Source organism: Melopsittacus undulatus, chromosome 12 (genome assembly GCF_012275295.1).
Source record: "Melopsittacus undulatus isolate bMelUnd1 chromosome 12, bMelUnd1.mat.Z, whole genome shotgun sequence".
NCBI classification, from domain to species: Eukaryota; Metazoa; Chordata; class Aves; order Psittaciformes; family Psittaculidae; genus Melopsittacus; species Melopsittacus undulatus.
This window is the reverse complement of record NC_047538.1, coordinates 19,959,349-20,066,097: the sequence shown is the minus strand read 5'-3', so window position 1 is coordinate 20,066,097 and position 106,749 is coordinate 19,959,349. Positions and strand designations below refer to the sequence as shown.

General features: G+C 39.6%; 6 protein-coding genes across 14 annotated transcripts; 2 read left to right on the top strand and 4 right to left on the bottom strand.

Moving 5' to 3' along the window:
• Positions 1-4,412: 4,412 nt before the first annotated feature.
• ZCCHC8 (zinc finger CCHC-type containing 8) lies at positions 4,413-16,602 on the bottom strand. 2 transcript variants are annotated; one of them, XM_031045513.2, is made up of 14 exons: positions 16,296-16,602; positions 15,363-15,405; positions 14,700-14,774; positions 14,125-14,230; positions 13,313-13,387; positions 12,894-12,997; positions 12,444-12,509; positions 10,531-10,594; positions 9,943-10,085; positions 9,045-9,187; positions 8,307-8,419; positions 7,604-7,687; positions 6,664-6,778; positions 4,413-5,923 (listed from the first exon to the last, which is right to left on the bottom strand). In XM_031045513.2, the coding sequence occupies exons 1-14, from the start codon at positions 16,573-16,575 to the stop codon at positions 5,106-5,108; spliced, it is 2,229 nt and encodes a 742-aa protein (XP_030901373.2). In that variant the 5' UTR covers positions 16,576-16,602; the 3' UTR covers positions 4,413-5,105. The 2 variants fall into 2 exon arrangements, with proteins under 2 accessions (XP_030901373.2, XP_005145255.2); XM_005145198.3 differs by having other exon boundaries at positions 10,531-10,591; positions 16,296-16,594.
• A 718-nt stretch (positions 16,603-17,320) lies between these two features.
• On the bottom strand, positions 17,321-31,737 carry RSRC2 (arginine and serine rich coiled-coil 2). Of its 4 annotated transcripts, none has more exons than XM_013128075.3 (10): positions 31,626-31,737; positions 28,473-28,629; positions 27,834-27,877; positions 25,098-25,288; positions 24,015-24,158; positions 20,375-20,497; positions 20,198-20,277; positions 19,327-19,559; positions 18,485-18,574; positions 17,321-17,974 (listed from the first exon to the last, which is right to left on the bottom strand). In XM_013128075.3, exons 1-10 carry the CDS (start codon positions 31,629-31,631, stop codon positions 17,795-17,797), a joined length of 1,248 nt encoding a protein of 415 aa, XP_012983529.1. In that variant the 5' UTR covers positions 31,632-31,737; the 3' UTR covers positions 17,321-17,794. The 4 variants fall into 4 exon arrangements, with proteins under 4 accessions (XP_012983529.1, XP_030901353.1, XP_030901355.1 ...); XM_031045493.2 differs by having other exon boundaries at positions 19,327-19,556; XM_031045495.2 differs by lacking the exon at positions 31,626-31,737 and adding an exon at positions 26,862-26,937 and having other exon boundaries at positions 25,098-25,310; positions 28,473-28,563.
• Positions 31,738-31,902: 165 nt separating this feature from the next.
• Positions 31,903-68,333, top strand: KNTC1 (kinetochore associated 1). The gene is made up of 64 exons (XM_005145153.3): positions 31,903-31,960; positions 32,314-32,451; positions 32,556-32,676; positions 33,095-33,210; positions 33,535-33,607; positions 34,547-34,624; positions 35,087-35,121; positions 35,346-35,456; positions 36,245-36,338; positions 36,694-36,746; positions 37,022-37,134; positions 37,808-37,862; positions 38,109-38,207; positions 38,859-38,902; positions 39,014-39,079; positions 39,181-39,256; positions 39,858-39,983; positions 40,078-40,167; positions 40,711-40,776; positions 40,883-40,944; positions 41,311-41,422; positions 42,145-42,288; positions 42,482-42,538; positions 42,621-42,722; positions 43,226-43,342; positions 43,835-43,978; positions 44,186-44,284; positions 44,711-44,814; positions 44,975-45,080; positions 45,599-45,733; positions 46,537-46,656; positions 47,300-47,369; positions 47,445-47,512; positions 48,073-48,365; positions 49,008-49,180; positions 49,369-49,466; positions 50,242-50,383; positions 51,312-51,368; positions 51,885-52,048; positions 52,708-52,812; positions 53,257-53,385; positions 54,101-54,217; positions 54,597-54,706; positions 54,940-55,150; positions 55,824-55,913; positions 56,230-56,401; positions 56,838-56,896; positions 57,037-57,253; positions 57,739-57,818; positions 58,626-58,836; positions 58,945-59,054; positions 59,661-59,710; positions 60,081-60,159; positions 60,839-60,957; positions 61,819-61,954; positions 62,238-62,333; positions 63,167-63,223; positions 63,611-63,665; positions 63,761-63,824; positions 64,731-64,860; positions 65,864-65,953; positions 66,492-66,637; positions 67,498-67,588; positions 67,839-68,333. Exons 2-64 carry the CDS (start codon positions 32,320-32,322, stop codon positions 67,893-67,895), a joined length of 6,696 nt encoding a protein of 2,231 aa, XP_005145210.2. The 5' UTR covers positions 31,903-31,960; positions 32,314-32,319; the 3' UTR covers positions 67,896-68,333.
• Positions 68,334-69,040: 707 nt separating this feature from the next.
• VPS29 (VPS29 retromer complex component) lies at positions 69,041-73,234 on the bottom strand. 2 transcript variants are annotated; one of them, XM_034068555.1, is made up of 5 exons: positions 73,111-73,234; positions 72,645-72,656; positions 70,609-70,800; positions 69,922-70,157; positions 69,041-69,754 (listed from the first exon to the last, which is right to left on the bottom strand). In XM_034068555.1, the coding sequence occupies exons 1-5, from the start codon at positions 73,111-73,113 to the stop codon at positions 69,637-69,639; spliced, it is 561 nt and encodes a 186-aa protein (XP_033924446.1). In that variant the 5' UTR covers positions 73,114-73,234; the 3' UTR covers positions 69,041-69,636. The 2 variants fall into 2 exon arrangements, with proteins under 2 accessions (XP_033924446.1, XP_033924447.1); XM_034068556.1 differs by lacking the exon at positions 72,645-72,656 and having other exon boundaries at positions 73,111-73,191.
• A 54-nt stretch (positions 73,235-73,288) lies between these two features.
• On the top strand, positions 73,289-82,031 carry RAD9B (RAD9 checkpoint clamp component B). Of its 4 annotated transcripts, none has more exons than XR_004080056.2 (11): positions 73,289-73,339; positions 73,593-73,663; positions 74,513-74,662; positions 75,146-75,260; positions 76,196-76,295; positions 77,148-77,254; positions 78,918-79,029; positions 79,453-79,517; positions 80,345-80,467; positions 80,732-80,984; positions 81,293-81,386. XR_004080056.2 is itself a non-coding variant. In XM_005145200.3 (11 exons), the coding sequence occupies exons 1-11, from the start codon at positions 73,306-73,308 to the stop codon at positions 81,422-81,424; spliced, it is 1,257 nt and encodes a 418-aa protein (XP_005145257.2). In that variant the 5' UTR covers positions 73,289-73,305; the 3' UTR covers positions 81,425-82,031. The 4 variants fall into 4 exon arrangements, 3 of the variants coding, with proteins under 3 accessions (XP_005145257.2, XP_030901394.2, XP_030901395.2); XM_005145200.3 differs by having other exon boundaries at positions 78,918-79,024; positions 81,293-82,031; XM_031045534.2 differs by having other exon boundaries at positions 78,918-79,024; positions 80,732-81,434.
• Positions 82,032-83,292: 1,261 nt separating this feature from the next.
• On the bottom strand, positions 83,293-104,229 carry PPTC7 (protein phosphatase targeting COQ7). The gene is made up of 6 exons (XM_005145154.3): positions 103,892-104,229; positions 94,328-94,507; positions 91,400-91,598; positions 88,999-89,122; positions 87,005-87,134; positions 83,293-85,840 (listed from the first exon to the last, which is right to left on the bottom strand). The coding sequence occupies exons 1-6, from the start codon at positions 104,091-104,093 to the stop codon at positions 85,782-85,784; spliced, it is 894 nt and encodes a 297-aa protein (XP_005145211.1). The 5' UTR covers positions 104,094-104,229; the 3' UTR covers positions 83,293-85,781.
• Between the last annotated feature and the right edge of the window lie 2,520 nt (positions 104,230-106,749).

The following is a 106,749-nucleotide window of genomic DNA, read 5'->3' as shown; positions in this document are numbered from 1 at the left end:
AACCTCAGTTTGCAGTCTCACAGATCATGTCGTTTCTGCATGATGCCATTCAAATAAAAGGGTGATGAGAAAGCAGTTCCAGGGCTGGAGCCTGACTGCAATTTGTTTCATTTTGGCTCCATGCTCTGGCATTACTCCAGCATGGTAAAGCACAAAATGGTGTGACGCAGTCCCACAAATAATAGGTTTCAACCAGATCAGCATTTAGCAATGTTTGTCAGGATTCCTATTCCTAAATGTTAAATAGATTCTCTCACTGTGAGCAGTAGATGTGGAATCAGATACTGAAATCCATGCACAGCCAGCTCCTGCCTCCCTGCAAAATTTGATGGAAGTTTTGTTGAATAAGGACTTGAGGATTTACCCATTAGATTGTGTTTAGAAGTGCAGAGCCAGCAACTGACTGCTTAAACCAAAACACTGACCCTGCAGGCTCTATGGAAGTAATCCCTCCCTTACACAAAAACTAGGGAGTCAGACTTAACTTTATAGAACACCTGCCCAAAATACCTGCTGGTTTAGGAACTGCACTTGCGAGCCTTTGTGCTTGGTTCTGGGAGTATAGGCTTGAACTTGCTATACCAATAGCGAATGTGGTTTTCTGTCAGTGTATCATTTTACTTCAATAATTTCATCTTTTTGTCTCAGTTCACTTGTTACCATATAGGTAAAACAGTAACAAGTTCAATGCACATTGAGCTTGGTAAGAGGTTCAATGCACATTGAACTGCAACTACGTTTGCATCCAATTTGTAGCAATCGTTATGCTAAAAGACATTTACACTATAAATCACAGAACTAAAAAGGGCTAAATATGATTGAAAGAAACTGTCTTTGATTCCAGTCCTAGTGCCTCTCTTCTCTGAACCACAGGATCTCATCAGTCAACATGTAATATACAGACATTTTCATAACTCTACATAAACAGGAATTGCTGGATGCTCCAAGGAAATACAGGATGCCAATATAACTACTGGCATCCTGGCCACAAGTATAAGGCCCACATCAGAATTAAAAGTGTTCTCTTGCATGTGTGAACACCAGTTGAAATTGTTTCTGCCCTCCATTGGACTTGTGAAGGGTCCAAAAGTACTGAAGCTTCTCTTTAAGAACAGCATCTAAAGATACCCTGACTTAAGAGATCCATATTTATATTCAATGGGACATACCCACATAAAAAGGAAGATTCTGAGGATAGGATTTTCTTCTTCACGTAAATGAGCTCTTCAGTGTGAACACCTGCTTCAAAACAAAGCAACTAAATGGTTTGGGTTTTTTTTTGTAATCACAGAAGTGCTGCTTCAAAAATCCCAGCACAGAAACTTGCACTATTACTTTCTGTAGTTGTTTCTGGTAGTTACTTTTACAACTTAGTGGGTCGAAAGGCTGCAAGAAGTCTTCCCATTCTTAACTACTTACTGTTTTCATTCCCTAGTGGTCATGCTACCCAGCAGCTGCACAAAAAAAGCTGCTTTTTCTCCATGTTATTTGGAGACTTTCAACCAATTTTATCTATTTGTTCTACCCAACATGCATGAACCAAGAGAGAACAGCACTTAAACTGTCAGTATTTAAAGAATCCTTTCTGCATGCTTGTTTAAACAAGGTACTTAACAATAATGTTCATCTTGATTGTTTCATTTCAAAGATAACTGAGAAGCTAAGCAAATCATTCCAGCGCTGATGCAAATACCAACAAAAGCTGAGTTCTCACCTACAGGGAAGCAAAGCAGCAGGTTTTTTTGTTTCTATTGAGGTTCTAAAGAAAGGGTAAATACATTTTTATACACTCATTAGGTGACAGCTAAACATAGGCTGTAAAAACTCCTATGTCAAATCTTCATTGCCTGTAGTTAACTAAAGTTTAGGAAGCGTCCAATTGTCACAAATTATTTACCATGTTATTAAATCCATCCTGTTTGTAAGCTTCTCCGAGGATTGAGACCAGTTCCTACCTCTGACTCATCCCCTCCATTCCCCTAAAATGTAAGTATGACTCTACGACATATTCTTAGGAACAGCATCAATCTTCAATGGCATCTACTTACCAGAGGCAATACGCTGTATTACAAAGCGAAGGTACTACAGAGTTCCATGGCAACTACCATTTGAAACACTTTAATTATATTTGAGCTTTTTCCTCCTCTTCATTTTTCTTTCTTTTTTTTTCCCCTTACTTTTTAGCAGTAAAAACAGTTCTTCTCAGCAGCTAAACGACTTTCAGGTATCTTCTAGAATCTCTGCTATTTCTCTTCCCGTGACATTTTAAGCCCTGTGAATTAGGTTATAAAAAACATAAGTTAGAAATTCAAATCTTTTTAAAGAGACAACTGACTGACACTGAGTATTCTGTAGATCAGGTGTTTTAGATGTGCACAAGCATTTTAAACTGCTTCTGTTCCCAAACGCTATAAACACACAGAAGTACCATGCCAACAGGAATCTGTGGGAAAATGGGAGTGATGCCTGTTCACACTATACCCACCTCATTACAGATTTTTATTACTCATTCATTTTAGTAAGCTCTAATCTAGGTTATTATGCCACACCCATCACCATGGGAATGGGACTTAAAAGGACCACAAATGCTTTGCTGTTCAGCTTTTTCTCACACCTTGTCCAGTGATCTGTGGAGTTGCAATATCCAAAACCCATCTGAGTAGTTACACCTGACAAAAAGTCAGTAATTACAAGCATGTCCATATGTGTGTGGACCCTAACACAGTCTTTTCCTGCCCCAAGCCCCTCAAATTTGCTTTAGGTACCAGAAGGCACCATCTTCCAAAAATGAAAAACATAACCCCAAGTAGTTTGTGTGCAGCAAATCCAGAAGTGGCCAAAGTGGTAAGAAGTGCTGAACAATTGAAAATTCAAAGCCTTATACAATTAAAGATTTAACATATTTAAACTAAAATTTACCATTACATTAAAAACCTGAGTTGCTGAAACAATTCCACTTTACCCTTCCTCTAATACCTTCTGTATAAATCCTGGAAGCAATAAAATTAACAGCTACTTTAATGGTAATCTGAATTTGTACGAACATTGAAGGCTTATCTACTCTGACCAGTTAGGTGGAAGGGTGATTTATTATTAGTGTATTGTGAACACACAGAGCACTAAAGGGTACTAAGCATATAGATGACTTTAATCTTGTGGCTTCTGTAAGCAAGGCAGAAGTTTAGGCTGCATGTCCTACTAAAGAAGCATTTCACAAGAGCTATTAAAAAAGATCTTCTAAGGGGTGGAGAGAGAACTGCACATTTAAAATATGAGCACCTCAACACACCCAAAAGGTGTGTACATTTGGAATCATTACCTCATACCCTGCATCACATTATCATTCACATGTGAATGATGCAGCACACAGCACATAATGGCTTGTCTAAAGTGTTATTACTAGCTTTTAACTCAATGGGAGGAGGAAGAGACATGAACAATGTACAAGATCTCGATATGCTTCCCAATAGGGATTGAGATTTCTTTGTAGTGTTTAGAAGCTGGAAGAAACATACTATTTTGTTATCTGTGTTAGAGAAAGTAAAACTATTTCTCCTATAAAATGCATATAGGTATTTTAAAAAAGCCTTTCATTTTAGCACATAAGGTGAACATATACCTCGACCACTTTGCTTTCCAAATGCAGCCACATAAACTGAACCGGTAGATGCTGCAAAAATGTTTTCCAGCATCTTGGAAGACAAGCTGTTCATATATAAAGATTCTGGTTTTCCCTTCCTGTAAAGTTTAGAGGGGAAAAAAAAGTAAGTAAATATAAAGGCTTTAACTAAAAAAGGCTGGTGTTCTCTTAAGCATTCAAATGCAGAGTGTACTTATATATTATAAGGATCTTTAGGAAATATGTATTATCTGCAAAGCTGAGCATTTTAAAAAAGTTCAGGCTCTGAAGTTATCTTACCACAACCACCTCTGAATATAATCCCTTCAGAACTCTTTCCTTATATATCTGCGTAGTAAACCTAAGTATTTTCATCTCACTTGGCTACGAAGACTTTTTGTCCTGCTTTATCCAAGGACAAATGCTTTACCAGCGCCAATGGATAATGTTAAACCAAGCCAGTACTCCCTCTGTTGGCAATGCAAGTAACGTACAGCTCCTTTCACCTGAAGACTACTAAGAGAAAGCAAAGCGCTGGAACAAGAAATCAGAAGAATTCTAACACTTGCAAGTTCTCAGAAGCGGGCAGTTGTTCAGATTATGAACGGTATGGCCAGGTTCTGGCTAAAATGGTACCAGCTTCTTGATTATGAAAATCTGATCCCAACAGTTGTGACCCTTCCTAAAATACTGAAATTTATACATCCTCCTTTTCATCAGTTTGTTTTTCTAATTATCTACTTTTAAAAATCTCAGCAGTTTGATGGTTTAATACTCCAATTAGAAAACCTAATTATACAAAAGTTCATTTATTAAACCTCTGTACACAACCACAAACACGTATGTACAGCAAGCTTACAGAAAGGACGATGGTACAAAAGATATAGTGGCAATTAAAACCAACCCACATAAACAATTTATAAAAATACTTGGACTGGTGAAGCTGATTCTGGTCATTTCTGATTATTTTCATCCAATTGCCAGGCTTTCTGATGGGGAAAATCTTCACATTAGACCTTTCTTAAAAACATTCAGAATATATTAAACTTATCTACAGGATACTTAGCAAAATGTATAAAGCACAGATTTTTGTATAAAGGACAAATATAAAACCCACCAATCCACTTGAAACTCAAGAACAATATAAACCCTAGCCAAAATAATTACAGCAAACCACAAACACCTATTTTTGTTTTGGAGTTTTATGTTTTGGTAAGTAAATCACTCTTAACAAATCAACAGCCCTGCTATTCCTCAGGGAAAAGATGCAATCTGGAGACATTATCCTGTATTTTCTGGTTGCACTGGTGGTCCAGGGCAACAGAGAAGCCCTGCACTGACATCAGTTCCAATGAAGAATGGGGCAGACTTGTATTTGTCAAGGTTTTCACCTTGCCACAAAAGAGAAGTTTTCAGAGTTTTTAAAACTGGAGGGGGAAAGAGACAGAAGCAGAGATTTGGAAACAATGAAACAAATGAAGACCAGTTAAGGTGAAGTCTTTCTCTTTTGCTGGTTTCTTGGGGAATTTTTTAACAGGTTTCTTATTCGTAGATAAACACCTGTGGATTCTGCCAAGTTTTCAAATTCAAACGGTGCTATGCCTGCAGCAAACTTGCTCATATCAGGAACAAAACTGCAACTTTTTGCAGTGCTTTCAATTACTTTATTATCACTTGTATTTTCTCCCTCTTTAACCTCAGGGTTGGGAACAGGCCTGGTGTTATCTAGCAAGCCTTCAAAATCTGATTCAGAATGAGCAGGATCCTCCTTGGAGTGAAGTGAACTATCTCCTGGATTAGGACTAGCCATAGAACATTCGTTTTCTGGTAGCTCTGGTAGTTCACTGGTATCAAAAAGCCTCGTTTCCACTGAAACCACCTCCACAGATGACCTTACTTCTGCAACAAGACCTGCTTCGTTCCTAGATGGTGATGATGTAACAGAATTTCCAGCTAAAGGTGTACCAACAGGAATATCAGAGTCACTGTTTGTGCTTTCTGCCTGCTCAAGTGCTGCCCAGATTAAGCGCTGCTGTTCCTCTAGCTCTTCTAAGGTCAGAGAATCCTCATCCATGACCGAGTCTACTATTTGTAGCTCAGAAGTATCACTGGAAGGATTTGATGGTGAAGCAGTCCTAAGAGGAGGATGGTGGGTGGAGATTGAAGGTTGAGGTGGTGAAAGATTTTGTGGAGGTGTTCCTTGTGGTAAAGGAGGAGGAGTTGGCATCGATGGATGCCCCGGGGGCAGTGGAGGTTGGAAGTGGGAGCTGTTCAGGGCTTGAGATCTTTGTGACGCTTCCAGGTCTAGAAACAGATTAAAAAGACAACTGTTAAAATCTGAAACAGGATGAGGACAAGATTCACAGTGACAATGTCCTAATTAAGTAGCAGACTTAGGTCTGCTCCTGCCTGGTTTTCAGCTGAAATAGAACAAACCTTTTGAAGGTCTTAATGTCCATTGAAACTATATTTTTAGGGATTTTAACTCTGCTAGCTAGTCAATAAATAAATAAATACATTCTTGAATGTCTTGAGAACACCTATTTCACACTGAGACAACTGAAAGACTTCCTCATAGGCAATCCAAAAGGAAAGACAAACGTTTCTCCAGCTATTTTAACATTTAAATACTAAGTCCTCCTGCGAGTCTGACTCATTTTTAAGAAGTTGTGAGCCTGTAACATCCTACATTATTTCACCCAAATATTTAAGGATCTGGAGGTCTTCCTAACTTTAGGATACACACCTGAAGAGATGGGAATTTGTAACCTAATGTTCCAATTGCTCTAAGCAGACATTTGAGATCTCCTGCTTGGTATTAGAAGAGACAACAATTGCAGCAACAGAGAACACATTGTAGAGAGGCCTTAATACAGCTACAGTAAGACCCTGTGAGCATATGTTAGCAGTTACATTAATCACCCCCATAGCACATCATTTTCTCTTTATGAACACTGACATTTCAATTCAGAGCAAGTTATTTTAAAAAAAAATTCGAAACTAGAAAAAAAATAAAGAAATAATAAAAATCACAGAATAACTACCAGAATCTATTTCCATGTCAGTTACAGGTGCCTCCAAATTGTCGCCTTTTGGCTGTTTTGAGTGATGAGATCGTGACTGAGATGCAGGCCTTTTATTGTTAGGTTTTGGACTTGGCTGAAAAGAAATTATCCAGGAAACCAAAAGAAATTAGTATTACATTGTATAAGGTAACATTTCCAGCTATCAGACCATATTTTAAGCAATTTCATAACTTTACAATTATTTGGTTGACCCAGTGTGTAAACTTTGAAGGTTGAGAGACCTAATGCAACTGAACAGAACTGTAAGCTTGTGCAGGTTTAAGAGGCAAAAGAAAAGACTGTTTGCATTCCTAATGCAGGATTACAATCAAGTTTCCCTCTGGACACCTAGATATCATGAGACCATCATAACTCAAGTACTGCACATCCCTTTCTGGCAGGCTTAGAATTTACTATGTAATTCCATATAGCATTACACTTTAAGACTGAGAGCAGAGCATACATGTCCCATCTGTAAGTGGAAGCATTCTGCAGCAGATAACAGTAGGCTAGAGTCACAGTAAAGAAGACCCGAGAATGATAAGGGACAGGACTACCATGTGTCTTCTCACATCACTGTAATAAGATTACTCTAAACCATGACTGTGGCAAGTAGCTTTTCATTTACTAGGGAATTCTGTAACTAAGACTGGTTTTAAGTTTATAGAAACCTTTTTCCACCACTGTATATAAAATATTGCACAACTGAGATCTGCTTATATTAACTGAAATCACAGCATTTGTTCTAAATATGAAGCTCCTTTTTGGAGAACAGGTAAGCATTTCACACCTGACAGTGTCAATAAGAAAGCCCATCCCCTTGTGCAAAAGCAAGAAGATAGAAACACAAGATCATCACTGCTACACAAACTACAAGGCAACCTTTTTATTTTTGCAAATAACAATGAGATATATTCACCTCATGGAAACTGGAAAGGTAGTGAGCAAAAACCTCCTTTTGTTGAGATGGCTGCATGGGAATGGAACCAAACAACTGCCATTCCTACAGGACGGGAAAAAAAAGGAATAATGTTGCATATGGGTGGTTAACAACACAACGGAAATGCTGAGAGATTAATCAGCCAAGATGAATTCAAGTTCTCATCTAAAGCCTCACTTATCAGAGTAAATAGATCTTTAATAGGAACCTCTGGTGAACCAAACTATTTCACCTGTGAGCACAAACAACTGGGTAGGAATAATCATCAAAAGAAATTCAATTCATCTTCACAAAATGGTTGAGCATTTCCTAGCAACGACTCTCTAACATTTGTAAAACAACTACAGATGACTTCTTGAAATAACTGTTGAGACTAAAAAGCTTACTTTGAAAGCCTGTTAATTCTGAATGAAAAAAATCCTAGAGACTGAGGAAACTGAATGAAAGAAGTTCCATTTGGAGGCCACTAAATGGACAAATATGAAGCTGAAAAGAAAATGTACAAAGGCTGCTTTTTAATGAACAGGCACTGACATCAGTGATGAATCACTACTAACAGCAGGTTAAAATGCTTTTGAAAGTAAAGTTTAACACCAGCTGTCACAGTAGATTCTTCCTAAAACTTGACTAAAAGCAATTACTGCTACTCAACATCTTTAGAAGGCAGAGGACAGCTACTTACATCTGGGATCCCACTTGGAGTGGATATGTTAAAGCCTGGATAGTTTATCAACTTCGAGACATCGTAAATGGTGTGTTTTGGTTGGCGAGATCTTTCATCTGCTCCACTATCATCTATAATGAAATATTAGAGGCACTAACAGTGACCAAATCAATCAGATACAGCCATGAAGCTTCCCCACAAACTTAACTGGGTATTCGTAACAATACTACTCTTCACTACCATTACTGGCCTCAGAATTTGGCTGTTCTCCGAGATGCAGCATAAATATTGGTCGTTAGTAAAAAGCCAGTAAATTACTTGATAAACTGGATTTCAAGGGATGAATTCTTTGCTTGCTGGTGGTCTTACTTTGTAAGAATAAATCACTGAACTTTAGAAAGTATTACGGTTTCTTCCATAAAACATGAGAAGCTTATTAAAAATAGGAAATTTGACAAGAGGCTCTATGCAAGTCTTGCACTGTTTCACAGGAACTCCACGTTCTAACAGCAAGGGTTGATCAGAGTGAAATCACACTGCGAGTTTTCATCTGTGCAATGTAATCATTACAGGATTTGTTTCATTATACATCTGAGCTAGAAAAAAAGGGGAGTATTTTAAAATTACTTTAGAAAAGGAAACTTGATTTACTTTCTCCTGCTTTCATGCTTTCCATACTAGGTATTCTGTTTCCTGCCTAGGGTGCAGCCAGTAAATAGCACACTGAAAACTGCATTCAAACAGAACATTCCTTACTTTTTCCATCATAAAGCACAAGCCCCGAATGCTCCATTTCAGCTTCCTTGAGCCAGCCTGGAGGGTAACCCAGCTGCCGCATGCGATATATGAATGGAGGCAGACTCTTATCTGTGACCCCAAGTGCATCTTGCAGCTCCCCACTAAGTCAAGAAAACAAACAGAAAACACAATGTCCTCCAATACAACCCATTACAAGTTTTGACAAAAGACATTTATGAGCATTTTGTTGAATTTAAAACTGTCAAGTTAAAATAACTTAGTTTTAGCTCAAACATGTTGCCTGTCAATCCCAGGTATAACAATTTTAGGTCAAACCCAGCTCTGATAACTTTCAACACTTTTATTTCTCATATGCTTAAATATTTCATAAGAATTAATTCTACACTGAGAACAACTTACTGGACTTGTTACTTCTGATTCATGGGCTTAACTGTAGCTATCACAACAGGAAGGAATTTAATGCAACTTAATTTATTAGTGATTTCTTTGGAGGCTGCTACAGCTATGCTATGACTTTTTAAACATATTGAATAGAGAAAAAGAGAGGAAGGTACATCCAAAGCACAACATATTCAGAATTTGGCATGCATTTTTACTTTATTAGGAATGTATTTGCAATCTGAGTAGCCAGAGAATAACATTTATCTCCCTGCATTAGGGAAAGGCCTGCAGGAGGGACAGGACTCTTAAGCTAGCAATGAGTTTTCATTTGAAAAACATCTCTGCAGCTTACTAAACCATTTTATTTAGCAAACATGTTTAAACATAATAAATCCACAATTAAGAGTAGCAGATGGATTTAACAGAAATCTGGAAAGTAACGTATGGCACTCCAAAGGTAAAAAACCCTATTCCAGAAAAGCAGTGCAACAACAAATGGAAGGAAAAGAGATACCTAATTACTCCTGGTTTAAATTTTCCAAACCTCTCTTCTACTTCTTCTTCATGATAACGCTGCTGAAAAATCTGATTGCTCGATTCACCACATGCTTCCATATACTCCTTTCTCTTCTCACTTATACGAGCTGGATTTCGTGGCTTAAAGATAATACAATTGGGAAGTTTAGATGCAGACAATTTACAGTCTAAGCACTCCTTCACCCAACATAAAACTGGTACTCCTTGCCCTCAGCATACTTAATCATTTATTACACGGCCATGTGATACAACTATAGTTGCAATAAAAAAACCATAGCAAAACCCCAAGACTATTGGCATTGGATCTAGCGGAGCTCTGAAGTGGGAGGAATAAAACTGTTCAGACTGAAAAATGTCCCTCTATAAATTAAAAGGGATATTCAAACAATTACACTGTAAAATTAATTCACTCTGATTTAGTTATAAATTCTACCATGCTATGACCAGCAGGATCTAATCAATAGAGATAAATACCCATTTGTACATCCTGACCCCCAAAAGGTGTGGATACACCAGAACATTACTTAAGGAGCAGCAGCCTTTCAAGTACTGGTGTAGACTTTACCTTTGGACAGTCTTTCATTTGATGGTCTTCTGAACCACAATTGAAACAAGTAGGTTTTGGCCTGCTTAAATAAAAACACACACAAGAAATGAAGCCATTTACAATTCTGCAATGGTAAACACATTTAATTATTTTAAATCTTATTAGTTTTAGACTTAGAAAGAAAAAGAAGTAAGCATTGCTTGCTGATTTCAGGTGCTGTCTTCTGCTTCTCTTAAACTGACTTATTAATCTTCAAAAGAGAGTAACACAATATTGTTTCTTTCACAGTCCTAAGGAGAACACAAGAAATGAGAGAAAAACACAGGTAGAGTACTGGGGGTGGGGAGAATACATAACAGAATGTGGAGAGGAATTAAAAACAGAGAACTAAAATTACAGCAGAAAAGTAGTACTGCCAGGCAGAACTGGAGCTTTTATATACCTTATGATAGAGATCTACAGCTTTAAGAGTGAATAGAATAGTCAGTAGAATAATTCAGGCTGGATCTCAAGGAATCTCTAAACCACTGCCTTAATCCAGGCTGGGTCAGCTATGAGATCATACCAGGCTACTCAGGGCCTTATCCAGTTGGGTCCTGAAAATCTCTTAAGGGTGGAGATTACACAACCTCTCTGGGCAACCTGATCCAACAGTTTAGTGTCCTAAAGTTGGAAAAGCTTCTCCTTACATCATGCTGCAGAAAGAATATTCACTGAATGGTTTCTACGTCTGATTATGTATGTCCATGTTTGCTTAGATAGTGCCAATAAATAAAAACAAACTCTACATACTAAAGCTTATGCTGTGTCCAGAGGAAGGAAAGATGTTAAAACAATACTTCTAACTCTAGAGCACAGATAAGTAACCCCTCAATTTTACGCCTGTAGTACATTAATACCTCTTTCTCTTTTTAGTCTTGATTCAGAGGTCTGATCCTTTTTGCAGTACTGAGAATTGGTTACCAGTAGAAACAAGCAGGAGAGCATGACTGCTTCTTTGTCAAGCCCTGGTCCACAGTTTGAATATGTTATGCATATGATGAAACTGTGCACTGAAAACCTGGAATGGAACTGCAGCTGGCTTCAAGCTTGGTTTTCCTTGTAAATTAATACAATGGCAGCAAATATTTTCAATATTATGGGAGGGAAATCCAAATCTCTTACAAGATTTTAATGAAGTATTTCTCTTCTGAACATTCAGCTTTATAGAAATAGTATGGAACCAGAAGTGGAGACAAAAAGGTGACAATGTGTCCAGGGTAAACACACAATCCCCACACACTTCAGCCTCTTGAAGCCTCTAATAAGATAAAATTAAGCGCATCTTCTGCTTCATCTTTACACAGTATTCAAACAGAAACCTTCTCTGGTGATCCAAGTATTTTTTCACCATTCAAGATCAGGAGCACAAGCCTTCCATGTGTTTTCCATTCAGATGGCAGCATTTCTAATCAAGCTCACCATGCCCCTTTATCTTTGCAATTCCCACTGAAATCTCGCCTGGTCTTCACTGCATCTGAAATCACTGACTTCAAACACTATGGAGACCACACAAGCTGCCAGCTGGAAATTCGATTCACTTCTTACCTCCCATAAAAGCTCTACAGTCAAATCTAAGACCAGTCTTAGAAATCTATGGAGTAAATCAGACAAAAGTTGTTCTACAACCCAGTAAGCATGATGATAGTATACGAGTACAAGGATGACAAAGCAGTCATTAAAAAGACAACCCAAGAACGGGTATAAACTTCAGAATGTTTTTACAAATTTATATTAGGCCCTTCCTAAAGTCAATAACCAAGAAGCACCCACTGACTGCAAATTGAAAGTCATTTTTTAAGTATGTTAAAGGGTTTAGTATACTGGGGAATAATTACATCGTACATCTGAACTTTTCAGCTCAAAACTTTATATTTAAGAATAATACAAACCTTTTTGTTTTTACTTGTATTTCTTGTCCATCTAGGGAGAGAATGTGGCTGAAAACTTGCTGATATCTTTAGATTTCAATAAGGAACTGCTACTGGATAGCAGATTTTATAGAGGAAGAACAGCTTATTCATACTTGGAATGAGCTGTCATTCCAAACCTGATTACAGACTGGCCCGGGAAATTCCTAAAGTCACAAGATGTATTTATGATGACAAGGCATTCACTCTTCCCAAGCATAAGCCCACTGAAAATCAATGAGCCAATCGGATCAATATTGGAATGGTTTGAGTAAAAAAGAAGCCATTAATGACTCATTAAAACTTTTCATCTCTAATGATTGATACAGTTTGACAAAACTGTACAACCTACTGAACAGGATTTGAGTTCAATTTACCCACTGGCATTCCCTGGACTTGAGAAACGGAAAACCCCTTTAACAAACAGGATACTTAGGTATTTCCCATCCTTCTGTCAGCTGTGGATTCTCATTTAATATAGGCTGTCCCAGTTTATCAAGACAAAAATTGGCAAAATACAGAACACTTCCTACAACCTGTAGAAAAAAAGTCAGAAAATTGTCAGAAATGTGTCAGTATTTAGGGCAGATTGGCAGCAATTCTACAAATTTAGACTGCTTGGAATACTTCCAGGCTGTTTTTCCCCCACTCTGTAAGAATTTACAAATAACACATGCCCACACCTGTAGAAATACATATTTTCCAATGATGTAGCCAAAACATGCTGAACTTTACTGCTATTACGTTGATCAATGAGATTTAACAAGAGCTTATTTTAATGGCAGTGTATATTGAATATGTAGAATGAAGAGTCAGACCTACCATTGAAGAGCACATAGTCAAGAACTTACACTAAAAGCTTCTTTCACTTTTTTAGAATTCGAGCTTGCTGCTTTACCGTCCTCTTCCAAAAGAATACTGGAGGGCTGACATGAAACAAATATGCAAATAGTTCATTTAAAATAACCGCAAACAGAAGAGCTTCTAAGTTACTCATGGATGCGAAAGGCACAGAATATGCAGTACAGCTCCTGTTCTTTCAGGAAACAGTTAAACAGTAGGATGGTGCTGTCTACATTAATCATAATGCTTTCCACAGTGCAAAGAATGACACAGCTCACCTCCAATGTTTTCTTTGATGAGAAATACACTGCATAAAAACATCTTTATTCTTATCTCAAAAGCTAAGAGAAAGGCAAGAAGTGTGTCATTCTACCCTTTTTACTCAAACTGAATGTCAATTAGAACTCCAAATTCCAAACCAAGAAGAAAGTGGAAGTTTCCAGATTCTGTTGTTCATCTATGCTCTGCTATACTTAAAGTTGAGCCAAATACTATCAGAAAAAGGTACATTAAGTTTGTACCTTATGGTCTTCTCTTGATTATTTAAATCAACTTGTTATTTTGCTTTTACACAAATTTCACCAGGAACAATTTCAAATAACCATTTTCATGGGCACAAATGGTATTTTCTTTGTCCTGGTCCTATATCTTTGGAACAAAGAGCTACACAAACTCTGCTTTATAGTTATTTCATGGATACTTAGCAATTATCATAAAAAAACATCTGGAAATCACCAGTTTAGCAGTGTAGTATCTCAGTATTCCCACAATAAGGACACAAGAGAAGCAGCACCTAGTAACAATTTGAGTTTTTAAGTACCTGTGGCTCAACATTGAACTGTGTTTTTTCGTCTTCATTTTTCCTCTGCTCTTCATATCTCTGAACTAAGCCAAAAATGAAATCTTCAATTTCTTGATGATACTGCCTGTAATGAAGTACAGACAGATGAGGATGTACACAAGATTAAAACGTATACCAAATGTTTGTATTCAGTTGATTGGTTTTCTTTTAGCATTTATCATTGAGCTGATTTTGTCTGGGGTAGAGGTAATTTTCTTCTTAGCAGCTGGCATGTGCTATGGTTTGGATTTGTGCTGGAAATAGTGTTGGTAACATACAGGGATGTTTTCCTTACTGCTTACAGAGCCTTTTCTGCTCCTCACCCCGACCCACCAGCAAGGAGGCTGGGGGTGCACAAGGAGTTGGGGGGCAACAGCCAGGACAGCTGACCCTGACTGACCCAATGGATATTCCAGACTAAATGGTATTATACTCAGCATATATAGGTGGGAGAAGGAATAGCTGGAGAGACAGGCACATTCAGCATGACGGCATTTGTCTTCCCAAGTAACCCTTACACACGATGAAGCCCTGCTTTCCTGCAAAGTACTTACTTAGAAATGACATTGTTCATAAATAAAATCTGTAACAGAGGCCCATCTACTTTGGAGTTCTCCACACAAATTCCACTAGAACAGAACATACAGACAATGGTTACTGCATTAGCTTTACTGAGTATTCCCTATGTGGTTTATCACTGCAAAGAGTCAGCAGCCCTCAGAGAGAGGAAGGTTTAGCCAATACAAGTTCTGTCCTTTTGAGAAGTTTCTATTCACTTAAACAGAACTCTTCCTCTCTCGAGCCAAGCAGGTTGCCTGGTGCGAGGAGGCAAGAAAACAAAAGAGAACACCACACTACAGTCACTTTCTTCTGTTATAAAATGTTATAAACACAATTTTGAATACATAAGCTCTCTTGTTCTTACTGCTGAACTTTACAAAAATGCATTTCCTTAAAGGCCACGTATGTTTCATAAACAGATGGGTACACACACAAATAAATAAAGCTACAGCAAAACAAACCAAGTTCTTAACATTCAAGTCTAAAAGACTTTAAGAATGGTGATGACACTTTAAAAGCCCAATATCTGAGCAGGGACAGTGACAGAGCAGCAGTTTCTAAACGTGGCAGACATTGTTCCCTCAGGCAGCTCTTGTCTCAGACAAACTCTTATTTCAAACATATATAGTTCATAAAAAGCTTTTCAAGTCACATACCTAGGACGAGTCAGAATATTCAGCTTCCTTTTAAGTTCCTGATGTTAATTGACTGTTAAGGTACATTACTTTCCAAAGAAGACACAGACCTCTTAATTGAAGGCTCAAAGCCAACAAAACATCTAACAAGAATTCCACAGAACAAACGGGGTTTCAGATCTTCCCTTTCAGTGCACAGAGGATTAGTTACAAATCCACCTGCTGCTGAAGAAACACAGTCAAATAAAAACAAGGCAAGCAACCAAAACTAACCAACACTGCCCCAGACCAAAACCCAGGTAAAAAAGGACTCGCTGTGACAATCTAATTCCTGTAATTCATTACATGTACTATGTATGAATTGCCAAATTTACAGTATTTTAAAAATACCTCCAATCACCACACACACAGAAAGTCAACACACGTACTCGTAAATAGTAAATAATAAAATCAATTTCAGATTCCATTCTGATGCAGTATCAAACCTTAGGGAACCAGTCACAATTCACAGCTTAAAATTCTTTCTAGCTATGTTAAATATGGGGTTTAGTGCACATACAACTGTTTCTTTTCCCTAGGAAGTCAGAGCATCCAGCATCAAGTGTTTTAAAGGCCATCCCAGTACCAAAACCTCAACTACCTCTTCTGCCAACTGAAGCAAAGCCTGAACCCTCTAAAGATAGGAGTTTTCAAAAACTCCCTCTTCACACACGGAAGCAGAAGCCAGGGTAAAGCAGCCCCCTCCCCGCCGAGCTCCATTCTCATCGCCCATCAGGACGCGCCAGGCTCACACAGACGGGGCCTTCCCCGACATCCACACAGAGCCCGGCCTCACGGGGAGGCGGGAGAAGCCGGAGCCCCTCATGCCCCAGGCGGGCCCAGAAAGGAACCGACAGCAGAAGCGGCCCCGCCGCGCACCCCCCGGGGCAGGCCCTGCCTCTCCCGTCAGGATATTCTCCTCCCGCAGCAGCCGCACCGTCTCCTCGCGGTCCCGCAGCCTCTTGTACAACTCCTTCAGGGTTTTGTCGGGTCTCTCCCCCACAGCCGCCACCACTTCCTCCTCCTGTTCATCCTCGTCCTCCTCCTCCTTCTCATTTTCCTCCTCTTCCTCCTCTTCTTCCTCCTCCTCCTCCTCCTCCTCTAGGCCGGGGCGAGGTGGCAGCGGCGGCGACCCTTCTTCTTCGTCGAGCTGCTGGAACAGCTCGCTGTCCCCGAAATCCACCTCAGCCGCCATCTTGTGCTGCAGCAGGAAGGGAGGGGCTTGGGGAGGGGGCACGCAGCCGCGGGGGCAAAGGGCAACCGGAGCCGCCGCTCGCCCCGGCAGGGAGCCGCAGGACTACAACTCCCGACATGCCCCGGCAGGCGCCCACCGTGGCGGAGCCCTCCCCAGCGCGCGGTGCCTGCTGGGAGATGTAGGCTGCACTCTGCCGGGGCGCGGCCCGCACAGACTGCCGGGAGCTGCAGTACTGCAGGGGACGGGCGCTCTCAAAATGGGGGCCGGAGGGAACCACCCGCTGAGCTGCTCCTCGTGGTGGCGGTGGCGGGCTCCTTGCAGTCAGGCCCATCCTGTCCTAGGAAGCAGCTGCACTCAAGTGAGGCACTGCCTTGTGCATTTAAAATGCTGGGGTACAGCATTCCTGTAAGGCTTGTATCATCTACAAGGTAACACACATCTACAAGTTAATATGCTCAAGTATTAGCTAACGGCCCCAACGTCCTACCAACCTTTCTCACCAATGGTTTGGTTGTCCCTCTCTCTACTAAGATTTCCATCAAATTGACCAAAAGGGCAAGCTGAGTATTCCTCACCCTGAGCTGAGCTCTGTAGCACAACCTACTTATTTTAGGCAAACCCTAACTTCCAAATAAGCAAAGCAAAACACTCTATATTCCTGACGTCTCCAGTCTTCCTGGCATCTCCTAACTCTCTTTCATAGAGGCTGGCCCAAGAGACAACTTGATTAATGTAAAGGAAGACCTTAGAGAAAAAAAAAGTCTTTATTATTAACCAGGGTTTCTGCACTGAATTATGTGCCTGTTGGCCCAGACCGCTAAATAACATCTACACAATGTTTCTTTCATGTTTCAAGAATTGAAAATAACTGTACAAGGTTAAAGTACAAAAGTACACAAGACAGTGGACACGAAATACCCATGTATGAGTTTATCCCATCTGCTGCTTGGTTTGAAAAGTAGAACTTTTAACTAAAAAATACTGTCCTTCTATAGTTCTGTCAAGTTTAATGGAAGTGGGTATAACCTGATTACAACACTAACACCAGTATCACTGATCTGATATTTACAAAAAAATTGTATTTTTTTTAATAAATTAAAGTCAATGCAACACCCATGCAAGCTAGAATGCTAGCTTTTTGGTGAACAAGGACCCAACAGCTGAACAAGAACCTTCCACAGTCCCAAACTTTAAATCTGCCTCTTTTCCCTCTCGTTTTTCAAACTGTATCCATTCCTCGCATGGAAGATGTGAATCCCAATCCCATTCCTCTTTGTGTATGAGTCTGTGACCTTGCCATTTCGTACTGTGCATCTAGATTTCGGAAGACTTCCTCCTGTTGTTTCAGGGTTTTAAAACTCTCTTCATCAACAGAGCTACAGCCAGCTTCATCCTCACTCTAGAAACCAGACAGAAGGAAACAAACATTAGCTGTGGTCAGAGCAGTGTTCACAGATACCATAAACAGAACAATTTTGCTTTGATGATTTCCAAAGTAACCCTTCAAGCATTTGGCTTTATTGCTGGAACATTCTAGCATCACCTTCCCCTCCCTGTCAAGACACAAAGAGGTCTTCATTTGCTTCCTCTTCCCAACCCATTCAAATAAATGTCTCCAGTTAAGTGAGCAATACAAAGCAATACTGTCTGAAGTCTAAATACTGGTTACAGCAACCACTGATTGTAACAGTTGCCTTGCTAGGCAGAAACACAATGAAATTCCAGAATTGGAACTGAATTCAGATTTAGATGCTGCTTGTGAACTTTATAATACTTATTTTAACTACCTCAGGTGGTATTAGTTTAACTAACATCTTCCCTGGTTAACGTACACTTTAAAATAAAGAAATCGCTACACTAAAATTAATGATAAACTTAGTTACATATTTAGAATCCTTTAATTCTTTACCTTAATGCCCATCAGTTTTCTGAATTTGACATTTTGGTCCTTGTTTCCAAAGTTTAGTTTTTCCCATATTTCTGCAGACTGTGATTTATCCTGTACAAGTAAAAAAGAAAAAGATGTATCACCTTTAAACAGAAGCTTCTGTTAACATCACAGGCACAGGAGCAAGCAAAAAAGCAGTATTAAAACTGAGCCCATTGCACAGCTGGAGGTAACAGGTTTCAAAGTCAGATCCCACATTCATGCACCCTCCTCACAAGAAACCTTTTGTGAGGGAGCTTTAGTTACCAAGGGGTTTCAAAACACTTCACTAACTGCAAGAGTATTTGGTTTGACACAGCATAAGTCTGAAAACTTATTTGTATTTATAACTTGCACTAGCTTCTGTAATGCATTACTCTGCTTCTGGAGAGTTACTAGCAAGATCTGCAGACTTGTTTTTGAAGCCTGAAATGGCAGAGGATACAACACTCAAATGAAAACTCTACCATCTCAGAGAGGAGTGGTTAGTTAAGTTTCTATACTTCAGCCATCATTTCTCAATAAAACCAGACCAGCTGCATTTGATATTTAGTTGCAAGGCAAACTGGCAAAAGTAACGTTACAATCCAATTATATCTCTGCAATTTTACACCACCAGGGTTTTTCCTGAGGCGTGTGTCACTACCATTTGCCACTTGAAGGTCTAGTTATCGTAAGTCCTTTTACCCCGGAAGTTTTACCTTGGGCTGCTGTTAAGAGGAAACTTCCTATCAGGTGTGAAAGTAATTTTGCTGGAAACAGCATTGAACCAGCATGCAGTGTTTCCAAACAACTTTTATGAAAGTAAGAAAAGACAACATTACCCCTTCCTTTTTGCCTTGCCAAAGCATCTTCCGCTTTTTCTCTTGCTCAGCAAATTTCATTGGGTTCACGGCGGCTGGGTTGTAATAGCTGGGGACAGCTATTCCAGTCTCTGCTAGTGCTTTTGCTTGCAGGGCTGCCATCTGAGCTGCCATTGCTATTTGAGGAGTTACTTGTGTTCCCGATGCCAGAAGAGCAGCAACATTAATAACAGAGCCTCCTGTGGCTGCAGCTGCTGTAGCAGAAAGTACTTGTTAACAGACAGGAAGTTCAGATTTGGGGGAAAAAAACCCCAAACCAACAAACAAAACAAATCAACCCCCATTCCCGAAACCCAGAACAAAACCCCAAAGCACTTCCCTTCATCAGAAGCTGAACATGTCCAAACAACAAATGCATGGTAAAATACACATTATTTGTCATTAAGAAACAAGTCTCTCATAGTTTTAGTAAGCTAGAACTGAATCCCATGTAGCTCATACTTCTAAATGCCCCTGAGCTGGTAACAGCTTTCAAACTCTTGCTTAATGATGCTTAAAGGAATGGTCCAATAACAATCACAAAGTCATGTACCAGCTTAACATACATTTTCATTGTATAGTTGGTAAGTGGTAAGAAATCCTCATCATTTCTTTTGGGGTTTTATGTTTGTTTGTGGTTTTTTCTTTATTTTGGTTTTGTGGGTTTGGTCTGGGTTTTTTTTCCCCCATATTTCCTAGTTCTAGTGGTGTTTTCTTATATATGGACCAAGTTAACAAATACACAAAGACAGACAACCTGCACATCTGTGAACAGGACTGTCACACTCAGCACATAAGCCTACACTATTTCTCACACTATTGTTTACAAATTCATATAATACACATGGACTACCTGCAGCCATTTCCTGTTGCTTCTGTTTTTCAACCAGTTCTTTCTCTCTCTGTTCTTGCAGTTTCTTTGCTCTTTCCAGTCTGGAAGTACATGACAATAAAAACACTTAGACATGTTATATCAACAGCAGAAGCTTATTTATATCATGTATCATTAAAATCATTAACAATTCCCAACCTTCTGGCTAATGCTTCCTGTGCATCCATAGCTGTATTTCGTCCCCGAAAGGGTGGTGGACTCGAACTCCGGCTGTGACTTCTGCTGAACCTTCGGGGCTTTTCACTTCTCTTCTTTCGGTCTCTGTAACCAAATTTAAGAGTTGCTAAAACAATGAAGGTACATCTATAGCTTAATATTTCATAAAGTATTTGATCACAACTCTGAAAAACTGCTTAATTTGGAGAGTTTTCAGTAACTGCTTCACAGAGATTATATTAGAACAGTGGAGCAGTCACATCTGCCTTGTAACAAGACAGACCTAAAATGAAAGATTTCTGACCGTAAGATGTAACAGAACGTGTAATTCTGGGTATTTGTTTACCCCCTTACACTTAGGGCTGACAACACATAGATCCTCTCTAGAGATTTTCATTCTGAAGCCCAACAAGAAAAAAGCATCATGCAACTCTGATAAAAGACAATCGCAAGAAAATTGTAAAACAGTCAAGTTACAGGAATGCTTTAAAGCCATAAAGACCTCACAGCACTGGAATTACAGTAAACATCAGCAATTTGAAAAGGTCCAATTTAAGAACTGGAATTGTACTCAGGGAAATTACTATTTCTCTCCCTTCTGTATCTCGTCACCAAACGCAATCTGGACAACTGTTTGAGGGAGGGTATCAAGCTAAATGTGAGAGTTTGTTTGAACACATGTAATTTGTGTCAGGTTTGCTTGAGAGGAACAGTGCTGTCGCAGAACTATGAAGCACGAATGACCTGAGCCTGAAGATCTGAAAAGAACCCAGTTAAAATATATTTTTAAGCAGAACACCAAGATACTCAGTTCAATTCTCCTTTAGTAACCTTCTCCCCAAGTCCTCCCAGATAGAAGTCATTCTTATGGCATACGTATCTAACCCCATCTAAGCAACAAGCACTCAAAATATGCATATAAACTACTGTTAGCAATATTTCTCTTTGCCAGGATCATTAGCATCTACATTACATGAGGTAAGGGTTTATCCCTGGTTAAGCCTCTGTCACCAATGTTTTAAACAAAGAAGTAATCGATACTAGAAGTGTCCAATAAAGCTTAAATTACAGGAGGAATCCTGCACATTTTCCCCAGATCTGCCATTAACAGCAAGTTGAGATGAACAAAGATGTTTCTGCAATTTTATACTTAAATGTTATTATCAACCATTTGAGATCACAGCTAACTTGAGATAATAGCTATCATGACAACAGCCATCTGAAATGGCACTCCGATATTTTGCTTCTTCTGTTTGCAACTTGGGCAGCATCTACAAACATCAGGAAATGTAGACTGAAGTTACAAAAAGCGATCCTTGTTTACATGACAAATCTGGTAGAATACAAAGGAGGCAAGACTTATCTTTTCACAGAAGATGACAAGATGCAGATTCAGGCACTGGGAAGTGACAGATCTGCATTCCTGAGATAAGATGTAATGCATGTTTCAAAGATACCTTCATTTTTCCCGTGCTGACTACTGTAGTTTGGTCTTGTCTTTGGTCTGATGCTTTACTGCACTGGTAAACATCAAGGAAATAAATGTTTGAGCTTTTGTATTTAAGTAGTTCCATTTGAAACAAGCAGATGGTGTCATGTTTTCCACCTAGCATTTAATCAGAGCCATGCCACAAAAGAACTGCCAGGAGGGTCTACACGCCCACAGAACAAAAAGACTAGTTTAAATGCTAGTAAGGACAGATCACCTGAAAATGGGAGCTTGAGATTATGCAGAGAACTATCAAGAGAAGGTCAAGCTCCACTATTTACAAGAACTTCTAACTGTAACACAACAAATAATGAGGGCATTCATTTCATGGTTGAGTTTTAACAGGGTAGGTTTCCACATCATGTTTATCTAGCTTGTGAAGAGTTTGCCTTGAGACTTGCCTCATAATTCTCTCTCCAAAGGCCTCACCTGAGCCCAGAACTTGATGAAGTGTTCTTAACTACCATTAGTAGAGACTTATGCCCCACTTAAGAAATTGATTCTTGCAGTATCCCTATTACTATCTAAGAAGGTATGTCTCCAGTTGAAGAAATTCCTAAGTTCTTCACTGTCCCTTACTTTTTCTTTCCCACATTTGCCATTTGGTTTCACGTAATTTGAATTCCACTGTAGAAGCAAAAAACTATTCTGGGATGCAGAATCTTCATGAATCCATTACACATAAAATGTTCAAAGAACTTTTAAAAACAGGACTGCACATCACCTATAGCAAGTGGAAATAATGAGCAACTGAAGCCTAACACATCATGCTGAAGGTGGCTTAAACAACATTAAATGGTTTTCAAATCAAATGGCACGTGACATGCATAGCAACTGAAGACCCAGCTCTACTCACCCCAGCTGAAAGTTTGGTATAAAGTGCATGCCAAAGTAAAACAGGACACGAACCACATAATTCAACTACTTCTTCAGAAAGATAAGTCTTCCAAACAGTTTCACAAGTGATGTAACATTACACAAGTGTGACAGATTCCCAAGCATCCAAGGATCCACAGTAATGTTGAGTAGTTATATCCAACTTCTACTCCCTTTAAATATGCAATTTAAAATCCTCTAGTGAAAATACTAAATTAACTGGACACCATTAACACTTCCTTGGAAACTCTGAAGGGACACCGATTTGTATTCAAACTACTTGTTTAAACAAGTAGGAGGGAACAAATGGAACTGTAGTAGTCATTAACTTTCAGCATATTCCCAATGAGGTATGGATTTCAACTCTGCAACACAGACCCAGAGGAAGCTAGGATGTGTCTAGCTAAAGAGTTTTTTATCTGTGCTTCTAGAATTTAAGTAAGAAATGGAAGCAGCCAAAATAGGGAGAAAAATTAACATAAGAAATATTCTCATGTTGTGCATGGCAAAACGGAGTAGGTAATCACTAACACAGAACAGCACATTTGGATCAGAAATAGTCCATTGAACTCAAAAGTCACCTTAATGCTACACTGACTGTGCCACTTCACAGACAAAAGTTTTAAATTAACTTTGTGAAGCTGATCAGGATTACCTTCTGATCAGTGTATCTCCTCTGACACCCAGCAATTCCCAGTTAAACTTCACTTTTCTGATATACAGACACAAAAGAGATAAATACAGTAGTATTTTTAAAGCAGTGCTTTGCCAACCCCACTACTCTTGTATCAAGGGTTAGCTGTAGCTTAGTTTTCAGCTTTTCCACTTAAGTATTACTTAAATATTCTATTTAGAAAGGTGAATTCAGTTCTGGTACAAGAAACCGAAAGAGTCTGAACTGTGGTAATCATTACTCAAAATACTTACTTTCCTTTATCAGTTGTAAGTTCCAACATGGTGGTTTTAGAAGATACCCACAAAATAACTATTAAAGCAATTTTAATTGCTAGCAAGAAATCATGCTATGAAAAGCCAAGAATCTGAGATACTTCAGCTGTCTAGGACAAGTGTTTCTATCAGTGTGTGTAAACTATCCAGTCCTTAACCCGCTGTATCAACACAGCTGAGAAAGACAAACACATTCAGTTACACTGAACACACATTAAGTGGCAAACACATCATTCTTCTATGAATCAGCCCACCACAGCATGTTCAGCCAAACACCACCACTAAGTGTATACAGAAGTTAACACTCACCTGCTTCTGCTCCTAGATCTGCTTTTGCTTCTACTTCTATGTCTGTGTCTAGATCTTGATCTAGAACGAGATCTTATACGTCGTTTCCTCTCTCTGCTGCGAGATCGGGATTTTTTCCTATCGCGACTTCTGCTACGATGACGTCTGAAACACACATCCCAAATTCTGACAGATATTCTCATGGCTTAATTCAGCTTCTACTTAAGGACTTAAACACAGGTTTGTCATCACAGGGCAAAATGCATCAGGCAGGTTGGGGAGACTGCAACTACACATGGCTTGGAGCAGTTTAAGTTGTAAGGCCAGGGATGAAATGGGAAATGAACCAAAGACTACCACCAAGAGTTACAGAGTTTACGTAAACAATTATACTTATCACTATAACTGTTCATTACAGTATACATATCAAAACAAATACAACCATACTAATCTGATGCAGGAGTCTGAAATTCAAGGCAACAAAACTCCTTCTCCTCCCCATGGTACTCCAATACCTTAAGGAAGAGGTGCCTAAATTTCAGCTCGTAAGTCACACACAGTCCCTCAGTATATCATTAGCTGAAGCCTGTTCCTTGCTATCATGCTTGCTACAGACCCCTCAGCTACAGCAGGGCTGCCTGAAAAGTTCTGCTGGCAGCAACTTGTTTGTTCCACATAATTCTCCTACCATCAGTGTGCTAAGAGGCCTCAGACAGCATTGACTCTGGGTAAGCTCTTGATTTAGTGAGGTACAAAGCCATGACAGTGCCAAGACGTATTTTTTCCAGTCACTGACAACACTGAATATTTAATGCACTGATTATAACTTTTTCTATACTGCATATACTAATTATGACACACATCACGTATACAAAGCCTTAGAGCTATTTTGTACCTTTACTCAGAAACAAATAAAAAATTAAAAATCCCAAGTAGCAGCAAATGCACCACCCAGTGAAAAACAAAACATGCAAAAGAAATGGATGCTTTAATGTTAAATTAGGTCAGTAATATAATTCAGCTGTCCTTCGTAAGTCTACACAAATTCTAAACCCTGCTTTTGCGATTGTACTTGAAACAGAATAATCATGCAAAACAACTTACCTTTCACGAGACCTTGATCTTGAATAACTTCTTCCTCTGGACGATTTCCTCTCTTTGCGTTTGTGTCTATCCTCACCATTTTCAGATGAATTTAGGCTATCTCTTCCCTTGTCAGAAGAATGTTCTTTGTCATTGTGGTCTTCAGATTTGTGCTTCTTGGAGGACTTCTCTTTGGATTCATGTCTTCTTGCCTGTTTTAAGAAGAAGTTGGTTCTTTCAGGAAAATAGTGCAACAAAGAGAGTTAGTATGGGTATCAGAAGATAAAAATGATAAGTTGTGATGCAACATTAGTAACCTTAGGAGTGTGACTCAATCATGACCGATGGCTATTTTACCTAATGCCACAAATTACTCAAAGCTGCAAATGCACACTAGAATTTTACCCCGTTTTCCCTCCTCCCCACTGCCTAAAGGATTTGTTTGCATATAAGAGTTCACAGCACTGTAACAAAAGCAATTGGCAGTTACTGTCTCCATTTCAAACATGTAATAAGTACCTATCTTTAAATACCTGACCATTTCTGAATATGCATTTATACACTCACAGTGGATTTTTATTTAGTATATTAAAGTATACTTAATAGCGAATACTTAAGTATTTGCTAAGTCTACTACGTAGAAAGTTACCAAAATCCATGCACAGTTGCACACACGTATTTTGCTTTTAGAACTAGAAGGACTTTTCTATCCATCAGTAGATAATTAATTTTAGAGCAAAACTCTTTTCAGTCAGTAACTTCCAACAGTTTTTACAAGACAAAGCAGTAAATTTACATGGCTGACATCCCAAACGTATTATTTAAATAAAACTAACATGTATCACTGGGACCTCCTCAATGGTTTTAAATTAAAGATATGCTGCTCCACTATACCGCAATTTTTTCCTGCAGTGCCTCTTAAAAAAAAAAAGGTTTCTTTTTATAGCTGCAATGCCTAAAGAATATAGCAAGGTCAGGCCTGATTTTTGCCAGTGTTTTCCTTAGAGACTAAGACATGACATCAACACCTTTTCTTAATATATCCCGTTTATTTTGAAATCTTCCTAGGACAGAAGCACAGCCCACTTAAAATATTGTTTAAGCATGAGATTTAAGTCAGAATTTAAGCATGATACACTCATTTCAGACCAAATCCAAATTCTTCAGAGGTTTGGTTTTGCTTATCTAAATCTGTTAACTACTCATAAAACCTTTTCTATAATCGTAACATTCTCTTTCAAAATAATGAATTCTGGAGAAGGTGCTGTAATTAGTTCATATAAGCCTTTTTAACTCCTTCTTAACTTCTATATATGTATTTGATTATAGCTCTTCAAGTTACTATGTTAGATATTTAACCTGCTTTTACAGTATTTCACATGTAACTCCTTGAACAATCAGTTGTTACATAAAAACACGTCAAGTTGGAGATGTTACCTCTACATTAGTTTTAAGTATGCATTTACATGATTTGTTCTGATATTCAGTATTTAGCCTACAGAGAAAGAGCTTAATAATGCAAATGAATGAAAACAATACATCTACTGTAGGGCATTATTCCTCATCTGTTCACACTGTGAAACTTAGAAACTGCTAAGTAGTGTGGGATTAGATCCATCAGCATGGCAAAGCACTGGACACAAGTGATGTCTTTTTTTTCCTTTTTTTAAGCTTTTTTTTTAAATCCCATCTTTCAGGCACACAATTAGTAATACACCACCATTATATCCCATAACGGATTTAAGATATTTTTAAGGGAAATGAGTTTGAATGACTAATAGTTACCTTATCATGAAGTAGGCTTATAATTTTGCTATGAGTCTGCAGCGTCTTCAGTTCAGTCTCTTCGCGCATTAGCACGCTGAGTATGATTTATTATAGAAATGTTATCATGTGAGCTAAACAATATATTCAATTTCACAAAAACTCTCCTAGATTATTTTGCTTACTTTTTCTCACTCCTTTTTTAAACAGAGCTTCCATTGGGATGGGAGAAGTTCTTGAACCGGGTTCAAAGTTATAAAGTCCCTCATTTGACCCAGCCTGCTACTGCCCCACATGGCATAAGCTTCTCTGTGACTCTATTGATGCTTTTGATTTGACCATTTCATCTCTTCTCTGGTGTGTAAGCCAGTTATTTTCCAGGTATTGATGCTGTCTCTTCTCACTCCTCTATATATTTATACAGGCATATGTATTTTTTAAAAAAGAGACAGTCCTCTGAAATTTTTGCTGCAAGTGCCATATTTCCAGCTGACTCAGCCTGTTTGTCAAGCTGTGACAATCTTTCACAGTTAAAGGATGCAATAAACAAAGCTCAGTCAGGTGAGGAATTACTTATCATAGGTTTAAGGAGATGGGTATGGATCAGTTAAAGTCCTGAACATTGGCCAGGAATAAAGCCACACAAGGCTTTCAGTTAATGGAAGCTCTGTGAAAATCAGCAAGAACACCATGCTACTTCTCCACATGAATTTTTTCTGCTGTTTCCAAAAAAAGTACAAAAAAAAGGCAAATAAAAAAAAAGTTACTAGTTTCTGAAAGCATTTTTCTATAAAACTATTACCTTGTCAACATGAAGGCTGCAATCATGCTTCACTATGAAAGGATCTCCATATCCATTTTTAAGCTTAAAGTTTCTAATTTCTTGTACTTACCATTAAGTCATTTATATAGGTTTACACATATGTGCATTACTACAAGATACTTTTTAAGATGTATTGTACAATTACCTAAACGCTACAAAGTGTTAATTACCTCTTTGCTTCTGCTCCGGCTTCTGTGTTTTTTTCCTTCAGTATCTGCAGAAGAAAACATTTATTGTTGTTTACCAAGTTAAAGAGGAGGTCAGCTGGCTACAATCTTTCTAGATCCTTTCAGTTATCCCACCCCCCCTAATTCAAGAATAGATCTACAAAACAAACAGTACTATTTTAAGTATCAACTGCGGAAAACAAACTGTAGCTTTTATTCCCAGTTCTTTACATGTATTTAAGCTCTGACAGTGAAAAACTAGACCATGTCATACCCTAGTTGCATTTTTTAGCCAGATAACCCTATTTTTGTTACAACCATGCAGAAGTATCCCAGCCTAAGTGTATCTTATTAAAGTGAATACAAAGTAGCACATTTTTGTTTGGTGTTGCCTGTCCTCCACCCACCCCTCACCCTCAATCCCCTGAACAAAGACCTTTTTCCTTAGCACTTCTATCATTAAAATTGCAAAGTCTCAATATCAGGCATTTAAGATAAAAACCAAAATGAGCAGCTTCATTTTTTTCCCAATTCTAGCAAACTACTAGAGTTAAGACTATTTTTTTCCAAAACAGCTTTAAAGAAATTTCAGTTCTACAAGCACACACCAGCACATTACTAAGCACATATTAAAGACCATACCTGACTTCCGTCGTCTTTCCCTTGACCGCGAGCGTGATCTTGAATAATGAGGCTTTGATGTTTTGGGAGAACTAGAGGCATCTGATTGTTCCTTTTTCTTCTCACCTTCTGGAGAAGACTTTTCTGGGGCTACTCCATCTCGTTCTGTATCACTAGCCTACACATGAGGACAAAGTTTAAAAAAAAATGCTTAAGACTGAAAAGCAAGAAAAAAGTATTTACTCAGTACTTCCCCTGAAAACACACTCGAAGTTATTTACGGTAAAGACAATCTCATGAGCAACCACCCCATTAGTAGCTAGGCAATAGCTTGATGGAGTTGTAGTGAACTGTATAACTGCATACAGATTGATTTGTTCAAGACTTTAGTAAAGAAATCTAATTTATAGAAACATTTTGCTCTCCCACTACATCAGACTGTCCTTTAGCCCTGTGTTTTTGAGAATATCAGCAAGACTGAACTCTGAGCCACAGTTTTCTTTAAATGGTGGTATTTACAAGTCATTCACCTTTTTGAGATTTACATGACTAAGATTACTTCAGGTCAACACTGTCCCAACAGATCTAAGTCACCTTACAAGTTTGGGCATTACTGAGGCACAGCACAAAATCCCCATAGTATTTTGAAGTATGGAATGACCTATGAAATGAAATTAGGTATAGTGTCAGATGGCTAACTTTTGAATAAGGAAAAACCTCAAACGGTAACTCTATGTAGAAATGTGATCTATATGTAGTCTCATACAAACACATATCTACCTACCCCAACAATTTATCTGTCACATTTTCCTTAAACCTTGACCTAGGAGGATTAAATCTGTGTAGAGTAGTCAAAACCGCTTTGTGATTCAACACTGGGAGGAGTAAATGTGTACAACTGGTGTACAATGCAATAAAAGGACGGGAAAAGTACACACTAAGAAGGTGACTGTGATTTCATCAACCCCTTTACAGATTCATTGGTCTCTGTTGTTCCAATCATATCAATAGTAGTCAATCAAACCTTGTGACATTGTGTGGCAGCAGCAGATTTCACTAAGGACATAATTTGGCCCAGATGTGCTATTTATGAAGATAATTTAGCATAAAAGAGGACTCAAACTTGCATAGTTTTTTACCAGCTGCAACTGGTAGAACTGTCTGCAAACTGAACAAGACATGTGAAAACCTCTCAAATGCAGATTTATATTCATTACTTTGAAAATAAAGCAACTAGCTTTTCTTAAACCACAACAGATTATTATTACAGACTGTCACCAATATATTGTGTATTAATGGTAGACTTGGTTCAGAACATGCTACAGGTGAACCTTTAGTATTTATATTGCAGCTACTGCTGTTTTATCTACCCAATTCTTTATTAATTCACACCTGTACAAAGATTCACCTACAGAAAAATCCCTCTTTAAAGGAGATAAAGCAACTGATCACTTCTCCAGTCATATGGTATACTGGTATCTAGTTTAAAACACACCAGCATAGGGACAACAGCACTGACCACTTAAAACTGTGCCTGCAACAGAACTTTTGCTACACTCTCCTTGACACTTCTGAATACTACTAATATTCCACCCACCATCCTGGAAACTTGAGGCCATCAGAGCAGGAACTGACTCTCCTAATTGTGATCTTAGCCACCACAACCCTGTCCTTCCACATCTATCACCAGCATATCTAAGCCTGCTCCCTTCACCTGAGATTCCTAAAAGTCAGCAAGAAGTTTGAAAGGAATTTCAAATTCCTATAAATTTACATTTCAAATTTACTTGAGAAGGAAAATGAATACCCGCTAAACAGTCTAACTTAACTGGGTTTTTAAGCATAGTATCCAAATGAAATTGAGCCCACTGCCACTTTCGAAGGCTATCAGTCTCATTATTTATACACACTGCTGCTTACTAATGCCCTAAGGTGCAATGCACGTTGGAGAAATCTCTCAGCTCTACAAAAACAGCAGGAAAAAGTTGACAGACTTCTATGAGACTATTCTCAGCTCTTGGATTGGCCACAGGTTCAGGTTTCCTCGAACAGGCCCCTCACCTACTTCAGAGGAACCTCAAAGATAGCGCCTATGATCTAGGTGTAAAACTGCAGGTACATAATTCTGCAAATCCTTTTACAATACAATTTATCTTATCCTTAACAGGTTAAGTTATACATATCAAAAAGAATGCATCATTAAAGAAAAATATTTTCTCCAGAAGTTTGTGGTCCTCTTGCTCTGTTTCACCACTTGTCAAAGTTTAGACAAGAACTTTAAAACAGAAGAAGAACTTTAAATGCCAGATTAAAGACCACAAAGTACTTAAAGTCAACTTTGAAGAGTTTAATTACTTTTGAGACCAGTTTACTTGCTTTTTAGTTTGGGGTTTGTTGGAGCTTTTTTTTTGTACGCAAAACTAGTAACTTCTAAAAAGAAATTAACCAAATCGGGTTGATAACTATTCTTACTAGTTCTTTGACTCAATCATGGGACAAATGCCTTTGTATGCTACCAGGCCACACAACCTCCTTTATACATTACCAGAGTACAGAAATTTTAGAAGACAGTAAAGCCACACTCAGAGGCCGTGTATAAAGGGCAGTGGTAACTACAGCACAGGCACTTTCTATATATATAAACTATAAAAACTGGAAAATGAGGGCAAATAATTATCACTAAGTGCAAGCTGACACTGAGAATAGCACATCTATAGCCAAACATAAAGAAAAAATATAGGACGAGGAAAGCTATACGAATGAAAAGTGAGCAAAGGCCAACCACCAAAATGATCCTCCTCTTCTCCCCTCCCAGGCAACCTGCGCCGCACAGCCTAAGAAACGCCTACTCTTATGGCCACATTATTTCTCTCTCTAACCAGAAAACGTCAGGGCCACCAACATAAGCCTCTTTGCTTCTCTCTGAGCCCAGTGAAATGAAACGGAAACTTCTGGAAACAGGGAAAGAAGTAATGGGTGAAAAGCGGCCACCCCTTCTCCAAGCTCATCATGGCGCCGGCAACCGAAGGAGCGGCGGGCGCCATTTTGTCTCTCCGCGCACACGGCTTCCCGACCCAGCCCTCCCCGTCTCACACGCTCTGTTCCTCCCTCCCCGTACCAACCCGCTTCCCAACTCGTCTCCCTCCTAAAACCTCAGCAGCAAACACCACTTACCGCCATGACCGAGCGCCCGGCACGTCGCTCCCCCTCAAAAAGCCTTCACAACAGACCCAACGTCCCTCAGCCACCGCGGCCGCTGCGCTCGCGAGCCGAGGCAACAAACCCCACCCTCCCTCTAACCCTCCAGGCGCCCGGATGTAAGTGTGGGGCGGGGAGCGAGGGGGCCGCGGTGTACCCTGGGAAGGATTAAGCGGCGTCCAAGCAACAGCGCTCGCTGCGTTTGGAGGATGATTGTCCCAGGCTGCGAACCGTAGCACTACCCCGGGTTCCCGCCAATTTGAAAGCCTGAAGTCGCTGAGGGAGCCGGCTGTGATCGGTCACCGGCCGCGGTGAGGGGACGGAGGGGATAGGGGATGGCCGATGGCCTATGGCCGATGGCTGTGGTAGCGGTGTCCGCGGTGTGCCGCTGAGCGCTCTCCGGCATGGGATCGCTTCAGCCTCGGGCGCGGAGCCTGTCCTGTCAAGCTGCGTTCGGTCGGGCCCGCTGGGGACACGAGCTGGGAGTCACATTGCTGCGGCGACACTGTCGTTTCTAAACATGCAGCTTGCTTTTAGGAGGCGTATTGAACTGCCCTGCCTCCTAGGCGCTGTTCATGATGGAGTAATAAAATAACTTGTGTGTGGTCATGTAACTTTTTTAAAGCATTCGCTTTACAGCGTACTCCTTATACGTTTATCGTAGGTAAAAATGTGGAATGATATTGAACTTCTTACAAATGATGACACGGGGACTGAGCGGCTCCCTGTAGGTTTAGGACATGAATGCGGAACTGCGTTGTATCAAGTGAATACACTACTTCAAATCACATCTTCAGAAAAGGTAGAATTCACAAAGCTGTGTTTTTCTTAATAATTACCAGAGTTTCTTTGTCATATTTCCTAAGGTATTTCAGTTACTATGTTCAATGATATTTTTCTTCTTAGGCCTCCGTTAATCCACAGTTGTGTGCGTTCAACTCAAGGGATGGTACTATTATTGTTGTTGACACATCAGTGGCACTTCTTGACAGTACAGGGCAGTCTCTCCTGATGCATGTTCTGTTTGGTAAGTTCATTCATTTGGAATTCCACTGGAAGCTAAAACTTTCAGAATATGTATGTTAGGTTTGTATAGGAAAATATAGCAAGAATTTTCCATATCTAACTCTCTTGGAAAAAGAATTATAATATTATATAACTATATTATATATTGTATTATAATAAATACATAAATAATAAAAAGTGATTGTTGTTTCTGTTCACAGTAACTATTTCTGTACAGTTTAATGAGAATACTAGCTTTTCACTGAAATGGCAATAATGACTATCAAAACCCACTCCCCTATGCCCTTTCCTGTACTTTGTTTAATCAACATTAATACTTATGAAGAAATCTCAGGCACTACCTAATTCCTGTGTTTCAAATATAAATGCCTATTAATAAAAAACAGATCTTAACTGACATTTGCCATGGAACTTTTCAGATACTAATGTGGATGTTGTTGGCATGTGTCAAGAAGAACAATTTCTTGTGGTCGGTGAGAGAAGTGGCAATTTCCACCTTATCCACATACCCTCAAAACAAACTTTGCTAACCAAGGTACAGTAATTTTTCTATTCCAATTTTGCTGAAAACATTTTGTTCTCTGAATTTCTTGAGCTATTTATATTTCCTTCCAAATATAAAAATATAAACATTCTTGTGTTTCCAACATGCCTTCTAGTTTGAACAAACAAACAGATTAAAGGGACTCTTTTGTTCCCATAACAAATAAGGCACATGTATTTAGAAATGGCATGTGTAAACAAGATTAAATTTCTTCATAAAAGAAAAATGTTTAAACTAATGATCAGTATTTCCAACACATTTGTTCCAAGTAAAGGATAGAATAGTTTAATAGTCTCTTTGTTGATTCTATTTTAGATGTTGGTTGAAAAATCTTCAAGCGAAAAGACTTACTTAAATCTCTTTATTGAAAAAGATAATGCAGATGCAGGTAAGAATTTGATCCCCCCTCTTGTCTCAATTTTTGTGATTTTGTTCTCCTGGGGAAAGAGACTACAAAATAAGCAGAATCATAGAATAGAATCATAGAATAGTTAGGGTTGGAAAGGACCTTAAGATCATCCAGTTCCAACCCCTCTGCCATGGGCAGGGACACCTCACACTAAAGCATGTCACCCAAGGCTCTGTCCAACCTGGCTTTGAACACCGTCAGGGATGGAGCATTCATCACCTCCCTGGACAACCCATTCCAGTGCCTCACCACCCTAACAGTGAAGAATTTCTTCCTTATATCCAATCTAAACTTCCCCTGTTTAAGTTTTAACCCGTTACCCTAATTGTCCTATCACTACAGTCCCTTGGGAATAGTCCCTCTCCAAAGGGACTCTTTGTAGTAGTTGTAGTAGTATCTGACTTTGTAGTAAGATACGGCTTTACTTTGCACTATACACATTAAATATGTTTTTACCTAAATGCTTTTCTGTGAAGATACTTAGCTCGTTAGTTATTTTATGAATATCATAGAAAACAAAAAGCATTCAGAACTCAATACCTCTTTCTTTTGAGATTGCTAAATGCTCAAAAAGGTAGCATTTCTTCTCTCTCCTATCAGACTTCAGATTTTAATAGTTCCTATTCTATAAGCTTCCAGTCTTGTTCTGTCACAATATAATGTATTTAAATGTAGTTTTGTCATGAAAATAGAATTTGCAGTCTAATGAAAGCATACAAACATCATAATTTCTAGCAAAACTAAAATGTACAGACTTATTCTACTCTTTGTTGAAGGTGACAACAGTTTGGTTTAAAAATCATATGCTGGTCAGGGTTTGTTTTGTCAGTTATTTCACTGTCTTATTTATAACCAAATAGTCTCTTTACTTGCTCTTTAACACTTGAGTTTGAAATATTTGGATTGGATTTTTTTTAGGTGTTTATCACATGTTCATTCTCACAAACAATGGATTCTTCTCCATTATGTGTCTCCCGCTTGCTAAAACACAGGAAGGTAGGATGATTGATCTACAAACCACTTGAGTTTTCCATTTGAGCACAAAGAACTGTATTAAAAAAAAGCTTTTTCATGCATTTTTTCTAGTGGGAATAAGATACAGACTTGGGATTTTCTCTATGATCTCAGTTTGGTTTTAAGGGGAAACGAATATACTGTAATAAAATTAATTTTATGAAAGCAGGATTTTAAAACATAATCAGTCTTGGCTGTACTGAAGAATATTTGGAATCATTTAAATTTTTGATACTGTGTAAGTAGAGTTATCGGTTAATTTTCTGTAACTCAGTCCTCTGATCAATAGAAACAAATCCTGTCAAAGAACCCAGCTAAAGTGTTTTTCAGCAGAGTCAGATTAGGATTAAACTATCCTAGATGAAGTTCAGGGGCTTTTTCTCAATTCTGAAAACGTTAATTTAGCTGATATTTTCTTTGTTTTATTTTGCTTTTTTGATGTAGCACTTGACAAGATGGATATGATTACGGCAAAGAAAGTAAGAAAAACCTAGTAATTTGTTTCATAGGTATTAAGTTGAGAGTTTACCAAAACTGCTCTGTATGTTTCACTTAGTACTTACCAGTTTATTATTACAACTCAATTGTAATTATATTTTCTATACATGGAAAGTGAGCAGTTCAAGGCTTTATTTTCTGATTGTATAAACAACTTTTTTCCTTCCCTTTTTGTTTGCTTTCCCTTCATCTTCTACCCCATAAGTTACAAGGACAGATAAAGACAGCTTTCATTTCCACAGAAGAATATCACAGCCTTGGCTGTCAGAATTTTGTGATAAGTAACTCGGTGAACAAAATCCATCTGATAGTTGGGGTAAGTAATATGAATGTGCTTATAGCAATTGTTATGTGATCAGTGATGATGTTTTTTGACCTGCAACAAAATTTATCCCTAGATGCTTGGTAATTAACTTTTTGCACTAGGACTTTTTATTTTTCATTTCCTTCACTGTAAATTATAGGTTACGAGTTGTGCAGTCTGTCCATAGTTATTTCTTGTAACTTGTTCTTTTATGATGGATGGGGGGAAAATATTTTCACCCTGGTAGCATGGCCTTAGTAATTGTGTTTGCAGGCTGTGCAGGATAGTTTGAAGGACTTTGGCCTACAGCTCAGACGCAAAGCCAAGATTTGTGAGTCTTCTAATCAAATTCACATTCCATGAAGGCTTGCCAAAGTAACAATTAACGTCTGAGTTCAACAAAGCCCTTAAGCATGAACTAAGTACAGAAACCCAAGTTCATTGACTGAAGTCTGTTGAATTCAGTGTGATTTTTCTCAGTAGGTTCAGTGTACATTTCAGGTTTTATGCTCTGTGAGAATGGAAAGCAGATATTTTGAAATATGTCATGTTCTTCGAAGACGCAAAAATGTTTAGCGGTGCTGACTAACAATTACTGTAGTAAAGGTCAGTCTTGAAAGGAGAAAGGAAAAAGGGTAAACTGAATATAAATAACTGAATATATTCTACTGAACATCAGCATTCACCAGGAACAAAGTTTAAGTTGGTTTTGCAGCATTGCAAGTTAAAGGTCAATTACACAGCTGTCAATGGCCAAGTTTCTAACGTATAACCATGTTTTACTTTGCCTTTACTAACAGGGTAGAGGTGATTATGTACTCTCCAAATGGGAGGTAGACACTACCAATAACTTGGTGTCTGTTCAAAGTTTTGCTGATTCAAGTCTGATCAAAGGTAAAGAGTTTGGTTTGTGTTTTGTTCTCAATAGGCAATTGTAGAATTCAGATTTAATTGCAGAAAATACTGAGACATTTTCAGTTATGTCACTGTTGTTAGTAAATATGCATATACCAAGTAGAACAGTTCTTGTAAATCAACAGCCAAACTGTGCCTCAAAATGGTTGAGTTTAATTTAGATACCTAAATCGCAATTCTGTTTAAGCTAAAAGCTAAACTTTTCACAGTCTTGGGAATTTCCATGAGGTTAAAAATCTGTAGGTTTCCAATACTTGGTTGTACCTTTTAATACTCTTTTTGCTTCAAATACTTCAAGAAAAATACTAAACTTATGTGACTGGATGTTTTGTAGATGCAGCAAAATTTCAAGTTCTTGACAACCGGCTGTTTGTTTTGGATACAGAGGTAGGTGTTGCGTTTAGTCTTTATTTCACTGCATAGTCTTTATTTCAGTGTTCTTTAACCAGCTTCTAAAATACTTTAATAGCTTTAAAATATGTTTATATAAAATCAAGATGCTTATATTTACAGAGACTTTTGATCATGCTTTTTAAATTCTACTCCTATGAAGCAAACTTAATGAATGGAATGAAAAAGCTATGGAATGACAAAGCAGAAAAAAGAAGTCTTCTATGAAGAAAATAATAAATCAATATCTGATTGTTTTTTCTTTTATCTAGAATATCCTAAGCATGTGGGATGTTTATTCTCTCACTCTAATTTGGGATTGGCCTTTAATACGTATTGAAGAATTTCTTCTAAGTACAGAGTCAGATTCTTTGCCAGTCATATGGTGAGTAAAGCTTTATAGTACCAATTATGAAAATTGAAAAGTTACATGAAATGTGCCACAGACACTGGCTGTGGTAGTGAATTTTTAGAAATCTCTGAAAGCTTTCTAGTCAGCAGGACAGAATAATTGCACTGTAGGTATTCTCAGCTTTTTATTGTAGAAAAGAAAACTTTGTTGCTTTCTTCCTTTTCTTGGTTTATCTGTTGTTACTGCTAAGGAATCTTGCATGTAACCTGTAGCATTTAGGAAATGCTTGTCTAAAATAAGGTATATAAAATGGCTTACAAGTCTGATGTTATAAAAAGGCTAGTCTGTCTTTTGGATAGATAAATAGTAAGTTCTTAATTCTGCAGATGGAGAAGCCAAAATCTGGAGATGTGTGTAAAATGAAAAAGATATTAATGGCAGTTAAGATTAGAAGACTCTTAGCTCTTTCCATTGCTCTGTGCCAGTCTGTGAATCAGATCCATTTGAAAAGCTTAAAAATGTCAGAAGTTAAATGTACATCCTCTAAATGCTAAAAGACTTATTTTTAGGTGCACTATAGGGTTTCAAAATGTACTAGCAGTTTCCATGGAGAACTAAATTTTCTAAACTCTGACGTGAGAATCACTGTCTTAACATAAGATTTATACAGTAAATGTTGCTTTTTTTTCTCTTTCTTGTTCCCTAGGCAAGGACTTGCCAATGTTAAACTGATAGTCATGACAATACCAGATAACAAACAGGTATAATCACTTTGTCTGTGCTCTGTTCTTTAACTGTTTTACAGTCACTCATTGAAATAATAGACCTATATAGAGATGCAACATCTAAAACTTCATTACACTTTCAAAATGTAGAGATCATAACAACCTATGAAAACAGTGTCTTTCATCTGACTGTAATAATAAAGAAATGATTCTGAAAACATCAGAGAGAAAAATTAAACTGATTTGTTTGTTTGCTTCCCCCCCCCTTTTTTTTTTTAATAGATGAGAAGTCTCATGGTTTTTGCATTGCCCACTATGCAACAGCTCTATTCTTTGGAAGTGTCTATCGTTTCTTCACTAGTTCAAAGTGGGATTGGCACAGTAGGTTTAAATGATTTTTGTTGTTGCTTTTTGAAGAAATTGTCTTAATATGTAGAATTATCACAGGGGGTATTGTGTTATTCTCTTCGATTAGAACCAATTTGTGCTACAAACTACAGAAAAACTAAATAATGGTACAAAGATTAAATTATGTCCCGAAAGGCTGGAGAAAAAGATACGATATGTAGTAAACTGAACAATCTATTGCAATGTTTAGTACTACTGCCAGTTGTTTTTGTGGCTGCTACAGCTAAAAACTATGAAGTTTTAAATTCTCTTAGTGTAGAGAAATGCTCTGGATTTATTTGGGATTTATTCTAAAAGCTGTGAAGATGGGTACAGTGTGGCCTGCTTATGGTTGGACAAAATGAGAGTGTAATTTTGAGAAGATGATTCACTCGCGTGGACAGTGTCCTGACGGTAATTCAACTGGGATAACATAGTGGTTACAGTGTGTTCAGTTAAGGCCCTCGGAAAATTTAGATAGTGGAAATTATCCAGGAAACAACATAACTATGTAAAAAACTCAATACATTTATGAGAGAAGAGCAGTAGTTTGTTTCTAGATTAAAATTGTGATGCAACATTTCGAAGTTTCCTTATGACTGATTTCCCTTACCACCTAATGTTCTCTGTTATTGCACACTACAGGATACAATATACTTCTTGGAAGGAATTAATGAAAAACATCAGACGTAAGATAATGTTTTGGTTTTTATGAGATTATTATTATATTAAAATGGCTGATTATTTCTATGTACAGTTGGTCTGTAGTTGATAAACTCATAGCTCCCTCTCATCTATAGACCCTCTGAAGGCCCAGTTTCTATTGTTGTGATGCGAAGTTTAACTGAAGCCTTGCCAGAAAATAGGTACTGATTTCTGTCAATCACTGTTTAACTATTTTATTATTTATCTGTGGTTTGGCACTTCTATTTATGTAGTGAACTTCACTTTACTTCTTCACCCCTAGGCTGAGTCGCTTACTTCATAAGCACAAATTCACTGAAGCAGAGAATTTTGCTCTTCAGTTTGGACTAGATGTTGAGGTAAGTTGTTTGTTCTTGATAAATACTTTTAGACATTAACTAGTATAGCTGAATTCATGAGTAAGGTTGTTGCCCTGTAGTCAAACAGGAAGTATTAAAAATACTACAAATATAGGGGAATGTTGCCTTACAAAGCAACTCACTATACTTGAAACTGGTTCAAAACTAGATGACTGCATGGTGAACTATGTTTTTATTTACAATAACTAACAAACCTTGCAATGAGAAGTGGTGCAGAAGTAAATCTTCTGATCAAAATGAGCACGGCTTGATCAGGAGAAGCCACATTTGTCCCTGTAGGCAGCAAGAACTGGTATTGCTAAAATACATAGTCTGGCTTCATTAATTGATTTATTCAAATAATGAAATTTGAATGTTCCCTCTCCTTTTTTTGTTTTGTTTTAATGGTTAGCTGGTGAGATTAAAATAAGACACCACAATTGTTACTCATTGACAATCCATTTCTGAAATGAAATCATTCAATGTACGTGGACACACTGTATCTCAAAAACATGGCGAATGAATGTGGAATTTTCAGTTGAAAACTGCTTAAAACTCAACCGCATAAGACTGAAAACTCTGTTTCTTTGTTTTTGCACAGCTTGTATATAAAGTGAAAGCAAACACTATTTTAGAGAAACTGGCTTCAGCCTCCATTGGGAGTTACGGTCATGAGGTCTGGCTGGATCTTGTGAATGAAGCCAAAGAAAATCTGCAAAAAATTCAGGTATGTTTTTTATTTCTACCCTCTTTCTCTAATCAAATAATTCAAGAGATAAAGAAGTTTGGAACTAATTTCAGTTCTTTCCTTGTGCAAACAGGATAGCCAGTTTGTTGTGGATTACTGCATAAATGCTCCATGGCCACTGTATGAAACCACTCAAGAAATGTTGAACTATGCTAAAGTCAGAGTAAGGGGTTTTATTTGTTTGAATTGTTTATACTCATGCATTCCTATTATGCTTCTGTACAACTTGAGAAGGGGAACATCTGCAAACCAGTGACAGTCATTCACAAAGTAAATGCATTATAAATCGTATGTTACCAAACATGAAGAAGCAACAAGGCTTTTTCCAGTCTTCTTGCTATTGCTTATGAGCTAAAAAGAGTTTACAGTTTTATGTTCAGGTCAGAAAGCAGGTTTTTGTTTTGAGTAGTAGTCTTTTTAAGTACCTTTTAAAATACTAATTTTAGGACTAAAACCTTAACGTATGTCACCTTTTTTGTTTTCATTATTTTAGTCTTTCCTGCCTTAACATGCATCTCATTCTGTTTGGTATCTGTCTGATCCTGCATACATGTAGAAATCCAGTCAGAGTTTAACACTGTAAAATAAAGACTCCAGTTTACAGAGGGGTTAAGTTTTGGCTCGTGTCTTTACTAAATTTGTAGTACTGTTTGGCCTGTTTGCATGTGCTGAGTTGTCAGCCAAACCATTTTATGTCTTCTTTCAGATCTTGAAGAAAGATGATAGAACCTTTGCTCCATCATCTGATGGGGCTCCAGTATCCATAACTGAGGTGAGGACAAACTTCTTGACTCTACAGTATTGTATGATAAGCAATTACAATGCAGAGTTTTAAAGCCTGACCAAGCATTGACCTTAAATCACTTGTTTGCATTCAGGTATTGAGAGCTCAGGCAAGGCTTACAACTTTCTATGGAGCTTTTGGACTAGAGAAATTCAGGTTTGTTTCTGTTTGTTCATTAAGATTTGAAGTCAATTTAATTGTAAGGGTAATTGAAATTAAGTTGGGTGTTATTAGTTTGGTTCATTAAAATTTAAATCCTTCCCTCTACTGTGGAGAAGGGAGAATGTAAAGAGGTCAAGTCATCCTATATGTTGAAAACATGCATTGTCTATTGCACATGGACTATCATGTATAGATTTTTTGTTTAACGCATATAGGAGAGGCTGTGATTTTATGCACATAGTCTAACATTGCTGTTGTCTCTTACAGTAAACACTACTAGCTAGAAAAGGTTTGAGGTTCACCTCCCCAGCTTCTTTAATATTGACATAGAACCATAACAGATTTTCTCTCCTCTTCTAGTGGCATTGCTTGGACAGAATTCTTGAATAGTGAAGACATTTTCAAGAATATCCTTTCTCAGCTAGAAGAAGGAAATTTATCTTGTGCACAGTACCTCTGGCTGAGGCACCAGGTGAGATGGCATAGACATCGCTTTGGTATTTATGGAGGATGTTAAGTCTCAAACTTTCAAGCTTTATTTAAGAGAATCAGACCAATGCCATTACAAAACTGCTCCTCAAAGAAGCAAAGAAGGTTTATGTCAGAATCTCATCTGTTACTGTAATGATTACCTGTTCACCTAGTTCCTTAGAAGGCTGAACTTCTTATTGATTTAGGAATAAACTGGTATTCCTGATGTCAGAATGCATATTTCTAGATCTGAAAGATGACAGTTCTTTGATTTCTTTTGTGGGGGTTGCAATCTTTCATTCACTTTATTGCAAGCACAGCTCTCAAGTTTTAAGTGGACATTTGCTGACTACCTTAAAATCCTTTAATCATAAAGACTCCTTACTCTGAATGCCACATTCATAATAATGGCTCTGGGCTATTATATTCTTTAGTGCAGGACTTTCAGGCCAGAACTATAGAACAGGGGCTAAAGCAATAGGACATGATCCTGCCACAGTAACTTGCAAAGAAATTGCTTCAATTGGCTTGTCTAAGAAGACCAAGCTCTAGTTACTCTGAATAGGGCTATTTTATTGCTTTTAATTCCTGTCTATGATTACTGAGATTTTTTTTCTTTGTATTTCTGAAATCTGTCACCTCTTCCTGTTAATGAAACAGCTTTACAAAATATCAGATAAATAACTCCTTATATCTGAAATTATTCTGGTTTTAATATTTTAGGCAGATTTTGAAAGCAGCTTCAATGAAAAAATGCTGGAGAACTTGATTAATGCCATCCATTTCACTGTTCCTCTGAAGGAACTATGTTTGTGGCTTAAAAATGTTGTGATTCCTTTCTTAAGAAGAGTAGTGCCAAAGGGACAGGTAAGGCTGAGATAATTTTATAGTTAAGCCTAAGATTTTTATTTTTGAATGCCAGAGCTTTGTTCCTCTTTTTTTAAAGGGATTCTTTTAGCTACAGTTTAGATTTTAATTTATTTCTTTTAAAACAAATGTCAAATGGCAAATTTTGCTTAGATAGATAGTAGAGCTCTACATATAACTGTGTTCTTTTCAGAAAGTATTAGCAAAATGGCTGGAACAAGGCGCTCGAAACCTTGAATTAACTGATAAGGTAAGTCATTCTGCAGACACTTTGCATGTCTTGTATTTCTTTATGTATGGTATAGTTTGCTAATATCAATTATTTTGGACAGGCAAATTGGCCAGAAAATGGACTCCAAATGGCAGAGGTTTTTTTTACAAGTAGAAATCAAGGTGAAACGGGACTGACAATTTCTGGCCATTGGACTGTTTTGGTAAGAAATGTAGCAAATACAAGGAATTCCTACTATGAGACTTCAGAATATATGCTCTGTGCTAGAGATGGAGTGGATGATACTTAGGTCACTATTGGTTTTGGTGAAGATTAATTTAATTCCATGGCAGGAAAGAATTTCTTTCCAATCTTCTTGAGTTTAAAGATTAAAAGACTTAAATTAGAAACATGTCTTCTCTCCATTAAAGTTTTTAGTAAATTAATTGCAATCACCATGTGTTATAGCCTGGAGAAACTGCTATTAAAATCAACCAGTTTGTGAATACTGAATCTGTGCAACCATAATCAAATTATGTATGTTATGTATTCTACGTGTACTAGCATTTCTAAGAGTAGTAGTAAGAAAGTGGAGAAAGAAAAACTCAAAGCTAACCAGCTGTGCATCTTAAACACCGGAAACATTGGTATTCTATGTTAATGGTAATGTAATGATCTTGAAGATCGTAGCAATTCTTCTAACATGTCACTTCTAAACACTTTCAGAGATGTGTTGACTGTGAAGAGGTGCATAGGTTAAAGAAGCTGGTAAATGATTTACAAGAACTAATAAATCTATACAGAAAATACAACTGCAGGCTGGCACTCTCTGATTTTGAAAAGGTAATTCTGCAGACACTTCCAAATGTGCTCTTGAGTAGTGGATTGTTTTGGGAAGGAGAAAAATCTTGTAGCATGCAATTTAAAGTTGGAGTATTTAAAACTTCTGATGGATTGCTTGGATAAACTTGTATTCATAAACTGCTAAGACTATTTGATATGTTATGGCTGTTAGAAATTTTGTTTCAGCTGTGGGTATAAATATATAATGTGATAAGATACTATGAAAAAGTATGACTTAAAATTCCATGATTTGCTCTAAATTACAGATCATGTATCATGGAGCAAGCATTAGCAAAAGAGAAATCAGTGCTATAGCTGAACAATGAGGGGCTTTAAGAAAGCTTTTATTTGAGCTAAAGAGGAATGCTAGTTCTTTAAATCATTCAACTGATTCAGTAGATGCCAGATGTTGAATTATTTCTTAGAGATGTTAATAAATGATTCTTTACATATGTGATGTTCTAACATGTCACTGTTCCCCTTGCTACCCAGGAAAATGCAACTACTATTGTGTTTCGCATGTTTGATAAAATTTTGGCACCAGAGCTTGTTCCATCCATTTTGGAGAAGTTTATAAAACCCTACCTGTGTGAACATAATCTACAAAAGGATGAACTACTTCTCCAGTATATAAAGGTATCCAGATTCCCTTCCTTTTGAGGAAAGTTATTTAAGCAGGAGTAAGCTGAAAACAAATCCGATGGTCATTTTTGTTTACACTTGAATTTCAGGACCAGCTTACTCCTTTCAATGAACTTATTGATAGTTACTATTTTTGTATTTTAAGAGAATCTTATCTCTTCTGAACTCAAATATACTAATAATCTTTATCAAAATATACAGGATTTGCTAGAACGCTGTCGTACACGCTCTACTTCAGTATTCGAAACTGCATGGGAGGCAAAGGCAATGGCTGTCATTGGCTGTATCTCTGACACAGATGTAAGTATATTTCATGAAATAGGCATCATTGGCTCTGACACATCAGTTCAGACTGAAACAGATCATTTTTACATAAGCACACTAGTACATTTTTGCATGGAGGAGCAAATAATATTTTTATTCTATTTTAGTAATCTCCCATGTGAAGTTCTTTAAGAATCTAATTGTAGTTTTGATGTCAGCACATGGAAGACTCACCAGCTTTCAAATATATGAAAGCTCTACAGTGTTGTTAACTACCATGAAGATTTTTTTAAATCTAACTTGACACATCACATTATGATAATTAAAGCCCTTGCTGCAAAGTGGAAATGAGCAAAGAAATAAACTGTTTGCCTAAACAAATCAATCACATGGGAATAGTAATTCAATAGAATACCTTGTTAACCTATTTTGAAACATAAGCTTTTTATCTTCCTTCTATAGCTGAAATTTGATGCAGTTCTACAGATAATGCATGGTGCTATGGTACCATGGAGTGCAGCAGTGGAGCAGCTGGTGAAACAGCATTTGGAAATGAATCATGTCAAGTAAGGCAGCACCCACAGTCTATGCCTTGGATTTGTGTGTACTCTCAATTCTGGTTTTTGGAGGGAGGATGGAGGGGAAATACTGTGCATCAGATGTAGGATGATAATTAAATCACACAGCTGTAGGTACTTAATTAGTAATAGTCTGATTTGTCCATAGAGTAAAGTTACTGCAGGAAAGTTACCGCTTGATGGAGATGAAAAAGCTTTTGCGAGCCTACGGGATAAGAGATACTAATCTTTTAAAGGACAAGCAGATGATAATGGTAAGTCATCAGAATTATTCTTACCTCTATTAAACAAACCTCTCTACACTTATCTGCATGTATTTTAATTGGGTATTAGAAGCCAGGCTTTTAAGTCTTAGTAGCTGATAGCTTCCACTTGTTATTAATATCCATTTTTCTTATCCTGTTGGGAAACATTTATTGCCTGAAAGCCCACTCTTTTTTTAAGAATTAGCAGATTAGTTTAGCCCAACCTGATTAGTACAGCACTGATAATAAAAAACCCATCAGTATTTCTTCAAAAGTTTATTTCCATCCTGTGGAGCCAATTGAGCCCCCTGAATGGTGAGAGTTTCCAGGGTAATTCTCTTTCCCAAGCCTTATCCTCTCCCAGTTATGATCTAGTCAGGTTTTCTCTAGATAAAAGCTTTAAGCTTCTAGGTAACTTGCTTGGTACAAGCTATACAATGACAATGCAGAAGTAGTGTGCGTAAATTATTTCCTTTGTTATCCTGTACATCAATAAACTAATGTCCATATTTGTTCTCTTCTTGCAGAGACTAGTGAAATACATTCTTAAACAAGACACCCCTACGTGTTTGGAGGATGCTTTGAAAATCGTAGCAGCATATATGTTGCCCACTGTGGAAGTCTACATTCTGAGGATGATAGACCTGATCGACAGAGAAAGGGTACTAAAATACTTCATGTCAGTTCATCTCAATTTAAAGACACTGAGGCCTATTGTCAAAACAGGGACAACCTGTACTACTTTTTGGCATCTTACAACTCCTAAAATTTTCTCTTCTTATTGAAGTTCTGTTAATTGTACACATACCGGCCTACACTTAACATTGAAAATGAGACCTTTGTCAGAGTTTTAAACTTCATGAGCCAACCTTCTTTTGTGGCAAAAGATGAAAATTATGACCGACAGTATACAAGTTTGGAATTGAAGTGTCTACATGTTTTCACATACTGGTTTTGTCAGAGTTGTTTCGGGGCAAATTGCTTTCTTTTCAACAACAAAAAAAAGGAAATATTCTTTCTTCTGAGAAATGCTTTCTTCAAGGGAAACAGCACCCCGCAGGAGTACAGACCTGTCCCTTTAATATTGGGAGCACCTAAATGTTCATCTTGTGACAGTATTGAATTACATTGATACCCTAACTAGGAACATTTAACTTGGCTTGCTACATTATACTAGGTGTGATTACCTTCATACCCTCTGGTGGTCCCCAGTTCTGTTATTGGAACCATTTTGACCTGAAGAGAAGGAGGCTTTTTGCTTAAAAGAACCAGATTAACTCCCCTGCAAAACAGGGTTTTCATGTTAACATTTGTTCTGCCTTATTTGCACCTGGTATTATTGATAATCATAACCATTGTCTCAAAGCGAGGACATACACATAACTTAGCTTTTCCAAAAGCAAATACCCTTCTTCTGATTATTACTGGCTTATTTTTTGTTTGTTCGGTTTTTTTCTTTCCTCAGGAAGAGGAAACTCTGACTTTGTTAAAATCTCTGACTCTTGCTGAAGCTGAGGAAGTTGCAGAGAGATTGACTCTATGGGGAACACTGGTATTGCAGAATAAAGCAGATAATGCTGAAGAGGTACTGAGTCACATTGTAAAGTGTGTACACAAGTTATTCTAAATAATCTTAACTAGATGCTTAAAAGAGGTATGGGTTGCAAATGTAAAAACTGTGTTTTCCAGCAAAAAGGAATGATGAACTGATCCTGCTTTGAGCAAAAGGTTGGACTAGGTCATCTTGAAGCCTCTTGAGTTTATTTGGATTTTATATACTATATAATTTTTGGTGCTATTTTTAAAGGCATCTCCACTCAGTAGTGTGGCCACCAGAATTCAATCCATAATTCATAAACCCAGCTGCATTATTATACCTTTAGTCCCACATATTTTTGCTAGCAGCTGTTTTAGGGAGTCATTCTGGGCAAGGGAAGCAAGAATAAAGGGAGAAGGGTGGATAATTTCAATACTCCAGTGAGACCTAACAGTCTGTGGAGAATGTACATATTACAGCCATAAAATATTTGTTATTTCTATAAAGGATGCATGTCTACAGTAACTTCCTGTTCTGTTGCTTTTCAACTGCTTGTAACTTAGACTTGATAATTGTTGCTTAAGATGTTTGTAGAGCATTGCACAGTATTTTAACAGAGTGGAAGCCTGAGGGTGACTGTTACTGGCAACATTTTGACCAAACAACACATGAACCTCTTTCCTTCCCACAGCACAAAACACGGATATTTATGACTAAGACACTTGTGGAAGTCCTTAAGTTCCTGTTCAGCATTCAAAAAGGTAAGCTACAACTGAAAAGTCTTACATTTTGTTTGTAAATGGGGTCAGGAAGTAATTGGTTTTCTCCTCCTGCAGACAATCCTCTGAAGAAAGATGAATGTGAAGCAAACCTAAGAATGTTTGAAACATTTGCTACCCTGCAGGTAAGTATCTTTAGTTTCAAACTGCTTTTAATTTACTGTAGTTATTCCAATTATTCTTATAACATGGATGATATTAAAAATATATTGTATTTACAACTTATATGCCAAAGTTGTTTTTATTGTTGAGCTCTAAGAGATTCTGAGGCTAATATACCAATTTCAGTAGTGCCTGGGAAAATTCCTAATTACTAGAACTCAGTTGTCCTTTTAAACCAATAAATTAGATACTCTCCCAAATTCTTAATTGCTGAGAGTTCAAAGAGCCCATGATAGAGTAGTGGAGTATTTAATGAGATTTTATTATGGTTTGTAAACTTAAACTGTTTAATACAGCATTTGAGCATGCAGTAGCCTTCAGGTTAATGTTATTTTGCTTACCTACTGCCTAGCACAATTCTCTCATTCATTACATGAATCAGTAATTGGCAGAAATTGGTAAATTTGTACTGAACTTATTCCTCCAAGAATGAAACAGAAAATAAAACCATTTTAACAGGAAAAAAGCCAACATTTTTAAAGGAAATCACATGAATACAAATATATAATCTTTTTTGTTGCAGGAAGATTTTGATATCTTTCTTTCAGTTGAAGAATTTAGGAACCCTTCACTGATGTCTGAGCTTCTTGAGAGTCACTTCAAAGCTTATGAGATTGCCAGATCTCTGTCAAAGTCTAGAAAAGCACGAACAGTGAATTGTAGTTCAGAAGATGGTAAAAGCAAAAACCGCCCTACTGAATCAAGGCTGTATAAACTGGATCTGCTCCTGCGGAGGTCAGAGCAAGAACTGGGAGAAAAACTGGCATGGAGAGCACTGGATGCTGGAAAAGTTGAAGAGGCTGTAAAAATATGCAGGTAAAGCTGCAGAGGTTTTTAAGATTATACCTTCTCGAGGGCTTTTCTGTGCTATTTCTGATATCTTGCAGAAGTAAGTAGATGGAGAGCAGAAGAAAGGGGAGTTTTGTTTGGTTTAGTTTAAGTTTTTTAAATGAGTGTTTAAGCAAGAGGCTGAGCATAAAGTTTTTTGTCTGTCAAAATTGCCTTTCTTTTTGCCATAACATACTTATTAAGTAAAAAGATACCCTACACTTTTATAGTGAGACTTAAGTTAGACACAATATTAAATAACCCTTATGAGAACTTGTCAGCTTATACGGAGAGAAGACAACTATTGTACACTGACTGTACATACCAAGTCATGGTTTCTAGCTGGTCTCTGCCTCATGCTTAGATTGTCAGACAACTTAACCTACTACCACATCCCCCAAAAGAGATCAGATGAAAACGTTCAATGTATTTTTTAACATGTTCTATGTGCTTTAGCAATATCTCTTTAAGTTTAACTCAATTGTATTTTTCCACCTCAGTCATAGAAGTTTTAGTTGCAGTGAGCCATATAGGTAAAATAGGCAAAAAAGAATTAAATCTTTAGAACAGAATGTGGCCTTAAGTAAAAGCTCTAAGGACTATTTTCTCTAACTTCTATTTTTCTAATAGGGAGTTCTATGAAAGTCACTCTAATGAAGAAACAGGGAAGTTGCTGTTTTCAGCCTGTCAGAGGCTTTGTCATATGTTAGGAGCTGATGTCCCAATGATCACTCCTAATGACATGAATCTTCCAGCTGTGATCTATGAGATGGCTTGCCAAGCAGCTACACTATGTAGTCCAGGTAATTACCATTTATTTGTTTTCATGATGGAAATGCAACTTTCCAAACAATATTTAATAAACCTGAACCCAAAGTGAATTTCTATATATGCCCCTTTAAAAGCAGGTGCTGCAAAAACATGTTTCATTTTTATAGGACATATGAACCTTCTATTTACAGTGTGCTAATGATCTTAAATCTTTGTACAGATTTGCTATTAGATTCTCTGGAACTATGTAAATATACTTTGGTTGCCAAGGAAATTTACAGACAGTGCCAAATAGAAAACTATGGATTTACAGCAAAGGTATTTTCTCCTAACTTAAGTACATTTTTTTAACATATATAATTCCTTGATTGTCTGAATAGTGTTCAGTCTGCATACATTTTTTTTCTCCCATTTCTCCAGCAGTATATAATGGGCTTATTTAAAAAGCAAACAACCACCACAAAAACACCCAACCCACAGCTCTATAAATAAAAATTTCCTTGAATGTGTGTGTACTTCAGCATAAAGAGTGAATTGATTTGAGTACTAGAAGCAGTGCAGCTGTGGCAGAAGTAGCATTTTTCACTTATATTTCAGTATAATAAATCCCACTAATATGACTGACAATACCAGTGATTTTATTCATTAGCTGCTGCCAGGACTGCTGGAGAGCTGGCTGGTCCTGCAGTGCTTAAGGCTACTTGAAATGAATGGGCTCTTCCAGTGTATAGATCAAAGTGGCTGGGCAAGTGTATTTATGCACTGAATGTTATTTTTCTAGGAAAATGATCCATTTGAAAAATGTTTGCTTATAATATTTGGCCAAGAAGGTTTCTGAAAGCCTCCATTAAATTAATTAAGAATGCATTTTGAGTGCACAACTAAATAACTACAACATATAAAAAAGAAATGTGGCCACTCCAAGTAGGAAATGCTACTGATCATTTAAAAAAAGTAGTGGAGTAAAATCAATCTTCAAACAGAAGATCTTGTTCTATTCCTATACTTGAAAACTGGAATCTTTTGCAGCATTGTTAGTAGCTTACTAGCTGTTCTTTTTACTGTGTGTGCTTTCAACAATATTCTTATTTAGACAACATCTTTTGGAGGAGATAAAGATCCTTATGAAGAGTGGACTTACGATGACTTCTTTAATGAAGATGGAATAGTTCTTGATCCACAGATAGCTCTACCAGTTGCATATGAAACTATTTCTTCTCTTCTGCCTGTTTGTGGTAAACTTGCTTTCTTAAACATTGAGTCAATATAAAATCTGTATTTCATACTGATTTTTTTTTTTTTACCTAGGAATATAAATAATTCAGCACATGTGGGAGAATTATCAGTTCAGAAATCTCAGACAAACTCGTGGAAGAAACATCCCTTGGGGGGTATAAAAATGGTGATGGGTTTTGTTCTGGTTCAGGAAGAAACTGGATGACTAAAACCTGAAGATGTGGAAAATGCTCTGGAGAAGCATTACTATAAACTTGCCCTGTTCTTAAGATCTGAGAAGGCATTACCTGGTAGCCTGAAATAGAGACAGAATCCTGTCAAGATTAATTTCATCCTATTCTAAAATAATGGTCCTTGTATTATATACCATTGTAGATATATACAACTCTGAAAATTTCAAGTATTATGAACAGAACTCTACAATGTTGTAAATGGGGGTTGGAACTAGTTGGAACCCTAACTATTTTGTGATTTTATGTTGAAAAAAGACACTTTAATTTCTCTAAAAGAAGCCCTCAAAATTTGATACTTATTTAACTTCAATACTTCTTGATATAAATGTTTCCTTTCCTAATATATATTAAAAAGCATATAATTGTATGTAATTGCAAAAAGTGTCGCACACAATGCTAAATCCACCTATAAAGGATATGCTTATTTGATTTGAACAGATTTATTGCCTTCACAGGTTGTTTATGTTGACTGTCTCATCAAGACAAAAGGATTTAAACACAAAGTAGTGACTGAAAACTGTTAGCTTATGTTCCTTTGTGTATTTGAAAAGATATTCACTCTTAAGAAACAACTTCTAGTCAGGCACAGTTAAAAATGCAGTCCTGGCTCTTGTGTACTGCCTGTGAAGTATTTTTAAGGCACTTTCATAGTGTTGCTGAGATCTCTGCTGACATGTTTGTGTCTGTCTTTCAGAAAGCAAACTGTATCCTCTGGACTCTATAAGCCTGGCAAACTGTGCATTTATTAAAGGTATTGTGATGGGAGATTCACTCCACTAGAAGTATAAATCAGACCACTAGAAAACATGAGGTTTAAATTAATTAAACCTACACAAGTATGACTAAAATCATTATTTTTAAATGAGTGCCTAGATGTCCACTTAAAGCCATATTCTAGGCTACAGTAGGCTCAGCACAGAAGACACAAGTTTGGATGGTAATTGCTACCCTTCAGCCATGTGATTCTGGGCATGTTGTCAAAGCCTGTATTTCAGTACAGAAGTTCTCCCACTGTGAGCTAGAATCTGCTAGAGCCTTTCCAAGGAGATGAATGACCAGCTTCTGGGTTTTGGACTAAAATAGTAGCCTGTTAAATTAAAAGCCCTGAAAATTTAAGGTTTCAAAGGGAACTAAGGCTGATCTTGTGTCATAATTTAATGAAGAAAAATAGAAACTGCTTTGATGTTCATTCCAGGAACAATATTATGCTTAATAGAAATATTACTAATTATTTCCTGGGGTTGATTCTGTTTGAAATATCTCACAGGACAGAACCTTCTGATGCCTGCTAGAACTCCCATCTGTGCAGTGCTGCAGAACCTCATGGAGTGCAGTCAGTGTGAGTTGGCTTTGAGGCTGATAGTATGTTCCTTTGGCTCCTGCCTTCAGCATGGTGTATCAAATAACATGGATTTGGCCCTGAGTGAAAAGGTATGGCAAGAATGATGCTGAATTTTGCTGAGAGTAAAGCTTAGAAGTATGCCAACTATTAACAAGTTTAGAGTAGATATATATGAATTTAATAGGTATGGGAGAGGCTGTCACCATGACCTTGTAAAAGTTACCACTGCTTGATAAGATATCGAGTCATTTTGTGAAGGGAGCTGGTAGTTTCTTTCCTATTTTTCATGGTCTCCTGTTTCTCTTTGCAGAGTGTGTTCATAACTAAACCTTCAGTCTCTGCAGGGAGGCCAGGAACATAACTTATTCATTATATAATACATTATTAGGCATTTATTAATTATATGTTATATATTATAATATATATTATATTATAGATATATTATATATTAATTATATAATAATGTATTATATATTCATAATGGTTTATTATGATTTTTCACATTGTTTATCATTGGTTGGTATGGGAAAAGTTGCACACAGAATATTCAGGAAACACTCCTCAGTTCAAAAGCACTTAGAAACAGAAATCCTTTTTCTATCTGAAAGAAATCTTTATAAGACCTTAATTAAATCTGAAAATACAATTACTATAGTATCTCCAATTCTGCTATAAATTACAAGAGAAGTTGGAGACTTAGAATTTATTGTTAACCATATGCTGACTGGTTGTTGGTTTTTCATAACAGCTCCATGATGGCAATACACTGGCTGAAACCAATCGCTTTGTCATTGCTATGAAACAGAACAGTACTTCAGCAATTATGAGCACTATCCTGGCCTTACTACACAAGGTAAGAATGCTAGCTGCTCTGCCCAAAAGGTCACATATATTGGAAGCTTCACCTTTGTGGGATCCTTTAAGAACTCCTAAATTATAATAATAGCCTTTGTGATCTGTAGGTATGTTCCATCTCATTTTCAATCCTGGTTTCATTTTAGATTTGTAGACTTCTAGTTGTGGGTAGCTTTTAAAAAAAGCTATCTGAAAACCCTGCAATATACCATCTTTTAAGGCAGTTTAGACTAAGGGAGGTGACTCTTAAACTGGGTTTAATATATTTAATTTTTAAGTTCTAAAACCTGAAATGCATTTTTATTCTGTTTTTTTCCATCCTAATTTAAACATCCAATACACCTCTAAATTACATGTACTTTTCATGTGTTGTACTTCATACAAAGACCTATTAAAATAACTTGTTGGTTTGGGGTTTTTTTCTTTCCTCCCTAACACACAGGTGTTCAACTGCCGTCTCATAGATCAGGACCTAGCACTGGGATATTGCACAGTTTTGCCCAAGGAAGACATGTTCAATAAGCTGTGGGATGTCATAAACAACACATGGCAAAATTACAGAAAAATCTTGGTAAATCCACAAGGCAATGCATTTCTTCAGCCAATAGAGAATGGTTCTTTAAAAAGACATCAACAATAGTAATAGTGTAATATTTTACCACTATTAAGGGTACAGCAAGGGTATAGTAGTTTGAACAAGTTCCTCTTTTATGGAGTGCCACTGAGAGAGATGCTACCTCTTTACTACAATGTAAGATTGTGCACAGGCAGTTGTTATGAATAATTGACATGATGGAAGTCCAAGCATTAAGTTACTTCACCATGAGCTATTCTGAAGCTTGAAACACATATAAATTATGATAGGACCTGAAATAACCAGTGTTGTATTTTGAAGAAATTGTTCTCTGACAGCAGTTGTCAAGAGTGGAATGAATAAATAAATACATCTATTAATATATAAAGGGATGTAGAAGCAAAGCATAACAAAGAAATAGGGAGAGTGACATAGATTTGGAGAAAACCAGGTGTCTAAAAATACTTTTTGTATTAGTTTCCCTAGTGCAATATTAACAAAATATTTCTGAGAAATAAATTTGTTTTTCAAGTAGCTTCAAACCACCAGCTCAGGAGGTGGGATAATGCTTATACTACCTCTGTGAGGCTTATTCTCATTTTACATAGTTACATGATCATCTACGAGTTATTTTAAGTTCCTCTAAGGATTTAGACTCAATTTTCAGATTATTTATTGTACCCGTGTTCACTTCCCTTCTCACTCCTTTCAGGCAGTGGCTCTGATTGGAGCACAGCTTGCTAACCAGTCTGGTGAAGCTGAAGAAAAAAAGAAGTTCCAGGAACTGGTTACTGATGCAGAGTGGGGTATCCAACTCAGTAAACTTGGTGTAAGTTTGAGTGATTAGTTGATTTGTGTTAGGGTTTTATTAACTGATAAACATCCGTATATTCTGAGATGCACTGTGATTTTTAAACACGTTTCCCATTCAAATGTCACTTGGGGTTTTAGTTTTAATTTTTCATTCTGATTGTCTGCTTAAATAAATCTCAGAAACTGAGAGTTCAATAACTGAAGGTACTATAAAATAGATTTTAAGTGTTTAAGTATTATTTGGCACAGGACATAGTCAGCAAATGCAGTTTTTTCCAGCTCTAAAAGTGTCTGAAAGTAAAGAGAACATAAAAGGTTGACTATGTAGGAATTAATCTGGATATTGTCTAAAAGACATCTTTGGAAAGAAGATAAAAATGTTTGTTCATCTACAGATTTCCTTTGAGACTGTATTTAGACAACCACCAATAAGGAAAAAGGAGCTCATAAGAACATTGGTACAAAATCCAAAAGCAGACACAGATCTCATATTGAATTACTGCAGGTAAGAATTGAAGCAAATCAATTGTGTTTAATTGTTGCTGTACTAATAACCATCCTGAAATCTATTTGGATTTTAATAGATCTTAGTTCATGTAATATGTAAATTGTTTTGTTTGTTGGGGTGTTTTTTTAGTATTATTCAGAATACTGCTCCCTGGTGAATTACTCATAAGGAAATCAGCACCTTGATGACACCAAAGGTCGCAGGGAAAATAATACTCTGTCCTCTTCCAGTACTTTCAAGCTGGACAGTGATGCCGCACTGCAGCTTTGCATTGAGACACTTCTTCTCCAGAATGCTAATACAAATCACGTCGAAGATGACTCTGCAGAATGCAGGGCAAAGCAATCTCATTCCACCTTACTAGCTAGAGCACTGGAAATAATTCCTCTGCTGAAAAGCACAGAAGAGCTAGTCATCAGCCTCAGTGGAATACTGTACAAGGTAAAACAATATAAAAACAACACACCAAAACAAACACAAAGAATCCCTGGAGTATGCATCTAGCCTCAAATGCTGCATGTCCCTTGAATGACACATTAACAGCAACACAGAAATATTAAAAGGTTATATTTTTTCTAGTTTTCCTAAAGGATTTAAATGTTAGTGTTTGGTTTTCTAATTCTCTAGGGGAAAAAAATAGACAACGCATCTAATTTTCTTTAGTAGAGGCTTTCTTCCCAATCTCCTTTAAAACAATAACCTGAAAATAATCAAAGGAAAAAAGTAATTTCTAAGTTTCAGCACACTGGCAATAATTCAAAGGGCTACAGGAAGAAGAGATGGGGGCAGATAATTTACATCTTGGTTGGGTCTTTTTTGTTAGGTTGGGTTTGGGGATTTTTCTTACTGGAGGGGGGAGGATGTTGGGGGTTTTTTGTCTGTTTTTCTTGTCATCACTTTTGTCTTTCTGCAACATCCTGACAGCTTTTTTTAGGTGTTAGGACTATGAAGTGGAAGTCTTCTGTTTTAGAGAAGTACATCATAGTGCTTCTATTAACATAATGCTGAAGAAACAATATAGTTGGTATTAACATTGGGAAAAGTTAACTCAGTTGTATGTTTTTCTAAGACAATTCAGATAAGATCGTATAAAAGAGATCATTATTTTGAACAGCTTAATCCTTATGACTATGAAACTATTGGAATTGTGCTGAAAGTGATACAAAATGCTGATGAGAAGAACACCAGTATCCAGCTGAATCAGGTATGTCAAGATATTTCCTTGCTATTACCTTGCTAATGGCATGTACATTCTGTTTTCTCTATTTATTAGCATAGTTCTCATTCAGAAATAGCATTCAAGAAATAGTCATCTCTAGTTGTTTCTCAGCAATGGCTCATAGCAGGGATGAAAACTATCAGTATGTACTAACTCTGCCCAAACCCCCAAATACCTCCAGTATTTAAGCATGTTTCCGGGGGGGGGGGGGGGGGGGTTGACAGATAGAAATACAGTAATCTTGTGTCTTTTTTGCCTTTTCCTTGTTTTTTCCTTACTTTTTTTCTTCCTTCCTCCCTAGGCCTTGAGTCTCCTCAAACATCTGGAATCTTATAAAAGAATTTCCTCACCTGTAGACCTAGAACACCAGTATGTTTTAGAACACATGATTCCCTTATCTCCAGCTGCTCAAACCAGACTGCCCTTTCATCTGATATTCTTTAGAACTGCACAATGCTTCTGGAACATTATAGGTAAGTTCAGTATTTTTTGTGGCTAGATAGATGTATAATTCCCTTTCTCTGCTATTTGTGAACTTCAGAGTTCTACCATATATATTTTATATTCACTGTATTCTTTACTAATGCAGCTTTCATCCCAACTACTTCTGAAAGCACTTGTGCTCCTAAATTGCTACGGGTAAGATAACTGGCTTTGAGTGGAGCTAAAACAATGTATACAGTGGAGAATTCTGTCATCAAATACTTTCTTACAACCTTTCAATGACTAAAGTAACATGTGTACCCCCCCTTCCCAAGGCACTGAGGATAATTAGGACTATATTCTTTCCCAATGGAAGTCTAAATCTAACAATAAACTGAAAGTGCTTAATTTCGTAGATAAAGCAGCCAACTGGACTGTGACACTATCATACATGTGTGATACTATCACACATCTTTTTCCTTTCAGCTGCAGAGCTCAGTGAGGAATCCTTCCCAACACTTCTGCTGATTTCCAAACTAATGAAGGTAAAGTAGCATCCTGAAAGAATTTATTTCAAAATCATTCTTCCCTCCCTCCCCCCAAAAAATATCTTCTTTCTTTTCCATTATTTTGGCCTCACTATAGAACTTTTGGCAACTCTTCATCTACTTCAATGTTTTTCTAGGTTTCACTGGATACCTTACACATGTCTGCAGCTCAACATGTCTTTGAAAAGAAACTGAAACCAAAAATATATGAAATGAGAAACACTGGATATACATCCATTGTTAGCAAGGAAACAGCTAAAACCTTGCAGACCATCCAGTCATATCTGCTGTCCATAGTTAACCCAGAATGGGCTGTAGCTATTGCTCACAAGATGGCACAAGAATTTCCAACAGGTGAGGTGCATGCGATGACTTGAGGGGTGAAGTAATGGGAGCCAGAGGATAGGTTTGAAGCCTGTGACCGAACTTTTGTTCAGTGTTGGATGAAACCTTGGGAAGTCTGAGAATAAAAATGCATTTGTCTCCTACATCCAATTTTGAACAGCTATTCTATAAAGCAGCATCACTCTTAAATCCTTTTCTTACTCTTTTTAAGCTGTGTTGTGTTGCTAAAAGTTTCTGCATGTTCCTACCACCTTCAGACAAGTTTTCCAGCAAATATTTCAGCCAAATTTAAACTAGCTTTTCTGTTAACTTATTCCAAATAGTTAATATTTTTTTTTGCTCTTTAAGCACAAGATCTTTCCTAGTATTTTAAATAGCATCTAATTATTTTTAGTTCTTTGAAATAAAACAGATATACTGTATACTGTAGAAAGGATTAATGAAAACTTACATTGTTTACTTCCTTCCCCCCTTTCTTTTTATCTTTAAAAAAGGTCCTGACCATATTCAAGCACTGAAATTCTGTCTCCATCTAACTGAGAAATGGCTAAAGAACACTACAGCTAAGTTAATGGTAAACTGCTTGCAAGACTGTTGTAGTATAGTTGGGTACTTACGTTAGTGGCTTGGATAATGGTGTGTAAATTGTACCATAACCAACCCTCTCTCCCATAACATTCTCCTTTCACAACCTAGCAAAAATTAGGCTTACAGTTCCTGAAGGCTGGACAAATAATAGAGGGTTTTAAGGATGAATAATATGTTCTTTCTCCTGTTGGGTACATTTTTATTGCTGCAGGAGAATGAGTTGGAATCTGTTCCAGCTGTTAGATCAATGGCATTATTGACTTTTGCTTTGAGTTCCAAAATTCTTTAGCTATTTGTAGTAGTACATATAAAGAAAGTCTGCTTTGGCCTGACTCTCTGGCTCATTTTTACACAGTTGATAGGGAAAGGTGAATAAGAATCTCAGCCTTGCTTATAAATATCAAACTTGCTATGGGGTTGTTGAGACACAATGAAAACTAAATAGTTCTTTGACTCTTAGTTACATCTTTGAGTAGAATTCTGCCAAATTAAACTAATTCTAGCAGCCAAGATTTGATATTAAATCTTTTTCCTTTTACATCTTACCTCAGAATGTCTTAATTTTACATACTGGTGCATGTGGTACTTATCTTAACTGGCTTTTTCCTGCTAGAGCAGGGGGACCAATACTGTCTATTCACAAAAAAAATACCTGTAGGTAGAGGTATGGGGACATATCTGAAGAACAGATCTTGCTACTCAGCTCACTGTTTTAGATTATAAAAAGATGAATTTTCTAGTGCTTTGGAGTAAAAGGAGGTTTTTTATATAAAACTGTGGTGTTTTGCTAAAGGATGACTCTCGTGAAAAAGTGGAAGTCCTACAAAAAAAATTACGTATGCAGTATAAGCGATCAGCAACAGAAAATATTCTAATAACACATCACCTGAACACTGCAGAGCATTTAAAGTCTGTTGGGAAGCCAGCAAACCTTATCACTTTACTGTATGAACACCACAGTATAGACCAAAGAATCCAAAATCCAGCTGGCAGAGATTATCCAGGTAAGTGTCCATGATCAAGCTTCCAAGGAACAAAATGAAGCTCTTCAAAAAATGCTAAGCAAACTTAATACTAGTTTGTAAATATATTGTCTCTCCCTATTTATGTAGATATCCATATGGCAGCTAAGGAGATAGCTGAAATTAATGATTTGGACATGAACAAAATATGGGATAAACTGCTGGATAAATGGCTGTGTCCAAGTATACTGCCCTCAGAAGTAAGTCAGTGCAGGAGGTTTGGGTTTGCAGAAAAGTGACCAATTACATAGAATATGTATATATTAATCTTTTGTTCAAAAGACTCATGAATCTATTCAAGATGCACCTGAGTTCAGACTAGTAACAACATCAGTACTTTTCTAACACTGTTCCACACCACTGTGTCTACTGAGAAGGATTTGAAAGACTTTCCCTTCTCCCTGTATAGAGATTAAAATCTTATCTTTGGTGCTACAGTAAGGCTGTGTAGCCAGAGTAAAGGAGGTGTAAATATATCAGCATCAACAAACATTGATTTTTAGAATTGGAAAGAGAATGAATCCTCTCCTGTTGCTAACAGAATTAGCTATTGTCTCTGCAGCATACAGCTGGGTGAGAAAGGGCAGGGAGAAGGTCTCTGTTTCAGAATACCAGCAAGCAGGCTGGGAAATGATGTTGACTGCCAACAAATAAAGAAAGGACTGATAAAACCAGTATTCCTTTCCTTGGCTGCATTAGCAGGGGAGCCCAGCTTTTAAGACAGGGCTTAAGCAACAATATGACCTATTTATTTATCCAAACAAATTAGAAAATTCTCACAACTACATTTTCATGTCTTTCTAAAGAAAACTCAAGAAATCCTTGGAGATGCACAGGAAGATGAAGAACTCCGAAGGTATGTGTGTTGTCTTACATGTAATTTTATTATTAACTGGCAAGTTTAACTGTATCTGGCTTTTTAAAGAAACCTGACACTGTGATTCAGAACTCACTGTTGTGGTTGTAGTTCTACTTTCTGGTGACATCAGTTTTGAATCATCAAATACTTACGCAATGAAGCACCATTCACAGTAACTTACAGGCATAAGTAAGTGATTAAGAGTAGCTCTTAGGAGGTTTTTTCCTCATTTTCTATATCCCTGCAATCTCTTGTCCCTAATCTCTTTTTTACATATGTTCTGAATTATTTATATTTGAATGAATATTGATACATTTATTTTAGTTGTGATGCTACACTTGTATTAAAACCAAATGCATTCTTGCAGAGTTATCTACCTACTTCAGTCTCGCCCAATGGATTACAGTTCAAGACTGCTTTTTGCAATTACAACATCTGCTACATCTGTAAGTTCCTAATTTCCTATTTTAGCTTGCTACTTCTGAAATTTTTGCCTCTCATTAAGATCAAGTGTTGTCTGCTTAACTGCACAGATTTCAACCTAACACCTCTGTATCTGTGTTTTAGATAGTTTATGTATCTGTATGAGCTGTTATTTTTCTCCCCATCTTTGGGGTAGAACTGAGGTGTTCACTGAATTTTGTTACTGGCTGTCAAGAGCACCCCTTGAACTCCGATTTTCTAAGTTTATTGCTGATAATATCTGAAAATAACTTCATTAAATGTTCTTCTAGAATGTGCTTAAGCTGGTGTGATACCTTGGCTAAATTTGGATGGAATTAAAGCAGAGCGGTAAAATTGTTTTAGCAGAACCTTAACCTTCAGTCTTTCACACTTAATAAATGTATTTGTGATACTATATGTCATTGATACTTTACTTGTCTATATTAATAGTCTTAAATCTAGAAAATGACCTTGTTTAGCAGCAATCTTTCAACTTAACAAATAGTCTGATTAGTATAAAAGTTAAATGTGAACCAAGCTGTTATTTAGCATGATTTCCACTAAATGAATCAAAACCATCTTAGAAAGGATCATAATAAACATGTAGTAAACACGTATAACCCTCTTTCTAGTTCTTCAATTGTTGTGACTTTTCACTGTGGTTTTTTCTTCCCCTCTCAGCCAATTGGTGATTGTCAGCTTACATTTGCTCACAGGAGCAGAGCACTTAAGTGTCTGCTCTACTTGGCAGATACCAACACTGTGGAATCACTCTTCAAGAAAACCATTGAGAAAGTAAAGTAAGAAGAATTTTCCTTAAGGTGGTCCTTAATAATGATGGTTTTGTTGGTCTTTAACAGCCCTTGGAAAAAAAAACAACATGATATTTGGAGAATTCTTTTTTACTAATCTGTTTTTTGAGCTTTTAAACTGTATTTCTGAAGGGCAGAATTAGAACTTTTAACTTCACTGTGATGTAATCAAGTGCATCCCAGTCCTAATTTGTAAACCTGGAAGTAATATGACATTTAGGTGGAAAATGTCTTGCTCCATTTTGCACAGATTGCAGTGACTTCTCTGGTGACTGAAGCATTTTCTCCCACCCACATATGTCATAGTCATATAAATCAGAACTGGTCATCTTACAAAGACAATATTCCTCTGCCAAAATAAGGAACCAAAACCCCAACAGCAAAATGTTGTTATTTTGAAAATATCTGTAGTATTAACTTAGAAACTTCATGCTAGGTATTTTCTATGCTGGTAATCTGGAATTAGGCCTTTTTCATGGAAATTGATCATTTCAGAGTTCATCACACCACATAGCTGTGTAAGAGATTCTGTAAACAAGCAGTCACTGTGCATGGATGACATTTGAGTTGCAAGAGTTACCGTAACTGGTTTACCTTTAGAGCTGATACAAGCCATCCATTCTCCAGGTGAATGAGGTTTGCCTCAGCAATTACCAGAAAGTCTTTTATGTCGTTAAAATCTCCCTCATAAGCACAAATACAGAATGCATTAGTTTTCCTTTCTTCTTTTTAAGCAACAGAACACTTCCCAATATTATCCTGAGCCTGATTATGTAAATGATAGTATAATAACCTCTGTAACAATCATTAACTCCTGGTGTGTGTGTGGGGGGGGGACTTTTTTAACAGGTATTTTCTAAAATGCTTCATTTACCTGGCAGAGTTTGAAATCTTGAATATTCCATATACTTTTGAATCATTTCATAACAGTCCTAAGGAAGGAATGATAAAAGGGCTATGGAAGAATCACAGCCACGAACCCACGGTATGATTTTCAAATCCTTTGTGATTGGTTGTTTGTGACATGTGTGACATGTTCACCTTTCTCCATAGCACCTGCATTTCTGAACATGTTGTTCCAGTGCACTCTGTCCATTCATACTCATGATGTACTACTCACAATTATATTTAAAAATACCAGTGAGTATGTACTCTCCCAAATACTCTCCTTTTTCAGAGTCACATAAAAGACCCCAACCTTTGATGTTGTAGAGATTTGCTGATCATGAACGTATGTTAAAATGCAGTGTGTCCTTGCTCTCCTTTAGGCTGTCAGATTGGTGGCAGAACTTAGTCTAGAATATAAAGTATACGATACCCAACTGTGGAATGGCCTACTACAGAAACTCCAGGGTTTCAATATGGTAAGGAACTTTTAAGCATGAAGTTCTGCAGCAAGGTGAGAAAAAGGTTTTTTATCTACTGATTTCTAAAGAATGGGAAAATAGATACACTACAAACATACCCTGAACAATTACTGATAATTTACATGGTTACTTTGGGCTCTTGGATACTGAATGGATGAAGCTTTGAGGAATGTGTGTTAGCAGTACTGCTTGAGAATTTTTATCTTAAATTGTTCTGGTTTGTTGAGGTTTTTTCAAAAGCCTTTCAGATGGCAAGAGCAAGTCCTATGATAACTGACATATTTATTAATATTATTATAAATTTGCAACATCTGCATATTTTGTGTGCAAAGATATACACAAACTGTGTGTTTATGTATGTACACACACACAAAAATATCATCCCTGCTAAATAGTAATCCTGTTTTTTGTTACTCAGAAGCTTAATTACCTCTCATTGTTAAACTTTATGTAACATTGCTACAGCCTAAGGAGGCAACAGATGTATCTGGCAACGTGTGTCTATCAGGAGCAGGTATTGAAGCCAGTTGTAATCTAATGAGATTCAGCTACTAATAGCAAGGAAGGTGGGATCATAAATTTTCAGCACCAGTTGTATTAAGACTAACAGAAGTCTTGGGTATTTACCAAGACAACGTATGCTGCTACTGCTTGTGATAAGTTACTGAACTATAAACCACATTTCCATATGCATCAGTTAGTCTCCCAAAGGAACTTTTAAGTTTTCAATCTGCAAACAAGTACTATGCAATTCTGTAGATTATCACCAAATCTTCAAAAGCACTGTAGGATTTTATAATGAAGTTGGGGTTTGTTTTCTTTTTTTTAAGATTCAATATTTAAGAAGAGTTTTGATAACAATTACTGGGATTCATTTATTATGGGAGGTAAGTTTTTCTTCACTTAACAGGAATTTAGCATCCTGTGTGCATACGAATGGCAGCATCTGTGCCATGAAATGTTATGCATGAAAAGATTCTTTGTGAATTATTATTTTTATGACAATGCAATATGCAGATGAGCATTGTTATTAATCACTGAAATCGCATGTTTTGCATTTGTGATTCCTTCAGTAAACGCTGACCTGGATGGTTCTGTAGTGTTGCCATCAGTCACAACATGGCTAAATCTCAGACTATGAGAATAATTCATCCAGGATAGAAAAGAAAATTGACTGGCTTCTTCTAACCACAGTGGGTCAGGATGTCTGTGTTTAGCTGTACACTTAGTTACAACTGTATTTGGCTCCTACCTTAATACCTTGTTGTCAACAGATTCCCAACTTCAGCCGAGCTTGGCGAAGTGTGGTTCTGTCACCGTTTCTCACAGGTAGGGTTGATGTTGGCTACCAGATTTATGCAGTAACTTGGATATATATGTATGTATACATACACGCACTTTATCATGTCTCCTTTATTTCTTAGCTTCATGTCCACTGAGTCCTAAACAGTTAGAAGAATGTTGTGAGTGTTTTGTGATTCTGCTCAAGTAAGTAAATAGTAAAGCCCACATTTGTAGTAATTTGAGTGGGAATGCCCATTTAATTTCTCATCCAACAGTCTCCCTGGAACATGCAAAGCTGCTCTGAAAACCAGGGAACCTTAGTCATGAATAAGAATGTTTTGCCTCCTGTGGGGGAAGCACAGGATTAGGGCACATACCTATACAGAAATTCAGTGCCTTGGTTGGTCAAACTGTGCTGGGAACTGCTCTCTGAACTGGGACTCGGAACCAGCAGCATAGGCTGCTGAAAACTAATTTGCTCCATAAGGGACAGTTCCTGTCCTGACATTTTTAAAGGACTCATACTCTACCCTAAAAGTCCACTTAATTCCTAAAACACTAACATGGAGTGCATGAGAGAGAATTAATTTTCCTACAAAGACATGAAAAAATCTAATAGCTGCACATCTATAAATGCAATAAACCTATGGTATGAATGTGCCAAAACACTGTACATAAATCAGTTCTGCATTGCCTTTACTATTTAAAAACCAAAACACAATAAATCATCATCTTGTTCACCACAATGCACTGACTTGCTCAAGAGAAGCACAAGAGCCCAACTTGAGCTGAAAGGTTAGACAGGAAACACTGGAAAAGGATCCAGCTGAAGAACATACCTACACCACTGTGCATATTACATACCTACAAAAGCACTACTCTGGGCAGTTGGCCAGCACTTGCCCTCAAAACAGGGCTTTGGCTGTGTGAAAGAGGAGGAGAGAAAGAGATAGAAAATTGTCATGCATTTGTATTGCATGGAACTTCAACTCCCATAGCTTGGCTGTATGAAAAGATGAATTAAAATTCTATTGTCCTATCTGCCTTAAAAATCACATACATGTATATGTTGAGAACTTTTTATGTATTATTCCTAATCTTCTTGTGAAGATGTCCTGTTCTAGCTGACTTGGATGTCATTGGAATAGCTAAACAATATGCACAGCTGGACCTTCCAGCCTTTGCTTTGGGGTGCCTGTTGCTGATCCCTCAGTCTGAGAAGCGAGAACAGCAAATTCAGGTAAATAATAAGTTTTGTGTTTTGTCTGTGCAAGGGAATGTGTTTAAGTGTGTCATGTTCAAGAGAGACTGTAAAAGATGGTAACATATAATTCCAACTTGTTTAAATACATCACTGCTGACAGCTGCTCAGCATTTCCCATCCACAAAGGCTGTTCCTCTGAGTCTGCCCTTCTAAAAGGGATCATGTGAACACTTCCTTTTCTTAAAGCAGAAGCAGCAGCTTCAAATCATCCTCAGCAGCCGTGTCATATGACTCTGCCCTTTGTGAATCGGAGGACATTTTGTGGGATCCCACCCATAAAACTCATGTAAAAACACCAACAAAACCCAAGCCTTAGGCCATTTAACTGCCTGAGCAGTGTGGAGTTGATGACAATGTATGTAACTGCTAAGGAGCTACCAGGTGGGTAGTTTCATAACAGATTGTAGGAAAAGTACTGACTTCTACTACAGAAAAGTGCTGAGTTGGAAGCCTCTTAGACTTGTAATGCATATCAAGCATCTTTCTTAAGTTCTGATGTAAACCTTTTGCCTTAAAGCCATTTCCTCACTATTCATGTGTCTTGAGTTTCCTCTCTCCTCATTTGTTTCCTTTAATTTATGTTCTGCTTATTGTTCTCCCAGGTGAAGGCCATTCCTATTAGTTGTCAGGAGCAAACTGGCACTACTAAAAGCATCTCAAATTCACAGATTTCCAGTCATTAAAGTTAAACTCAGACAGATTTTCCCAAATTACAGCACTAGCGCAAGACATTTGGTCTGCTGACAGCGAGTCAAAAACCCAAAATCATCTATAATAGCTACAGCAAAATACCCTGCGAGAGTTAAAAGCTATGAGTATTATCTCTTGGTCAGAGAGCACAGAACCTGGTTTACTGATTTCATGTTTGTATCTAGAAATTCAAAATATTGATCCTGAATAAATCAAATACTTGCTTTGAAGGAAGAGTTTCTACTTTAATCACTCAGATTAATAACGTTTTGTAACTTCCTTTTACAAGGGCTTCTTATCGACATGTAATGCAGAAACTGTGCTGCAACAAATAGATGAGCACATGAACACTGGAGAAGTAGTAGCCTTTGCTTCTCAGGTAAATAAAGTAAATGTTATTTACTTCGCTTGCCTTCTTTGACTTTGGGGCTTTTTGTTAGACAAGAAGATAAAGGTACTCAGAACCTTTTTTCCCTCTCTGCCCTGATCTTGCCAAGCATTAGTTGACATACTGCCCACTTGTAAAACAGAGCAACTTTAGCAGGGATTTTTGCATTTTTATTAATGTTGTGCAACTGAAAAAATCCTTGTATACACACAGTGTTACAGGCTGCTCTGTTTGTGAGCCAGCGTTGTTTGCAGCACTATGACTGTATTTTTCTAAATAGAATTTTAAGCTAAAAGGCCAAAAAGCTTATAAAACTGCACTCTGTTGCTTTGTCTTGGGCTGCCTTCCTAAGGGCAAGTTTCTTAATTTGTAAAATCTGCCAATTTCAGCACTAAAACATAAAGCTTAAAATAAAACAATAATCTCTCTGGGAGTCCAGAAAGAAAACTTTGAGCTCTTTTCATTCAACAGTAAAATTGTTCTGTTTAAAATACTAATGCTTTTTCGTTACTAAATCTCCAACCTACAGATCAGATCTTTGGTTTTGGACAGCATCATAAATGAGAAGCTGTATGAAAAATTCTTGAAAACTAAGTATTTTCCACTGTTGAAGCAACAACTGATGAGTACTCACAGACTGAAAGAACTGGTGGATTACTTTGTAAAGAAGAACTGGTAAGTTAATAAAAGGTGAAACAGGTGATGCATTATTGATAGTAACAGAAGCTTAATTTCTCTTTTAGTTTAGTTCAGTTTATGTCATTGAGATTCTCTAGTACTTAAGTCTTGAAGAATTTCTGTAGTACTAAGTTAAATGAATAAAACAAGAATCACACCTCACTCCTTTGCATACTTAGGCCAGAGTTTTACAGTGTCATTCAAGGCAAGGTAACATTTTGTAGAGCCTAGACTGGCAACCAGATCAAATGCAGTTAAAACAGCATAAATAACCTGACTGAAAAAGCAAGCACTTTTGAATCACTTGACCATACCTTCAGATGATCTCAGCCTGGTGGTGTCAAGAGTCACAGCTTCAGCAATACAAGCACTGAAAAAAATAAACTGCCTGTACTCCAGCCTTAAGAATTTGTGGTTTTCAAGAGCTAGAACTACCTCTTACCTTCCACTTATATGAAACAAAGGAGCTTGCTGCTGAGCCTGCTGCAGGGCTGTTCCCAATCAGGAATCCATCAGTGGTGACTCACAGCACTTGGGTATTGAACACAGCTGCAGCCTTTCACTTCACACCTCAAGTACTCAGTATTGTGAGTTACCAGCTATCCTGCAGTCAGAATGGGATGGGAACCAATAAATAGTTGTTTAAACTCTAGTATATACTGATTTTATTAGCAGTCACAGGTTAAATGCTAGGCTTGTCATGGCTTGTATCCCTCTACTGGGAAATGACAGGAGCTATCTGACTGCAAAAATGTGGGGTCATACCTTATTGTTCCACTTCAGTGTATATAGTCTGAATTCTTGGCCCTTAAGGGTGTTTTGAGTTGATGAAGTTGATAAACTTCTGCCTCTTACAGCATTGATGATGCTACAGCCCTAATTCAAGAATATCAAGAGAAATGTGGAAACCCCACTCTGGCAGATATACCATCATCCGACCTTCTGAAGGTAAAACAAGCCAATTCTGTACCTCACATAGTACTTTGTCCTTTTGTTTTTCTAAACTAAGAATTTCACTCACCTTTTAGCAAAAATACTTTTACAAAAATAATTAATTTTTGTAAAATATATTGTATATAATAAAATATCCCTTTATTAATTAAAATATTTCATTTTTACTTGGACCAAATCTGCCACAGGTTTTAGATGCTCTCCCCTTTTCCTAAGCCCTATTAATACTGTTTTTTTCACCTTCCAGATGTATTTGAATGGACCAGAGAAGTCTGTACTTGAACTGTCATTGATAAGGTCTTGATTTACCCTTTTCTCCCTCTGCTGGCAATAGGAGGGCCATGCATTGAGAATGCTCCTGCAGTCAAGTGAACATTCATCTATAACCTCTATGCTCTTACATCAAAAGCTACCCTGAGCTTTACACGTTTAACTGTTCAAGGCTGTTTCTTCTCCATCCTCTTTCTGTTGAAACAGTTTAGATTTACAGTAAGATTTCTCGTTTCTATTCAAGAATAATGTTCATATTCTGCACTTTCATTTTAGGGAGGATTAGTTTATTTCCTTCTGTATTTCTCCATGTTTAAGTCTGCTATCAGCATCTCTAAGACTACATTCACACAAACATAACATAATGATAAACTGTTTCTAAAACTGTAAATGGTGTACTTGATGTAAAATATACTTTGTAGTCTAGTTGTAATTATAGCTACAGTGAGCACAAATAAACTGACTTCTTGTATCCATTTTGTCCTTATGGTATTCCATAAGCCTTTTTTAATTATGGCATTGTTCCAGTCAGTCACTAACCTTCCTTGAGTAATGTGTGCCAAGGTTTTCCTTTCAACTCTGTTCTTTCTGTATGTCTGCAGCAGGACACAGCAATAGCCACGTGTTTCACTGCATGAAGTAGCAGTTAGCCAGAGGCTCCCCAAGATACTAGGCTGAAACACTGGTCTCTAAGGTAAAGCAGATTTATTTTGAATAGAAGTTATTTAGTCAGCTTATTACAGAGTAAGGGTTCTAGCTGATCCTTTAAACTATGGTTTTCCATAGAACTTAACTCAAAACTTTGTGACAAATACTGCACAGCTTCTTGCACGTATACCACACTGGAAAGAGCCATAATACAAAGGCCAACAACTGCAAAGTAAATAGTCCAGCACTTAATGTTCTTCTGCAGAAGACAAAAGTTAATGTTCTGGTTTTATTGGAAGGTTAGCAAAATGGGATCCAATTATATATATACAGAATATACTTTTAAGTTCCCTGCAGGCATGAGAAAGGAAAGCCCAACACTCTAGTTGTCTTGAACAACCCATGTCTTAGTCTCCCATCATAGCACAAGTGTCATATGGAATTACATATCCAAAAGCTCTGCACATGGAGCAAAGCATGTATAGCTGTAGTGTCAGACATGAACCATAAATAAAGGAAAGCCTCTCTTCATCATTTATAGATTTAATGAGACCATCATTCATTAAAGCATAGGGGTATTTGAAACTGCTTTGATTATAAAAAGACTAAACTTTCTGCAGTGAAATTACTACTGTAGGTTATGAGTTAACTGCAATAGTTTCGGAATCTGTAAATCCATTTTATTGGGAATGTTAGGTTGAGAAAATTAAGTATCAACTGGATTCTGAAGCAAACATCACATGGCCCCAGAGCCCCCCAGTCTTTTTGTTCAAGCCTTTTACAATTAAATATCCTTCAGAAGTCACCAGAGCACAGGGCATTTGGAAAGCACTTGCAACTGGTGCAGTATTTTTCCCCAACACCAGTTCATAAAGCTTAGTTTTTCTACGAAGTGGAGTTTATTACAACATAAAGGAACAGTTATTTAAACAGTTACTTTAATGGAATATTTTACAAATCAATTCATAGAGAGAAAAGCAAACACAATGATGTTTTAAAGTTATTACCAAGAAGCTACATTGTTTAAGCTGTTAGTGAGTAAGGGCAGGACTGTAAACTAGCAATCAAGTATTGGAACTTGCAGTCCAGAATGAGATGGTAAAAATACCAGACAAGCCAAAGCATGTTTAAGATTTTTTGTACTCAATTCTTTCTACTTTCACATCATCTCCAATTAGTTGATAGACATACGTAACTACCGTGGAAGCTTGGATATCCATCAGCACAAATGAAGGAATGATGTTGCTGGAAAGAGAGGGAAAAATTCATATTAATTGTGAGTATACAATCACCTCAGCAGTGTTTCACTGCTCCTATCAACCCTTCCTCTCCCAAGCACTTAGAATGTCAACATTAATCTTCATAATGAGATTTGCAGTTATCCCCACAGATCATTTCCATATTTCACTTACTTCTCTAAGGCATGATAGGCTCCTGTAGCTGATCCCGGGTTGATATAGAACTTGTTTTCATGTTCAAATGCCTCAAATTTGTGTGTATGTCCTGAAATTAGGATGTCCACATCAAACTGCCTTTGTAGCAGTGCCAGGCTGGCCATGTCACCCCAAGGAATAACCTGATGGCCATGAATCAGCCCAATTTTGAACTGTCCGACAGTTACAACTTTCTGTTCAGGATAATTCAGGTTCTAAAAAAGAAACCAACCACAGATTAGATGTACAGATTTATGCTTTAAAAACAATTCTATGCAACACAAAGGAGAGAGGGGGGAAAGATTAGATTCGTATCACAGAATCCCAGACGGGTTTGGGTTGGAAGGGACCTTAATGCTCACCCAGTTTCAACCCCCTGCCAGGGGCGGGGACACTTTCTACTAGATCAGACTGCTTCAGGCCCCAGCTTCTATGGGCAGCCTGTGCCAGTGCTTATGAAAACAGTCAATGTAACTGACCCTACTGCTACAAAGCTGCTTTTATGAACACTGGAGAATGTGGCAGGATGCAAGGAACTTCAAAGGCCTGACAGCAGCACGTCCTGCTGCACTACCCAAACCTCAGTTTGCCCACTTTTATTTGAATTACAAATAACCCTCGATGTAGATGTACAAAGCCAACGTTATTATCAAGAGAGGACACTACCTCATCAAAGTCCCCTCTGACAACATGAACGTCCCCAGCCAGAGTCTTGAGGTAGTCATAAGTGTCCTTGGTGCAGAGGTTTCCCGTGCAGAGGATGTGTTGGATCTTCCCTGGAACCAGCAGCTTTTTGAACTTGGCTGGGAGGCTGTTGCATCGATGTGGAATGTGAAGATCTCCCAGCACTAACACCAACTTAGGTATCACAACAGGAAAGAAAGGTTGTTACAAGGTGCTTATTAAGACAAGAACCACAGGCAAACAGAAAGCTTTGCAATGTGTTCTTCAGTTTTCTAACTTGGCATAAGTCTGAAACTGTGATGGAATATTGCTGTATTGAGGGAAAATGGGGCCCTTACTACCATAGGACATTACCCAGAGGGGCCTTACCAAAACAGCCTACAGCATCTCCATTTATTTGGTTGCTGAAAGCCATTGCAAGGTGTAAAACAGACACATTACTACTTGATGTATTTTACATAAATTTAGGAACTACCATAAGCTATCTGTAGCACATGTTCTCAAGCACAGACCTGGCTAGACTGTGGCCAATTGCCCTTAAAACTCAAACCCAATTTCTAATTAATTGTTTTCTTAACCAAAGAAAAAAAAGGCAAATAAAAAGCACTGAAAGTTTGCAACATGTGTTAATAGCTGATCAGAACACAAAGCTTGTTCAGAGCCCTTATTGAGGAACCACTGAACAACAGAGTAAGTCTAACAGATTAAAGAACAATAAACAAAATAAACCAGGGCACTGCAGATAAAATAAGGCAGACTATTACACATAGTGCACACAGTGCTGCTGTTACAGGTTCTAGGTACTCATAGTTGCAGTACAACAGCTGCAAGGAGAATACCAATTTAATGGGGCTTCGAAATTAAGGATTCAGCTGAAGTAGGGCTATAGTTTAACAGCACAGGCTTTAAATGTGCAAATAAAGAATTAATGCAAGCAACAGCAATAAATTAATTATGCAAAAAGGGCATGGAAAGCTCTATAAAGCATGGGATGTGACACCACTATGCTGCAAAAACACTGGATCTACAGAATCATCCCTGTTAATTTGATGAATAGCTCCATAATAAAAAGTTTATCTTCCAACCGTAACACTTTGTTAGTAACAGTACCTAAAATGACAGCTGTCAAATGCGCTTGTAAAAGACGCAGCACATACATATATATATAAGAAGTAGTAACTATGCTAATAAATTATTTTTAATATTTATTTTTGATATTTTTAGGCCATGCAGCTGTCTTCATGCTTACAGGCATCAAAAAAAAGGCAAAACTTTGGTGGGTTTTGGTTTTATTGGGGTATTTCCATGCCATCATCAAAACCACGCATCTTCAGAGAACAGATGGATTAAAGTACTGGTAAAACAATACAAGAGGTTTTGAATCCATGAGCTGCCAATTTAAAACTAACCCAGGAGAGGGGAAAAAAAAAAGACATTTTTGATGGTCTTTCAAGAGTTGCCAGTGAAAAATACTCCTCCTAGCATCAGCCTAGAGCTGGTATAGTTGAATGCAAGTAGAAAATGTGTAATAAGTGATTTTGATTATTGAAGTAGCAATAAACAGATTCTCTTACTAATGCTTAAGCGACTAGGACATGCAATGCCAGTTATGTATTTAATGTTTAATAGAATTACCCTGCCACTCAAATCGCACAACCCCACTGCAGTCAGCAGCATGTGTGCGTTCAATGAAGGCCGTTTCCTTTGCTGACAAAGCAGCCGATCCCATATTCTCCCCCAAATCATATTTGAGCACCTGTTAATTACAGAAAAGCTTGGCAACCTACAGTAACAAAACCTGATAAAAGTACTGAAGTGTGTTTAATAGTCACAGCAGCATGAAGCAGTGGCAAAGAACGTTATGCCAGCTGGCTTTTACTAGGCATTTTGGTGCAATCCTGAGCATGGTTTGCACAGCAGCCCCTAATTCACGTGTCCCATCTGACATCCGTATCATCTAGTAACACTAACAAGCCCTTACCACCAGTGTTAGCAACAGCCAAGAGGAGTAAACTTACTCTGTGCCCAGCCTTATTGGAATGGAGAAGTTGATTGCAGACAGGGGGGGAAATGAAAAACAGGGTGAACCATGATCAATGTTAAACCAAAAGAAAGCAACAGAAAAGAAAATACAGCCGAATGAACAGGCAAATAATAATTAATGAATTGCTGATGTTATGAAAGAAGCGTTAAAAATAATTAAATTAAATTAAATTAAATTAAAACTCAGCTCCTGCGCGCAGCTCCCGACCGCCACAGCCCCTCCGCACGGCCCCTCCTCAGCGCTCCCCGCCCGCCCTCCATCTACCTCAGCTCGGCACGGGGGGGGGGACTTGGGGCGGCCACGGATAGCAAGCATTCCCCGACAGCGCGTTCCCCACATCCCTCCCCACCGCCCCCCGGAGGAAGCGAACCCAGGGAGCTCCGGCTCCACGGGGCGAGGAAGCCCCCGGAGCCGGGGCCCGCTGCGGCCCCGCCGCTCACCATCCTGCCCGGCGCCGCGCTCCTCACAGCGCCCGCTGCGCCTGCTCCCGGAAGCCAGGCCGGCGCCAAGCACCCGCTACGGCGCCTCCGAAGGGCCAAACTCAGGCCAAAACGCGTTTCTCCGCAGCCGCCTTCCGGCTACATCCGGGTCTCTGAGGCACGCCCCGCAGCCGTCGTGTGAGGGAAGGGGCGGCCATGAAGTGTGTCATTGTTGGGGCGCACCTCAGAGGTACCGGGGGGCGGCGAGCTCCGGTCTGAGGGTTCATGTGGGACAAACGGGCTCCCCAGAGCGGGGCTGCCTCAGGGGAATGCTGCAAAGCGGGCTTCGAGGTGTTTGTGCTGTAAAGAGTAACGTTTTCCACCCTGCCATTGGTTTTGATTGAAATGCATAAACCGTTTGTGATGTTTCCTCTTCACTTAGTCTGGAGAAGATGCAGTCTAACTTTGGGTTTGCACATTGCGTTGTTTTCTTTTCCTGCCAGTGTTCGGAAGAGCGATTCACGCCATAGCACGTATTAGCGATGAGTTCTGGTTTGACCCCTTAGAGAAAGGTGTAAGTGGATTTGATTTATTGTCGTTTTAAAGTCTCTCTTGGAAGCGCCACATTTACCTTGTTGGATAATGCAGTGGTTCCCGCAGGTACCCTCCTATCTGAGCCCCTCCACTTTCAAGATGGACAAATGCCATATTATCTGTAATGGTAATTATGCAGATTGCATCATGGAAGAGCCGTTCCCACTCTGCCCCTACTGTTCCATTCTTTGTTCCCTGAGCTTGTCCAGGACATCTGGATTAATACCATGGGTCAAAAGGTTTATGTGCTGTACCCCATCAGAAGCTGCCTCTAAACAACATGTTTTGCACCAGGATGACTCAACAGGAAGGGTGCATCCATTAATGTGCCTTTGATTAATCAAACGCCATTTCCAGCATTATTAGGGGTTTTCTCTAGGGGTTTCTTAGTTAAAAGTGATTTTGACTTGCTGGGAGGGTGGAAAGTGGAAATAATTCCCTTTTATACCTGAAGGGGGTTTGGGGTGCTATTGGTGTCTTTGCTCATTTGTATGAGTTGTTTGGGTAGGCGTAGAGGAAGATTGTTCTAGAATAAACTCCAGATGCTTCATACAGAGCTCCAAGTGTTCTGGTAACTCACCAAAGGTCAGGGCCACTTAAATGTCCATAGACTGGATTCCTCTGCCTGTATTATACCAGTAATGATACTGGTGATAAGTTTGAACTATGACTCTATCCATAATGCATCTGTATTTGAGTATGAGATTTAAAAGCTTGGTGGTTCCTGTATGGTACTGAAACACTGAGGGTTTTTTTTGTTAAAGTTACAATATAAATAGTTTTGAGTTAATAAATATTAATTAATAAATTATTTTACTTCCATTTTCAGCTTGCCTTGAGATCAGTGAATTCTTCAAGGTCAGCATATGCATACGTGTTCTTCTCGTCTATGTTTTTCCAACACTACTGCTGGGCAGCTGTGCCTCAGCCACATCAGAAGGACAAGCAGTTATCCCCCCCATGTAAATTGATAATCAAGGTACATTTGAATGGATTTTTTCAATGCACAGCTTTGTAAGCAGCAAATTGGCCCAATTTCCAAATGAAGTTATAGAGGGAGGCTCCTAGAGGTATGTGGGTGGCTCTGAACTCAAACACTTCTGAGCAGCTCTGCAAAAGGGGGTTAGTAGTTAATTATGTTTGGAAGTTGTACCTCCTCAGCTGTGCCCTGTGGTTCCCAAAGTCTGAGGCAGCTTTATCTCAGCATAAAGTAATACCACATTTCTGCCTCTCAGTGGTTCTCCTTCACAACCAATATGAGCCAGGAGAGATTTGACCAGTTCTCTAGCAAACAGCTCTATTGGCCATGTATTGGAATAGTGGGTGAGGATGGCAAGGGTTAGTATCTGCTTACAAAGCAGTTTGGGGAAGCTATAAATGCAGGAACTTGATATAAAACAAAAGTAGGAGAAATATTGCTTAGTGAATAACCTCTGCACTAATTTGTTTGTTTTCTTTACAGTCAGTTCTTCCTGTATTTAGATGTGTAAATGTGCTGGAAAGGAATGTAGAGAAATGCAGCATTTATACAAATATTAATGATCATCACATAACTTTTCAGCTCCTCTGCAAACATGGTAGGTTACACATCTTCACAGGAGCAGCACCAGTTTAAAACAGCAGGGCAGCACAATATTGAGTGTAATTAGGAGCTGAATGTTCTTGATGGAACATTATGCCAAACACTTCCAGCCTCTTCACATCCTTATTTATACCTATTATCTGCATTACCTTATTAAAATGAAGTTAAAATAGGCTTTATCAGACAGACAGTCTTCAGCTCAGTAGTTAGTGCATGCTGTATATTAATTGCCAGCCAACTGCCTACAACATTTAGAATGAGGCTGAAGTAAACCCTTAAAAACACATTATGGAAAGGGAGGGAAGTCCTGGTTTGGTATAGGATTTACTGGGTCTTTCCCCTTCTAACACAGTTATTTAGCACAGCAACAGGTCTGACATCCTCAGTCCAGCAGAACACCAGGTGTACTTTGTAAAACTTATAAAGAACCATCATCTATCAACACAGCTTGCTGATGTGATAGCTTGTGATACCACTGTGTGATAGGCAGTGGTATATATCATTAAAAAGCCAGCTCATGTCACTAATAATGAGAGAATACATTGAATTAGGGAAGGATCATTAAGCTCTCTTAGCTCATGCTTATCTAGAAATACACAGAGATCTGATTCTGTCACCATTTATATTGTACCAGTTAAACACTGAAGCCTTTCCCCACTCCCTGCATTTGTTGCACTTGTTGCTCTTCACTTGCATCTTGTGAATTCTTAAGAATACATCAGATCCTTGCAGGGCATAACTAATAGGATGAAGGAAGTCTCCCATGGCAGGTTAATGCAGTTTTCTATTTGTTAGCGAGTTATTTCCACACAGCTAGAGTAAGTGTAGTTACTTTCTCTTACTGAGATCTCCTAAAAGGACAGTTAATACTGAATAAACCAGTTAAAGTGACAGACCAGCACTGATTTTGTTCATATCCTTTATACTCAGGTGTTGTAAAAACATACAACCTAACGTTTCAAGAATGTGATCCGCTGCAGGCTGTTTTTGCAAAGCACATGTGTCCCAACGTACTTAAATTCCACTCCAGGTAATGAATATGAGAATGTTCTTTTTCTGGAACACAGAATCTTACAGGCAATGATACTGGTGCCATAGTCATTGACAGACTCAAAGTCTGACTGGGCCCAGTCAAAAATGGCAAAGTCCTAAATCCTGTATCTTAGTGCTTGATTTTTCATATCGCAGCTTAAGAAATTGAGCTCATTCTGCCATTAATCCCACTTGGTCTAACCTTGAGAAGCATGTAATGTGTGCTTTGAATTCATACCTTTAAGATACTTCCACCTATGACAGCTAAAGCAGAGCTGGAATGTTATAGGTAAAGAAACCAGTGGTAAAAGTACAATTTCTTCAGTGCAACAAGGCAAAGTTCTTGTCACTGCAGGAAAAGGCATAGAACAGTATGACTGTACTTCTCCTTACAGCATTTCTGTCACTGTCAGTGCTCCTGACAGTGTTTTCTTGTCACAAGAATCAGCCATTAAAAGTGTATAAAGATCTCTATGTATAGATAGTATGTATTGTCATTATAAAAAGATTATGTAACTATAAAAAACTAAGCTTTTAATAAAGAGTTAATACTGGGGGTTGCTCAAAATGGAAGGGTATCAGATGCATATATATATGTAAGACTGCTCTGGCAGCATACACAGACATCAAAGAAATCTGCTTTTGTAATGACTGGCTGTATTTTTAGATGTCTTCTGTACCTATTGCCACATAAATAAATGAAAAAGATGCACACACAGGAGGGGATGCACATTTTAAAGGCACTTTTGCAACCAGTACTGCCCAGGAACTGTTTTAGTTTCTCGTGTGAGTAACAAACACTGGCTGGGAATCTGTGGCAGGTATTTTAACACTGACTGACACTTTACAGGCTGCTGGCTGATATCATGGTTCACTTCCCCACCAGTCAAGAAGAAGTAACTCTATCAGTTACACCAATGAAAGTTTGTTTCAAGAGTTACACCGAGGAGGACGCTGGTAAGAAAATTCAAAGTATGAAACAATATTGGGACTTTAAAACAGGTAACTAAAAGAGTAATAACCAGAGAGTGCGTTTTATGGCTGAATGAGATTTGTGAGAGAGGGAACATACACAGGGAGATTCCAAGTCCTGCGCTTTGGTTTTAATATATTTGAAGAAAGTACATTTTTTAACACCATGTCCTGGTATCAGTAGCAGATATCAGACTGAACAGCCAATTGAAGTAAATGATGTCACTTGCCATAGGCTTGAGCAGAGTAATTACTGTGCTGCAGGAACAGAAGCATGGCAGCAGACAGGAAAAAGGAGATCCTTTTATGTTTTGAAAAAGGACTATTTAAATCTGAATACCACAATTACAGAACTGATTTCCTTACAGACTGTATTTTAGTAGAAGGGCAATACAGTGTGTTAGCTGGCCTAACAGTGCAGTGCTGCATGCTGCCCTTCTCAGATCTCCAGCTGAGATGAGAACAATCTAAATTCATGGGGTGTGACTCAAGCTAATTTTAAAGATGTAATTGTGTTTCTGAAGTACAGGTTCTTGTATATCATATAATAAAGGGATGCTTCTCATACTTGCTTATGACCAAAGCTTGAGGATAATGACCTAGAAAAAGATGACTGCCTAGAGCAGAGGTGGGGCTGTGCTGGGAACAGGCTAAAGCAGTGGAGAGCAAGAAGGATTAAATAGTGGAAGATGACTGGAGTTTAAATAGAGAAGAAATTACTGAAAAGATATTGAAGAGATTACAGTTTGAATGACAAACTTGGTTAGTTTAGAAACATACACTTACAAGAGTATTGTAAGAAAAGGTGAAAAAAGAGTAGTTAAAAATGTAACGAGACACCAAAACCCCAAACAAGGAAGGAGAAAAAGGAGGCATTACAAGCAGTATTGCTGTTGTGTAGCATGTAATGCAATACACTGCCTGCAGCACATGTTCTGTATGAAACAAACCATGTCCTTTGAACACATCATCTGGTGCTGGCTTGGGTTTTCCCACATCCAGGTTTAATTTTCACATACACACATCACACCTCCTGCCCAGACTTGTTCTCACCTGCACATGGTAGGTTCTGCCTTGCAGAAGCTGCTGAATGTGTTACAGTTCCTCCCTCTTACTTTCTTTTCATGCACCTAATAACAACTAGGGCCTGACCTAATGATAAGAAGCAACAATTGGCACCTGAAACCGAGGAGCCCGTTTCCTGTTGCCACTTAGTAACAGGAAAAGATTATAACTTAAAACAAAGAACCTAAATCCACCTTCATTGTCCTCTGATGATTGTCAGCAATTATAATTAACCTGTTAAAGTCAGTGGCATTTTGATCTTCCCATCTATGCAGCAATAAGGAGCTGGTAATATTTGTGATGAATGCCTGTAGACAAAGCAGATTTGTGATAGCAGCAGCAGGTATTGGGTTAGATCACACTGGAACATCAAACAGGTTGTGTTAAAAGCCATTTAAATCTACATAATATAAGTAAACTGAAGATTTTAATTATGAAAGAAACTGAGATGAACTAAACATTTATTACTGTTAGTCACTAAAAATACAATTACTTGCTCAAACAATGCTGGTGTAACAACCTCAGGGTTATAATCAGAGTTTGTTGGGGTCAAACTTGCCTCCTTTCTTGTTACTTTAAACAGATTTGTCAAAGACAATGCTTACCGAAATACAACTGAATCCAGATGAATTTGACTACTTCCAGATTGGAGTTGATTCTGAAGTGACATTTTGCCTTAAAGAATTAAGGGTAAAGTAAGAACTTGTTTTGAAAGTAGAACTTTTCCCATTAATTTGCTTGACTTGACCAGGACAATGCAGGATGGCCCTGGACGGGCTCCATCAGGCCTCCTGACCAGCAGCACTATTGCATCAGCTGGTCAAGGATTAGCTTTAAAACCAGCATCTTTCAGACAATGGGGAGTCCCTCACAGTAGCCTTTGAAAGGCAGCAGAAACAGTTTTACCACTGACTGACCTGGAGAAGCATCGTGGCCACAGAAGTTCTCCATGTACAAGCTTCTTTGACAAAGCCCCAAGCAGGGATGGCAGGAAATGTGTTCTAGAAGCAGTTGACTTTTACCTTTTCTTGCCAGTAAACAACATCTGGGATAAACTTAGATTCTAATGTTAAGCTTCTGGTTTTAATGGTGCTTAACCACCCACCCCTTCTTCCCAGGGACTCCTGGTGTTTTCAGAAGCCACCAGTGTGCCTGTCTCCATCCATTTTGACATCTCTGGAAAGTACGTTTGGGAACACACCTGACAAACTGCAGCAGTTACACCTCTACACTCAGGTTTTGTTACTCTGTATTTAACTGGAACAATAAACCAGAAAAAGCTCTATTTCTAATCTGTGATACAGGGTTAAATAGCCTGTTATTATGCAGAAGGCACTTAACATAGGCACAGCATTACTAAGCTGCCCGTGCTGACTAATGATCACCTATACAGAAGTCACCTGCATGCTTCAGGCACTCAGACTGATCGCAGAATCAGACTGGTTTGTGTTGGAAGGGACCTTAAAGCTCATCCAGTTCCAGCCCTCTGCCACTACACCAGGTTGCTCCAAGTCCCATCCAACCTCATTAAAATATACACTGGAGTATTCTACACTGAGAAAATTCATTACAGTAGAAAAAGAAACATTCAGATAAATTGAGAACTTGCCCCTACTTCCATAGACGAAGATTCACACAGCTGTTATTGCTGTATTTGCTAACAGTGTGGGTAGGAAAATACCCACATCAAGGCAGAAGTATGCTAACGCAGACAATGGTTTTATTTAATAGTCTAAAGAAACAGTTTTCTGTTTAAAATACAAATTTAACTGTTGCATATTTAAAACTATAATTTGACTCAGTACTATATAGTATTTACAACATTTACTCATTGGTGCATTTTAATCTGCCTCAGGAAGCCATCTCATATCTTTCAGCAGCAAATACATCACATTTTCAGCTTTTCAGAGGCACATTTTAATCTTTATGTGTAGAATTGCACAAGCTGTTTTCTCCCACAACATGTGTCATTACACACACTGGTTTATGCCTCTGAATATCTGTGTTTAGACCAGTTGCTTTCAGCATTGAAGACCTGGTGCTGGAAGCCAGCTTTATCTTGGCTACCTTGTCTGACATTGACAAGAAGACTTCCCAGCAGCAACCACCTGGCTTTACACCACAGCAGGAAAGGTACCAGTGGGCTTCAAGGGTGGGAGAGGGAGGAGGGAAAATTGAAGTTTAAGTGTTCCAGCAATAATACAGTACAAGAGAGCAGGCTCTGCACTGGCTTCTGCTTTCTTTTATCTCCACGGGGTTATTGCAGTAGGAGGGGAAGGGAAGGTGCTTGTTGAGAATCCATTCTAAAGCCATAATGATTTCACTATCAGAGAATAGACATTCTAATGGAAACACATAAAAGCCGGTTACTGACCTGACCTACTCTCTCCAATCCAGCCCAGGGACACGTACAGGGAAAGCTGAAAAAGCCTCCATGGATAAAGACAGCAGCAAGCAGGCAAATGCTTCCAAAAAGCCACAGAGGAGTGAAAACACCCCGAGCACAGAGCCAGCAAAACCTGGGAGTCCTTTGGTAAAGCAGAGAAAAGTCATTCCTGGAGCCACAGAGGGAGATGCAACAGGGGTAGGAGGAACAACCACAGCCCATGCAGGGCTGGCAGCAGGGGCAGCAGAGGCTCACTATGACAAGGTGAGGAGACAGCCAGTTGTATTTAGGGTGGAACACCTCAGCTGGTGTTTAGGTACACGTAGCCTGGGGGTTACTACATGGAACTACATTCAATTCTGCCTGTGGCCTTTCAATGGAAGCATCTCCCACAGCAGCAGAGCTGACAGAAACCGCCACCACCACATTTAATACTGGGAATACTCACAGGTGACAGGTCTGGTTTATATGGAACTGCTGTAGACTAGTAAAGATCTTGAAGTAGAAAAAGCTTCAGAAATAATTAACCCCAAATTCACAGTTTCTGACTTATATAATTACTGTATTTTCAGTTTCATTCCCTGTTTTTTGGAGCAGTTTCCTGTAAGGAGAAGGATGCCACCAGTCACTCCTTCCATAGCCTAGCGACAGCTAGCGACACTGAAGAGGATTTTGGCAATGTGCAGAGCTCCCCAATCCTCTAGTGCCATGAAGCATCTGAACCTAAAGAGTACTGGGGTTTGCCATGAAAGATACAAGATGGGGTAATGGTGGAGCTGTTCCTGGTTTTACAGTTTAGCTGCTGTTCTGCAAGTTAGAGCTTGATGGAAGCTGTGTTCTAAGCTGGTGCAGTGAACTTCAGGAATACATGTTCAGAGTCTGGGAAGTGGAAATCCCACTCAGACAATGCCTTTTTGCAAGACAAGGACTCAACTTGGCACCAGCTAATTTGTCAGTTCAGGTTAAGAGTTCCCCCTCGCTATTCACATTCACCACCAGCACAGTCACTCTGAACCGTTACCTGTTGTCCCAGTGTAAGTTCAGGTCACAGCTGCCCAGTCTGGGGTTCATTACGTGTTGTGCAAGAACAGCTTCGGCTGTTCATTGCCCCAGTGCCACCTGAGGCCAGTTGAGCTGCTGGTGTAAAGTTGAGTGCTGGAAAAATGAACCCATCCACCCACTCCAGCACAGCCGGACACACTACTGCTGAGGAGCAACCACTCCTTTTCCAGGCCTGGTGTAGAACTGGCATTTCCCTGAGTAACCAACATCAGAGGAATGCATTTGAACAAATAAAGGTGATGTTCCAGAGGTTTCTGTGTTTCAGACTCCCATTATTCTTTTCCCACGCCAGCCTCATCCACCACAACTCGGTGGCAGTGTTCCCAAAGTCACACTGGGATAAAACACTGAATTTCCCAATCTTTAATTAACCAGAACTGGTGATTCTGGCTGCCAGATCATTAAAGCCCACTTTCATTCCCACAGTGATTTAGGAACAGCAGATGAAGGTCTAAACAAGAACCCAACACCCCAGTAGCAGTGGCTGTGATCCATGTGCCACTACCGACATCACTGCGTTGACAAACAGAGGTTTTGCAGTCAACTTTACTTTAAAAAGCACATTTTAGTATAAATACTATATTTATTAAATATCTTTACAATTCATTTAAATGTATTTACAGAACTATTCCTGCATAAGTTATACCTCAGACATGAAATTCACATAATCGCTTCTTAGGTAAGCATAGATGATAGTCTCATTTTAACAACAACAAAAAAGCATCCTCATTAGATACAGACTCAGATTTGCTTCATTATTTCAGCTATCTTTGTGAGAAACTACTTCACACAGCCCCTTCCTACCCACACAACTGGGTTTTTCCACAGAGAAGGGATATCCATCACCAAGAGACTGAGATTCCACCACAAAATCCTCCACATCTTTGCCAGACCCTCACCTCTCCCTTCTCTTTGACTCACTGCAACTGCCTGGTCCCAAGAGCTGCTTTTGGGGTTTTTTTAGCCATTTAACCTTCCTCATAGACACCAAGAAAGTACTTTTTGAGGGAAGCTGGATGGCGCAGCTCTCCCAAAGATAGCTGTAAAAGGAGCAAGGAACCACAGTTATTCCAATTCACATCTCAGCCCTGGTTTGTCCAAACACCCAATAACGCTGTGGGAACCCCAGTTCCCACCAGCCCCGGGTGTTCCAAGTCACTGATGTAGAAAACTCTTCCTTCAGCTCATCTCTCCCGATCCACCAGCTCCTGACCACAACCAGAAACCCTCCGTGCAGCTGGGAGTCAGCCCGTGCTCCGCTCACACACCCTTCCATGGCATGAACACCCTTCTTGTACACTCCTCTCATGAGTAGCCACAATAAGCTAATTCCTAGGAAGTGTTACTGCTTCATGCATCGCTTACAAGGATTTTGATAGGATGGGCCCTGTCGTTTCCTTTTCCATGAAATTTGTTGTGCGCAGACAGCTTAAGTTCATAGGAAGAAATCAGGTTTGATATGTTTCGAGTGCACATCTTAAAGGAAAAAAACCAAACCCCAAAACAAGCATGTGATAAAAATATCAATTCTTTATAATACAGTATTGCTTTATAAACAGATGGAAAAGCTATAAGCTTTACTGGTCTTTGGTGTGTCCGGTGAGGGATAAGCTCATGATTTGTAAATCAAAACCCAATTTGTTCTTTAATACAAAAACTAGAATCACGGTGTGATATGAGGCAAACAGCTTTGTGGATACTGCTCAGCGGCCAACGGCTTCCCATCGGGAATCCCCGATCCCGGTGCCGCAGCAGCAGAGCACAGCACAGGGGACGAGAGCCTTCACCATCCGCATCCATCCGCTCCGCAAACGTCTCCCCGTGCCTACCTCTAGGAAGCGGAGAGGGGAAAAACTACCGAGGGCTGGGGATGAGCGTGCTGAGAGGTGCAGCAGTCCGGGTCTATGGGGGCATCGCTTGAAGGGAAGGTGAAGGGAAAAAAGAGTTGATCAAATCTGCTCTAATCAAGAAGCGCGACAGGAAATACTGGAGAGTAAATGTAAAAGACACCCAAGATTTGGGAGAGAAACGTCCCTCCCAAACGAGAAACAAAGCCCTGTGCTGCAGCATGGATACATTCCTTCCAGGAGACAGCCGGGAACAGCTTGTTCCGTTGTGGAAAACAACGAGGACTGGCAATTTGTGCAAAGTTCTCCACCACTCACTGCTCCAGGTAGCACAAAACTCAGGGATTCTTCTTCATTAACATCATCCTCCCCATACCCTCACCAAAATCAGATTTTGGTCAAGTTAGGGTGGTTAAGGCATTTTGACAAGTAATTACAAGGTGATGTAAAATCCATCGCTAACATGATGCCAATTTAGGAATAGCAGATAAATTACTGAAGAGCTTCCAAATTAATCACTTACTATAACTGAAATGCCTGTTACAAGCATGATGCATTGAAATATAGTAAAATGACATGTACATGGTACATGTTAAATGACCTTAAATAAAAGCTTGACATAGTTACGCAAATATACAGTACAAGTCCACAAAAATTCTTTTAAACGAGTTGAGGTAACCTCAAACTTAAACAGTTTTAATACAATAAACCAGGTAGTAAAAAATCTCCTCTGGAGAGCAGGTAAGATTACTTACTGACCGAGTTTAACTGCACTCACCTAAACAGCAACATTACCCGACTTTTTATATATAAAAACATGGCTTTAATTTATTTCTACAGACTTTTCTACCAGCAAAAAAAGTTAATGGAAAAAAAAAACCAAAAACAACCAAAAACCTGACCAAAAATATATATATCTTTACAGCTATCAGCTTGTTTTGTATGAACCTCGGGAAAGGAAAAGGAAAGCTTGCTGGAAGAGGGGGGGAACGAACGGGAGCTACGGTCATTCGAAGGGAAATGTCATATTGCAAAGTGGCTGTTAGAGAACTGTAAACATCATTAAGGTTCATTCCCCAAACCCTAAACTCGAGTTACTGAAATGTAAGTTTAGCTGATTATTCATTAATAGGTTCTGTGCTTCCTGCTGCTGCCACAGCAGAAGCAGAGAGAGGTGCTCGTCTGCGGGGCAAAGGATCAAGTGGACCTCAACGGGTGCAGCACGCTCTGTTCTACACCACGAGTGGCAATTCTGACCGCAAATTAAGCTTCCTCAACAACAGCATCAGCTGCCAGAAGTGAGGGCAGAGCTGAGGATGAGCTGTTCTCGGTGCCACATCACCCCACGCTGATGCGATGGGGCCGGATGCTGCAGGGGCCTCAGCTCTGCCCTGCTCAGTTTGCTGGCGCTGAGCTAAAATCTGTACTTAAAAAATGACCCAAAATTAAACTAAATTAAAACCCTCCACAGCCCAAACACCCGATACCAGGCCCGTCACGGACAGATGATCTGCAGAACTTCTTAAGATCACAGTTAAAGCACCTGAAATCACAAAACACATTTGCATCCATAGAACTTGAACTAAGTATGGATTGTTGTCTTGGAAATCCCGTACTAGAAAAGGCTCCTAAGGCTGACACCATGGATGGCAAGAGCAGAATGTTTACAGCAGGTAGAAATCTCCTGAAAACCGGAGCTTAGAAACACGAAACCTCAGCTATCACTGTAACAAGACTATGCTTATGAAACTGTGTTCTGTAACATACCCTCTAATGAATAGTGAACGTTTCTAGTAAGTAGAGTAATATGCCCTCCTGGAGAGGTTGTAGCTATTGAATCTAGTTTGAAAGAGGAGAAACCAATTCTACTCCTTTGAAAGGAAGTCACATTTCAAATGCAGTAACGACGTGGGATCGATCCTCCCCCTTTTTAAGCTCTGAGACACATGCTTTTCAAGCCTTGAGCTTCTTCATCTCTTGCTGGCGGACAAAGACCAGTGTACTATGAGTGGTTCTTCACAAGGGCTTCAGGCCACGAGCTCGAGAACCGGCTGCCGAGCTCGGCTGTGAAGGAAGGAAGGATCCTGCCAGCAGGAAACCAGGTGTGGGGCTGGAGCTGGGGGTGCAAACAGGGACTGCTGCTGCAGGCAGCTCAGTCTGTGTACTCAGCTACTATAGACAGAAGGACGGTGATGTCGTCTGGTTTTCCCCCTGTAATGGAAGAAAAGCAGAACTATTTCATCCAGCCACCTGAGAACCCGAGACATTCCCCCATGGAAAGCTCTTTCATTAAAGACAGCTTAAGCTCTGCTTCCTCCACCTCCTTTCTGAAACACAACAGAGGGTAGCAACAACACCTGACACAGCAAAAAGCGCTCTCCTTTTGAGCTGTGGTGAGGTCAGGCTATGAAAAGGAGCACAGAACCCTCCCAGTCACTGTCAGGCAGCAGAGCAGAAAGCCTGGTTTCTAGCAGGCTGTGAAATGAATGTACAAACCCCCAACATCACTTTGGTACAAGCAGCCTGCAATCAAGATCTGCTCAGGAATTCCTACTGTAAACCAAACGCCTCTTCTCCAGCACTGTATCACTGCCTATCTTCCTGAAAGCTACTTAATGCTTTTAGCAGTCACTTTTCAAGCCTCAACAGCTACAGGAATCCACTCAACTGAGAAACAGCTCAGAGAAGAGGTCCCATGTTAGGTAGGAACTCAGACCAGTCCTGTGGACTCGGGAGATCTGCAGGTTCATTACCAAGTGATTGAGCTTTGTAGCAATGTGGAGCCCAAGCTTTACAGCTATTGCCTCAACCCTTAGGAAAGACACTTAAGACTCCTTAGAATCACAGACAGGTTTGAGTTGGAAGGGACCTTTAGTTCTTCCAGTTCCAACCCCTGCCATGGGGATGAGGATGGGGATGCTGATGATACAGTACAAGGGTCAGAAACTTCAACCACAGAAATAATCAAACCCCAAAGAGTATGCAGAATCTTGGCTAAAAAGCATCAATAATAAAAAGCAGCCCCAAAACCCACCCCCGTAATCACATCCCAATCCAAGGAACAAGCAGTTTCCTCAAGAGCCTGGAGAGCTCCTCTCAGGCAGGAGGGTACACACTGGATTAAAATCAAATGAAGTAAGAATGAGCACTCTGTGTTCTCTGTGCTCCAGCTGCTTCCCACAGGAGCTCCCCATGACCCAGGCCAGGAGCCAGCATCCTCACCAAGCTCAGCATGCCAGTGCAGTGCTCTCCCACCAAGCACATGTTTCCAGCATCCCATTTTCCGATTGGATTTGTGGAACAACAGAACTTCACTTTGCTCAAGAGCTCTTAAAGATGGTGAGAGTGGGAGGAGGAGGGAAAGTATCACCTTACCTCTCACATTCAATCCATTGTCACATGCAAACTGTGCAAACGGTGACATGTAAGTGGGATCATAAGCCAGCTCGTGAGCTTGCTCAGCAATGCTTCTCGCAGTCTGCTGTATGCTCTCATAGTTGGAGTTCTAAATTAAGAAGGAAAAAGAGTTCATTCTTATAGGAATAAACTTTACAGTATTGGGAACTGTTCTGCAAATGCATGTCTGTTTTTAGGGATGCCTGATCCTTCTTTCTCACATTAGGGCACCTTTTCTTCTACATGGAACCTTCACCATCTTTTAGGCTTTCTAAATACGGGTTAGACCTGCCCATCCCCACAACTGGAGGCCAGAGCTCATGTTCCCTACCAGATAAAGACTTGGTTTTGGAGGATTTATAGAACTTGGAAACTCCCAAGACTAACACTCAAACAGCCTCACCTGAGGGCAAGGGACCATTTGACAGCTCTACTCACAGCTCACACTGGAAGAGCCATCCTTCCCTCACTAAGGAGGCTCTGTTGAGGGAATTATGTTTTCCCTTTAATGCAAGTCTTACTTCTCTGACCCTATCTCCCAAACCAACAAGAGCACGCTGCGGGGGAAAGGGAACTTTAGAAGTGAGGTAAGAAAATACATCCTGAGCACAGGACCTTCCACAGGCTGCATTTTAAATGTTAGGGGTTTTCCTGTTTCAGTACCTCTGCTGCTTTACTCCAAGGCTTTTCTTACTCAAGCCAACACAACAAAACAACCACTGCTCTTTTTGCTTGCAGCTATTTCAAAATGCCTTCTCACTCCAAGGCTCTTCCCTGCAGTTTGGGGAATTAACGGCATTTCCATGATTAACTTTTGGCTGAACCTCACGGGGAAGTTCAGTGCCTTTCCCAAACGGGCCAAAAGGTGGAGCTCAGCCTTCCTCCACAAGGGAATTCCACCTCCAGCCCAGGCCAACCTGGCCTCTGCCCATCTGAAGGTGGGAATACAGTGAACAAGAGCTAGGATCTGGCTATAGTGTAAGGAACAGCCCCGCAGGTCAGTGACAAGCCCACCAGGTCCTTCTAAACCATGGCAGCGCCCTGACACACCTTCAGTGCTGTCATGGCCTCCACTAACCAGATAAAGCCTCTGTCAGAGCTTGTGCTCACACGTTCCATTTCAGACCCGAACAGTGCACTGAGGAAAGGGACAATGATAGTGGGGATCATAGACAGGGGGAAACATGAGTCTGGCTGATGTGCAGAGGACTCTCAGCCACCGTGTCTGCCCGGACCCACTTTGTCTGACACCACCTACCACTTACATAGCCGCAGGACAGGAGCAGGCAGAACCTTTTCAAACCACACTGTAATTCTACACATTAACCTTCTCTGTGTTTCATGCAAAAGAGTTTCCTCAGGGAGCTTATACATATTGATATCTCCTACGTATACTTTCTGTAAGTAAACAGCCTTAAGCTACATATTCTCACTCAAATTAAAATATTTTAATGTATTTTTACTATTTAGAAAGACCATTTGTGGCCACTAACCTGGAAAAGTTGCCAGGAAATATTTTCTTATGGAACACTATCTTGGAGCACACGTAACTCACAATTCACACAGCCCCTGCTGCACAATTACTATTATGTTTGTAACCCTTAAGAAAAGCTTCACATTATCTGTAAGTATACAGCTCACCCCCTCAAACAAGCCACAAGAGATGCTGTATCTTCATGTACAAGTACAGGTAAAATACAAACGCCTGCTCCTGAGCATCTCCCTCCATCAGTCATCAGTGACATGGGCAGTTTATGCCCAAGCTGCTGCTTCTGGATCCAGCCTGGGTGCAGATGCAAGAGAGATCCCTCTCCCCTGCTCTCACATGGTATTAACTGAAAAGTCTCTTGGACAGCACTTTGTGATGGGTCTTTTACATAAAATACAGAAGTTACATGCATTAAAAAAATGTTTGTAACTATAAGGGATCCCAGTGCAAAAAGACAGGACAGATTCCTGATACACACATTTACCTTCAGCTTTTTCAACTCCTGCAGAATCATGTAGTCAGGCATGTTGTCAAACAGTCCATCTGTTGCAGTCAAAATGATGTCTCCAAGTTGGACGTCAAATGAAGTACTATCAGCAGCATCAGGGCTGTGAAGATGACAGGTATGTTAGAGGAAAGGGCCCCAGCTTTCACCACGACACCAAGTGATGCCAAACAAACCCATCAACAGCTTCTATAACACACCACTGTTACCTGTTTTTCTGCAAAAGAAAGAAATCACTAACTGTGGAGCTTTTGCGCTGGGATGGCTTGTCAAGAGAGCTACAACAGAGGAGCTGTGATTGCAAACAGGTAACGTTCCAGCTATCACACAAAGGATTTGCATTTAAAATTCCCAAATGAACAATCCCACAAACTAATCTGCTTCACAAGTGGATCTCCATGGAAACCATTAAGCAGAATGGCAGCTCAGGGCTTCCTCCCCACTCATCTGAAATATGTAAGAGGGCTGTACTCAAAAGGCCAATTCATAACAGGAATGGCCAAAACACTTAAGGACTCTGAATCACTTTATCACTTTCTAATGCAATGGAATATGAAACACGCCAGGAATGGCTACCAGGAGACCACAGCCAGTTGGTCTGCTCACACCCAGTACCTTACACAACACCAAGAGGGGAAAATTCCCAATTTCATCATGAATACTGCTGCCAAATCTGATTCTCAGAAGCAGGGCAGTGACAAATCCTTCATTCTTAAGCATTCTTCAAAGGTTTTTGAGAAGGGAGGAACTGCTGCATCCGATGCTATTTGGCTGTGCCAGAAAGCAGAAGAGCTGCTTTGCTTGGCTGATGCGTAGCTTCAGGAAGGCTGACAGAGTGAAGACTGTCTATTCCCATAGATAGCCAAATGTAACATTTAACTGGGACAACAGATGAAAAACAAGGTGCTGCAGAAGCATTTAAACAACATCCGTGAGCACTAATTACCATCAAGAACAGAGCAGAGATGAGCCAGAGCTATAATCACGACTCAGAACTGGAGTTCAGGAGCTCATTTATCTCGCCTTTCCATATTGTGTGATGACTCACACTGCTGACTCCAGCAGACATTATCAATTCTCTTTGTGCTTTTGGGTTCTGCCCTCCCAGGGAGGACACACAAACTCAGAAAAAGGTTTTTCTTTTACAGCTCTAGAATTACAACAATCATTTCATTTTAGCCTAACAAGTAGGTTCTATTAAAGGTTCTAATTTCAGAGTCCTGCCCCAGCTTCCCCTCTGCAGTCTTACAATGAAGTAATAAAGCCACACGCAAGAACGGTCAGGAGTTTCCACAACTTCACATCTGCCAAAAGATCATCATCACCTTGGCACTGAAGTCACAGCCCTCACTGCATCAGCACTGGAGTTTCACAGAATCATTTCAGTTGGAAAAGACCCTCAAGATCATAAAGTACAAACCTTGTACCAAAACCTTAAGATACCTGCTACATTCCCTGTATAGTGTGGTCACTCTCCTTTATCATGTCCCTGTATTCAGAAGGGGGATATCGTAGAGTCATAGAATATTTAGTGTGGGAAAGGACCTTAACATCATTTGCTTCCATCCCCCCTCCCATAGGCAGGGACACCTTGCACTAAACAAGAAAATACATCACATCAATGAGCACATAAGTATTATTTGAGAGCTGTATTTTAACACATATTTGAAAGCTGGGGTTTTAATTCTTACTTAATATTACTGGCAAGACTTCACTAAGTCAGAGGATGGATCAGCCTGACATTCTTCAGGGAAGACACAAGTCTGCCTCTGAAACAACTCATTTCTGCGAACAGACTGTCCTTTCCTAATATTCTCATTTCTCAGCTTGGTGTTCTGCCAAACAGGGGTTTTTTTGCTTGTTTTGGTCAAATACAATATGCTGCGGGAAACTCAGCTCTTTGGAAACACCAGTTACAGTCACATGTCCCTCTGCTCTATTCTTCAAGTACTTGCTACCTCAGTGCCAAGATATCTAAATTAGCCTACTCCAGACCAGCCTCAAGAGAGAACACACACGGACTGGGGATGAAAGCTCCAGGTCAGACAAGCCTCTCACGCAGGACAATGGGCTTTAGGGAGCAGCTTTATTGGGCAACATCTTCCCATGGACAAGAATGTGCCTAGTGTACACTACAGATTATGGGAATATGCCACCATCAGTCATCATCATTAACTCCACAAACTCAGACTGTGCAATGATGTATGGAGTTTGGAAAGCACAAGGTGAGAAATGTTCACAGTACCTAAAGACGGGCAGGTATAAAACCCTCACACCAGGCACATCCTGAAATCCCACGTGCAAAGAGCTTCACAGCGGCAGAACTGCAACCCTCTGGAGCTGATCACATACAGAGACTGAAGTTCCTTTCCCATCTTACCTGTCACTTAAGACAACACCTTCTGCTTCTGGTGGAGCTATGGACAGTTGGAACGGAGTGTTGAAGTAATGCTGCTGCTCATCGGATCGATGGACTACTTCCCCTCCTCTGACTACCAAAAATCCAGAGTCTCCCAAGTTGGCTGTATGTAAACGATGACTTGTCCTGTCCAGAACGACTATACAGGCGGTGCTGCTTCCTGCAAACAAGAACATGGTAACTGCAGTTGGCCTTACAGAAACTGTTTAGTCTTTCACTGATTTGATTCACAGTGCTATTATTCAAATGCTTCTCAGAGCTCATACTGAGGAATGGAAATAAAAATGCCAAAATTAATATCACTAAAGAGAGGAAAATGCTGGAAATCTTTACAACACAACCTATGATTTTTGCATGGAACTTACTTTTCCTGCTCTGATTTTGGTAAACACATTATGCTAACAAATACCTGTTTTGTTCCACTTTATTTACAGTTTTCCACCCCAACATACGTCAGCACATTCTGCTATAGGACTGGATTCACACAAGTCACATAAAATACTGAAATTCCAAAATCATTGAGATAATAGAATTCCAGCAGCATCCATACAATGCTGGGTGCTCTCCACACAGTTTCACTCATCAGCTGTAAATAAACCACACCGAGTAAAAAGCTGCTTGCAGTTAAGTATTAGGTGTTACTGCATTCCTTTTGGCAGAACATCAAAATGCTTTTCTTCGCAGCATGGCTCTGGAGAGCTAGCTGCATGTGCAAAAAATAACATGAATCCTCTCACATCTTCAGGATACCAACTTCACAGATTTAAAGGAAAAATGTTTCAGAGACAAACGCTATTCCAGGTTCAAGTAGGACAGAGCAGGAACATATCTACTTGTAAACCATGCTCAGAACTATTCCAGCCATGCTTGAGGGCACTGAGGAATTCTTGATTCATTCACTGAGCAGTAGCCACCAGCTGTGCTTGGTTGCAAGCCAGACACAACTGTATTGCAGAGAGATATCCATCCACACACACAAAGTCCTCTGTAGTAAACAGCAGTCACTTCATTTCAGTACAAAGAACAGCACATCCACCAGAAGAACATTCATTCCTGAAGAGGATGACATACAGCTAAAGCGTATCTTCTTGACTTCTACCTCTATGTCTCCATTCCACCATCTGCTGAACAGTCCTCATTTTCTATCCTAATGTCCTTCCCGCAGGAGTTTCCAAGCACAGCTACATGCTGGACAGACCACAAGTGTGCAATGAGCTAAGTTTATGATCAGGCTTGCAGAAGTCCAGCTGGCTCTAGGCATCACCTACTCCAGATGTTTCCCTTCCTAACACAGGGAGTTCCCTGCAATACACATGCCCTTAATTTGTTCTCTAGTGATGAATACAGAGCATTTTCTCCACTCTTATCGAGTGGCAAATCAAAGCAGTATCTTGAGAAAAACTCAGATTTGATATGTGCCAGCATACAAGATTGTTCTGCAGTACAAAACCAGCATTTAATTAAACACCAGAGTTCCCTCCCATTTCAGTTTTATCTTCAAATCTTTGCTAGATCCAATTCTGATGAACTACATGTCAAGACTTAAAGCACAACAGCAAGGAAAAGTTAATTGCCTGATGAATCCTCCTTAAGTCCTCTCCCTTCTCTTCATTTTAAACAAACTAAATGTTCATTGCCGTGGTAGTTCCAGGGGTTTGTTTCTACTTCCAAAAATACTGTTCTCAGATAAAGGAGAAACACCAAGGATCATTAGTTCCAAATTCTAACTCTACTAGCAGTGTGTAACCAGGAGGCCATGTGTGGAATGCAGATCTTGTGACTCAGCATATGCTGCTTTTCAGCACTCGAAAGGTCAAGCCAAGCAGCACTGCCTCCATCTACAAAGCCACTGTGAGAGCTCTCACCGGTGGCCCACTTTGTGGATCACTTACAGCTACATCTGCTTTGCACAAATAAGCACTACTAAACACACAAAATCCTAAGGTAATTACCGACCACTGCTATTTTAGTGATACTTAAGGTCACTTCTGAGGTTCCAACCTATTCTTTACGCATATAATGCCAGAACATCTGTTCCAAAGCTCAGCATACAAGTTAAATATAGCTTACACAGCACTCCTCTGGCATAGAACTTTAAGGTCAGGTGAGAAGCATGTTTATCTTGCAGGGTGACACTTTCTTAATGCAGAAGAGGTCACATGCCCTTTAGAAAAGTATCCTGTTCTCCAGGCTGTCAGCAAAGCCCAAATGTTACCTCTCTATCTGCTCACCATTCCCAAGGCAGTGGGATGCCCTGTCTAAAATCAAGTTTGACACAGAATATGCCAAGCATCTACTCGAGTTTGCTTTCCAAAAGGCCTGTAATGAATCCCCCACAAGGAATTGTAAAAATAATATACAGTGCCAGTGACTGTATGTTCTAAATGACTTAAGCCAACTGATTAGGTTTAAAGATCATTGGACATAAAAGGCAACAGGAGCAGTAAGGCAAGGAATGAGCAGAACCATGTCTGATTATCATCAGAAAATATTTCTGCTTGCATAGCTTGAGCAAAAAGCCACAATGAACCATGAGCAGTCTTCAGCAGAAAACAGTTACTTACACACATCTAACAGAGAGCACTAGTACACACACTGCACTTGCATGAGTGCATGCTACTACAAACTCTCTGCAAGCACTCCTGAATAATCACCAATCACACAGGTTTTGATACATATACACACATTCCCTGTATCACTGAATGAATCAAGACAGTTTTTAAGCATACAAGGGTGCTACCAACACAACTTCATTGCTATGTTCTTTGGGTAATTAAGAGAAATATCTGCAAAACTGTTGTAGACGCTGGTAACATTAAAGCAATCTTGAGTAAGTACATCTAAGTAACATACAATTACGATACAGTTTATGTATTTATGTTCTCTTACCAAGCAAAGGTACTTTGTTCTGCAGCAGCTCACAGTAACCTGCGGTGAGAATCCCAACAGGGTTACTTGGTACAAACCGTCCTTCTTTTACTAAACGTTCACACGTTCGCATTAGAGTCCCTGAGAACTGAGAAGGGTCGACCCCATAGTCTCTCCAGCCACCTACACCATCTGCTACGCCTAGAAGAAAACACAAAACCAGAGTTATATGAACAGAAATGGTTTCCAAAACAAGGTTTTTATTTCTTTACATCACTTAATGATATTCAGTAACTAAAAAGTACAACATGGCACCTGCTTCAAAAACATTTTTATTAAGAAAAGGAAATTCTAAGCATTTGTAAGAACTTCTGACATCAGGTCCTAGGCAAAAATCTAAATATAACCTGATTTGCTGGAGAGAAGGTAAAAGTCTAATGATGAGGACTGTGGGGAGGCTGACTTCACCAGAGACCAAGCAGTGGGGAATGTAGGGGGAAGAGGAGGCTTTGATGCCATTAACCTTTGACCAGCCCATTGAAAAGAAATGGTTTTATTCATTTCAAATGTGAAGGCTGTTAAGATTTTAACTAGTACAGAAATGATACAGAAACTCTTCCCCATTATTCAGTGTCCCAAAGTTCCTTCTCAAGCTATGTGCTCATGAGGGAAACCACTTTCTATTTGTTAGTATCAATTTCTGTAGAAATTAAACTTCCATTTGTGACATGTATTCAAAACCCACACATAACCAACACAGTGCTGGGACCTACACCTTCCAAGGAGAGTCTGCTGCCTACAGCTTCAGCCAAGCAAGAGTATGAAAACTATGATCCAGTCCTTCTTTATTCAGTTATTGAAAACTACCTAGATATCAGAAAATTAGTTTTGCCCAAGCTTGGGAAGCTGCTGAGCAACTGCAGAGGCAAACAGTGAAGATGCACAAAGGAAAAGGGGGTGGTCAGAGGGAGATAAGCAGCAGGTATGACATTCTCGTGGCTGTTTGGATGAAGTATCTTGAAGTTCCTCATCTGGCCTTCATGATACAAGTAAAATACTGCCTGAAGGCATTATTTATGAGATAAAAATACCTCTACTTGGAAATGTTTCCAAGAGTCTTTTTGATCCTCAGCATTTAAGGGACCGATCATTTCAAGTGCAAGTTTCCGTAACATAATAAAGCTAAAATAACATGTTCCTGATGAGAGCACGAAGAAGCAATCTCAGAGCTCAAACTGTGCTAAAGAACAAACGTCCTCAGAAAAAGAACACCACTATTAGCAAAGGCACGAAAATCTGCCTGAGAGGGTGAAACTGAGTTTGCCTCCTCTACAAATGCCCTTCACATCAGACACCATCTGAAACTGAGACGGAAGCTTTAGAGCTGCCCTTGGCACGATAATCTGACAAGAGGTTATGGCCAGATTCTGAACAGCCTATCAACATTAATCAGATTTCTCCCAAAAATAGTGCACAACCTTTTAGACACCTGCTTTGGCTGTTTGTGTTCTTAGAAGAATGCTGCGGGAATGCAGGTCCTGTATTCACCTCTCAGACCCCAGGAAAAAGCTAATGTAAAAGCAACTCTGGCATTCTCAGAAACACCTTTTCTGGTGTCTTCAAGAAGAAAATAATCCTCTGTACAGGTCCCACAACTGCAGCTTAATACTGGATTAACCCATTGCTTTCTACTGCCACACAGACAAGTCTAGAGTAAGAGATCATTAACAGAAAGTTCTAGATCTACAACTTCAAATAGAAACTAAGCTTCAATTTGGATGATGATGCTTGCTTTACATGAAGGTTTTTCATGTTCGACACTAAGTTTTTCCCTTCAAGGTGAACACAATCCAGATGTAGTCTTGCCAGCTGAACACAGCATTGCTTCACTGGCAGCAGGGTTACTGCAATGAGAAGATGATGTTTGACAAGAACTGCCCAAAGCTTTTGGCTCCCCAGGTGGTTACAAAACAAGCTCACCAGAAGTTATGGAGTTCCCTCAAGCAATCAGTAAACCATGTGCACATAGTCTTCTTGGGAAATACTTTAACAGCAACACCAGAGCACTGGTATAGAGTACAAGAAAGCTGTCTTCACAAGCACCTGGTAAGCTTGATTACCAAAACCTCTTCCATTTTTTTCAAGCAAAGATAAGAGTATGCCCCCTGCTTTTCTTTGCTCCCTTCTTAAACCAGGCAAGAAATCTGAATCCGCAATCACAGCAGCACACTTCACACTATCTTGAGCCATGAAACAGTTTTGTCTGTCTGCCTTCCTGTCTGCTTTTTGCAAGGTATAAACAGCTTTATGTAATTCTGCTACAGCCTTCTACAATAATTACCCTCTAGATGGTCCACAAGTGGGTCCTTGACTTAACTTTGTACCACACTTAAGAGAACAGATTGTCTGGTTAAGAAGCAGCAAAACAGATGTGAATTCCTTCTCCATCCTGGCACAGAAGCAAACAAGACCACTACATCAGGAGCAGGCCCTGGAGTTGCTTCCACTGTAACATTTCCACTGCACGCCATCAGGTCACTAACTCACAAACCATCACTGGCACCTACTTCTTGTCCTTGCCCAAAAATGGACAATGTGGGGTTTTGCAAAAGTTTGGGGTTGGTTATGTTCCCTCTCTTTTCCTTTTAAACTTCTCCTACAGATGACAGGTCAGTTCATCTAATTTAAGCTAAATGACCTTGTTGGCTCCCAAAGCATGGTTCACAAGCACTGCCAGAGCAGTCAAATGCTTCCTCCTGCTCCGGCACAGAGCCAGGAGTTACTGCTGCCACCCAGACCCACAGCAGCACATGGGCAGAGCACATGCAAGCAGCCCTGCATCACACAATGCCACCTGGAAAACACTCATCTTTACTGGCTTCGCCTTAAAATAAGATTTTTACATACCCAAGGTCTTGAGCCATTTTGTCCTACCTTCAGTGTAGTTTTAGTATAAAAGCAGTATCTTTACATTCTACATTCTCAACATAAAGTAATGGGGTTTATGGGAAGTGAGTGATTTTAAAACAGACTGAACAAACTGCTACTGACATAGATGAAATAGAAATGAGAAAGCTTAAGAAAACTTTGTGATAGCTGATACACAGCAAACAAGGAGCAAAACTGTCCATGAGGTATTTCAAACGCCAGGAGCAGCAAGAACTGAAAAATGGACTAGTTTCTAATGTAATACCACGTTTTCCCTCTGTCAAGACCTACTGCCATTGGCAGTATCACTGCCACAGAACAATGCCAAGCTCTATTTCTATTACCTTTGTTTTCATCTGAGACAAACTTCACTGTAAATATTCACAATTAACTACAGTTCTAACAAGTGAAAAAGATTATTCGGGTTCTCATTTTCTTAGATTTCACTATAAAACATCAAATATTGTCTTCCAGTACCCATCATTTAACTTAAAAGAACCTTATTACAGGCTAGGAAACACAGGACACTGCTGTAATTGGACTGTACAACCCTGGCTTTTTTTCTAAGCTATTTAGTACATCAGAAAGTTTTATAGAAAGACCATTTCTTTGGATATTCCCTGTTCAAGCCCATGCAGGAATTACACACGTGTCCATGTGACACAGCGAAATGCCTGCAGCAAGATGAACCACTGCTGTAAATAAAGCAATTGGAAATTTCACAATAAATCACTTCAAAAGCAGTAACCTTCTCAAGTATTTAACTGTATCATGGAGACCTTTCAGAACCCTTTGAGAGTTAACACTCCACTGCTGGAAAACACACAGATGCTACTGCCAGATTAAATATTTGCTGCATGTGTCAGTCCAAAAACTGGCTCCTTCTGCTTTCTTGAAGATGTGGTGTATCGAGATGTCTCAGCAAGACAAAGTTGCAAGGAAGTTTCAAAGACAAAGCACAAGTCACTGGTGCTGCAGCACCAAAATCCTGTAAATGAAGACAGGAGCACTGAAACTTAAAAGTGCTAAAAGCATCTGGGATAAAATACCAGTTGAAATGCAAATATGAAGGTGTTTTGACTACCACCACAGGAGGTTAACTGCCCAGGGAGCAGCCAGCTATGCCAACACTAGTAACATGTGCCTTTCACCACACACTTCTGTAAGTCAGATTCAGAGGGTGTATCTAGTTCAGAGCAAATACAGACTAAGCAGGCTTAAAGTTCAGAACAAACCCTGTTTAATATAACTAGCGTTATGTGTGTAAGTTCTGGCTAGTGAGCAAACTAAGCTGCCCATGGCCAGAGCCCAAAAGCATCACCCTGTCCTAAAATGAAAGATGAATACTTTCAAACATTGCATCAGCTATGGATAATCTTCACACACAGAAGCACCTGGTAGGCACAGGGATGCCAGCAGGAATTGCCCCTGCATGCCCCACAAATAACTTTGTGAGACACTCCATATATCCCACTGAACTTTCCGTGTCTTGAGATCTTTATCTGAGTTAGCAACGAATCACTGATAAAAAACATCAAAAGGATGTATCTGTGACTGAATTTATTCCACATCACATACAGAAAGGCTAAAATGGTAATAAAATACAACCTATTTCACTACGCAAGTTGTAAATTACAGCACCTAATATTTGTCAACATACAGAACTGAGATAAACCGATTAAGATTTCTTGTTTTATCAGCAATGAGGTAAATCACACACCTAAGATAGGTTCTCCACCCCATGAAGTCACACGCCCAGAGCCAGCACCAACTCTCCTACCAGCTCCACCAGCATGGGATCCCAATTAGAGCCAAATGATGTCTACTCTCCACCCTCAAGGTTTTGACTAAGAAATAACCCAGTTAAATACAAATCCCTGAAGGCAGATTGTGTGTGACTGATAACTAGTTACAAAGGGAAAGGTTACTTATTCACACTGAGCATTTTAAAAGTTACAGTAGACCTTAAACTACCCTTGCATGAAATACAAAGGTTCCGGAAGAACAACTGGCTAAGGCACAACAAGTGAGAGAGAATGTTGAAGAACAAACTGAAGGAGAAACAATGAACTGAAAAGATTAAAGTATCCATGTACTCTGAGGAAAAAGCAGTAGTTCCTTACATTTTTTCCCCCTGCTACAATAACTCTGTTGCTGAAATGGGTCTTTACCAGGTAGACCTCTTACCTATTTTATTTAAGCCTGAGAAGTCGCTCAGTGGATTTTGGGAGCTACAGAAGAACACTGGATTATTATTTATTTCTAGATGGTTTATGAGAACTTCCTTACACAGTTGTAACTATTTAACCTCTCAAGGTGTTGAGCAATTGTGGGCCTTATTTTCACAGCTGAACTGCTACTGGCAGTTGGCACTTAAATGACAAAGGGGATAAGTACTGCAGACAGACAGACAGACATCAGTCAACCTGTACTGAAATTACCCACAGCACAAACAATCTCAGGCTCACCGTATTAAGTGTGGATGAAGCAAAGTAAACAGCAAGAGATTTCTGCAACATTTCCTACTACGTAGGTATGATTAACACCTCACCTACTGCACTGTGCTCAGCTTTGCTTAGTTTTATTTCCTTCTGTGATTCCCGACAGAATCTGATCTGCCCATGAATGGAAAATTGTCTCCTACAACTAGTACCAACAGCACTTACAATTAAAATGTGTTCAACTGCAAATGCTGATCAGAACATGTTGTGTGCAATGCCCTTGCAGACACTGTGGTAAAGAATAACCAGATTGAAGCTTCGATCTTGAGAAGAGCTGCCACATTTCTAAGAGGTTACATAGTCAGTGCTCCTGAAGAAGAGCACTGCTGACATTTGGATCAGCTGACTGATAGTGGATATCATTGTTAAGGGAGATCTTTCTCTACAAATGACAGTACTTATGCCCCCATGTTCGAAAGAAAACTTCATCTGATCTATTACAAGCTAAGACACATATACAAGCTTTGTCCCATCACTGGTCATCCTGAGCTCTCCTGACAGAGTAGGTGAAAGGCTACTTACTCCAAAGCAAGCAGACAACTCACCTCCTTCAGTGTGGTAAGTTGTGATACAGCAACAATCTCTTTAACAGGTACGATAACAAATAAAACCACTTAACAGCCTTACATGACCTTCAGGCATCAGAGTCCCTTCCTCCCCTATAGTTGCCAGAACAACCTTGACATTTCACCTACAAATCCTTTTACATCTTCTAATTCACTTGATGACAATGAGACCAATATTCCAGGGGCTTTGGCACTCAAGTTCTACATCTCTCTTACGCAGGCTGCTGACAAACCTGACTTTCAAATCAAGTGCAATTCCTTTCAGTTCAGAGCAGCTGCCCTGAACACCCTTCCCAAAAATCCTTGAAAAATTCAGATTTGTAGCAGATAACAATTGTCAAATTTTAGCTTTGCAGTGGACAAACACTATGCTGCTGCCAGAGGGGGGTTTCCTACTACTGCTAGGGGGCAGTTATAGTTTGGAGGACTCATCAAGTCCCCGTGGCTTCACCCAAACTTCTGCCCAGCACAGACATTGTATAAGTGATGCTGTCACGGGATGCACAGTGGTTGCTCTAGTGTTTCAATAATGAGTCACACAACAGCTTGGAAAATCCATAAAAACGAGCAAAGGCATCAGGAGCCTGATAAGGCAGAAACAAGCAAGAAAAGGCAGATCCCAACGACAGAAAAAAACAGCCACCAGCATTAGAGGGCTCAGAACTTGCAAACAAGTTTCATGTTTAGTTTCATTAAATAAGTGAAATGTTTATATAAAGTGTTTAAGTTCATTTGTTTAAATGTGTGGTTTGCTCCCTATGCTCTGAAAATTGCACTTGCACACGGATTAGGAAAAAACAAAGGTGCCAGTTTCTGAAGAGTTTTGGTTTTCAGCTCTGAAACATGTTTCTGCCCTCAGAAGTCAAGGGCATGCCTTTAGACCTGAAGTAGCACATGACATCTATCACATCTCAAGAAGGTATTTGAATATCCTGAGGATCTGGACAACCAAGACCCTGACAGTGAACACACAGAAAGACACAATATGGTATGAGCAGCAGGAAACATGGGCCTGAATCATAAAGCTCTAGAGATTAATGTTGGTAGTAAAGCCACTTCCTTTTTTCAGAGTGATCCCAAAGGAAACACCCTGGTTTTGAGTTTCTTGTCTCTCGCTGTGCCCAAAATGGGAAGAAAACATCCAAATTTAACAGGTACACCCTCAACCAAAGTAAAAATAAAAGTCAAACCCCTCGAGGCTTCAAGTACACCAGCAGCAGGCCTCATCAAGCCCTTAACTACTATGGGAGGAGTGGAAACAACATGAATCTTCATAAGCTTTCTGTTGATCTTACTGTGAAAGTATGAAGCACAGACTGGAAGGCACTGTTAAGTTTTCAGCCTTTAGACTACACAGTATACATACAACAAAAGAAGTGTTTAGCATATTTGCATCTGCTATAAACACTTTTGTTTGACCTAAGAAAATGAATCCCCAAGCACTCATGCCAAATGGCTGGGAGTAGCTCTTTCACTGTTACACCACACCCATCTCCATCCCACACAGGCATGCTTCCCATATATTGGTTCTGAAAAAGCCTGGCACAGAAGAACGTTAAGTTCATTGTCTGGCATGGCTTTGTCACTGATGACTACCAGGGCTGGATAACTCCAAGTGATACACTTGGACATTTACTGTTCTCTACAAGCATTCTCTAGGGTTTGCTCCAGCTGAAGCCACGTGAGCCTCTTCATTAAAATGAAGCTTGAAAAGCAACAGCTCAGCTCGGGCTGCTCTGCTGAGGTGCACAGTTGGGCAGGTATTGAGTTAGGAGGCAATTTATGAGGCTCTTTAAAAAACAGTCGTTAAGGAACCTCACATTTGTGATGAGAGTAGCAAGAATTAAAGGCAGGAACACTGGTGCTGAAACTTTGCAGCTGTGTAGACCTGGTTGAGAAAAGGAGAGCAAAGAGATGATAGTGGCAGCAGAAACAAAGAGTAAACTATGTCTGTAAAATTAAGGACTCCAGATGAACAAAAAGTATCAAGTTGGATTGCATCAAACCCCATCCTGAGCGTTACTGTCTGCAGAATGTACAGTGATCTTGGGGGTTTGGAAGGTATATTTAGAAAATCCATAAAGAACTAAGATGAAAACAGTTTTACAGGGGAAAACCCAACCCAACAGCTTTTCTATGTAAATTATTTTCTCCTTGGTGCTAAAGACAAACTGGTCTGAAGCCTTCTTTGCCGTTTGATCCTAAAGTGGAGCTACAGTTCTGTTTGTTTTCAAGTCACCATGAAAATTACTGCAAAGCCCAACTTAGAAACACAATTCTCTGTTGATTCCTGCAGGAAGACAAGCCAAGCTGTAGGTCCACATATGGCAATTACCAAATATGGCCAAAACCCCCTAAACATCATCAGATGGGTGCAACTCTACTTGCTTCCCCATGCAAAGAGTCCACCTATAAGTAAAGGAGCTCCTGCATATCTCTCATGGGCAAATCCTGATTGCTGTTATTTATCAGTGCTGGCCTAGCGTGAACTTTAAAGGCAGGCAGTCTCAGTCACATGCTAAAGTAAAGTTGTCCAACAGCTAATCTGAACGGCAAAAAGTTTCTCTGGAACAAGCGCAGCAGAAAAGATGCTGAGTGTCTCACATGCATTGACCTGTTTTCCACATCTTCAAAGCTGTAGCATCACCCTTAGAGCAGCAGCTCACTGGAGAATAAGCAGGATTACTGCTAACTAGCACCCAGTTACAGCTTCCAGAAGAAACGTCTTAGCATGAAACAGTAACCAAACTCTGGGTGACAACACTGCTTTGTGAAGAGTTCCCAACACATCACAAGACACTGCAGTGTAATCCCACCAAGTTTACATTAAAAAGGGGGGGAGGGAACTTTTTAATGTCAAAGTTCTGATGAAAATTTACTTCTATCAAAACTAACTTCTGCAAAGTACCAGTTAGCCCAAATCAACCTTGACTACACAGGAGAAAGGTCAAGCACTGTCAGAAGAACGCTGTTCACAAACCAAAGATTCCACTTGTTATCTCTAATTATTCACTACTCCTAAAATTTGAACCCTTCAGATTCATTTCACATGTGAATCCAAACCAGAGACTGCAACCAAGATAGAGCAAACACTGAAACTGAAGTTTGACATTTGAAGCCAGTCTCAATGTCACTTTGCCTTTCACTTGACAAGGACACAGCACACGCTAAATATCAGGAAGTGTCCGTTTCAATGATCTTTCCTTGGTAAACGCAATGCACACACAAATGCCTTGGTTAAGGTTTAAAGGCACATGAAAAGTGAACAATTATATGCCGTTTCTCCAGCTTTTGGAAGCACCAGGCCTTGCAGGCACCTACAGGTGAGGTGCCAAGGCTGGGCCTGGGCACCCAGCACCCCGTCCCAATGGGTGTGCTGAGGGACGTGGGTGTTGTGCTGCGACAAAGAGCACAAAAGCTTTCTTCTAAAGCTAATAAAAGAGAACTCGCTTTGACATTTACAGGCGGAACCGCTTCCTTTGTCTGCAGCCGAAGGCTGAGCCGCTTTGCCATGTGCGGCTCACACAGGAGGCCGGGACACCGTCACCAACGCCCCCCCAAGACCCCGAGCAGGGCTCGCCAGCACTCACCCAGCACATCAGCCGACCGGTGCCGGGCCACGAAGCAGGCGTCGTCTCCGTAGCACATGCCCTTCTTGAGGATGCCCTTGCGGAAATCTTTGCCAAAGCCACAGCTGGCTGTCACCAAGCTGTAGTCACGAGAGTCCGTCTGCGAGAGGCCGCCCAGGACTGCCCGGGCCACCAGCCTGCCATAGGAGAGCACCGAGAACATGGCGTGGGGCGCCCAGCAGCCGAGAGCCAGGAACGCAGGGAGCCACCGGCGCAGCCGCCGCCTGCCCTGCGAGCGCCCGCCGCAGGGAGCCAGCCTTCCCCTGCTCGCCGGCCGGCTCGGCTAGCCTCGCCTCAGCCCGGCCCCTCGCCCTCCCCCCGCCACGGGCCGCCTCACCCCTCCGGGCCGGCTCCCGCCCTCACGCCGGCCCCTCACGGCCGGGCTCGCCGGTAGCGGCCCCCGCCTTCCGCACACAATCCCCCCCCCGAAGGGGGGCTCTCCCTCCTCCCCGACCGGCCGGCACTGCCCCGCGGAGGCCTCCGTGCGCCCTCCCGCCGCGCCGTGAGGCGGCCCGGTCAGAGCCAGCCGTGCCCGCTGCGCCGCCCGCCGCCCGCAGCCGCCATCTTGGCCGCGCGTGCTCAGGCCCCGCCGCTCGGCGGACCGGGCTAGACGGCGAGGTCAGCCCCGCCCCTCCCCAACGCGCTTGCGCCACACCCGACGTCCTCTCCCATTGGCTGGGGGCCGCGTCTCATTTGCATGTTGCGGGACAATAACACCGCGCAGCTCCCGGCAGCCCTAGCGCCATCGCGGTCTTTGCCCCTTACCGGTAGCCGGGTCCACATTGCGCACCGAGACAGGGCCCAGGGTCCAGGGTCCCGGTTCGCTTCCCGGCTCTCTGTGGCTTTACCCGAAGCCGTTCCGATTACGATATGGTAATTGGAATACAGCGGGGTGAATGGGGCTGCACCTAACCCAGATACCAGCCCTCCATGCCTAGCCCAGCCTGCGTATCTGGCATGGTCCGAGTAACTTGAAGGGCCTCAGTGGCTGCTTGTACTTTCTGGCTGTTGAGGCAGGGGATGTGAGTCACACAGCACAGAAATCTAAAGGAGAAGTCCTGTTCCTCCCGTGGGTGCAGTGAGGGATAGCACCAGCTCACTGGGGTGCGTGATGTTTGTGTGGCTTCCGTGGAAATCCATGAAACTGGAGAATGGTTTGGGGCAGGGATATGAAATGGCAAACAAAACCCTCAGCAGAAGGCCATAGCACGCAGTCATCAACGCAAAACCCACGAACATCACGGTAATTGAAGGTGAGCATGATCCAAAGGCAACAACACAACTTTCCAGTGTCCCCCTGTGCAACTTCAAAGACACTAACAACTTCAAGGCATCACAGCTTTATACACCCACTTGCACTCAAAAAGAAACCCAATTCCTTGTCTTCTGCAGCTTCTTTTGCTGCTTGTGAACAAGGAAAGGGCTTGTCCCTTCGGAAGTCCCCAGCAGGTCACTGCACAACACATGCAAATTCACTTAATGTTTCCTGAGGAGGCTGCTGCTGCATTCCATAACTCCAGATATGTAAATATAACACAATAGGCATGAATAAAGCAGAGGCAGGTGTGAAACCTGAACCTCAGTCTGGCTTCAGTGAAAGGAAGAGCAGCGACACAGACCCAGCCCAGCACCGTCATTATAACAGCACTAAGAGACAGGAGGCGTTTCACTTGCTGTATATCTTGACAAAGACAATATTCCCTTTAAACCACAAAACGTTTAAGCAATGCATGAAGATTTTCCACCTAAAGCTGAAGTAGTATCCAAACTTATTACCAAATTAATTCATGTGGAGAAGGAGTGTGCAGTGAAGACAAAGAGCAGCCCAGGCCTTGGTGAGTTGGGAACCCACTGTCCAGGCAAATTTGCCAGCACACTGGAGATAAGGGTGTGCTGCTGCCAAGGCCCATCAGGGTGTGTGAGATGACAAACAGCACTGGCAAGGTGGTTCTCCTCCACCATAAGCATTGCTGCCTCACCACTCCTGTATCACTAGCAGGAAGTAGAAGCTCATATTGTCAAGAGTTTCCTCCACAGAGTCATTCTTTCCTTCCCCTTGCTCTCATTCTTCCATCTTCTTGTCCAGTTCCCTTCTAGGATAAGTCCAGCCTGACCTCACCCCCATTGTCATTAACAGCTTGTGCAGTGCTGGGGCAGCTCTGGTTAAGCAAAGGGTGATGTGACCTGCAGTGGCTGGGTGCACACTGCCATCCAGCTCTGGGAATACACTCTGTTGAGCCATGGAGCCGCTTTGGTTTGAGAGGGCTCAACCCCTGGGGTGTTACCTTTGAGAGGCATGACGACCTGGTTCAGGAACAGCGTGACGCCACCCCCCTTGGGCCGCTGGTCCAAATGCTCACAGACACCAGTGTGGTGGACGGCAAATGGTGTTTATTGAGAGAGAACATGGCGTTATATAGCCTAGGTTTACAATGTCATTTCCGTCTGCTTGCATCATAAAACTGGTATAATCACCTAAACACTACTGGCTACCTGGAGAGGGGTCTTATCTTTCCATACAGCACGGTATCTTCCGGCTGCCAGCCCCTATCTGCCTACATTTCCCCCCTCCCTATGCTTAATTAAATTGGCTAAAATGTAACAATCTTAAAGTATATATATCGTAAAAATATACTAAATGCATTCTACTCATATTCTCTGCTCTACAACAGACTTAGGATATGTATCAGAAGCTTGGATAGAAAACATAAGGCACACTAAGCAAGAGGTAACAGGAGGATAACTGGGAATAACGGGGTATAACTGGGGATAAGTAAAGGAGATTTTGAACAAGAACATTCTTAAAGCAGTTGTTGGCT

Excerpts from the sequence above, each read along its gene's own strand:
- RSRC2 (XM_013128075.3), bottom strand. Across the intron at positions 18,575-19,326 it reads GGCAAGGCAAAAAGGAAGGG|GATAAATCACAGTCTGCAGA; the intron begins GTAATGTTGTCT and ends TTACTTGTACAG. Across the intron at positions 17,975-18,484 it reads GAAAACTGATGGGCATTAAG|AGTGAGGATGAAGCTGGCTG; the intron begins GTAAAGAATTAA and ends TCTGGTTTCTAG.
- RAD9B (XM_031045534.2), top strand. The coding sequence starts at position 73,306 with ATGAAGTGTGTCATTGTTGGGGCGCACCTCAGAG. Across the intron at positions 77,255-78,917 it reads TTACACCGAGGAGGACGCTG|ATTTGTCAAAGACAATGCTT; the intron begins GTAAGAAAATTC and ends TACTTTAAACAG. Across the intron at positions 79,518-80,344 it reads CATTTTGACATCTCTGGAAA|ACCAGTTGCTTTCAGCATTG; the intron begins GTACGTTTGGGA and ends ATCTGTGTTTAG.
- VPS29 (XM_034068555.1), bottom strand. Across the intron at positions 70,158-70,608 it reads TCAGAGGGGACTTTGATGAG|AACCTGAATTATCCTGAACA; the intron begins GTAGTGTCCTCT and ends TTTCTTTTTTAG. Across the intron at positions 69,755-69,921 it reads GCCTATCATGCCTTAGAGAA|CAACATCATTCCTTCATTTG; the intron begins GTAAGTGAAATA and ends CTCTCTTTCCAG.
- ZCCHC8 (XM_031045513.2), bottom strand. The coding sequence starts at position 16,575 with ATGGCGGCTGAGGTGGATTTCGGGGACAGCGAGCTGTTCCAGCAGCTC. Across the intron at positions 14,775-15,362 it reads AATATTCTGACTCGTCCTAG|TGGAATTTGTGTGGAGAACT; the intron begins GTATGTGACTTG and ends GTTCTGTTCTAG. Across the intron at positions 7,688-8,306 it reads CTCCAAGTGGGATCCCAGAT|GAATGGCAGTTGTTTGGTTC; the intron begins GTAAGTAGCTGT and ends CCCGTCCTGTAG.
- PPTC7 (XM_005145154.3), bottom strand. The coding sequence starts at position 104,093 with ATGTTCTCGGTGCTCTCCTATGGCAGGCTGGTGGCCCGGGCAGTCCTG. Across the intron at positions 91,599-94,327 it reads GAACAAAGTACCTTTGCTTG|GAAGCAGCACCGCCTGTATA; the intron begins GTAAGAGAACAT and ends TCTTGTTTGCAG. Across the intron at positions 87,135-88,998 it reads AGGAGTTGAAAAAGCTGAAG|AACTCCAACTATGAGAGCAT; the intron begins GTAAATGTGTGT and ends TTCTTAATTTAG.
- KNTC1 (XM_005145153.3), top strand. The coding sequence starts at position 32,320 with ATGTGGAATGATATTGAACTTCTTACAAATGATGACACGGGGACTGAG. Across the intron at positions 49,467-50,241 it reads ACTATGGATTTACAGCAAAG|ACAACATCTTTTGGAGGAGA; the intron begins GTATTTTCTCCT and ends ATTCTTATTTAG. Across the intron at positions 55,151-55,823 it reads TCAGTGGAATACTGTACAAG|CTTAATCCTTATGACTATGA; the intron begins GTAAAACAATAT and ends TATTTTGAACAG.